Consider the following 110,301-nt stretch of genomic DNA (forward strand, 5'->3'; position numbering starts at 1 on the left):
GTCAAAAGAGGATTTTCAACCTAATTTGGAAAAATTTGAAGGTAATTCTGGGGTTAGAGTTATACCGTCTTGATATTTGACAACGATCTGTTTGAACTATTTTGTCATCAATCAAACATATATTATAACCAAAATTAGGGAAAGCACAAAATTTCGAAAGCAATAAAGTTGTATCCTGTTACTCCAACACCGTGGTTGGCAAACTGCAGCTCGCGAGCCACATGCGGCTCTTTGGTCCCTTGAGTGTGGCTCTTCCACAAAATACCACGGCCTGGGCGAGTCTATTTTGAAGAAGTGGCGTTAGAAGAAGTTTAAAAAATTTGGCTCTCAAAAGAAATTTCAATCGTTGTACTGTTGATATTTGGCTCTGTTGACTAATGAGTTTGCTGACCACTGCTCCAACAGATATGAAAAAATTTTTAGGGCTTATAGTGCTAATGGGGCATAATCAAAAGGATACTTGGAAAGAATATTATTGTTCTACAAATCCAGTTCTAGCTGTTCCAATATTTCCTCAGACGACAAGTCAAAATCGTTTTGAACAAATCCGGACTTATTGGCATTTCAATGACAATAAATCTTCATCCAAGCTATTTAAAATTCAATCTGTACTCAGCCCACTTTATTAGTAAATTTCAAATAATATATAAACCTATGCAAGAATTATTAGATGAAGGCTTGATTCCCTGGAGGGGACGTCCTCTAATTTGAACTTACAACCCAGCTAAAATTATTAAATATGGCTTACTTGTAAGAATGGTGCGTGAGAGCAAGACGGTATATTTGCAATATGGACATTTACACAGGTGAAGGAAAAAAATTGAACGACTCTACTGTCACTACTTGGGCCGTCCGTATCTGGAATTGGGGCATCACATATACCAAGGTAACTATTCCAATAGCATTTCAATTGCAGAAACTTTATTACTACACTAAAACAAGAGTTTGTGGAACATTCGAATAGAGGCTTGCCAAAATGTTTGAAAGATGAAGCATCTATGCTTAAAAGAGGTGAAATAGACTTCCGAAGAAAAGGGGACATTTTATTATTGATTTGGAAGGATAAAAGAGAAGTTCGAATTATTTCAACTATCCATGATGCTTCCTCTTGTCCAGTATGACAAATTGGCATACTGGAGAGGAAATAAAGCCAGTTTCCATTGTGCAGTATAACTATATGCAAGGTGTTGATCTTGCCGACCAGTATCTTTCAACATGTAGTATCCTTAGAAAAACAATAAAATGGACGAAGAAAGTAGTGCTTTACCTGATTAATTGTGGACTATTCAATTAATTCAGGATTTATCAAGTGCTGAATCAAGAAAGCCAAGTTAGATACAAAGACTTTCTTGTAATAACTTCAAAATGCAATGGATATTTAATTTTAATGCATGCCTTTAAATTTTATGTAAAATGTTTCTTGTACTTGTTCAATAGAAACTTATCTGGCTACTGGGTAAAGCTAGCAATAAAACTGGTCCTCAATGTGTAAATATATAAATTACAAAATACTGATTGAAAAGAATTGTGAAGAAGTTAGTCTGTGGGTAAGGTGCTGCCTAGACTTGGGGTCAGGACTGTAGCTGTGGGTCATCTTCGTAAGGTTTTGTGTTTTGTTTTTTAATCTTTATTGTTGAAAGTATTACAGATGTGTTGTGTCCCCCGCCCCTTTTTTTTTTTAATTTATCCATTTTAGAGAGGGATAAGGGATAGAGAAACATTGATTTGTTGTTCCACTTCCTTATGCATTCATTGGTTGTTTCTCATTATGTGCCCAACCAGGAATCAAACCCAAAACCGTGGCGCCTTGGGACCATGCTCTCACCAACTGAGCCACACAGCCAGGGCTTCATAAGGTTATGACCATTAGGTAAAAGTTTAGGGACCAACTGGGCTACCTTCTGTCAGCTCTCATTCCTCTTTAGAGAACAATGTGTAATATTCCTAAACAGTTTGGAAACTATTTAAAACACCTGTATTCTGACACAATACTTGTTACACTCTTACTTCTGTATACCCTCTGGTAGGGAAATAAACACACAGACTACAAGAGCGATGATTTTCAGTTGGTGTGCCACAGGGACACTGACCTCTTTTCCCTTAGATTGTCAAATAAAATGACAACTGCCAATACAGTAGCTATCGGGTATGAATCAAAATTATAACCTATTTTGTCAGATCAACAAAAAAATATATTTGTGTGTGTATGTGCCACAGAATTTTAGTAATTCATTTATGTGCCATGATATGAGATTGAAAATTGGTCTACAGTAATGGGGGTAAGCATACTGTTATTTATCGCTGTGCCCCCTTCCCCGCTCCCCAACCCCAGTATAAACGAAGTCTGAAGCTGACCAAACTCTGCTATAGACGCCCATTATTACCATGTGGGCTATAGTGAACAGGTGAGAACATCAGTCCTCATGAAGGTTCCAAAAGCTTGCTGTGTATAAAGAATTACTGCTGCTTTATCCTTATGCTGCATTTGGGTCTGTGGTGTATTCAGTGAGCAGAACCTCCCTGGACTCAAGGCTCCACCACCCAGTTGTTTGCACCTGGGGATGGGTTGGGAGGTGTGAACAATGGGAAAGTGTTGACTAGAATGAGACCCCTGTTGAGACACCACTGGGGTGAGCAATCTTGGGGTGTCTCCTGAGCAGGCAGGCTCACGTGAGCTAGTGCACAAATGGGCTGCACTCACGCTGAGTGCCCAGGTTGGAGCATAGGAAAACTCGGTGCCTAAGTGACTCCATCAGCAACAGCCAACTGAGCATGTGGCACTGTTTCCTGGGGATAGTTAAGCGTGGCAGGGCAGAGCTAAGGGTGACCCATAGGAGAAGAGCATGTACATGTAAAGCCAGATCTTTTCGCTGCCAAAGCTAAGTGGCAAATTAACTATTTTAGGACTCTTGTTGCTATAGCTTGTGCATTGATGCAATAGAAACCAGTCTTGTGTTTGCATAATTAGTTAAGTTTTAGTTTCACGTTTCACGTTATAAATCAGTAATTTTATCTAACTCTAGAAAGGACCAACTACACAGACTGACTGGAGCCGTTTTTAGTTACCCACAGTATTGGTCAGTGTATCTTGGGGAGGGTGCTGGAATGCTATCACTGTGCCCTCAAGGTTTCCTTGAAAACTAGTTTGATTATAGCCTCTTCTTTCGTGGGTAGGTAAGGAATCTTGTTCACACTGCTGCATTTCTGAAGGATTGTCTAAAGGACCTTCGAGCAAAACAGGTTCTTGGAACTCACCTAAGCCAACACTGTCATTTTATATGCAGAGAACGAGGCTTAGAGGTAGCTCTCCAGACCACCCGGTTGACTTGGATATGTGCTCCTTTCCCAGGATGAAAGTAGTATTAATTCGTTTAGTTATTAATAGGCAATATTAAGAATAACTAGGCAAAGTATATACAATATTATATGTAGATAATAAAGTCATGTTTCTATTACATTTATACAGGGGTGGGGCAAAGGTGGGTTCATACAGTTTAAATAAATAATACAAGAATAAACTTTCCTGTACTCACAACTATAAACCTACTTTTGCCCACCCCTGTATTTAATGTTATAACTAAGTAAATTAATGCTACTAGACGAAACCAAAGGTGTTAAATGTGAGAGTCTGCTTTCCCTTGGATGCAGTCCTTTTCTAAAATCAGCTGAAGCTCCCTGATAGATGCCAACAGTGGGGAGAAGTTCAAGTATTATTTATTCAAAGTTGAAAAATGTACCATACTGCATTGCAAAAACTTACTGGTACAAAACACTTTGCAGCTGGTGAGAAGGCATAAAAAGTTGACGTCTAAACTCATTGCTATAAATTATTCTTACAGTACATTGCAAATTCAGAATTTCAAACTGCATTTTCTTTTTCTAAATTGCCCACAGTACTCGAGGTTCCTGAAGCTAAGGCAGTTGTTTTGGAGGAGGCGGGGAGGAGGTAGCAGACGTCAAGGGATCTCCATCTCACGTTCGATGCCCACGTACTTCAGGGCGTCAGCCTGGCTGTATCTGAAACGGCAGGAGACAGGCATGACCGCGGCCCTCCGAGGTGAGAATGAACACAACCACCCACTTACTTCAGTGGGTGCAGAGAAAGGCACACACATCCAGTGACACCCAGCTGCGCCTCATTCACCGCGTCCTCCCACTCCAGCACAGTGTGTCCTCGGGCGCTGTCCCACCTGCTTTGGGTCGTACCTTCAAAGTGACAACACACGGGCCCTAGTTTACGACAACTCAGGACTCAAAGACGGAACTTCTGACTGGGACGTACATTCAGCCACAGGATTGAACTAGACAGTCACCTGACTACATTCAGGAAAGTTTTCAATAGCTTGTCAGTTTATCCCACAGAGCCAACAGTGTAAATGGCCAACCTGATGCCAGACCTGTGAACACCATCTGAGGGTGAGCAGGTAGGTTATTGGCCAACAGTCCTCCAGCACTGAACCATTTAAGACAACCCGAGCATATCCTCAAGGACAGCAACGCTTTGCATAATGATCACACCCAGCTCCTACCAGCAAGGTAAAAAAATGGGGCTGTCTTTTCATTCTATCTTTAAAGTAACTAGTGCTTGTATAATGGGAACTATATCCTAACTTCCCACCAACACCCAAGGCAAAGAATGACCTAAGATTAGATGCTCCAACAAAATAAGACCCAGCAAGAGCAGAGAGCCAGCCTCTGTCCCCAGTTCCGAGTCCAGGAGAAAGCCCTCAGGTCACACCAGAAATGCACTGTTACTAACCTGTAATCAAAAAACAGCTCTTCACCAGTCTGGATAGCTCTCTTCGCAAAGATCCCTATCCTGTGATCACCGTTCACCATCATGACTAGAAAGAGACATGCTGGTGTCAGCGAGGGAAGGGACAGTCACACAGGAAATCTGTCTAGGCCGTGCATCACTCTCACTGGGGGTCCTGGCATCAGATCAGGAATTCTGACTCCAGAAACACCTACCTTTTGCATAGCAGTTTGGATTGACTGAATGATTTGCAAAACGAATTTTGTTACCCTTACGGGTTGCGTCCACCACAAAATCTAAAGAAAAAATAAGCACAATGCAGTGAACAATTCTAGTTTTAGATCAATAAACACAAAGTTCCTATGATTCTGGAAATACAATTGGTTACAGTTCTTCAGGGTTTGCCTTCAAAAGCAAGTAAATCATTCAGCCAACTTCATCCAAATGACATTTGCAAGAAAATGCCGTTCTAGGTAAAATAAATGGATAATTCAGGAGAGTTGTCTCTCAAATGCTATTACCTAACTGTAAATATGTATTACTGAGCAAAACATTGCAAAAAAAAAAAAAGGGATAAGCATTTTTGTATCTAAAATTAATTTTCATTCTGTTTGGGGGACCTGTTCATAGCAAAACCTATCTCTCTCTGTTTCAACCAAGGGTTATCAGAATGTCTTAGACACTATGCACCTGCTTTTCATCACAGCGCTCCCTCACCTCCCAAGAAAGCAGCACCGTTTAGCTGCTCAGTCCCTTGAGTGCACCCAGGAAGTGTTGGAGAGGCTTTGAAATTCAGTACCCTCCCAGGTCAGAGGCACTAACTGGAGGAAGTGTGCCCAGCTGACTCAAGACCCTGGGATGTCTTGTATAGCTCAGAGTTCCCGAGACATTTCCCTTGAACATGACCCGCTCCTACAAGTGATGGCAACAACCCATTTTTAAGTTTCTGCCAGGGCATGAGAAACACCAGCTCAGAATATGAATGATGGGGCTCCCAAGTGCCACCCAGAAACTGAGTGCTCTGACTCCTAAACATACCGTTATTCAAGTTGAAGAGAAAGCTGCACATGTATTTATCATACACTTTGCCTCTTCTGTCGGCTTCATCTTGAGAAATTATCTTAAGAAGAAAGACAGTGTTAGATTAGGGACCAAACCACACCACACAAGTTCATCAAGAGATTTGGAGCCCTGGCCAGTGTGGGTCAGTGGTTAGAGCATCGGACTGAAGGGTTGCGGGTTTGATTCCTGGTCAAGGGCATGTACCTCAGTTGTAAATTCCCTAGCGCTGGTAGGGGCGAGTGCGGAAGGCAACCAATGTATCTGTCTCCCTCCCACTCTCTAAAAATTGATGGAAAGAATATCCTTGGGTGAGGATTAAAAAAGAGAGAACCAGACGGACCTTCCTGAGGAAACGCAATAAAGGGTCACTAGGGCCAGTTTCTTCAGTCTGCATTGCTACAATAATGGACTTGACAAAGGACTTCAACTCAAATATTTCCACATCAAAGTAATTACTCTTGTTCTACAAAAGTCTTTCTACTGAATGAAAAACTCAAGGTGGGCTGATTCCAAACTCAAGCTAGCCCTATGGCTTTTCCCTAACTCTATAAAAAGGCACAAGATTAAGGACATTCATTTCCAAGTCCTTAATAATGAGGCTGTTGATTATGTAGGACAGACTCATCGCAAACCTCGTGTTCTTCCCACCTTGGCTCCAGATAAAGGCTAAATGTGACTAGGACTGAAACAGCCCAGTTGCCAAAAAAGGCATTTTGTGTTAATTCATTTCTAATCAGACCCTCTGGTCATGCCCAATGATAATCAATCCAAAACAAAGTTGCTACATAGCAAGCCCGGAGCTGGATAGCTCTGGCCTTACCTCTCCACAGTATTCCGAGATGAATTCATTTTTCTGTACAGGATCTTTGATGAAAATCCCCCAGCCAGCCACATCAGATGGTGCCAGCAATAAATGCTAGAGAATAAAGCAACAGTCATTTAATCAGGAGAGCAAAGTGGACTGTTGACAAGATCCCAGGGTGAATCCCTGGAAATCCTCTGGCCCCTTATAGCCACCAAGTACCCTGAATTAAGAGCCTGTGATGAGAGGTAACTTCCCCACTTTTGCCAAAGGGGCTGAAAAGCTGCAATGCTTTTGGTTATTTGTAAATAAAGTACAGAATGTAAGATCTGCCTCCCAGAAAATATCAACTAACCATCCTTCAACAAGGTACCTACAACAGCTGCCCTTGCACTTCCTGTCATTTTGGCAGCACTTAATGATTCACTTCAATGTGCATTTCATACAAGGACATCAAACGCCCCTCTCCCCACAGTGACCCCTCTTTAATTCCTACCAAAACCAAAGCTCAGCTGTTCCTCCCACAGTAGTTCCTCACAACAGCATGGAGAAATGCCAGGAGGTGGTGTCACTATCTCATCAGCCCAGCATTCTGTTCTTAGCAGATGCCCAATGACGAGCAGGGCCAATTCTAGTTAGAGTATGTCTGAGAACAAATCCCTCACTTTCCACCGTGGTTCATTATGCTTTCATCCCAAATTTCCTTTAAAAAGGCCCCTACCTAATCACCCAAGCTATTCCTGTTCTAATCCAGCCTAGATTCACCTGTCAGGGAAATTTACCAAAACCTCCCAGATCAGAAACTAAATTAGCTAAATAACATTAAGTAAATGAAACCCAGTTGGTAAGAAAGTATCTATACAGTTTTCTGCTTTCAGAGTTAAACGAAAGGAGTTTATACCAGTGGTCAACAGAGCAGCAAACCGCGGCTCGCGAGCCACAGTTTGCCGACCACTGGATACTATTACAGTTAGGGTTCATCATGGGTCTGCCATAGGAAACAGTAGAAAATCATTGTGACAGAATGACCTCAATGGATAGGAACTACCCAGAGAAAAGCCATCTAAACACTTGGAAACATAGGAGCCAAAAAATAAGGCACTGCCAGAACAGGAACTCCTGGTAGAAGGGGGCGGGGCTATAAGCAGTGCAGTAGGGTGATCTAATTCATGTGACCCAAGGTGGAGGTCAACAGTGGGGCTTGGGGTTCCTGCTCCTTTCAAGTCCTCAAACTTGGGGATTCCCAACCTAGAAATGGGTTCATAAGGGTACTCCCTCATGGAGTTATGAGGACTAATGAGTAATGCACAGGGCACTTAGCCAAGTGCCTACTATATCTTAAATAATAAATGCCAGCTATTATAATAACAATGATTAATTGAATAAACGCACCACCTACTCCAAAAAAAAAATAAGACACTGACCTTCCCAGTATACATTGTTAGTTTCCTTTGCTTGGTCATGAAGGTCATGGTTGTTACAATTAAAAATCACCTGCATGCACTTCCCAGTTATGTAATTCCTGGCTGTGATGTTTTCAAGGTTATTAAAAGAACACAGTCTGCAAAAACTACTGTGGGAAATTTTATCTCTTGTTCTGCAAAAAAAGAACATTGGCTACTATTTGAAAGAATGGGTCTCTATATTCTGATAGGAACGCCATTTATTTGCAGTAAGGAGAACAGATAAATGACTAATTCTATTCGCTAAACTTAAAAAATTCAAATCACTACTAAACGACTAGAAAAACACCTCTTATTCCAAACCTGAAACCATTCACAGCTGGTTCCTCCTATGCTACAGAGGTGGGTGGGAGTGGCTACCCAAGGAGAAACCCAGGCTCTCCCCGTCAGCTGCGTCATTCATTCAGTGATCACTTTTTGGCCCCGGCTAACGGAGTGAGACCGCTGGCCTTGCCCTGCCATGTTCCTCATCTCTTGCCGCACCTTCTTAGAGCCCCGCTGGATGCTGCAGTTCTTGCAGGACACGTTCTTGCTGTCCCAGTGGTCAGCAGCTCCACACGTCAGACACAGGTCGGGGTCGCACTCCCGGACGGCCAGGTAGCAGGGGCACTGCTTGGTGTTGCACTGTGCTTTGCAGCGGCAGCCAGGAAAGCGGTTCTGACCTGCAGAGACAGTCACCGTCGTGGACTCATGGAACCCTCACAGCAGCCTCCCTATCCTGCTGCACAGATGAGGAGAAACTTCCTGTGTTTCCGAGCTTCGTGTGCCGCTTCCGTCAATAATGAGTATCACCACCCTTATGACAAGTTCGTTTATTCTGAAAACTGAACCACCCCAAATTCTGACAATTTCTGGTTCCCAGAAAGTATCTGGGTAGCTATTTCTATTCCCCTTACATTCTGTGCCAACGTCACTATGATTAAATTTAAACCACCAGAGACAAACAGCTCCTTTCATCCCATTTAGCCTGAACACTGGCTGGACACTGGCTCTGCAAGAGCCGCCATGTTGTGTCAACTTCAGTTACTATTTTTTTGCAGGTTGTGGGCTGCACATAGCTGACCAAAGGCCCACTTAATTCTCATGCAATTGCATCAAAGCAACAAATACTTACACTCTGAACTACACTGACAAAACTTTTCACAAAAATTCTGTGCTATCACACAAGGGCACGAACTGTCACAAGGCTGCCGTGGATGGTCACAGGGTTGGTAGTTGTAAACGTGGTTAGAGGAGCCGTCTGCATCAAGACAACGGCATGCAAGTCAATCAGAGGTGGGAGATGATCATACACAAGGAACAAGAACACATTCTTCCCGTTACCTTGGAGCTTAGCAGGTTTTCCCTACCTGATACATATTCCTTTCTACAAAATGATAGCCGAAAGCACCCCCCGCCCCCATCGCAGGTCCCCAGGGTGCGGCTCCTTTACCCACCTGTGACTCGCCTTCACTGCACAAGACTGGCAATATAATCAACAGACATCCTCCATGTAATTTAGCTTAATGTACAGAAGTCAATTATATAGAAGTATTTATAAGCTCTAACCCAGTTACTATTCTGAAACAAATGATAAGCAGACATTTTTAAGTTGAATGAATAGATGCCTACCTTTTTTCAGCTGTATCTTTCTGCAGTGCGCAGCCCACAACCTGAAAAACACGAAGAAAACAGTCTTCTCCAGGAAGCTAGGAAGAATGGTCAGCACAAATCCCACAGAACCTCCTTGAACAGGGCTATCTGCCATGTACAGAGCAGTGCCTTAAATCCAAGTGACTGAAAGATGCAGCTTGCATTGCATTTGTGGTGACTGGGGAAACTGACCAAGAGCCCTGATGTGTGCATTTTGCAAGGTCACCTAGTCAGGATTGAGGGTGGCCACGCCTTCATGTGCAGGTTCCATTTCCCTACTGGTTCATTCTGATGTGGATAATACTGGTACGTCTTTAATCACTCAGTTGAGCTCCATGGTCAGAAATAATTCAACCAAAAAATTCAGAATTACCTACTAAAGCCTGAATTCTGTTGGAAAATATCTTAAGTTCTTTCAGTTCTAAATTAAAGAAATGGAACAACACACGTTTCTAGAACCTCCCTTACCCAACACCCAACTGCAGAAAAACTGGGAGAAGAGATTAAAGCTGACAGTCCAGCCACCATCTTCTGGCTCTGCACTTACAAACCAAGTCACCATCACTCACTGCCATAGGCCTTGGGGAAAGGTAACGTGGCTCCTCAAATATAAACCAGTGCAGAACTCATATACATCACACTCGCGCTCAGGGAAACATCTTAGAACAAATTAAAGTAAATGTTCGCTTAGCCTTTACTGCAGAAGTTACTAGGTCTGTCTTAACCAAAAGCAGCAGAGCAAGCATAATTTTTATGACACTTAACACACCAAGTCTACTGACACTGCTGTATTCTTACAGAAGAACATCAGCAACTGTTTGTGGAAACAAGACTCCACAAGTCTACTTTTGAGGCAGCTTCAGTTCCTTTCTTAACGGGCCACGTAGAGGCTGGCCAACGCCCTTGGATACACCTGGCCTGCAGCATCCTGGTGACATCTCAGAATGGCTGCAAGTGGACTTACCGGTGTTTTCTCTTCTTCTTCCTTGGAGGAGTATCGACATCCTCAGCGGGAACTGGAGCTATGATGCTGGACTCTTTGACCCGAAACTCATACACCTGGACAAGAGGCACAGTCACAGCTGTGAGGATTGTAGTGGTAAGCAAACTTACACATTCTTATACTAATTAATATCAGAAACATGTCTCTTCTGTGACACTGCTTAAGTGCTGGGGACAACAGAGAGCAAAGCAAGATGTTGTCTCAACCCTCATGCAGGGACAGCAGCTGTGCTTACATTATGATCAATAGTCCCAAGGCTTAACTAAATTCCCACTGGCTTTTTAAGTCCATTGTCACCTAACCTGAAATATCTTAGTCAGAAGAATAATTTTCTCTCAGTTCCCTCTCAGTGGGAAAACAAAAACAAACCAAAAAAAAATGTACTTTTCAGGAGATGCACATCAGGTTAATAATTGAGACTATTCTTACGTTTGGACAAGGATTACATATTTCCCCCGCCCCCGCTCTCTGAAAGTCTTCATTAATCCATGTACTTACCTGTCTACATGTTTTGGTCCCAATTAACCTGGCAATGGCGCAGAAGTTGTCGTAGTAGGTACCGATGAGGACCCGGAACATGGAGGCCTCGGCCCCACTCCACTCCACATTCTCAGGGGGCTCACTGTTCGGCTTCATCTTTATTGGCGTTTGACACCGAGAATTTGCTTCTACAAACCAAAGTTAAGCATTGGTCAGGAAATGACAACTGCAGAACAGAGTATCAAGAAGTAAAACTCGGGGTGCGCTTAAGAAAAAAGCAGGAAGTGAATCAATCATGTTTGAGGACAAACTGAGGTAGAAAGTGTCACTAAACTTTTCCCCACAGAACTAGGAGCCTAGGCTCCTTTCACGACCAAGGCAAATGGGGCTCTTCTGTTATTTGTGGTTAAGTCACAGGGCAGGACACCTAAACCCCAGTCAGGAAAATAACCAAAATGACCCAAAGAACATGAAGGATATTAAGCCGAGTGACATGAGCCCCACCCTGGAGGAAATGGCACACTGGAAACAGATGAACCTCAAAACCTCAGTGACCAGACAGCAAACATTGTAGGCGGGCCAGGGGCAGAGGACAGCAATATGTACACGCTGTGCATCCTTCCTTGGGAGTGCCCTGGCCTTAGATTTCTCATTTTATTGAAAACTAACCAACTAGGAAAATTATTCACTATAGCACATGCCCTTACTCTCCACAATGTGGACCTTTCAAAGCAGTGGTAAAGCCAGTTGTCAGGTCCCCTACCAGAGGAACTCGAAGTCTCATCTTTTTTCTCCTCTTCTTCTTTATCATTGTTCTCTCCACCTGTTTCGGTCCCAGCTTCCCTGTCACTGTCTGTGTCCTTTGACTCTAGCACATTAATGGTGGGAGTGCTGGGCCTGCTGCTGTTGTTGGGAAGCCTCCCTCGTCTGCGACCTCCTGGGCGTTTGGGGGGCGTCTTGATCCGCTCAGCAGTGAGGGCGGCAGCAAACTCCTTTGCTCCCTCCTATGAAGTGAAACATGGAAGAGATATCAAGATCAAGTTCCATAACTCATTTTGTTGAAGGAGAAAACAAAAGATTGGATAAGCAAAGTAGTCAAGAAATTTAACACAATATCCATTTTCCACAAATAGTTGCATCTCTAAATATGCTTGTTTCCTACTTCTAATAGTGTGGAAATTTCAGAAAGACAGAAATGGGTTCTATATATTGCTAGAGTGGTATGAAATCAGGCAGGACAGTTCTATATTTGTGAAATGCATTAACTGGTTAGTAAATTAAAATATAAAATATATTTTACATATATAATTTAAAAGTGAAATTTTATGAAGAAAATCATATACTTCCTGTGCATCTGGAGTCAAACTCTCCTAATCTGGCTGGGGTTTCTAAGACAGTACATGCTTCTATGGTCATGGTTAAAATACACAAGAATACAAAACACATAAACATGCTGGACTTTGTCATTTCCTGCCTTACTATTAAAACATCCCATTTTTTCCTGTGAGGGATACACAGCCACAGGAAGACACTTGAGGATCAAGGCTGTGAGGGTTACATTCTGTATTACGAAGTGCAACATCCAGTCTCAGAAAGTATAAAACAATGGTGAGAGCATTGACTACAGAGAGACCAGAGAAACATTTCAGATGAGCCAAATAAATTCTGCCTTGTAAAGAATATATAAAATAGTGCTCAAGAATCCCATTTTTAGTGGCAATAGAAGGGAGAAGTTTGAGAGCAGCCAACAGTTTTATACTTCATTCTACAAAAACCAAATTGCTTAAAAATAGGATACCTTCTGCAGGTGCCATTCAATGAATCTTCTGTCCAAAATCCAACAGGCAATATATACCCACTTAGTTCCTAGGTAGGAGTGGCTTGGTTCAAAGAGGGGAAATGGTAAAAATAAGATAGTACCCGTAAAAAAACAACTTTTCTACCTCATTATTTCCCTAAACCTTTACCTTTTCTCCATCATTTTTTTTCTTTTAATATTCTGTGGGCCCTATAATACAGCTTAAACAACGGGTCTAAAACTCAAAGAAAGGCTATGGCTCTGAGAAAGGCTTAGGACCACTATGTGTGACTATCTAGTTCCTGGGGTTAGGTGGGCTACCTGGGCTGCACACCCTCATAAACTCTGGAAAGTGTAATGTTAGTGTCCTAAATCCTAAAGACCTTGAATTGTAGCTGAAGAGATTAACACATACACAAAGACTAATACAAGATCAATGAAGGACTAGTGTGTGCAGTACGTGAGAGCTATGAGAGACACATGGGTGAAACCTCTGCCTACCGTGTGGCCAGGAGAAGCACAGGGGAGCCACAGTGTTAATGCTGACTGCACACACCTCACCCAGGTCAGAATCAGCACTTCTCAAATGCCCTTGAGGAACAAGTGGCACTCAAGCTTACCAAATGCTGGTAACACTGCGGTCCACAAGGCTTGTTGTCCAGAGCTGTTTCCGTGTTCTTCCGCTTGTAAGTGTTAGGTGTTGCATGAAAAGCTGCAAAATAAAGATAAAATATCCAAATATAAAATATTTACTTCTTCATTTCCTGTTTCAATGGGAAAAGTCAATGAATACATTCCAGTCTTGCTAATACTTGATTCACATCCCAGAACTTTCCTTCCAGCTCTTACTAAATTCTCACCATGTGTTTCCTTCGACTCCTGCAGGGTGCAAACACTGCATTCTGGAATGATTAGTGGTTTCTTATATTTCTCCTCACAAGTATAACTGATGCATGTAAACTCTGAACTCTGGTCATAAACATTTGATAACTCCATAGAAACAACTGATACACCCTCTACAATAAAATGAGATTTCCTATTTTTACCAAAAGAATTCTGACATCTACAATTTTTTTTTTTTTAATAAAGAAAAGTCAGCAGTATGTCAAATGGGGGAGAAGAATGGAATACCACTTGTTAAAAACTAATTTTTAAGCCCTAGCCAGTTTGGCTCAGTGGATAGAGCGTTGGCCGGTGGACTGAAGGGTCCCGGGTTCGATTCCAGTCAAGGGCATATGCACAGGTTGGGGGCTCAATCTCCAGTGTGGGGCGTGCAAGAGGAGGCAGCCAATCAATGATTCTCTCTCATCATTGGTGTTTCTATCTCTCTCTCTCCCTTCCTCTCTGAAATCAATAAAAAATATATTTAAAAAACAACAAAACAAAATTAATTTTTAAGTATAAAGAGGACAGCCTCAAAATACTAAAATGCATTTTCTTTGAATCAAACACAACTCACGGACCTAGTGAGAGCCTGCAGCCAGCACTTTTCCACAGGAAAACACAACAAAATGTTTGAAACTTAAAATTCCAAATCATGTGATAACAGAAAGATTCACACTGCAGTACACTGGTACACTGACCAGGTATGAGTGCACAGTAGTGAGGACTTCAGAGAACTTGTGATCATTAGCTTCCAGTGCACAAGGCGAATACTGGCTATGATCTATTAAGAACTACACAAAATGAAAATTAATTTGGATAAAAACAAGTGACAGACTCATAAAATAAGTCATTTTAAAAATATTTGTAAAAGGTCATACTTAAAATGAAAATAAAGACAGACTGATGAGGGAAGGAAAACAAAAAGACAATAAAGTTATGTTTTTAAAAGTAGAAATTCAAAGCTCAAATTCTTTTCAAGTGCATAAGTTTCCCCCCCAGAACAAGAGCCTAACTAAAGCAGGGGTCCTCAAACTTTTTAAACAGGGGGCCAATTCACTGTCCCTCAGACCACTGGATGGCTGGACTATAGTTTAAAAAAAAACTATGAACAAATTCCTATGCGCACTGCGGGGCCGGGACGAGTCAGCTGCTAAGCAGGACAGGCAGCGGCACCCGGCGGGCCGGATAAATGTCCTCGGCAGGCCGCATGTGGCCCGTGGGCCGTAGTTTGAGGATGCCTGGCCTAAAGCATACAACTAACATTGCAGTGGATTAGATTTTGGACAGGCAAGGACCCCTAACACACAGACTGCACACACAGAAGGCTGCAGTTACATCAGCAGCCCAGAATTACATCAATCCAAAAAAAAAAGTAGTCAGCCAGAGTTAGTGCACACAATGAGTAACACATTTGGTAAAATATGTTTTTAGTTGGGATGCCTCCTCTAACACCTGATACATTTGTAGATTGATATTCTCACCCTAATTCAGTGAAAATAAAAGGCACGCGTGTATCTGTAGACAGAAACACATACACACACACACACACAGCTCAAGTGAGGACAGTAGCCTCTGGTGGTCCTTAGCTAGAACTAGGTAACAGTACTTATTAACCATAATCATAGTCTCAAAGACAGGAACAACAACAGACTATAATGACAAAATCAACGTATTTATAATCAAAAGTACTTTAATAAATTTTAAAGTACCATTATTATGACTAGATTCCCTCAGCAGAATTTCAAACAAGCCCATATATATAAAGAATTCCCTCTTCCAGAAATGTCCAGAATACTTTTCAAACAGACATCTTAAAATACTAATATTTGAAGTAAGCTACTAAAAAATATTTCAAGCTAGCCCGGCCAATGTGGCTGAGTGATTGAGCATCAACCTATGAACCAGGAAGTCATGGTTTAATTCCTGGTTACTGCACATGCCTGGGTTGCAGGCTCGATCCCCAGTGTGGAGTGTGCAGGAGGCAGCCAATCAATAATTCTCTCTCATCGTTGATGTTTCTGTCTCTCCCCCTCCCTTCCACTCTGAAATCAATAAAAATATATTTAAAAAATATGTATTTCAAGTTAAATATACAGAAAAATGGTTATATAAAAGTCCATTATCAAAAAAATTAAGGCACTATACTTTTAAATTTTACAAGGAGTGAACATGGATATTTCAAGGCTTTTTGTTTGTTTGTTTGTTTTTTTAATATATTTTATTGATATTTTACAGAGAGGAAGGGAGAGGGATAGAGAGTTAGAAACATCGATGAGAGAGAAACATCGATCAGCTGCCTCCTGCACACCTCCCACCGGGGATGTGCCCGCAACCAAGGTACGTGCCCTTGACCGGAATCGAACCTGGGACCCTTCAGTCCGCAGGCCGACGCTCTATCCACTGAGCCAAACCGGTTTCGGCTGTTTGTTTGTTTTAATGTTGAAAGCAACCTATAAAATCTTGATGAAAAATCATCTAAAGCCCAGCCATTATATAAGCTCAGTAGTTGAGTGTCAACCTTTGAACCAGGAGGTCATGGTTCGATTCCCGCCCAGTCAGGGCACATACCTGGGTTGAGGGCTCGATCCCCAGTAAGGGTCATGCAGGAGGCAGCCAATCAGTAATTCTCTCTCATCATTAATATTTCTATCTCTCTCTCCCTCTCCCTTCCTCTCTGAAATCAATAAACATTGTTTTTTAAAAACCTATCTAAAGGTTTTCAAGCAAAGGTAAAAGTTATATACAATTCCAGCTATTCTCTATACCTGTGTTTGAGATTAAATTGGCAACACTCAAAAATAACCAAAATATAGAGTGTCCCCCGCAAAAAAATGTATATAGAGTTTAACAGCTGATAACTCACTTAGTTTTAACTCCTTTTCAGGTATAACTGATTTGAAATAATGGGTGAAGCCAAACCAAGCTTTGAACAAAGAAAATTTATCCTGCCCTGCCGGTGTGGCTCAGTGGTTGAGCATCGACCCAGAAACCAAGAGGTCATCAGTTCAATTCCTGGTCAGTGCACATGACTGGGGTTCCAGGCTCAATCCCCTATAGGGGGCGTGTAGGAGGCAGCCCATCTCTCTCCCCCTCTCCCTTACTCTCTCTTTAAATATCAATAAAAACACATTTTCTTTAAAGGTATCTTAAAGTGACACTAGATTTTGAAAGATAAAAGTTTATGGTACAAGATCAGCAACAGTCAACGAATAGAGGGCACACAAATACTGAAGAAATTATTCTTGAGATTTAGAATTCCATTGCTTTGCATTATCAGCAGTGCCTGGACCATTCTGTCATCCGTTTGAAAACAGGCATTGACCAAAAAAAATTATTTCTATAGATTCTTTTAAATTTTAAAAAATTAATTGTATGTTAATAAAGACTAACTTTATAATCATTCCAATTGCGTATACTTTTTTGGGGACACATTGTATACTGAGTAGCCCTTATCCTATCTAATAAAAGAGTAATATGCAAATTAACCATCACTCTGCTACACCCACAAGCCACGCCCACCAGCCAATCAGGAGCAAATATGCAAATAAACCCAACCAAGATGGCTACAGCCACAGAGAGCAGGAGGGAGGCTTGGGTTTCCCCGGCGATGGAGGAAGCTAAGCTTTCCGCCTGCCCTTGCCGGCCTAGGCCTCCACTCAAGGCTACAAAGTTTCAATGATAGAAGATAAATATAGCCCAACAGAAATGGCGGCAGCCACAGAGCTGGAAAGAGCAGGAGGCTAGGGTTGCCCCTGGCGATGGAGGAAGCCAAGCTTTCCACACACCCTGGCCGGCCCAGGCCTCACTAAAGGCTACAAAGTTTCAATGATAGAAGATACATAAACCCAAACAGAAATTGCGGCAGCCACAGAGCTGGAAAAGCAGGAGGCTAGGGTTGCCCCTGGCGATGGAGGAAGCCAAGCTTTCCGCACACCCTGGCTGGCCCAGGCCTCCGCTTAAGGCTACAAAGTTCCAATTATAGAAGATACATAAATAAAATTAAAAAAAATGGCTGCCGTCACGGAGCAAACAGAAGGCTTGGCTCCGCTCCAGGCTACAAAGTTTCAATTGTAGAAGATAAATAAACCCCAGATACCAGGGCCTCTGCTTGGGTCGCCAAGGGGTGTGGCCGGCCTGCAAACCACCACAGACCCCTCGCCCAGGCCACCCCACACCCCAAGGGAACCCCCACCCTGATCCGTGGCACCCTTCTGGGCAAACCAGCTGGCCCCCACCCGTGCACCAGGCCTCTATCCTATCTAATAAAAGAGTAATATGCAGATTGACCATCACTCCAACACACAAGATGGCTGCCCCCATGTGGTCAAAGATCCTGCCCCCATGTGGACACAAGATGGCCACCACAAGATAGCCAGCAAGGGAGGGCAGTTGGGAGGGACCAGGCCTGCAAGGGAGGGCAATTGTGAGCGATCAGGCCAGCAAGGAAGGGCAGTTGGGAGGGACCAGGCCTGCAAGGGAGGGCAGTTGGGGGCGAAACAAGCCTGCAGGGGAAGGCAGTTAGGGGTGACCAAGCCAGCAGAGGAGGGAAGTTGAGGGCAACCAGGCCTGCAGGGAAAGGCAGTTGGGAGGGACCCAGGCCTGCCAGGGAGAGCAGTTTAGGGGGACCAGGCCTGCAGGGGAGGGCAGTTAGGGGTGACCAGGCCTGCAGGGGAGGGCAGTTGTGGGGGACCCAGGCCTGCAGGGGAGAGCAGTTGGGGGGGACCAGGCCTGCAGGGAAGGGCAGTTAGGGGCAAACAGGCTGGCAGGGGAGCAGTTAGGCATCCATCAGGCTGGCAGGGGAGTGGTTAGGGGGTGATCAGGCTGGCAGGCAGAAGCGGTTAGGGGCAATCAGGAAGGCAGGCAGGCGAGCAGTTGGGAGCCAGCAGTCCTGGATTGTGAGAGAGATGTCTGACTGCCCGTTTAGGCCCGATCCCACCGGGATCAGGCTTAAATGGGCAGTCAGACATCCCTCGAGGGGTCCCAGATTGGAGAAGGTGCAGGCTGGGCTGAGGGACACCCCCCCCCCCCGCGTGCACGAATTTCGTGCACCGGGCCTCTAGTAATCTTATAATGTTTTAACTAATAAGTGATGCCTCAAATACAGAACTGGTGAATCCAAGGATCAGCACTGGAACAAATGTTAGTGATCACCTATTTCCAGGAAACAGGAACAAAGGCAATAATTTGTGCAAGTAGTTGTTTGGCAGCAGGTGTGACCAGACACTCACTCATTCCTCAATGCATAGGCAAAGAGAACAGCTTCACATCAGACACCACTTCTCTGAAATACTCACTTCTTCAGCTTGCTCTCATGTGACAAATGATCAGATCAGTACAAATTATCAGTTTTATACATTAACTTCTGCTCAAAATACTGCTGTTGTCTGCTCTGATTAGCGCTTGGTACTAAGAATGAATTCTTACTGAATATTTACATATAGAATCACATAAATTCTTTTGTGTATATGACAGATATCAGACTTTTATTAAACAGTCCCTCACAGAACAACAATACCAACACTCAAGCATGGGAAAGCAGTGACAGCAGCAAACAGAATTCTGTGTTCAAAAGCACACACTAGGAAGCTTAGGGCATTATCTCATTTAATCCTCACAAAATACCCGGGTATTAGATCCACATCCCCATTTCACAGACGAGGAAAACAGACTTAGGGAGGTTTAGTTACTGAGAATTACACAGCAAATATGAACAAGTATGTCTGAAGTTTTTTAACTATTACACAGATAAAATACTAAAAAAAAAAGTCAGCCATCAATTATAAACTTGAAATACCTTCTTTGATATTCTAACCAATTAAAATGTTAAAATCTCAGCCCTGGCTGGAGTGGATTAGTTGGTTGAGTGCTGTCCCAGAAGCCAAGAGGTTTGAGGTTCAATTCCAAGTCAGGGCACATGTCCGAGTTTCAGGCTTGATCCCCAGTAGGAGGCATATGCATGTTCTGTTCTCTTCCCCCTCTCCCTCCCTCTCTCTCTAAAAATCCATTTTTAAAATCTTTAAAAATAAATAAATGTTAAAATCTCTAGTCTTCAATACACATTACAAAAAGAACATTCAAATGGACTTTAACATAATACCAAAAAGGATAAACTAATACAACTGGGTTTTATGCTTGAAACAAATTCCTCTGTAGGCTATTCAGGCAATAGACAGCACATCAAAATATCCCACCAAAAGTTCTATTTTGGTCCCCCATAAGCACGTGCAGACATGCAATTTACAATATTATTTTTTTTGGGGGGGGGGGGGAATTAATCCTCACCTGAGGATATTTCTCCATTGATTTTAGAGAGTGGAAAGGAGGGAAGAAGAGGGGGAGGGAGAGAAAGAAACATCTATGTGAGAGAGACATATCGATGGTTGCCTCCCCTATTCAAACTGGGGCTGGGGTTTAAACCTGCAATCCAGATACGTGCCCTCTTAACCAGGAATCAAACCCAAGACCCTTCAGTGTGCTGGTCAACACTCTAACCACAGAGCCACATCAGCCAGGGCAGCAATTTACAATATTCTTTTTTTTTTTTTAATATACTTTTATTTATTTCAGAGAAGAAGGGAGAGACAGGAACATCAATGATGAGAGAGGATCATTGATTGGCTACCTCCTGCATGCCCCCTACTGGGGATTGAGCCTACAACCCAGGCATGTGCCCTTGACTGGAATCGAACCCAGAACCCTTCAGTCCAGAGGCTGATGTTCTATCCACTTGAGCGAAACTAGGGCTACAATCTTCTTAATAAGAATTGGACATATTTTACAAAATGATCATGTGTAAAGGGGAATGCTTTTTAAAACAACTTTTCAAGGGCTATGTGAAACCCAAATAAGATACGTATTTGATAACTATCCAACAGCTATGGATTATTAAAAATACCAAATCAAGAAAACAAAATGGCGGCAGAATGGAAAGACATGTCCTGAGCCTTGTCCTGGAGCAGATAGAAAGAACAGCTGAGGGTCGCACAAGGATTGTCTGTTGGAGAGTTAAGGGACAGCTATAATCCAGGAGAAGGTGGGGGACAGCTGGATGGGGTTCCCTTGACCGGGAAGCCCCACTGCTGCTGGGTTCCCTCCCAGAGCCACCGGCTCGGACGCGGAGACTGCGCCATCTTGAAGGGGAAAGTGGATGTTACCTGAAGCCTGAAAATATACAACTGCGGCACCCACCGAACAGCTGCGAACCCCAGAGCACTGGTCCCCAATTGGCGCAAACACGCGGATTCGGAGGAGCTCTACACTCCAACACGGACAGGTCAGATTTCGCCTGGGATAAGGTGAGGTCTCTGGTCCCGGCAGGACAGAAAAACGCGCGCACTGCGGGAGCTGGAGGACTGGGGGAAGTCTGAGCCTAAAAAAATCCGTGGCTGTTGGGACTGGCATAATCTGTGAATGCGGAAGGGGGTCCTCAGAGCTGCTAACAGAGGGGATCTCTAAAAAGCAACCCATTTTGATCTGACGCAGAAGGACAGCCTAAAAAAGCTGGGAGTGTGCCAGCTGTTTGGCCACAAGGGGGAAAAGGGGATTGCGCAGGCTTAGGAGCAAACCCGGAATTCGCACACTCGCACTTTATCTTTCAATCCTTCTTTCTGATTACTGAGCCCAATACATAGGATCACCCAGTTGAGGACACCCTAGGAGACTGCAGGGGAAATCTGTGTTTCTGGAACATGGGGATCAGAGTGAGGAGTGACCATCAGAGAACCAGCTCTGAGGCAGCCCACTCCCACAAACTGGTATTGAGTGCCATAGGGAAAACAGGATCTAAAGCAGAAGCTAGAAAGGACCCATAGAACTGGAAGTCAACCCAGAAACACTGCCACCCAGGGGCTGAATCACAAATTAACACCTGTGTAATCACAAATTAAGGAATACAAGAAAGAAAGACACACTGCCTGCTTAAAAATCAGGACTGGCTTACAAGACTGAGGGAGCAGTGGAACGCAGGGAACTGCAATACTGTCCTGACTGGGAAACAGGCATGCCAAACAGAACAATAGAGGAAGTGAATGACCTTCACTACAGCACATTTTATTTTTATTTTATTTTTTTTTTCATCTTTCACTTAAGAAACTAATTTTTTTTCTTTTTTCCTCACTTGATTTTACCTTTTTAATTATTACATTTTTATTTACAATCAGTATTATTACTACTATTTTACCTTTTTTTTTAAAAAAAGTGTCATTTTATTTTCTCTTTATTTGACTTTGAGATTAGTGTTCTACATTCTATTTTCATCATTCCTTTAGCATCATTCTACTCTATCTCGACTCTATCTTTATGCCATCACTCTTCCTAACTTTTGCCCTTTTGTTATCCTGTTTCTCTTACTGTTTTCCTGCCTTAGATTTTCCCTATTCTTTCTTTTTACCCCATTAAAATTTCACCCTACTGCCCCGGCTGGTTTGGCTCATTGGATAGAGCATCGGCCTGTGGACTGAAAGGTCCCAGGTTCGATTCCAGTCAACAGCATGTACGTTGGTTGCGGACACATCCCCAGTAGGAGATGTGCAGGAGGCAGCTGATCGATGTTTCTCTTTCATCGGTGTTTCTAACTCTCTATCCCTCTCCTTTCCTCTCTGTAAAAAATCAATAAAATATATTTTTTAAAAAAAAATTTCACCCTACTTATAAATCTAATTTCCAATCCCCTGATCCGAGTTCATACACACCCCTCTCTTCTCTGTCTTCACTATCCAAAAATTGTTTTTCTCTCTGTCCTTTTGTTGTTTGCTCGAATGTTGATTATATCGTTTTTTTATGCTTACTTGTGAGATTCTATTGCTTATTCTTTTTTGTTTTGTTTTCTTGTTTGCTTTGTTTTTGTTTTTTGCATCTGTTTTTCCTCGCCTCGCTTGATATTAATTGTTGTTTGTAGTTTGTATTCATCTCCTAGTACTTGTTGCTGGCATTTGCTGGGATTAGTGGCTGTTCTATTGGAGTTTTCCCCCCATATATACAGTTTGTTCCCCTTGTCTTTCTTATTCTCTTTCTTTTCTCTCTTACTTTTTTTTCCCTTGCCCAATTTCATTTTGGCACTCCTTTCTTTTGTCTTTTTTTTTCTCTCTTCTTTCTTTCTCTCCTATCCCTTAATTTGCCTTTCTCTAGTGGTCACCTTTATTTGGGGTTAATATCGTGAATACATTTCTGTTCAGTACCTTGTGTGTTGTACCTGGTTATGTTGTATTTTGTGCCTTTAAATCAACACAGGAGAGAGAGAACTACATAATCAAACACCCGGAGAAGAGAGACCATGGGGAGACAAAAGAACAGCCCGCATATGAAAGAAAAGCAGGCATCACCAGAAAAGGAAGCAAACAAAATGGAGGCAAGCAACCTGGCAGAGAAAGAATTCAGAGAAATGGTCATAAGGTGGCTGAAAAGAATGGAAGACAAATTCGACAATATGAGTAAGAACCAAGAGGAAATGAAGAAGAACCAAGAAGAAATGAAAAATGACATCGCTGCTGTAAATAACTCAATAGAAAGCATCAAGAGTACACTAGAAAAAGCAGAGGACCGCATCAGTGACAAGAAGACAAGGTAGGGAAAAATACCCAAGTAGAGCAGCTTCTAGAAAAAAAAATTAAAAAGCAGGAGAGCCTAAGGGAACTTTGGGACAACACGAAACAAAACAACATCCGCATAATAGGGGCTCCAAAGGGGAAACGGAGCAAGGAATAGAAAACTTGTTTGAAGAAATAATGACAGAAAACTTCCCTGACATAGGGAAAAAAACCCCACACAAATCCAAGAAGCTCACAGAGTCCCAAGCAAAATGAACCCCAAAAGACCGACGCCAAGGCACATTATAATTAAATTGGCAAATACCAATGACAAAGTAAGAATCTTAAAAGCGGCCAAAGACAGACAGAAAGTTACCTACAAAGGATCCCCCATCAGACTAGCAACTGATTTCTCAACAGAAACTCATCAGTCCAGAAGGGAACGGAATGAAATATACAAAGTCATGCAAAGGAAGGGTCTGAATCCAAGAATACTGTACCCAGCAAGGCTATCAATCAAAATTGAAGGTGAAATCGGGAGCTTCACAGACAAAAAAGGAATAAGGGAATTTATTACCACCAAACCAGCGATGCAAGAAATCCTAAGGGTCTGCTGTAAAAAAAGAAAAGGAAGTGAAGAAGGAACACAGGAGTAAAGAATAAAAATGGCGACAAATAAGTACCTATCAACAATAACTTTAAATGTAAATGAATTAAATGCCCCAATCAAAAGACATAGGGTAACAGATTGAATAAGAAAACACGACCCATATATCTGCTGTCTACAAGAAACCCACCTCAGAAAAAAAGACGCACACAGACTGAGGGTGAAGGGATAGAAAAAGGTTTTTCAGGCGAATGGAAATGAAAAAAAAGCTGGGGTAGCAATACTTATATCTGACAAATTAGAACTCAAAGTGAAGGACATAACAAGAGATAAGGAAGGCCACTTCATAATACTAAAGGGAGCAATCCAACAAGAAGAAATAACTTTGGTAAATATGTATGCACCCAATACAGGAGCACCCAAATACATAAAGAAACTCCTGGAGGATATCAAAGGAGAGACTGACAGCAATACAATCATAGTAGGAGACTCTAATACTCCACTATCACCATTGCACAAATCCTCTAAACAAAAAATCAGCAAAGAAACATCAATCCTAAATGACTCACCAGACCAGATGGAATTGACATCTTAAGAACATTTCACCCCAAAGCCACAGAATATACATTTTTCTCAAGTGCACATGGGTTATTTTCAAAGATAGACCATATGTTGGGTCATAGGCAAAGTCTCTTCAAATTCAAGAAGATAGAAATCATATCAAGCATCTTCTGAGATCACCATGGCATAAAACTGGAAATCAACTACAATAAAAACAATCCAAAAAATCAAACATATGGAGACTAAACAGCATGCTATTAAAAAATGACTGGGTTACCAGAGAGATCAAGGAAGAAATAAAAAACGTCGTGGCAACAAATGACAATGAAAACACAACAATCCAAAATCTATAGGACACAGCGAAAGCAGTCTTGAGAGGGAAGTTCATGCCTCTACTACAAGTCTACTGCAAAAAACAACAATGGTAATAAATTACCTAACCCTACAACTCAAAGAGTTAGAAACAGAGCAACAAGAAAAACCCAGTGTAAGCAGAAGGAAGGAAATAATAAAGATCAGAGCAGAGATAAACAACATTGAGACCAAAAAATCAATACAAAAGATCAACAAAACCAAGAGCTGGTTCTTTGAAAGGATAAACAAGATTGATGAACCTCTAGCCAGGCTCACCAAGAAGCAAAGAGAGAGGACCCAAATAAAATCAGAAATGAAAGAGGTGAAATTACAACAGACCCCACCGAAATACAAAGGATTGTTAAAAAATACTATGAACAACTCTATTCCAACAAACTGGACAACCTGGAGGAAATGGACATATTCCTAGAAAAATATAACTTTCCAAAACTCAATCAGGAAGAATCTAAACATCTCAATAGGCCAATAACTATGGAAGAAATTGAAGCAGTCATCAAAAAGCTTCCAGCAAACAAAAGCCCAGGGCTAGATGGCATCACAGGAGAGTTTTACCAAACATTCAAGGAAGAACTAAAACCTATCCTCCTCAGACTATTCCAAAAAATTCAAGAGGAAGGAACACTTCCAAGCTCCTTCTATGAAGCCAGCATCACCCTAATACCAAAACCAGATAAAGACAACACAATTACGGGCCAATATCCCTCATGAACATAGATGCCAAAATCCTCAACAAAATTCTAGCAAATTGGATCCAGCACTACATCAGAAAGATCATACACCATGACCAAGTAGGATTTATCCCAGGAATGCAAGGATGGTACAATATCTGCAAATCGATAAACGTGATACATCACATAAACAAGCTGAGAGATAAAAATCAGTCATATCAATTGATGCAGAAAAAGCATTTGACAAAATCCAACACCCTTTCTTGATAAAAACTCTCAACAACATAATAGAAGGATCATACCTCAACATAATACAAGCTATATATGATAAACCCACAGCTAACATCATACTCAATGGGCAAAAACTAAGACCATTTCCCCTAAGAACAGGAACAAGACAGGGATGCCCACTCTCACCACTCCTTTTCAACATAGTACTTGGAAGTATTAGCCATTGCAATTAGACAAGAAGAAATAAAAGGCATCCAAATTGGAAAAGAAGAAGTAAAGCTGTCCTTGTTTGCAGATGACATGATATTGTACATAAAAAACCCAAAAGACTCCATCAAAAAACTAATAGACTTAATAAATGAATTCGGCAATGTAGCAGGATACAAAATTAACGCCAAGAAATCTACGGCATTTCTATACACCAATAGTGAACGTACAGAAAGAGAGACTAAAAAAGCAATCCCATTTACCATCGCACCAAAAAAATTAAGATACCTGGGAATAAACTCAACTAAGGAGGTAAAAGACCTATATGCAGAAAACTACAGGACACTGATAAAAGAGATAGAGGAAGACGTAAACAGATGGAAGAACATACCATGTTCATGGATTGGGAGAATCAACATCATTAAAATGTCCACACTACCCAAAGCAATCTATAGATTCAATGCAATTCCCATTAAATACCAACAGCATATTTCACAGACCTAGAACGAACCTTCAAAAAGTTCATCTGGAATAAAAAGAGACCCCAAATAGCTGCAACAATCCTGAGAAAGAAGAACAAAGTAGGGGGGATCTCAATACCAGATATCAAGCTGTATTACAAAGCCACAGTTCTTAAAGCAGCCTGGTACTGGCACAAGAACAGACATATAGATCAATGGAATAGAATAGAGAACCCAGAAATCAACCCAAACCACTATGCCCAATTAATATTTGACAAAGGAGGCATGAACATACAATGGAGTCAAGACAGTCTCTTCAACAAATGGTGTTGGGAAAATTGGACAGATACATGCAAAAAAATAAAACTAGATCACCAACTTTCACCACACACAAAAATAAACTCAAAATGGATAAAGGACTTAAACATAAGACGGGAAACCATAAAAATACTAGAGGAATCCACAGGCAGAAAAATCTCAGACATATGCCCAAGGAACTTCTTCACTGATACTGCCCCTAGGGCAATGGAAACTAAAGAGAAAATAAACAAATGGGACTACATAAAAATAAAAAGCTTTTTCACAGCAAAGGAAACAATCAATAAAACAACAAGAAAGCCCAGTGCATGGGAGAACATATTTGCAAATGATATCAACGATAAAAGTTTAATTTCCAACATTTATAGAGAACTCATACAACTTAACAAAAAGAAGATAACCCAACCAAAAAATAGGCAACTGATCTAAATAGTCACTTTTCGAAAGAAGACAGAAGGAAGGCCAAGAGACATATGAAAATCTGCTCAAAGTCACTAATCATCAGAGAGATGCAAATCAAAACAACAATGCGGTACCATCTTACACCTGTCAGAATGGCTATCATCAACAAATCAACAAAGGACATGTGTTGGCGAGGATGCGGAGAAAAAGGAACTCTTTTGCACTGCTGGTGGGAATGCAGACTGGTGCAGCCACTGTGGAGAACAGTATGGAGTTTCCTCAAAAAACTAAAAATAGAACTCCCATTTGACCCAGTGATCCCACTTCTAGGAATATATCCCAAGAAACTAGAAACACCAATCAGAAAGGATATATGCACCCCTATGTTCATAGCAGCACAATTCACCATAACTAAGATTTGGAAACAGCCTAAATGCCCATCAGCAGATGAGTGGATTAAAAAACTGTGGTATATCTACACAATGGAATACTACGCTGTGGTAAAAAAGGAGTTCCTACCATTTGCAACAACATGGATGGAGAGTATTATGTTAAGTTAAATAAGCCAGGCAGGGAAAGATAAATATCACATGATCTCACTCATTTGTGGAATATAATGAACGGCATAGACCAGGGGTGGGCAAACTTTTTGACTCGAGGGCCACAATGGGTTCTTAAACTGGACCAGAGGGCCAGAACAAAAGCATGGATGGAGTGTTTCTGTGAACTAATATAAATTCAAAGTAAAGGAGCGGAGGGGAGAGCAAGAGAACTGGATAGAACAGCCGGATCCGGCCCACGGGCCGTAGTTTGCCCAAGGCTGGCATAGACTGATGAACAAGAACAGAACCAGAGACTGAGAAATGTCAATCAGAACCTCAAACCTCAGGGAAGGAGAGAGTCGGTGGGAGTAAGGGGGAGAGATCAAACAAGGGACTTGTGTGCATGCATATGAGCCTAATCAATGGACACAGACAACAGGTGGGTGCAGCATGAGTGTGCGGTGGGGGGTAATGGGGGAATAAGGACACATATGTATAAAAATATTAAAATAAAAAAATAATTTAAAAAAATAGAAAAGAAAAAAAAATACCAAATCAATTTAAACTAGATAGGAGTGTGGATAACAGCAAGGAGATGGGAGACATAATAATAATTCTAAAAACCAATGTTAAGTTTTTCTAACTTAAGATAACTAAACCACTTCACACACAGAAATTACTGTTTCTAAGACTAAGACGCACATCACACCACAAATCACGAGCTATGCAGATAGACGTGCACAGATAGAGCAAAACTCAACAGGAGGCAAGAACTAGTGGCTTGGGCAGACTAACTCACATTGAAACGTGCAAGTGGAAAATGAGGGGAAAATTCTGTGAAAGGTAGGTTCAAAATGAAAAAGACAAAAGCACCTTGGGGCCATTTAGTGCAGGGGAGACTGGTGCAGAGCCCCTACTGTGTTACCATGTCACCAACATCACACTAAAATGTGATATGGGAAAAACTAACCTCTATATCAAGTAAACTCTGCATAGGAAACTGGGAGGTATGAAATATATTTTTGAAATATGTTCCTCAAAAGCAGTTGGTAGTTTTTAAACCATGGTTAAAGAAATAAGTTCCAGTTACCTGGACAATTTACCAAGAAACCTCATTCCCCAGCAACGTAAGAAAATATTTGTGTGTGCCGTACTTAAATTTCATTCAGACTATTTTATGTTTTACCTATATTCAAATGCAGGTATTTGTAAAAGGACCAAAAAAAAGAAAAAAAGATTTAACACTAGATAGCTAGATAGATGATAACATCTATAAGCATCTTGAAGAAAGTGGCTAATATCATTATCGCAGTGTTGCCCTGGGCTATCAGCTAGTTCAAAGTAATAGTTTATTATGAAACTGTTCCATTAGAATTTATGGAAAAATCACTTACCTATATCCCAGGTTAGTGGGAGATAGCAATACAAATCAAACTTGTGAAAAGACTTTGGAGCGACCCTCAAGCAACAAATTGAAAAATCATAGGATCAGTATCTTACTATTTTTAATCTTAATTGCAAGATTAAATGATAAACTCTAGTTGTAATCAATGAAAACAATTTCCAAGTTGCTCTAAAACCTAATTCCACAGTAAAGATCGAAAATGAAAACAATAACTGCACTTACGGTGTAGGAAGCAGTCGTACTTGAAACATCGCCTACAGAAGAGTGTGTGAAATGAATGCAGGCTCTGCTCCCTCTGAACAGATTTAGCATTTGGTCCATCTATGTTCGGGGTACATTCTGGAGGCAGTGCCCCTGGGAGCTGCTGCTCAGTGAGTTCTTTATACCTAAAATGAACCAAGAGAAATGTAAGTTAATGGAAAACAAAAGTTACAATTTTAAAAATAAAGTCTTTTTGTGTTTTTCTTCTAAAAATAAAGTTTCTAAGCAGATTCCATGTATTTTTATTTATCTTGCCTAAAGCACAAAAGACCCATCAATAACATCTGTGATGAGCCAATTACACATTATGCAAGATATATCAAAAATCAAATTCGTGAAAAATGTACTTATATTAAAGTTAAACATCAACTACACTAAAATTTCTACAAGTGTCCAGAAAAATTTTCCTCTACATGTACTATTGCATATTATGTGTGTGTTTGTTCTAAAAGGTTTTATAGGACAGAGCTCCGCAGGTATATGCTTCACTTCAAATGTCTTGGCAGATGTGACAAATAAAGCAAGTGACTCATCAGCTACATTACATTAGTTCCATTTCCAATAAACCAAATGGTGAGAGATATCCCATACAAGACTGCCTCACAAGAACAAATCTTACTTTTCCTTTAGTTCTTCTGCTGTGCCCTTATCTGGAAACATTGAGGAAATGGCTTCAAAAATTTTGTCAGAAGGAAATTTCCGAGGTGGGCGGCTTTCTTTATCTGAACAGGGAAATATGAAAGGGCAAAAAGAATGAAAGTAAACAAGTTTTCAAACTTTCATTTTTCCCACACAACTATATGTAAAAAGGTCATCTTCTAAGAAATTATCAACTTTGTGTTTCACTTACTTCCAATATATTTTACATGTATCTATGGCATGACAGTTGAGTCAGACAAAAAACAACTTCAAAATCCAATATGGAGAGTTTTAAGCGGACTGGGAGGCAGAAAAAAAGTGGGTGGAAAAATGGTAACCAGCTCTGTTACTACTAACTGGTTTTGTGACCTTGGTTGATCACAGACCCACTTGGGTCTGTTTACTCATCTGCAAATGAAGGCACTGAACTAGATGATCACTAAGGTATCCATTATAAAAACTTTATGCTTCTTTGAAACTATAGTTTTCACCAAAATCCTTCTACGTTGTCTTAAATAATGAGCTTTGCCAAGTTTCCAACAACTCCTGGCTCTGACTGGGCCTCTGTTTCTCAGGTAAAGAGGTTAAGAGCGTGAGCTCTGGAGTGCTCAGAGCTGGTTACCGTTTACGTTGTCTGAATTGTTTTTCCCTACAGTGTGAACTTAATAAGTTACTTCACTGCATTAAACCTCCTAACTCCTCCACTATGAGAGAGATCCACCTGTGGAGCATTATGAGGATCCAGAGAGCTGGTGTATATAAAGTGATCACTACAGAGATCAGCATGTTATCTGATGACGATTATGAATGCCCAGTGAAACCCAAAACCAAATAAATAAACTATTTTGTTAGCCAAAGAAAATAGACTCTCAAGTACAGAATAAATTGTTACAAATAACATTCTAATTTTGATTATATGGCTATCGATGTAATTTTTAACAACAGAAAAAGAATGACTATCTACTTGTCATTGTTTTTTAAAGAAGCTGTAATGGCTACACACAATCCTAACAGACATACCATCTCTGTTCTCCTCCAGATCTTTCTGTTTTTCTTCTCCTTCATCAGGATCATCTCCATCATCATCATCATCATCATCATTGTACTGGCCAAGAGCATTCACCAACTCCACAAAAATTTCATCATTTATAAACCCACATTCTGAAATTCACCAAGTCAAATATCAGAAACATACAGAGAAGAGGGGTAATGACAAAAGTTTACATATGCCTTTTCTGATTTGCAATAGTCAGAGCCCACCAATCAGCATTATAACATTATTAAAATGAGGGGGAGATCCTTTTCAGGACTCACCTAAGGCAAAGTTAGGAACAGAATTTACCTTCAACACTGTCATTTTCTCTTTAATCATCCATACCCCAAAAGTTTCCAGGGTCTCTACTGTAACTAATTCTCTAGGAATTAATTATGATCTTCGCCTCCTCCAAAGCAATGTACCGACAGACCTTGCTTTCCACTAATGATGAGAACAACTGACAATGTTCCACCTATCACATCACCCTCCTGCCAGACAAATTAGCAGGCTCTGCTGGACACAAAACACCAAAGCCATGATCTAAAGACAGAATTTCAGGTACTACAACAGCCTGGTGGGAAGGTATTTTAGAGTGTAGAGCCTTTTGGAGCCCATGTCACATAAGCAGAGCCCTAATTCTAATTAATTTTACTAGTAAAGAATCTTAAAATCTATATATATTCAAACAATTCCATTTAATTTACATGTTATTAACATAACTTGTTATAACCAACTATGCATAATTTTCATGTGGCAAACATGGTCAACTGAAAATTAAGGAAAACACTGAAAATTTTAGGCTTGTGAGCCAGGCCAATCCAGCATAAAACTTAATATTTTAAAAATCTTTTTCATATCTATGCTGGAAAAAAAAAAATCAAAGTATCTCTCCGTTCTTTAGCCCCCTTTTCCAAGAGAATAAACCCATGGCTCACCTCTATCCCCGTGTACTTTTCCATCATAATTTTTTATTAATTCTTCAATGAAAGTCCCATCCTGGTCTAAAACTTCATCCCCCATATAAGGAATGTTATGTAAAACAGTTTCATCTTCCACCTAAAAATTTTAAAAAATAATAAATTTAAAAGCAGCCTTATCCTAAGTACCAAAACTTTTAAAATAATGTAATAACTAAAATACAGTAATTTTTTTCATAAGCAGATGTCTTTACCCAGTTCTCCAGACCTAAAATAATAGACAGCAAACTCTAAAAACTATAAATAAAAGATCCCTCTTACAAATAAGCATAATAGAGAAACAAAATTAAGGAAAAATACCGTATTTACCTAATCTGACGTCATCAAACGTTAAAATTTCCCATTATTTTATGTATATGTTCCTATATCTGACGATAAAGTGGAATTGATGAAATATGGTTTATCAAAATGAACTATAAATAACCATACCTTAAAAAAAACTAAGCTCTAGCCAGTTTGACTCAGTGGATAGAGCGTCGGCCTGCGAACTGAAAGGTCCCAGGTTCGATTCCGGTCAAGGGTACATGTCCAGGTTGTGGGCTTGATCCCCAGTGGAGGATTTGCAGGAGGTAGCCAATCCATGATTCTCTCTCATCATGAATGTTTCTATCTCTCTCTCCCTCTTCCTTCCTCTTTGAAATCAATAAAAATATATTTTAAAAAAAACAGCCTGACTGGTTTGGCTCAGTAGATAGAGCGTCGGCCTGCGGACTGAAGGGTCCCAGGTTCAATTCCGGTCAGGGGCATGTACCTTGGTTGTGGGCACATCCCCAGTAGGAGGTGTGCAGGAGGCAGCTGATCGATGTTTCTCTCTCATCGATGTTTCTGACTCTCTATCTCTCTCCCTTCCTCTCTGTAAAAAATCAATAAAATATATTAAAAAAACAAAACTAAATTAATGGTTTCTAAATTTCATTTGGTCTAGTTATTGGGAGACATTCAATGTAATAAAATTCTAGGGATGTAAAATAGAGTATCGATATATCCATTAAGGTTTATGCCAAAAGGATTTACTCATTTACATAAAATAACATTCTACAATAATAAAAAATATTTCAATACTGATATGAATAGGATGCATATCAAAATTGATAATGCTAATGAAAATGACAAGATGGGTTTATACCAAGGTTTGAAAGACAATATAGAAGAAAGAGAATACTAGCTTAGCTAGGAAGAGCCAATCAAAGAAAAGTTAAGAGATAATGTAATACTTAAGAATACAAAGCACAGAAAGCTGACAATCAGGAGAATTTTCAATGAAGAATAAAAAAGACATTAATTACAGATAAAGACTGGAGGGTTCTGAAGTCCATATTTAAGGACACTAAATTAAAGATAGCTCTAAGTCTTAGGCCTTTGTACAGGATGCTGATTAAAAACAAAATTTTAGAGAGATAATTCTGATAAACTGAAAGGACAGGCTGATAGGAGGTCATGGCAGCTATATAAAGTGTAAGGTGCCTTAGGCTGGGATCATGATCAATAGGCCATGAGACACAGTAATGGTCAGGAAATACAAAGAAAGGAAAAATTTTCCAATAAACCCTTGATTACAAATTTAGGACAACTGCAGACTTCATAGCTTAAACAGAGAAAAGGGAAATTCGTAGAAACTATGCATATGGGAAGTAAAATGAAAATTTTAATTTTAATGTACTGATCTATTCAGATCAAGTTTGTGTACAACTAAAGAGTCCAGTTTTCATTGCATCTCACTTGCACTAATCCCATTTAAACTAGGTGAGTTCATTTTTTAGGATGCAAGCAAAAATTAAGTGACAATGGCTATTTTGTCTTCTCAATTATATCTACACAGTCTTGTCCCCTAAACATACCCTAGCATAATAAAGATAGCCTGCCTAATCTGCTTTGGTCAGTATCCAGCAAAACCCATGTATGATCCATAAACAGTAAATACTAGAGGTGTGATGCATGAAGATTCGTGCAAGAATAGGCCTTCCTTCCCCTGGCTGCCGGCACCAGTTTCCCTTCGGCTCCCAGGACCTGAGTCTTCACTCTGGCCGCTGCCTCCCACCTTCACTCCAGGGCTGGGAGCTGCCTCCCGCCTTCGCTCCGGGCCGGCCACCGCCATCTTTGTCACGTTAATTTGCATATTCCCTCCTTATTGGATGTGGGTGTCACCATTTTGTCATGGGGTGATGGTCAATTTGCATATTCTGTCTTTATTAGATAGGATTGGCAACTTTAAAAAGTATTCTTTCAGAATTTCAGTATATGAAAATATGAAACTTCCCTTAAGCTCCTGTGATACAATTCTCAAACTAAATGTTTTTGAATCAAGCCTTAATCACACAAATTTACAAGAGTATATGAAGTTTGCCTTTAACCCTCCACTATAAAATCTTTAAGTTATTAAAAACACTGGAAACATAAGCAATTCTTTAAACTAGGCTCACCAACGACTTCCACCAACATTTTATTGCCCTATTTTATCTATCAAATAATAAAACTATACTATTTTATATATCCAGTTAACAAAATTATATATTTTTATTGGACACAAGTCAAAAATGCACACTGAAAATTTCTCTTTTGTCCCATCTTCCTTCATCCTGCTTCTATCAAGAAATACAATGGAACCTGTTATTGAACTTAATTCATAATGGAAGGCTGTTCAAGAAGCGATTTGTTCAAGAACTAAATCTTTTCCCCCCCATTAGAAATCCTGTAAATTGAGGAGAAACCAAGATGGCGGCATAGGTAAGCACCTAAACTGCTGCCTCGCACAACAATTTCAAAACTACAACTAAAAGACAGAACGGACACCATCCAGAACCACAGGAAAGCTGGCTGAGTGAAAATTCTACAACTAGAAGGAAAGAGAAAAGCTCACAGAGAATTGGAGGTACGGCAAAGGGTCTTTGTGCACACAGAGAGGAAGAGCGGCCAAGAGCCTGACTGACTTTCTCTGGCGGAAGGGGGAAGGAGCCCCGACTGCACTGAGCCCCAGTTCTGACTGCACTGAACCCCAGTTCCAGGCGAGCCCCTGGGGACCCACGCTCTTGTGGGGGGAATCTGGACTCTCGGGCGGAGACTCGGGAGCCGGGGAAGGCAGAGGTCTGAAGGTACGCGCAAGGTCAAGGCTGACGGGAAGCCAAGACTGTCTGCTCCGCCCTAAGACTCCACCCCATCCAAGCTGAGCACAGAGGCTATTACAATTTGGCAAGTCTAATCCTATAAGGCTGTCTCCAGCACCAAACTTCTCCCAGCGTAGACACAGCTGATCCTTACAGCCAACTGGCCTGGAGGTCAATTCCTCCCAGTGATACCAAAAACAATCAAGACTTAATTACAACAAGGCTGTACACACAGTCCACAAAGGGGTGCACCAAGAGTGTCCACCTCAGGTTAACTGGGGAGGCAGACCCACTGGGCCATATAGGAAACCTAGCACACAAATCTACCCTACCAACTCAGGGAAGCAGTGAAAATGCGGCATCAAAGAAACAGATCACAAACTAAAGAAATAGAGGAAAACAAACGACTGGATATAGAATTCAAAACCACGGTTATAAGGCTTTTCAAGAATATCCTAGAAAAGGCCGATAAATATAACGAGACCCTCCAAGATATGAAAAAGGACCAACTAGACATTAAACATACACTGGCTGAAATAAAAAATATTATACAGAGACCCAAAAACAGACTAGAGGAACACAAGAATCAAGTCAAAGAATTGAAATACAAAGAAGCAAAAAACACTCAACCGAAAAAGCAACAAGAAAAAAAAAAATCCATAAAGTTGAAGATAATGTAAGAAGACTCTGGGACAACTTCAAGCGTACCAACATCAGAATTATGGGGGTGCCAGAAGAAGAGAGAGGCAAGATACTGGAAACCTATTTGAAGAAATAATGACTGAAAACTTCCCCCACCTGGTGAAAGAAATAGACTTACAAGTCCAGGAAGCCCACAGAACCCCAAACAAAAGGAATCCAAAGAGGACTACACCAAGACACATCATAATTAAAATGCCAAGAGCAAAAGACAAAGAGAGAATATTAAAAGCAGCAAGAGAAAAACAGTTAGTTACCTACAAGGGAGCACCCATACGACTGTCAGCTGATTTCTCAACAGAAACTATGCAGGCCAGACGGGAGTGGCAAGAAATTTTCAATGTCATGAATAGCAAGAACCTACAACCAAGATTACTCTACCCAGCAAAGCTATCATTCAGAATTGAAGGTCAGATAAAGAGCTTCACAGATAAGAAAAAGCTAAAGGAGTTCATCACCACCAAACCAGTATTATATGAAATGCTGAAAGGTATTCTTAAAGAAGAGGAAGAAGAAAAAAGTAAAGATAAAAATTATGAACAACAAATACATATCTATCAACAAGTGAACCTAAAAATCAAGTGAATTAAAAACCTGAGGAACAGAATAATCTGGTGAATATAATAGAATCAGGGGCATAGAAAGGGAGTGGACTGATAATTCTCAGGGGGGAAGGGGTATGAGGGGTTCATGAAGAGACTGGACAAAAATCATATACCTATGGATGAGGACAGTGGGGGGGAGGTAAGGGCAGAAGGTGGGGTGGGAACCGGGTGGAGGGGAGCTATGGGGGGGAAAAGGAGAAACAATTGTAATAATCTGAATAGAGATTTATTTTTATAAATAAATAAATAAATAAATAAATAAATAAATAAATAAATAAATAAAATTTAAAAAAAGAAATCCTGTAAATTGAATTAATTCGTTCCAGACCGCCAAATGATTCTGTTTTAACATTTCTTATATACAGAACATATTCTAATGTACTGTTTACTCTATAAGCAAACACTTCTTTTCTTAAATTTATCGAACTACTCCCTAAACAAATCACTTTCAGCACTCTTTCCAGGGGTATCTTTCAGGAAGTCAGCAAGCAGCACCTTCGTTTATTCACATATCACTGCCTCCGAAATGCTGTCACTGAAATGCTATCTACAGCTAACTGGTTTTTGTTTATTCAAATCAACTACAGCTTTTCTACGTTTCAATTGCCTGTGATCATTGTTTCTTTCATACCCTTAGCAACTTTAGCACTCTTGATGGCCTTTTCATGTGTTTTGTGTGTTTTTCAGTATGTTTTTTATTGATTTCAGAGAGGAAGGGAGAGAGAGAGATAGAAACATCAATGATTAGAATCATTGATTGGCTGCCTGGCTGCCTCCTACATACCTACTCTGGGGATCAAGCCTGCAAACCAGGCATATGCCCTGACCTGGAATTGAACTGCCACCTCCTGGTTCACAGGTCAATGTTCAACCTCTGAGCCACGCCAGCCAGGCTATGTCTTTTATTTATTTTTTTAATATCGTTTTATTGATTGGAACCAATATGGCAACATAGGTAAAACACCTCTACTTGCTACCTCCCACAACCACATCAAAATTATAACTAAAATACAGAACCATCATTCAGAATCACCTGAAATCTGGCTGAATGGAAGTCCTACAACTAGAGAAGTAAAGAAGAAAGCACATTAAAACTGGTAGAAGGGGCAGAAGCGCAGAACAAGTCCAACACCCACGTGTGCCATTTTTTTAATCGGGTGGGATATCTCAGCTGCAGAGGCCCCCTGTGAGGAGCAAGGGGTCCCAGCCCCACAGCAGACTCCCATCCCAGAGTTCCAGAGCTGGGAAGAGAAGTCCCCCATAACTTCAGGTGGTAAAAACCAGCTGGGGATTGTGGACTGTCTGGCATCAAGGCAGAAACTTGGGGGGTTGGGGAAACTTTCTCCCAAACAAGGGTGCCCACAGGGGTCATTGTTCCTGTGCTGAGATCTCCCTCCCCAATCACAGAGCTGACTTGCAGCCATATCTGAGTTTCTATCAGCATGGCCCACACTGTTCACTCTGCCCGGGAGATTCCCCGAGACCCCGCGCATCCAATTTGCAGCCCTACTATTTGCAGTGGCTTTTCCATATGAATGGCCTATCCTGGCTCAGGCTTCAGACTTTGCTAAAATCTCTTAAACAAGCAATAGCTGGAGCCAATGTGCCCCAAACCTATCAATATAAAAGGTCCAAGACCCGGCACTAGCACCAGCCTGCCTTGCTTCACACCTTGCCTTGCCTGGGCACTTCCAAGCCCAATAAAGTAGCAGCCATCTGCAGATCTCTCTGTAGCTCCTTCTGGGTGGCCCCAGGCAATGGCTGATTCTGCACCTCCCAGGAGGCCCCCAGAGTCAGTGCACCCAGTGGACAACTTGAGACCATATCAGATTACAACTCTACACATCCACAAACAACACACTCAAGGGCCAGGTTCAGTGAGCACCAAAGCCCCACTGAAACGAGTCCTGCTCCATAGGGGTGTTTCCTGCACAGCTGTTCTTCTACTACAGACACAGCTGATCCTCACAGCCAATTGGCCTGGAGGTCAATTCCTCCCAATGATGCCAACAGCAATCAAGGCTCAACTACAACAAAGACTGTGCACACAGCCCACACAGGGGTGTACACCTAGAGGTAACTGGAGAGACTAAGCCACTGGGCCCTACAGGACACCTACTACAAAAGGCCACTTTACCAATTCCAGGAGATTTAAAAGCTCTACCTAATACATAGAAACGAACACAGGGAAGCAGCCAAAATGAGGAGACAAAGAAACATGTCACTAATGAAAGAAATGGAAGCAGGCAAACTATTGGATATAGAGTTCAAAACAATGGCTATAAGGTTACTCAAGGATTTTAAGGAGAGCTTCAAGGGAATTAATGAGAGCATTAAAGGACTTAGTAAGACTTCCAAGGATCTTAGGGAGAATTTCAAAGACATGAAAAAGGACCGGTCAGAAATTAAGCATACACTAACTAAAATAAAGAATAATTTACAGCCCTAGCTGGTTTGGTCCAGTGGATAGAGCATTGGCCTGCAGACTTAAGGGTCCTGGGTTCAATTCCAGTCAAGGGCACATGCCCAGGTATCAGGTTCGATCCCCTGTAGGGAGAGTGCAGGAAACAGCCAATCAATGGTTCTCTCTCATCACTGATGTTTCTATCTCTCTCCCTCTCCCTTCCTCTCTGAAATCAATAAAAATATATATATATTTTTAAAAGAATTTACAGGGATTCAACATTAGGATTCTGAGAAACAAATCAATGATTTGGAATATGAGGAGGCAAAAAAGACCAATCAGAAAAGCAAAAAGAACCTAAAAATATGAAGATAGTGTAAGGAATCTCTGGGACAACTTCAAGCATACCAACATTTGCATTATGGGGGTGCCAGAAAGAGAAGAGAAAAAGCAAGATACTGAAAACCTATTTGAAGAAATAATGACAGAACACTTCCCCTACCTGGTGAAAGAAATAGACTTACAAGTTCAGGAAGCGCAGAGAGTACTAAACAAGAGGAACCCAAAAAGGACCACACCAAGATACATCATAATTAAAATGCCAAGGGTTCAAGACAAAGAATCTTTTTTTTAGTATATATATATTATTGATTTTTTACAGAGAGGAAGGTAGAGGGATAGAGAGTCAGAAACATCGATCAGCTGCCTCCTGCACACCTCCTACTGGGGATGTGCCCGCAACCAAGGTACATGCCCTTGACCGGAATCAAACCTGGGACCATTCAGTCCGCAGGCCGATGCTTTATCCACTGAGCCAAACCAGCTAGGGCAAAGAGAGAATCTTAAAAGCAGCAAGAGAAAAGCAGTTAGTTACCTACAAGGGAGCGCCCATATGACTGTCAGCTGATTTCTCAACCGAAACTTTGCAAGCCAGAAGGGAGTGGCAAGAAATACACAAAGTGCCAAAACCGGTTTGGCTCAATGGATAGAGCGTCGGCCTGCGGACTGAAGGGTCCCGGGTTCGATTCCAGTCAAGGGCATGTACCTTGGTTGCGGGCACATCCCCAGTAGGAGGTGTGCAAGAGGCAGCTGATCGATGTTTCTCTCTCATCAATGTTTCTAACTATCTACCCCTCTTCCTTCCTCTCTGTAAAAAATCAATAAAATATATTTAAAAAAAAAAATACACAAAGTGATGAATAGCAAGGATTTACAACCAAGATTATTCTACCCAGCAAAGCTATCATTTAGAATTGAAGGTCAGATAAAGAGCTTCACAGATAAGAAAAAGCTTAAAGGAGTTCATCAGCACCAAACCAGTAGTACATGAAATGTTGAAGGGTATTCAAGAAAAGGAAAAAGAAAAGGAAGAACAAAAATATGAACAATAAAATGGCAAAATAAAATCATGTCTATCAATAATTGAATATAAAAATCAAAATAAACAAAGAAATCTGATGAACAGAATAATTGATGAATAAAATAGAATGAGAGGCATGGAAACATGGAACAGGCTGACGAATCTAGCGGGGGGAGAGTGGGATGAGAGGGGGCAGGTGGGAAGAGATTAACCAAGGACCTCATATGCATTACCTGTGAACATAGACAATAGGGGTGGGGTGGGAACTGGGTGGAGGGGGGCATTAAATGGAGGGGAAGAGGGACATCTATAATAATCTATATTAATAAAAGGGTAATATGCTAATTAGACTGGGAGACCTTCTGGGAGACCTTCCGGACGTCCTTCTGGACCAAGCCATGGTGGCGGGGCTGAGGCCAGAGGAGGTTAGGGGTGATCAGGCCAGGAGGGGAGGGCAGTTGGAGGTGATCAGGCCAGCGGGAGGGGGGCCAGTTGGTGGCGAGCAGGCCGGCAAGGGGGGGCAGTTGGGGGTGAGAAGGCCAGCAGGGGGGTGGGGGGGGGGGGGGGGGGAGTTGGGGGCAAGCAGGCCGGCAGGCGAGTGGTTAGGAGCCAGCAGTCCCGGATTGCGAGAGGGATGTCAACTGCTGGTTTAGGCCCGATGTGGGATCGGGCCTAAACCAGTAGCTGGACATCCCCCGAGAGGTCCCAGATTGGAGAGGATGCAGGCCGGGCTGAGGGACAAACCACCCCCCCCTCCCCGCAGGAATTTCGTGCACTGGGCCACTAGTCTCAACAATAAAGGTTTATTTTTTTTAAAAATTCTAAACATATATACGTGTGTGTGTGTGTGTGTGTGTGTGTTTATTAATTTTGAGAGAAAAATGGAAGCATTGATTAGAGACAAACATCAACCATTTGCCTCCTGCATACCCCCTACCTGGGAGTAAGCCCACACCCATGCATGTGCCCTGATCAGGAATTGAATCAGTGACCTCCTGGTACATAGGTTGACACTCAACAGCGAAGCCCCACAGGCCAGACTCTTTATGTTTTAAAATTGTGCTAATAGTACATTTCACCAGCAACAAAAGAAATAACACAAACAAAAAATATTCACAGCACAATTTCCTGAGATGTTAACAATGCGAGGCTTTGTGGCCTGAGAGATGCTTTTTGTCATGCTGATGTATCAGCATGAAAGGCTTGTCAGGTAGAGAACCAACAAAACCAAGACATTTTTTGGTGAACAACTTGGTCGAGAACTGAATTGTTTAAGATGGCAGACATTCGGGAACTGAAGTTTGACTGTACTAGCATTTCATTACAAACACTATTGGGCCAATGTTATCTGTGGAAACATGACTGTGTTTTTTATAAGCTCTGAGAATATTCCATAGTGTACATTATCATTTAATAACATACTGCCTAAAATTGTTTTAAATAAGTTCTCAATTAACAAAACCTCACAGTCAGAATGACCTCTTCAAGCTAAGAACTACAGACTTCATCTTTGAACTGTTTTTAATCCCAGGTATTGTTTTTGCTTAACACTTTTTCTCTGAAGAATATTTTAACTAGAAAGGTGCAGAAAAAGAGCAACATTGGAAAGTATTGGTTAAAAAACATCATTCTGAGTGCTGCCATTTTCACAGCATTTTTACTCATATTATCTTGCCTCACCTTGATGAGAAAGTCATCTATGCTATTTATTTAAAATAGTGATTATAAAATTAGCAGAAGATATATTATTTACATACCATGAAATTCTGCTGTAGAGGAGACCAAGAGTACATTATGGGTACTGAGGCAACTGCATTCAGAGTCTTTAATGGGATGACTTGTGTTGGAAAATCCAAGTCACTGGTCACCGAACACTAGAACAGAAAAAATAAAATGACTCATAAGAATAAGACAACCTGAAGCTATAGCAATCGTATTATAAAGGGATGCTACCATTTTACATAATTTTAAAAGGAAATTTTAAATTTTTTAAGTTACTGTCTTTACCTAAGACAGTAAAGTTCATAAAAACCAAGAAGGATTCTCTCCTTCTCTTTTACTTGGGGTGGAGGGAAAAAAGCTTCACATTTTACAAATTTTTAAAGCCCTCCACCCCTTCTGATACTTACCGATCAAAAACTGTATTTATATTAGTTTTCTATTAACTGCTCAAAATTTCTTCCACACCTCAACCACATGGAATAATAATATAGATACCAAATATGCCACTTAAATCTTAATAAGAATATAGAAACTTGTTAACCTCTTATCTTTATCTTCCCTTTTAAAAAGCACAGGTGTCATTTGCTGAATTATCAGGTGATACACAAACATTAAAGGGTACTAGATCTGAGTTTCAATCACAACTAAATGGATTCATATCAACTCTGCAAAGTATAATCTCTAAACTATTAATAATAATAGCTATGTTATTAACTTCGTATGTGCTAGGCACTATATTACACACATTACATGTCTGATCATATTTAGTCCTCATTACAATATTGTAAGATGGGGACTGTCCTTAATCTTCATTTTACAGGTGAGAAAAGGAAGGTAAAGAAAGGATAAATAACTGGCTCAAAGTCACACAGATAGGGCTAGAATTGAAACCCAGAAAGTCTGACTCTGGAGCCCCTGCACATATTGCCATGATACCAAATATCTATAATAGTTAAGTGCCAATATTCCCTGAAATTGGTATTTCATCCAATCCACGATGACATCCATTTTAGTATCTTCTGTATCACTAAGAAAATGTTCCAGTTAAATTATAACATAATGCTTTCTTATCACAACATTTCTAAAGTGCATGATGATTTCAGATGTTAAAATGTTAAAAAGTTTGCATCTTTGATTCTATGAAATGTGATAATAATCTATGCCCAACCACAGCACTTTCCATCCTAAGAAATCCAACTTCTCTTAGAGTACCTTTACCCAATTATCAGGTCTCCAGAGCCTTCTCAAAAATACTCTGGACACACATTCATATTCTATAATCAATAAAAAATAGAGCATGCCTTAGTGGATAGAGCGTCAGCCTAGGACTGAAAGGTCCCAGGAAGAACTGTGACAGTGATTAATCCATGAATTTGCTTTCCAAAAGGGCAAAGATAAAGATAATAATACTAGAAAGCTCATAGCTCAAATAAATAAGGTATGAATAGTTTACTAGTACTACAAAACCCGCAATCCTTCCCATTCCACTCTTTAGTCTCTGATACAATTCTTCATCCATCCGTCCAATAATCCAATAATAACAGTAGTCAACATTTATTGAGCACGTACTATGTTGCAGGCACTGTGCTAAGTGCTTTATAGACATTATCTTAACCACTTTCATCTCGGCCTTTACCTTCACAACTTCACAAATGAGGACACTGAGGTTCAGAGACGTTAAATAACTGGCTTCGTCAGAAAGGCAGTAAATTAACAAGCTAAAATGAAAGATTCCAGCACCCAAGAGCTTCATCACTGTTACAGCATGCAGTGGGTGCTACACTGCCTTCTCCTCCCCCCGCACCCTCCTCTTATTCCTGTCACTACCAAGTCTCCCTTCCTTCCTAAGTAGGACTACTTAACCCAGTAACTTTGGGGCAAGTGTTATACACTGTCCAGTGAATTTAAGTACAGAATAATTTTCATTTCTTGCAAAATAATTAGTTTTTTATTTTTATTCTATACTTGGCAGGGGTAATTGTGATTTTAATTCTGAAGATTAGCACCCTGAAAGCCTGGCGGGTGGGGGTGGGGAGGAAGAATGGAGGGGTGTTACAGGGGAGGGTTGCCTCTCCAACTCTGACTTATTTGCCTGCTTTCACATCTAAATCCAAGGCCACACTTAAGGTTAGACAGACGAATATTCTATTCAACTACTAAGTGGGAGAGATGTTCGTTGGCTCTGCTTCATCTATTTACGCTGGCCATGTAGAAAATGCCCTGGGTCTACTGAATGAGGTCAGCTAAGTTTCCTCATGAACAGAAAGAACTGACAAAAGCACAGAAATAAGACAGCAAAGGCTAAGTATTCAGTACTACCTCCACACCTGTCATACTCCCATGAGCCATCATCTCAATACAATACAAGTCATAAGAGAGTCGCCGAGCTCTCTGAGGGCAGAGCGGGGAAGGCAGAGTGTGGCTTTACCTCTCTGTCTCACACTGATACTCAGCACAGTGTCTCCAAAAAGAGTAAGCACTCAAAAAATGTTTCTGGAATGCACTTGCTGATTCTCTCTAATGGATATTTCAACTTCGAATTTCTCTTTAAAGATAAGAGAGCATCTGTTTAGAAAACTAAAAGTCTATATCACCTCATTATCTACATACTATCTCCAGAAACCTATCCCATTCTTTAACTACCAACCTTAACTAATAACCATATTCCTTTCATTTATGAAATAATATTCAAATGCAAAAGCATTTGTTAGTTAAAAAACAAGTTTGGGAATTTGTATTTATTGACTTACAGGAAAATTACTCAAAAATCCCACTTACTTATCAGTAACTATTTTTCTTTGAAAATGTATCATCCTTGACAGCTATATACTTAAGCCTCCTATCAGAGTTCTCAAAAGGATTTTGACCTCATGAATCTCCACAGCATTTTACCTGATCAAGAGTCATGTGTCCTAGACTCAGGAGCTCACTAGGAGACCACCTATGTCAACAAATTGAATTCTCTAATTCTAGTTCCAACTTGAGGATCACACAAGGAAGTTATCAAAAATGATTCATCATCAATGATAAAGGAAGAGGAAATACATTAATTATCAAGGATGCTACATTTTCAGAGAAACACAGCTTACTGGTAAGTAACCAGGTTCCTCTGAGGATGGATAGACTTACATCAACCAGCTGGTACAATAGGCGACTGTGTGGCTGGACCACTGGGAGCTGGAGAGGGAAGTCAAGCCAAAAATAGGAGTTGTAGGAGTACACAACCAAACTGAGACTCTTGGCAGAAGGCTGGTTCCAAGTAAAAACTGTGTTATGGAAAATCGTAGAGGGAAGAGCAGGTGAATGGCCTGCAGGGAAGGGAAAGAAATTAACACACCCTACTATGTGCCAAGCACTGTGCTAGAGACTTTACCAAGTTAACTTCTTTAAAACTCACCACTACCCTATGAGGTAGATGACTCCCCATCTTACAGTGAGACATCCCAAAACACAATGGCCATAGCCATCCAGTCTCTGAACAATCTTTAACATCAGAAGGGTTAAATTCGACTTCCAGTTAATAGGGGAAGAAATATAGTCAGTTAGCCAAGTTAAAAAATATTCTTGGATACTGGTTGGTCCATTTGATTCACACCAGATATACAATGAACTGTTGATATTGTCTATTATCTTTTAGATTTTCCAAGTAAAACAATAAGGAATCACCTCACATCTAAGGTGCAGGAAAGAACAGGTCAGGAGGAAGCATCAGCTGCCATCCAACTCTAGAGAAAAACTGAGCATGGTTTCTGAAACTATCCATTTTCTTCACAATCAGAGTGAAGATAACACACACACATTTGAAATTCGCTAGCCCTTGTGGTGAAATGCTTGTGTATGGAACTTAATTTCAGACTGCTTTACATGAAAGAAGTGCTGAAGGAAAAACTATAATGAGGTAAATATCAAGTTTGGATAAAGTTAAGATAGGCTCGATAGTAAGTGATTCATAACCAGGTTAGGAGGGTGATTAGGAGAAGATGAATCATGGAGATGAGTGACTCCAGCAGGAGAGTGTCAGAAATAAAAATGCAAAGAAAAAATCCTGATCGACATGGATCCATTTAATACAAACAACTAATTAAAAGCTGTTGGAGCTAAGGAATTAAGGAGTGGTTCACTCCAGCCTGTAAATTATTTCTATTTTGTTATTAAATATTTGTGTTGCAGAGCCATCTGGCTGGGGAGACAACCTCTACCCTGCAGCATAAGACTCTTGCCCCCAAGTTCACATAAGCATGATAGATGTCCTATAAGTGTCAGTTCTTACACTTCTGGGGGGTGAGAGGGGAAGCCACATGTAGCATTTAACATAGAACACATAACATTTGGAATACAAACTCGGGAAGTTTAGACACTTAAAGCTCTTTTCTGCATCCTAACTTCAGACACCTGATCCTGAATGAAAGAGATCATAAATATATACACCTAGTGAATATATTAACTGTTAAAACCCAATGGAATCTGGGTCTGAAGGAGGCTATTGGAGTAAATCACCTCCTCATAATCTGCAGTTTTTTAAAATACTGGAGATCAGAAACAGAATAGTCACAGGACGTAAGTTGATAAAACTACAAAAACACTCAACAAAAAACATGAAGCAAGTAACAGAGCCATGTTTATCCATTACATGCAAACTCAAGTACCTAACCCAATAACAGTCCTGTGAGTAGAAAATAAGACCATTTCCCTCATGGAAAAACAAACAAACAAGAAACCCACAAAAACTAAGAAACAGTAAAAGAGTATTATACAAGTCCTTGGTTTCCATAAGCTGTGGCAACACAATCCCTGTGAAGTCTTGCTTCCATGAGTGAGCATGGGGTTGAACACTATAGAGCAGTAGAGGCCCCAGTTCAAGAGAAGCAAGATTGTCAGCCAGCCAGAGTCCCATGGGAAACAGCACCAAGTCCTTACTCAAGTGGTAAAACCTGCTCAGGTGACCACCAATCAGGATGCAATTTGTAAAACAGATTTATAACTGCTCTATAATCACTCACTGGTTATTCAGTAAATAGTGTTGAAACAACTATAAAGCTAAATAGAAAAAAATTTTTAAATCAAATCCCCACTCACTATGCCAAAGGAAATTCCTGATGGGTTAAATCAGGGGTCCTCAAACTTTTTAAACAGGGGGCTAGTTCACTGTCCCTCTAAAGGTTGGAGGGCCGGACTATAATTTAAAAAAAAAAAAAAAAACACAAAAAAAACTATGAACAAATTCCTATGCGCACTGCGGGCCCGGGACGAGTGAGCTGCTAAGCAGGACAGGCAGTGGCACCCGCAGGCCAGATAAATGTCCTCGGCAGGCCGCATGTGGCCCGTGGGCCGTAGTTTGAGGACCCCTGCGTTAAATGATAATAAAATGTAAAAATGAAAACAAAACTAAAAATAAAGATAGACAGATAATTTATAATTTTGAAGTGGAAAAAAGATGTTCTAAGCCTTTAAGAAAGAAAGAAATCAAAAGAAGAAATTCTAATTTAACTACATAAACATTTAAAACTTCTGCATAACCAAATTATACCAGAGATAAAATCAAAACACGGGGAGGGGAGGGCCTACAAAACAGATGATTAAACACTATTATTTGTAATATATAAGAAGTCCTTAAAATCTTAAGAAAAAAAAATCCAACCTAATTTCAAAAGATCCAAGACCATAATACTGTAGGCTAATTCATAAAAGAAACATAAACAACAGATACTCAACCACACTGAAGAATGAAATAAAGGCAAAGGAACTGTAATAACTTTTTAGCTATCACACTGACAAATATTTAAAAGATGCTAACATCTGATGTTGGGAACATAAACAGACACTTCCATAAATGGCTGGTAAGAATGTAAAGGTGAAACTTTGGGGGGGCAATTTGGTAATCTCTATTAAAATTTTAAATATGCATATTCTCTTGACCTACTTATTCTATTTCTAGGAACTTTTCCTACAAAATTAATCAAAAGATCTAAAGATACATATGAAGGATATTCACTGAAACACTAACTACAAAAGTAAAATATAAAAACTAAATGCCCATCAATTAAGAATAGGGCAATTAATTATGGTTTATCCATAGTATCCAACACTAGGCATCTTAAAGAGACTGAAGACTGGACAGGGGCTGTAAAGTGATGGCCCCAAATGACAGGCACGTTTTCTCTGGGAGTAACTTTTCAAAATAAAATACATATTATCATTATTACTAACATGTTATCAGATACAGAAGAACTCAAAGAACATAAGTCACAGGGATTGGACTACAGGGACTTTGCCTTACTTGACATATTTCTATGTTATCTGAATTTTTACAATTATCATTTTGCAATGACCTTTTAATTGGAAAGATGAAAAATAAGAATTTAATTGACTCAACAGATAGACCCATTAGCTGGTATAAAACTGCCACACCAGTTACTAAGGTAGTTCATGAAATCTGCCAAACCTCCCAAAATGTTACAAGTGATATTCTTTTATAAAATCTAGTAAGAGAAAACAATTCTAAGCAGTGAATTTACTACATTATCAAACTAAATTGTGACAGATTTCTAGGTCTAGTAAAAGTTTATTTCTTCAGAGCAATAAGCATTTTTTAACTTATTGACTAGACAAGCATTTCTTTTGGTTTTGGCTTGTTCTGTTTGCCTTTAAAATACCTGACAAGCCCTAACCAGTTTGTTTCTCGCTCTATCCTTTTCCCTTCCTCTCTGAAATCAATAAAAAGATATATTTTTTTAAAAAATACCTAACAAAATTTCGTTTTGCATTTTGGAAAAAGACGATCTTTGTAACAATTTACCAGTGATCTTTAAACACAAATTATATATACAGATTCTAGGAGAAAAACAACAAATTAAGTGCAACTTATGCTTGTGTATTAGTTGCACAAAATAAACCAGACATTTTTAAGAGTCCACTCTTTAAACTTAAGATATCTAATCTTAAATTTAAAATATAAACTCAAACATTATAAGTGACCTTCCTTTTTTGTTAAAAGACCCTTTGGAAAAGCATAAAATGCTTTTAATAGATTAGTTTCCTTTCAAAAGAAAAGGAACACCTCCTTAATGGTCATTTAAGAATGCTCCATCTATTTCAGCCATAAGAAAGCCAGAAAGTAAGCGAAGGCTGCATGATTCTAAAAGCTACATGGAAGTATCGGCAGAGTTAACAAGAAAATTCTCCAAATACCAACAAATGGTAAGAGAAGCAAACAGTAACAGAAAGCAACCTAGAAACCAGCTCCTTCAGAAACCAGGAAAGGATGGGTATGTTCGGACTGAAAGTCAAAGCAGACACTTGGGAGAGCCATCCGTTTATTTCTAAGTCATAAGAAAAGTGACCTCACTCCTTCCCATATCTGCTCAAAGGACTCAGGAGACTCTAGACCTATTGGTCCCGTAATCCTGCAATTTACAAAGGAAAGAAAGCATGTTAGTGTGTTGAAAGTTAAGACTATTTAAGTAAGACTGTATTTAAGTATTATACATTGCGTACACTAACATATTATTTTTTCTTTGTAAACAGCAACTAAATTTATTTACAATTAACCTAGGATAGTGCATTACCAAGTTAATAAATAATGCCATCAGCTCTGACCGGCACAAAAGAGTTTCAGGTTCGATACCCAGTCAAGGACACATACCTGGGTTACAGGTTCAATCCGTGGCCCTGGTGGGGGCTGTGTAGGAGACAACTGATCAGTGTCTCTCACACTGATGTCTCTGTCTCTCTCCCCACCATCCCTCCCTTCCACCCTCTCTTAAAAAAGGAAAATATCTTCAGGTGAGGATTAACAAAAACAAACCAAAAAAAAGTTTTTCTTCTCCTTCAACAAAATTAAGTCCAAATTGCAAACATGAAAGAACTTACACTTTCTGTGCTATTTTGATAGAAGTCTCTCAAAAAAAAAAATTTACAAAAATCAAATGATAGGTGATGAACTTAAAATCATTTCAGCCCAGTCTGTGTTGCTCAGTGGTTAAGCATCAACCTATGAACCAGGAGATCACAGTTCCTTTCCTGGTCAGGGCACATGCCTGGTTTTCAGACTAGATTCCCAGTGGGGAGCATGCAGGAGGCAGCCAATCAATGATTCTCTCTCATTATTGATGTTTCTATCTCTCTCTCCCCTCCCTTCTTCTCTGAAATCAATAAAAATATATTCTTTAAATCATTTCAGATATCACTAGGAAGAGCAAACCTGTATATATTGAAAAGTAAAGACATTTTATTCTTCACGAATATGAGGACTAGGAGGCCTTTCTGGTGCTGCTTGTATATTAAGCATTTTGAAGAAGCCCTATGTTTCAACATACATAAACAATTCTCACTCTTTTCATTAGTAAACAAGACACAGAATCCTCCTAGAATATATAAAAATGCATATTGGTAGGATTTTTAAAATTACAAAACCAATCATACCACTTGCCCAGAAGATAGACATCATCTGAGCAAGCATCTTTCAGTCATAATCTGTATAGGTAATAAAAGCTTGATATAAAGAATCAATGAAGGGGAAAGTGCCTTGTGGTTTTAAGAAATGGACAAAAAGAAATGCTCTAGTAAGAACTACAAGAGTAATTCTAAAGCCAGCTTCTTCATGAAAACTGGAAAAACAGACACACTGAAGAATATAACTACCATAATACAGACTTCAGGAGACAAAAGAGGAAAATCACCTGGAAACAACGTTCGATGAACAGCCACAGCTACACATTATGACACTAAAGCATACATCCCTTGGCTTGTAGGTAATGACATTTTTAAGGCCCTTAAAAGATCAACCAAAGAACAAAGGAAATAAGTATAAAATATTTATTATAGTCTGTCTTCAAGGAGTCAAAATATTTTTTAATAGAAATACAAAAATAGACACATATCCTGTATTAAAATTCTACAGGTAACACCACTGAAGGTTCTGTAACCTCAACACCAAAAAACAGGTACCAAAAAGTATCTTAAAAGCACATCAAGAAAACAATATACTACAGATGGGTCTCTAGGTTCAATTGCAGAGTTCCCTGATCTGAAGTCAGCATCTACAGCAGTCACTTCATTAGATCAGAAAGTAAACTTGCCAGACTTTACTACAATAGCCTCAATAAAATCAGTCACTTTACTAGTAAAACTGAGAGTATCTCCAGTACAAAGAGAAGAAAGTAGAAGACACATAAAAAAAACTGTAAATTGTCATTAGATCATCATCATGCTGCAAAGAATTTAAACTGAAGACAGGATTACAAAGGATCAGCTTTATAAAGATGAGCAGTTCATTAAAATAATGTTACAAAAGCACTTTCAAACGGTAAAAGCCACAGCCCTAGGTGTTTGGATCAACACTGCAGTCCATAATCCCACCAACCCTACTACTAAGAAAGTCTGCAAAACAGGCTAATTTCTTTTTTAACCTGTTTCTAACCTACTTCAGACTCCAATTTTTAGAGCATATAAAAGAAATCATTATGTAGCTGGAAAGGCTCAAACTTAAAAAAAAAACATAATGGTTATATTCTCATCTGAAAAGTAAGGTGATTAAATTCTTTACAGCCCTTAAGATTTTACTTATTGTGATAACACCAAAAAGCTTATCACAAACTATATAAACCTTCAGTTTCCAAAAGTTAGGGGTGATGGTTTGAAAGTGGGTGCGGATGGGAGTAGTAAAAGATACATCATTTAAAGCAGATCAATTATCAAGAGCAGCTAGAACACCAGCGCCTGGCCAGGCCAGAGTTCCATGCAACAAGAAATTGAATTCCTGAGGCTGGGATTACTTCCCTCCTTTTCCCTTCCTATTCTGTGGAAATTGTATTTCTCAATGGGCATGGGGTACTAAGTTTAGAAAACAATTTTTTTTTAATGTTAGTTTCTTCTCACAATTTCTCACATAAACTCACAATATCATTACATGCAATGTTGTTTATCTCCATTTGATAAATTTAAAATAAATTTTCAATTAGTAAATATTCACTTAAATATATTGTATTCGTAAGTTTAATACCAAAAACTATATTATGAGCAACTGAAGTTATACATAAATAATGGACTTCACTAATTTTTAAAAATGTTTTTATTGATTTTTAGAGAGAAGTGAGAAGAATAGAGAGATAGAAGCATCGATGAGAGAAACATCATCGATTGGCTGCCTCCTACACACCCCCTACTGGGGATCAAGCCTAGAATATGGGCATGTACACTGACTGGGAATCGAAGCCTGACCTCCTGGTTCACAGGTTGATGAACCACACCGGCCAGATTTTATCAATTTTTTAAAGTGTCTGAGAAAGTGTACTCTTCTGGGGCCACATCAGATCATTAGAGCAAGCAAACTGACTTAGCTCTTCTAAGGCTCAGTTTCCTCATCTGGGGAAGAAAGAAGGCATAATACAACCATCATGAAGATTAAATGAAATAACATGTGCACAGTACCTTGTATAGTACCAGAGATCATTATTGCTGATAACTTTTATTGTTAATGTTAATTGGGCTTTTGATAGCATTTTGAGATTTGTAGTGGGTGGCAAAATTAAGTATTGCACGTGTTTCTACTTTATTTCTCCAAATTTATAAGATTTATTCTTCCAGGGAGGAAAAAAAATTAGGATTAACTTCACCTCAAAATTTCCAAAAGGTCACCAGACAAAACTTTCACAAGAATTATACTTAGAAACCCCTCAAGAACGGTCTGACTGGCACAGAAAAAAATCCCTTTTACTCTTCGTACATTAATAAGCCATCACCTCCAACATGTACAGGCCCTGACCTGTCCCAGATGGTGAGAGGGTTAGTAGCATATCATACATATTCAGACAACTGCAGGTCTGAGCTTTAGAGAGTAGCCACCTGACAAAATGCATAAATGGCTAAGAACCATCCCAAGTCAGGTGTCACCACTGAGATTACCACACCATCAGAGGTCGTGTCTATAGCACACACTGGGCTGCTGTGACATTGCCGACAAGTTTTCGAAGCCAGTGTGTCATATTCACAGGTCTCATACAATAGCCAAGTAGTACTTGATTATCACAATATTATATTTAAAATGGCTACTCATTGCCCTGGCTGGTATGGTTCAGTTGGTTGAGCTCATCCCATGCACCAAACGGTCACAGGTTCAATTACCAGTCAGGGAACATGCCCAGATCACGGTCTTGATCCCCAGTAGGGGGCATGCAGGAGGCAGCTGATCGATAGTTCTCTTTATCCCTTCCTCTCTCTAAAATCAATTTTTAAAAAATGTTAAAAATGGCTACTCATTGAAACATACTTTAGAACAAATTCCATTGTTTAGATCAGCGTTTTCAACCTTTTTCATCTCACAGCACACATAAATTACTAAAATTCCATGCCACACCAAGAAATACATTTTTGCAAATCTGAAAAAAAAAAGTATACTTTTGATTGATTCACACCAGACGGCTATTGTTGTGTTAACTGTTGTCATTTTTTTATATGACAATTTAAGGGAAAAGAGGACAGTGCCTCTGACTGTTCAGGTATTGCATGTCTTAAAAATTTCTGCAGATAGATGCTCAGGTAAACAATCATCTACTACGTGGGGTAATCTAAGTTCCAAATCACTTTCTTCCCTCTTTCTGCTTGAGGTCCATTCAGATAGCATTCCATATCGTACGAGTCTTCCTATATAAAACAGGTTCTTAAACAGAAATGCTTTAACAAAAACCCAACTGATTGGTTCTATACTGTTTAAGCTTCTGCATTTTCTTTCACCTTATTACTGCTTGCTTTCCTGTTACTGAATCATAAAATCTACCACAGATTTATTACCTTCCTTTAAAAATAGAATTTCTTACAGTAATTAACATTCCTTCATTGAGAAATGCTATCTTAGAAAATGAAATTCCAAGTTCTCAACACTGAATTTAAAATTCTTATTAGAAAGAGCCTTAGAATTTAAACAAAATGTAAAAAAACTTTCTTAGTCTATGAATATGAATATGAACGAAAAGGAGACATTTCTTACAGCATGGCTAATTCATATTGATGAGGGGAAAAAAGACAACTGAGTCAGAAAGCCTTGCTCTAAATAGTGATCTGACGAGGACATTAAAGAGTATTTAATTTAAAAGATTTTTTAATCGATAGTTTTATAAAAATCTATAAATCTCTGTAATAACAATGAAAGCATATCAAGCACTAGAGCTCTGTTACAGATATTAGTGTTACCTAAGGCAGCCATTAACAGTTACATATGAAAAAGAAATGGCAATAAAAAGACATCCTGAAGTCAGTGACTTCCTCTCAATAACCAACCAACATTTCAACAGCAAAACCAGAATGCACTGAAATTACTGCAGCGCGTGAGTTAACCAACCTCCCTGGTCCCGCGCAATGAGCTCACAGAAGTCAGGATGTGAACAGGCTGTATCCTTCGCTGTTTCCATTCTTGGTTTAGGATTTCCGTTCTTTCCAAAATTTTCTGACGATTGGAACTAAACATACTCTTTAAAAAAATGAAAGGAGAAAAAAAAATTATTCATTGTTAGAACATCTGTAATATCTCTATTATGGGTTAAAATCTAGTGATTTCTCAAAAATATCAGAAACATTCCCTCTAAAGCGCATAAATTTTACAATAAACTGTGGTTTCCCGAATTTAAATAATACAAAAACACCACACCTATTATTTTATTATGAATGGGAGGGGAACAGGAAATTATTTCCATCCTTTGTTAACTTTGTTTTAAATAAAAAAAATCACAATGACTTTAATCACGAAACCCTGTATATTTGGGTTCCAAGACTACAGGTGCAATGGAAAGGTATAAAAAAAAGATAGTGAATTCCAAGTAGGCTGAAAACCTTTCCATTACCACTATGTGTGGTACAACTTTTATGTTAAGACAGATCAAGGACCTGTACTTCCAAGTCTTCATTTATCTAATGTAAATATAGCCTTGGCTGAAAATGAACCCTTTCAAATTAAAACTTATCTTTAGGGAGAAAAAAGCTATCTTCATTTATACATGCATTTTCACAAAAGGCAAAGGGATACCTTCACTTCATCAGCTCGCCTGAACCTCTTGAGCTGTCGCAGTCTCATGTACTCTGATTTCACGCGCTTCCGCCAACAAATTGGTCCCTTCTCAGACTTCTTCCCAGTCTGGCCCATGATTATTCTAAAAGCAATGGTTTCATATTAAAATCACTAACCAGCCTGAATACAATCACTTGTGTTTAAATCCCCAGCAAACTAACAGTAAGCAAAAGAAATAATACATAATTACACTGTTGACATTTGCAAAAGGGTGCTCATTTGATCTGTATGGTTAAATCCTTAAAACATTTCATTCAAAGTACTATAAAGTTTTACTTAATAAAACTTTTAAAAGGTATTTTTATTTACAAACTCCTAGAGAGCTGCTGTCTCATAGAAATGTGATCCCTTACCAAGAACTAAGTATACTATATACCAAGCTAGTTTTTTGTTTGTTTTTAAATATTTTTATTTATTTTAGAGAGTCAAGAGGGAGAGAGAGATAGAAACATCAATGAGAAAGAAAGATTCATCGGTAGGCTGCCTCCTGCACAACCCCCACTGGGATTCAAGCCAGCAACCTAGGCATGTGCCCTGACTGGGAATCAAACCATGATCTCCTGGTTCATAGATTGATGCTCAACTACTGAACCACACGGGCGAGGCCAAACAAGTTTTTAATCTACAAGATACACGCAGTAGAGCAAAAAAAGAAGAATGTACCCTGAGTTTTCATCAGTACATTACTAGCAAAATTGAATATAATTGAAAATGACAAATCTGAAAAAGTAAAATTTACATACATTAAAAGTAAAAACAGTACAATACACAATAAATGTACAAATTAAAGTATTATTCTACACACTTTTACACCAGGCCCACCTTAAACACTGTGCTAAAAGTCTGGATTGTTGCCTCTTGTGCCACCTTTGTTCACATGAGGGGTTTCTCTGCCAGTAAAAGAAAAAAGGAATGTGGCAAATGCAAAGTAAATCCTTCTGCCTTATCTTCAGTTGCAGACTCTCGGAGTCAATCATGTTCAATTGTGGGGACAACCTATGGTTCACCAAATGTCTTATTCATACTACAGAGTCCCCACCTTGAGTCTAAATAAGTGTCCTCTTCTGGAACATTTTCTTCTCAAACTATTAAAACCATACCTGTATCTTCAAAAGATTAGAACAATTCTCTGTCAGATGGTGCAAAGGTGCCATGTTAAGGAGTTTTGCTTTAATTTCTCTAAGAGTGGTGGAAAGCCACTTAGTGTTTTAAGTAAAAAAGGAGGGGAGGTTTCCAACTTGAAAAGGCCAGCTGACTGCAGAGCAGAAGCAGGAGGGGAGGTGGGGAGAACAGAGCAGCAAGGTGAGGCCAAGTTCCAAACAAGAGCAGCTCTAATACCACACTGGTGATGGGAGAGAAAAGGAATTCAAGTTACTCACAAGAAAACCTGGTGATGATTTAAATGTGGGGGAAGACAACTTTCTGGCTTGAATAATTGAGTAGGGTTTCATTTACCTACTTGTTTACATAAAACCCTCTGGCACAAATAAAACTGTCTAAGAAGACAAGATTTAAAGAAAGAGCCCAGAGGTAAGAAGAGGTAACTCTTGGTAAGAATATTCAACCACCGTAAGATATGTACACATATAATACCTTAATTAAAAAAAAAAAAAAAAAAAAACACACACACACACAAAAGAATATTCAACCACCAAATAAAGAATGCAAATTATTTAGAGCCGAGAGGGGGGCAAAGAAAGCATGTAATAAATGACGATTGATCCAGGCAATGAATGTGAATATACAAAAATGAATGAAATACAGAACTTGCCCTTTTGGAGCTGATATCCTACCTAGGGAGGCCAAAAAAAGAAAATGTATCACAATATAAGATATGGACATGGGAGGGTGGGGGTAAAGGGATGGAAGTGAGGGTGGGGATGGGGTGGATGGACTGGACTGCAGAGAGATGGCAGAAAAGGTGACAACCCAGCCCTAAAAATTGAGATGGATTTCACAGTCCAAAAAAGAATGAAAGGAACTCCAAGGTATGAGCAGACACACTGGAGATGGGGCTGTACAGGCAGAGCCCCGGCTGGCAAACCCTGCTAACAAAGGTGGACACCAAATTTGGTAAAAACTCCAAATTACAAGGGCTGAAAAAAATGAAAAGAATGAAAGATTTCAAAATTTGAGATAAAAACAGTTGAATGAGGTCACAGAGTTAGGAGTATTCCTTGTGAAAAGGTTAACAATGAAGCCTTCCTGGTGGGTTGCTAAAGTGGAACAATGATAACAGTCCCTAGAACAGAGAAGACTGAACTCAACTAGATGAGTTCAGAAGTCAGGAGGAAAGAAGAAAGCTAGGAAGACGGTGAAGTAGGGCAAAAAGACACCAAAGTTAAGAATAATTAGAGCCTCATTTGACACAGACAACAGGGGAGTGAGGGCACGAGTGGGGGGGGGGGGGGACAATGGGGCGATAAGGACACATATGTAATACCTTAATAAAGAAAAGAAAGAAAGAAAGAAAGAAAGAAAGAAAGAAAGAAAAAAATAACTTTGTGGGGCAAATGCTTTCAAATCTGCTAGTTAACAGGAGCTCAAGTAATTCTATGCAAATTACTTCAGACATTTAGCACTTCAAAGGCCTAGCACTAGAAAGAATAGGAATCTGATAAAAAGGGATGATATGTTGCTCATAAACTATTTCACAACTATTCCCATCTGCTGCCTTGACAAATTCTTGGTCCTAGGAGGGAGCACCCTGTACCTGATAAACCTATTAACAGAAACATAGCATTTAGTTTTCACAGATGTGCAATGTGGGGATTATTGCAATTTTTTCTAAGCTCTGTCTTGGTAAATAGGTATCATTAATTAGTTGGCATTATGTACTGTTTCTGTACTAGAACCCTCCTTGTCTAACTAACATTCTGGAGAATACCTTTGTTTCTACTATTAGTTACCACAAAGTATGTCACAACAAAACAGTCTCTCAGACCAAGTTTAATTGAGCTAAATAAGTTGCGAGATCAACAACAGAACATTTCAAAACTGAATCTGGAACCAACCTCTCCAGAAGAGGGCATATATGGATAAATGTCTACGTTTATAAATGTCACAAAGCTCTTCCAAACAAAGTACATGAGTGGAGGTTTTAGTCTATAGGATGAACTTGTAAATTGAGAGGAAATTAAGAAAATCAGAGTAATTCATTTAGGGGAAATTATCAAAATATAAGGAACAAGACCTCTGAATTATGATCAAAGACAGTGGTCGCCAACTGGTGGTCCGTGAGGTCCGAAAGGTTGGCGACCGCTGATCTAAAAAATAAATCTAAATGTCCAGATGGTTCTTTGGAAATATAGGGATAAACAGGCAGATCCGTGAAGAATAAAACCTAATGCACCATTTTGAAGGCTGTTTTAAATAAAACAAACTCCCTCCCACTATCACAGCATTTATAACATTAAAATCACATTTTCATGTTTTTCACCCCCACACTTAAGTTCTTCAGTAGCAAGAACCATTATTGGCGCAGCTGGTGTGGCTTGGTTGAGCATTTGTCCCATGAACCAAGAGGTCGCCATACACCAAAAGGTCACCAGTTTGATGCCTGTCAGAGCACATGCCCAGGTTGCAGACTCGATCCCTGGGCAGCAGGGGGGGGGGGGGGGGGGGCCTGGGGGGGGATGCAGGAGACAGCCCATCAATGATTCTATCTCATCATTGATGTTTCTATCTCTCTCCCTTCTCCCTTACTCTCTGAAAGCAATTAAACACACACATACATATACACACACACACACACACACTCAGAGATAACTAGTTGTCACTGTTTAGGTTAACTACTAGATCTGATTATCCTGAACAAATAGACTAAAAATTCACACTATTTTATAAAACATACTAGAGGCCTGGTGCACGAAATTTGTGCACTGGGAGGGTGTCCCTTAGCCCATCCTGAACCCTCTCCAATCTGGGACCCCTTGAGGGATGTCCAACTGCCCGTTTAGGCCCGATCCCTAAACCGGCAGTCGGACATCCCTCTCACAATCTGCGACTGCTGGCTCCTAACCACTCATCTGCCTGCCTGATTACCCCTAACTATTTCTGCCTGCCAGCCTGATCGCCCCCTATCCACTCCCCTGCCAGCCTGATTGATGCCTAACTGCTCCCCTGCTAGCCTGATCACCCCCAACTGCCCTCCCCTGCCGGCCTGATCGCCCCCAACTGCCCTCCCCTACTGGCCCGATCGCCCCCGCCTGATCACCCCCAACTGCCCTCCCCTGGCAGCCCAATTGCCCCCCAACTGCCCTCCCCTGTTGGCCATCTTGTGGCGGCCATCTTGTAATGATGTGAGGGCATGGAGTGAGGGCCACCTAGGCTTTTATTAGTATAGATTTATGCTGATTTAGCCATTCTCTGTATTATTATTAAGACAAATTAAAGAAATACTTATTATAAAACTGATCCTAAGGCTATCATTCTATTATAAGCTCTAACGTTTATTCAGTTTTAACAAAATAGCATCATTAAATATGTGCTGCCAACTTGATTGTGTTTAATTTGTAAAGCTTTGGTTTTACCATAAGAAGTTTATATCTGTACATTTTAGGGAAGATATTTAAAAAATTAAAGTCAAGTCAACCCTGGAGTTCCATTCAACACTCAATTTCGAAGAAAAAAAATTAGAAAAAACCTGGAGTACTGAAGTAATTCAGGAATAAAGTGATAAGGGCTTGGACTGGGTTGATGGCAGTGTGAATGGAGAAAAATGATGGCAAGGACAACCTAAAATTAAAAAGCCAGATATACTCATATGAGAAGGGATAAAAAATAGATCGAAAAAGGAAAATATAAAGCCTAAATGAGCCACTGTGGTGACAAAAAATTTGGAACTTATTATAAAGACCAAGACATTAATTACTCACATGCAGGTATCACCACAGACAAATGGAATTGGTAGAAAGTTCAAACACCATACTCCATTCTTGAGCATTTTGGTTTCAGGACTCCTTTAGTTCATATGAGCTATATCTATCAATATATGGCATATAAGAAATTAAAAACTGATAAATTTTTAAAACATCAACTTCATTTTTAAATAATGCAATTTGATGACCTGGCCGGCCACTGTGGCTCAGTTGGTTGAGGCATCATCCCATATACCGAAAGGTTGAGGGTTGATTCCCAGCCAGGGCACAAGTCAAGGTTGCAGGACCATCCCCAGTTGGGGCATGCCTATGGAACAGCCCATCAATGTTTTCTTTCATATCGATGTTTCTCTATTTCTTTCTTTCTTTCTCTCTCTCTCTCTCTAATCAATAAGCATATTGAGTGAGGATTTTTTTAAAAAGTATAAGCTTAAAAAATAATGTAAGCCAATAAAATCCTATCCTATATAATAAAAATCTAATATGCAAATTATCCCCTCAGGCAGTCGTTCAACCAAGAGACCAGGAGTGCGACTGCTCGCTATGACGTGTGCTGACCACCAGGGGGCAGCGCGGAACATGGTGGGTGTCGGCAAAATGGTGCTGGCAGCAGGCAGCAGTGGAGGCCCTGTGGGCCCCAACGAGAGTGGGACCGTGGCGGAATGGTGGAACAGGTGAGCAGGTGGCGCCAGGCCAAGGTGGGTACAAGCGGGGGCCTGATCACCCCACAGATGGCAACAGGCGGCAGGGGGTGGGACTTCCGCCCAGCTCCCAGGCACTGAGGGAGCCGGGCAGGGGGCCCAGCCCTGATCAATCGCCCCCCAGGCAGGCGGAATGGTGGGGCAGGTGAGGGGGTGGCACCAGGCCAAGGCGGGGTGCCAGGCAGGGCGGCAGGGCTGCAGGGCTGCAAGGCTGGGGGCATGAGCTGGGGCCCAATCTCCACAGGGCACCCTGAGGGACCCCACCCATGCACGAATTCATGCACTGGGCCTCTAGTGTTTATAAGTAACAGATTTTAAAAAACTATTTTCCTTTAAAGAAAAAAAATCAGTGTGTGGAATTGTTCTACATTTTATACAATTTCTTCAATATCTATCTTAATAGAAGACATCTGGATTCTCCTATCTGCTTCAGCATTCATCTGTTCCAATATGTTGTTTTGGTTAAAGAATATGAGGAAAATCTATTCTCAAACAGATATTTAGCTGGAAATGGGAAGAGTATGTGAATAGCCTTTCGAGGTAATTATGGATCTATCTCACACTTTGATGACACCAAAACTGTCCTGTGAAAAAGTGGCTAGTTGACCTTGCAACTGAACCTCATAGGTGTTGTTCCAAGACAACCACTACTTTTCTATAAGCAATGGTAGTTTCTTAAAAGATCAGCTGAGATGTAGAATCTGAAACTGTAGCAATAAACTTGTCCTACTCTGCTACACTCAAGTTCATTGGCCTATTTACTTTAAATGCATGATTTTTTTTAACATCATCATTCCTCATTTAAAAAATACTGGTCCACTGAATTATGCTGATTTCCCAGAAGTAAACATATTTCAAAAGTGTATTTGTTAAACCCACTGATTTCATCAGACGTCTTTAAGTATTTATTGGGAAACTGTCAAGCTCACAGTGACAGATACTACCCTTCACCACTGACTATAAAAAGATCAACAATCATGGCCACTATTCTGACTCTCCTGCTGCCTAAAACCACCCCATCCTACCAACCAGCTTCCCATAGACCAGTGGTCAGCAAACTGCGGCTCGCCACATGCGGCTCTTTGGCCCCTTGAATTTTTAGTAAAGGCCAGCTTAGGAGTAACCTAATTAAGTTAATAACAATGTACCTATCTATATAGTTTAAGTTTAAAAAATTTGGCTCTCAAAAGAAATTTCAATCGTCGTACTGTTGATATTTGGCTCTGTTGACTAATGAGTTTGCCGACCACTGCCATAGACTATCCTCATGAAAGAAAGATAACTAAGATCTTATTCCAGGAACCTTTCACTTCCTAGTATGCCCGTTTTATTTAAAAAGGAGGAAAATGGCAAAAATACACAAGCTCACTACTGCTACCAGGGGTGGGCAAACTTTTTGACTCGAGGGCCACAATGGGTTCTTAAACTGGACCGGAGGGCCGGAACAAAAGTATGGATAGAGTGTTTGTGTGAACTAATATAAATTCAAAGTAAAGGAGCGGAGGGGAGAGCAAGAGAACCGGATAGAACAGCCGGATCCGGCCCGCGGGCCGTAGTTTGCCCACGGCTGTGCTAGACCCAAACATTCCACCCAAATGACTTGCCAAACGCTGGCAGAAGAAAATTCTGAAACTTCAGTATGAAGGGCTTGGAAAGCTAGAAATAGAGATATTATCAACCAGTCAATAAGAATTTATGGAGCATTCAGAAAATGCTAAATCCTCTCAGAAACGCAACTGTGTAAGATACAACAGGTGACTTAAGTGCCTAAACTTTAGTGGGTCACTTGTACATATGACAACAGACAAGAAAGTATTATGAACAGCATTTGTTTTCAGGAAGTCTTTAGGAAACAGATGTACCAGTAACTAGTAACAAGGGAAAAATAAGGAGAAAAAACAGAGATCATATTTGTAGCCCTGATTTAAATAGTGCTAAAAAGGCACAGGAAAATTACAGAAATGTGGTAATCTTAGCTGAATGACAGAAAACATTAACTTATTACAGCAACAGTGAGTAGACTGCAGTCACGTATTTTCCACAAAAAATAAGATCCCTTTCCTCCTCCTAGCAGAAGAGTAAACTAAACTCACAAGTTCACCAGACTACCAATCAGCATTCCCATGTTTATTTGGAATTTCTATCAGTTTTACAAAGACAAGTCTGAAAAAAGACATGGCCACATAAATTTACACCAACTAAAGAACTGATAGGTCATAAATGTCTTTAAAGAATGTGCTTGAACAATATATAAAACAGATTAACTAAACTTGCATCTAGAGGTTAAAGTTTTCTTTGAAAACTATGCTAATCTATTTTATAAACTAAATCCTCCCATTTTGTTGGGTATGTACTCAATTTACTGAGACATTGTTAGGAGAGAAATGGAACAAAAAATTATGAACCAAAAGAAACGAAAACTATGATATACAACTCATTATAATTCAAGGATGAGCCATGAGACACAAATGATTACTTCAGCACTCGACACAACAGAATGAAAAGGTAAGTATAAGTCTTATGCCAGATATTCTTCCTCCTAGAAAGTCTATTTTAAATCTTCTACCTCAAATAAGCCAACATCTAACACAAATTTAACCTACATTAAACAAAATTTTAAGAGAAACTCAATTTAGGTATATACAAAGAATCTGCCCACCATTCCAGCCAATTAGTATGTGTATGCCTAAGTGAGCATGAGCTAGGTAACAGGAATCTGCTGTTTCCACAATCTGCTCTGCATGTCTTTCACTGTACTTAGCAACTCGAAGCTATTCTAGTGCTAAAAGATAAGTATTTTTCATATAGCAATGGCCTCTGAGTTCAAACCAACAACTGTGCTCAACAGAACAGTGATCTGTTCTCATACTGATAGAGTAGGCAGACATGAGCAGAAGCAGGAGCGATAGGCCAGATACAGAATGTTATCAGGGCCGAAAGTCCCCAGGTGCCTAGCAATGGGCAAAACTAGAAAAAAAAACAATTATAGGCTAGGACCTCACCCCCAGGGTGCCCTTTCCTCCCCTAGCACATAGGTCAAGCAGTTGGTTTAGAGCAAGCATGCCAAAGCATGCGGCCCACAACGAGTATTTTTGCGCACCAGCCAATATAACAGTAGTAAGAAATGTTTTAATAAAAATTTCGTAACTTAATTTTTACAATATACTGTTATACATAATTGTTAGTAACAAACTACAATGTTCACTAATGACTGATTACTATAATCGTGTTGCATTCATTTCCCTTACGCGACTTATGTGCAGGCGCACCATTTCTCTCCACTAATACTAGCAGCGAATATTTTAGCAGCCGACTGCCATGTCGTTAGTCTTGGACTGACTTGTTTGGTATGCACAAAAGGAAATATTTCGCTTTCGGAGAACAAGAAAAATAGGTTTATTTGCATTATGCTTATTAATTTGTGCAGTTATTCAGTGTCTGGTAAGTTAACGTTCAAGAAAAAATATTAATTTTTATTAAAGTGTTCTATTATTTTATGTTGATGATAACTAATTTATTTCAGCCCTTTGTATTCAGCATGTCTCTATCGAAATAAACCTACGTGTCTACAAAAATTAAAGCTTTTGTTTTTTGCAGCCCACGTAAACTTACACCTTATTTGGCCTGTGTTAGCCTTTGAATTTGACATGCTTGGTTTAGTGTCTATTACAGGAGAAACAAGGGACCAGAGAATAGCCTCAAAGACTCCCTTACAACAGGAGTTGGTGGAGACAGGCTCTAATACAGCCGTGGGCAAACTACGGCCCGCAGGCCGGATCCAGCCCATTCGGCTGTTCTATCCGGCCTGCGGAGCCGAAAGAGCGCAGGGTTCTCTTGCTCTCCCCTCCGCTCCTTTACTTTGAATTTATATTAGTTCACACAAACACTCCATCCATGCTTTTGTTCCGGCCCTCCGGTCCAGTTTAAGAACCCATTGTGGCCCTCGAGTCAAAAAGTTTGCCCACCCCTGCTCTAATAGGTCAGCTTAAAAAAGGAAGTAATTAGCCCCTTTTTAGCATGTACTTCCACTTTGCTTGCTGGATAAACTTCCTCTTGCACTAAAGTTCTAGGCTCTGAATTCTTTCTCAGCAGACCTCAAGAACAGAGGTCCAATATTACCACTAATAATACTAGAGGAAAGCTGGGCTGGTTTGGGACCTCAAAAGAAAGTTTTTTATGATATGGCATCTTCCTAGGAATTTTTCATGGGTAATTCTGCTAACATACTATTGTTGCCTTATACAGTGACCTTAAATTCAAACCCCCAAATCAAATGCAATGCTTTCTCTATTCTGATAACAGAATCAAAAATAGACTCAAGAGGTATGGAAAAATGGCGGCGGAAGAGACAGACGTGTCCCCAGCCTTGTCCCGGAGCAGATAGAAAGAATAGCTGAGGGTCGCACGGGGAGTGTGTGTTGGAGAGTTAAGGGACAGCTATAATCCAGGAGAAGGTGGGGGACTGCTGGACGGGGGTCCCCTGACCGGGCAGCCCTCACTGCTGCTGGGTTCCCTCCCGGAGCCACCGGCTCGGATGCAGAGACCACGCCATGTTGAAGGGGAAAGTGGCTGTTACCTGAAGCCTGAAAATATACAACTGCGGCACCCACCGAACAGCTGCGAACCCCAGAGCACCGGTCCCCAATTGGCGCAAACACGTGGATTCGGAGGAGCTCTACACTCCACCACGGAAAGGTCAGATTTCACCTGGGATAAGGTGAGGTCTCTGGTCCCGGCAGGACAGAGAAACGCGCGCACTGCGGGAACTGGAGGACTGGGGGAAGTCTGCATCTAGAAAAATCCGTGGCTGTAGGGGCTGGCATGATCCGTGAATGTGGAAGGGGGTCCTCAGAGCTGCTAACAAAGGGGATCTTTAAAAAGCAACCCATTTTGATCTGACACAGGACAGCCTAAAAATATTGGGAGTGTGCCAGCTGCTTGGCCACAAGGGGGAAAAGGGGATTGCGCAGGCTTAGGAGCAAACCCGGAATTCGCACACTAGCACTTTCTCATCTTTGAATCCTTGCTTCTGATTACTGAGCCCAATACATAGGATCACCCAGTTGAGGACACCCTAGGAGACTGCAGGGGAAAGTTGTTTTTCTGGAACCTGGGGATCAGAACGGGGACTGACCATTGGAGAACCAGCTCTGGGGCAGCCCACTCCCACAAACCGGTACTGAGTGCCACAGGGAAAGCAGGATCTAAGCACAGGCTAGAGAGGACCTATAGACCCAGAGGTCAACCCAGAAACACTGCCACCCAGGGGCTGAATCACAAATTGACTCTTGTGTAATGACAAATAAAGGAATACAAGAAAGTAAGACACACCGCCTGCTTAAAAATCAGGACTGGCTTACAACACTGAGGAGCAGAGGAACACAGGGAACTGCAATACTGTCCTGAGTGGGAAACAGGTGTGCCAAACAGAATAGAGGAAGTGAATGACCTTCAATACTGCACATTTTTTTTTCTCTTTCATCTTTTACTTAAGAAACTAATTTTTTTCTTTTTTTTTCACTTGATTTTACCTTTTTATTACATCTTTATTTTCAATCAGTATTATTACTACTACTATTTTACCTTTTTTTAAAAAAAAGTGTGATTTTATTTTCTATTTGACTTTGAGATTAGTGTTCTACATTCTATTTTCATCTTTCCTTTAGCATCATTCTACTCTATCTCAACTCTATCTTTATGCCATCACTCTCTTCCTAACTTTTGCCCTTTTGTTGTCCTGTTTCTCTTACCCTTTTCCTGCTTTAGATTTTTCCCTATTCTTTCTTTTTAACCTATTAAAATTTCACCCTACTTGTATATCTAATTTCCAATCCCCTGATCCGAGTTCATACACACCTCTCTCTTCTCTGTCTTCACTATTCAAAAATTGTTTTTTTCTCTGTCCTTTTGTTGTTGTTTGCTTGAATGTTGATTATATCGATTTTTTATGCTTGTTTGTGAGATTGTTTTGCTTATTATTTTTTTGTTTTGTTTTTTTATTTGCTTTGTTTTTGTTTGTTTTTTGCATCTGTTTTTCCTCGCCTCAATTGATTTTGTTGTTTTTAGTTTGTATTCATCTCCAGGTACTTGTTGCTGGCATTTGCTAGGATTAGTGGCTGTTCTATTGGAGTTTTCCCCCCATATATACAGTTTGTTCCCCTTGTCTTTCTTATTCTCTTTCTTTTCTCTTCCCTTTCCCAATTTCATTTTGGCACTCCTTTCTTTTGTTTTTTGTCTTTTTTCTCTTCTTATTTCTCTCCTATCCCCTAATATGCCTTTCTCTGGTGGTCACTTTTATTTGGGGTTATTAATATCGTGAATACATTTCTGTTCAGTGCCTTGTGTGTTGTACCTGGTTATGTTGTATTTTGTGCCTTTAAATCAACACAGGAGAGAGAGAACTACATAATCAAACACCCGGAGAAGAGAGACCATGGGGAGACAAAGGAACAGCCCGCATATGAAAGAAAAGCAGGCATCACCAGAAAAGGAAGCAAACAAAATGGAGGCAAGCAACCTGGCAGAGAAAGAATTCAGAGAAATGGTCATAAGGTGGCTGAAAAGAATAGAAGACAAATTCGACAATATGAGTAAGAACCAAGAGGAAATGAAGAACCAAGAAGAAATGAAAAATGACATCGCTGCTGTAAATAACTCAATAGAAAGCATCAAGAGTAGACTAGAAGAAGCAGAGGACCGCATCAGTGACAAGAAGACAAGGTAGGGAAAAATACCCAAGTAGAGCAGCTTCTAGAAAAAAAAATTAAAAAGCAGGAGAGCCTAAGGGAACTTTCGGACAACACGAAACAAAACAACATCCGCATAATAGGGGCTCCAGAAGGGGAAACGGAGCAAGGAATAGAAAACTTGTTTGAAGAAATAATGACAGAAAACTTCCCTGACATAGGGAAAAAAAACCACACAAATCCAAGAAGCAAACAGAGTCCCAAGCAAAATGGAACCCAAAAGACCGACACCAAGGCACATTATAATTAAACTGGCAAACACCAACAACAAAGTAAAAATCTTAAAAGCGGCCAGAGACAGACAGAAAGTTACATACAAAGGATCCCCCATCAGACTAGCAACTGATTTCTCAACAGAAACTCATCAGTCCAGAAGGGAACGGAATGAAATATACAAAGTCATGCAAAGGAAGGGTCTGAATCCAAGAATACTGTATCCAGCAAGGCTATCAATCAAAATTGAAAGTGAAATCGGGAGCTTCACAGACAAAAAAGGACTAAGGGAATTTATTACCACCAAACCAGCGATGCAAGAAATGCTAAAGGGTCTGCTGTAAAAAAAGAAAAGTGAAGAAGGAACACAGGGGTAAAGAATAAAAATGGCGACAAATAAATACCTATCAATAATAACTTTAGCCCTAGCTGGTTTGGCTCAATGGATAGAGCTTCAGCCTGTGGACTGAAAGGTCCCAGGTTCGATTCCAGCCAAGGGCAAATGCCTGGGTTGCGGGCTCGATCCCCAGTAGGGGGTGTGCAAGAGGCAGCCAATCAATGATTCTCTCTCATCATTGATGTTTCTATCTCTCTCTCCCTCTCCCTTCCTCTCTAAAATCAATAAAATATATTTAAAAAAATAATAACTTTAAATGTAAATGAATTAAATGCCCCAATCAAAAGACATAGGGAGCCAAAACCGGTTTGGCTCAGTGGATAGAGCGTCAGCCTGCGGACTGAAGTGTCCCGGGTTTGATTCCGGTCAAGGGCATGTACCTTGGTTGCGGGCACATCCCCAGTGGGGGTTGTGCAGGAGGCAGCTGATCGATGTTTCTCTCTCATCGATGTTTCTGGCTCTCTATCCCTCTCCCTTCCTCTCTGTAAAAAAATCAATAAAATATATTTAAAAATAAAAAAAGACATAGGGTAACGGATTGGATAAGAAAACACGACCCATATATCTGCTGTCTACAAGAAACCCACCTCAGAAAAAAAGACGCACACAGACTGAGGGTGAAGGGATGGAAAAAGGTTTTTCAGACGAATGGAAATGAAAAGAAAGCTGGGGTAGCAATACTTATATCTGACAAATTAGAACTCAAAGTGAAGGACATAACAAGAGATAAGGAAGACCACTTCATAATACTAAAGGGAGCAATCCAACAAGAAGAAATAACTCTGGTAAACATATATGCACCCAATAAAGGAGCACCCAAATACATAAAAAAAACTCCTGGAAGATATCAAAGGAGAGATTGACAGCAATACAATCATAGTAGGAGACTTTAATACTCCACTATCACCATTGCACAAATCCTCTAAACAAAAAATCAGCAAAGAAACATCAATCCTAAATGACTCACCAGACCAGATGGAATTAATTGACATCTTCCGAACATTTCACCCCAAAGCCACAGAATATACATTCTTCTCAAGTGCACATGGGTCATTTTCAAAGATAGACCATATGTTGGGTCACAGGCAAAGTCTCTTCAAATTCAAGAAGATAGAAATCATATCAAGCATCTTCTGAGATCACCATGGCATAAAACTGGAAATCAACTACAATAAAAACAATCCAAAAAAATCAAACATATGGAGACTAAACAGCATGCTATTAAACAATGACTGGGTTACCAGAGAGATCAAGGAAGAAATAAAAAACATTGTGGCAACAAATGACAATGAAAACACAGCAATCCAAAATCTATGGGACACAGCGAAAGCAGTCTTGAGAGGGAAGTTCATACCTCTACAAGTCTACTGCAAAAAACAAGAAACAATGGTAATAAATTACCTAACCCTACAATTCGAAGAGTTAGAAACAGAGCAACAAGAAAAACCCAGTGTAAGCAGAAGGAAGGAAATAATAAAGATCAGAGCGGAGATAAACAACATTGAGGCCAAAAAAATCAACAAAACCAAGAGCTGGTTCTTTGAAAGGATAAACAAGATTGATGAACCTCTAGCCAGGCTCACCAAGAAGCAAAGAGAGAGGACCCAAATAAACAAAATCAGAAATGAAAGAGGTGAAATAACAACAGATCCCGCCGAAATACAAAGGATTGTTAAAAAATACTACGAACAACTCTATTCCAACAAACTGGACAACCTGGAGGAAATGGACATATTCCTAGAAAAATATAACCTTCCAAAACTCAATCAAGAAGAATCTAAACAGCTCAATATGCCAGTAACTATGGAAGAAATTGAAGCAGTCATCAAAGAGCTTCCGGCAAACAAAAGCCCGGGGCCAGACGGCTTCACAGGAGAGTTTTACCAAACATTCAAGGAAGAACTAAAACCTATCCTCCTCAGACTATTCCAAAAAATTCAAGAGGAAGGAACACTTCCAAGCTCCTTCTATGAAGCCAGCATCACCCTAATACCAAAACCAGATAAAGACAACACAATGAAAGAGAATTACAGGCCAATATCCCTCATGAATGTAGATGCCAAAATCCTCAACAAAATTCTAGCAAATCGGATCCAGCAGTACATCAGAAAAATCATACACCATGACCAAGTAGGGTTTATCCCAGGAATGCAAGGATGGTACAATATCCGCAAATCAATAAATGTGATACATCACATAAACAAATTGAGAGATAAAAATCACATAGTCATATCAATTGATGCAGAAAAAGCATTTGACAAAATCCAACACCCTTTCTTGATAAAAACTCTCAACAACATAATAGAAGGATCATACCTCAACATAATACAAGCTATATATGATAAACCCACAGCTAACATCATACTCAATGGGCAAAAACTAAAACTATTTCCCCTAAGAACAGGAACAAGACAAGGATGCCCACTCTCACCACTCCTGTTTGACATAGTACTGGAAGTATTAGCCATTGCAATTAGACAAGAAGAAGAAATAAAAGGCATCCAAATTGGAAAAGAAGAAGTAAAGCTGTCCTTATTTGCAGATGACATGATATTGTACATAAAAAACCCGAAAGACTCCATCAAAAAACTAACAGACTTAATAAATGAATTCGGCAATGTAGCAGGATACAAAATTAATGCCAAGAAATCTATGCCATTTCTATACACCAACAGTGAACTTACAGAAAGAGAGACTAAAAAAGCAATCCCATTTTCCATAGCACCAAAAAAATTAAGATACTTAGGAATAAACCTAACCAAGGAGGTAAAAGACCTATATGCGGAAAACTACAGGACACTGAAAAAAGTGATAGAGGAAGATGTAAACAGATGGAAGAGCATACCATGTTCATGGATTGGTAGAATCAACATCATCAAAATGTCCATACTACCCAAAGCAATCTATAGATTCAATGCACTCCCCATTAAAATACCAACAGCATATTTCACAGACCTAGAAAGAACTCTCCAAAAATTCATCTGGAATAAAAAAAGACCCCGAATAGCCACAGGAATCCTGAGAAAGAAGAACAAAGTAGGTGGGATCTCAATACCAGATTTCAAGCTGTATTACAAAGCCACTGTTCTCAAAACTGCCTGGTACTGGCACAAGAACAGACATATAGGTCAATGGAATAGAATAGAGAACCCAGAAATCATCCCAAATCACTACGCTCAATTAATATTTGACAAATGAGGCATGAACATACAATGGAGTCAAGACAGTCTCTTCAATAAATGGTGTTGGGAAAATTGGACAGATACATGCAAAAAAATAAAACTAGACCACCAACTTACAACATACACAAAAATAAACTCAAAATGGATCAAGGACTTAAACATAAGACGGGAAACCATAAAAATACTAGAGGAATCCACAGGCAGAAAAATCTCTGAAATATGCCGAAGCAATTTCTTCACTGATACTGCTCCTAGGGCAATGGAAACTAAAGAGAAAATAAACAAATGGGACTACATAAAAATAAAAAGCTTTTGCACAGCAAAGGAGACCATCAATAAAACAACAAGAAAGCCCACTGCATGGGAGAACATATTTGCCAATGATATCAACGATAAGGGTTTAATCTCCAACATTCACAGGGAACTCATGCAGCTTAACAAAAAGAAGATAAACAACCCAATAAAGAAATGGGCAACTGATCTAAATAGACACTTTTCGAAAGAAGACAGAAAGAAGGCCAAGAGACATATGAAAACATGCTCAAAATCACTAATCATCAGAGAGATGCAAATCAAAACAACAATGCAGTACCATCTCACACCTGTCAGAATGGCTATTATCAACAAGTCAACAAATGACAATTGCAGGCAAGGATGTGGAGAAAAAGGAACCCTCGTGCACTGCTGGTGGGAATGCAGACTGTTGCAGCCACTGTGGAGAACAGTATGGAGTTTCCTCAAAAAACTAAAAATGGAACTCCCATTTGACCCAGTGATCCCACTTCTAGGAATATATCCCAAGAAACTAGAAACACCAATCAGAAAGGATATATGCACCCCTATGTTCATAGCAGCACAATTTACAATAGCTAAGATTTGGAAACAGCCTAAGTGCCCATCAGCAGATGAGTGGATTAAAAAACTGTGGTACATGTACACAATGGAATACTACGCTGTGGTAAAAAAGGAGTTCCTACCATTTGCAACAACATGGATGGAGATGGAGAGCATTATGCTAAGTGAAATAAGCCAGGCAGAGAAAGATAAATATCACATGATCTCACTCATTTGTGGAATATAATGAACAACATAAACTGATGAACAAAAATAGATCCAGAGACAGAGAAACATCAATCAGAACCTCAAACCTCAGGGAAGGTAGTGGACAGTGGGGGTAAGGGGGAGAGATCAACCAAAGGACTTATATGCATGCATGTAAGCCTAATCAATGGACACAGACAACAGGGGGGTGGGGGCATTAATGGGATGTGGGGGGTATTGGGGGAATAAGGACACATATGTAATACCTTAATCAATAAAGAAATTTAAAAAAAAAAAAAAAAAACACAAAAATAGACTCAAACTACTAATCCCAGAACCTCTCAGAATTTCCAGGTACCCTACAACCCATTATCTGGTAGTTTTAGTACTGGAGTTTTAGTGGATGTCACAGGGAGGTAAGCATGCTTGAAAGTACCATTTCTTTCATCTGTGGACATCTCATTGAGACCCCTCAGAAACTTCTCTGGCTCACCTCAGCCCTGAAGTTCATTTTCTTGCTAAGAACAGTGGTCATTTAGAACAAGATGGAAGTAAAAGAGGTAGGAGCAGTATGAACCACAGGCCTTTCATTATTTCTCTTTACTTAGCATTTATCACAAATGTACTGGCCGAGGTACTATAAAACTTCAAACTCTTCTATATTTACAACCAATGATATTTTGTAGTATTTGTTTTAGCAAATATATTGTCTATTGAATTGATTCTTATAAAAATGACTTGTTACAAATAAGCCCTGAGAAAATACATTTTTGAATCTCGAAAAACCTATGGAAATGGTGTCAAGGCCCAGCCGGTGTGGCTCAGTGGTTGAGCATCAACCTACAAACCAGGAGGTCACGGTTTGATTCCCAGCCAGGGCACAAACCCGGGTTATGACTCTATTCCCAGTGTGGGGAATGCAGGAGGCAGCCGATCAATGATTCTCTCTCATCATTGATGGTTCTCTCTCTCTCTCCCTCTCCCTTCCTCTCTCAAATCAATGAAAGTATATCTATATCTATATCTATATCTATATCTATATAGATATAATTTTTTTAAGGAAATGCTGTCAAGAATTCACCAACTACAAGGAAACTAGCTATATAACCCCTGAAGTTACCTCTCTGCAATTTCCAGACTGACATCAAGGTCTTTAAGCAGGCCCTGGCTGGTATTACTCAGTGGATAGAGCGTCGGCCTGCAGACTGAAAGGTCCTGGGTTCGATTCTGGTCAAGGGCACATACCTGGCTTGCAGGCTGATCCCCAGTTGGGGGCATGCCGCAGGTGGCCAATCAATGATGCTCTCTCATCATTGATGTTTCTATCTCACTCCCTTTCTCTTCCTCTCTGAAATCAATAAAAATATATTTTAAAAAATGAATGACTTAAAAAAAAAAAGGTCTTCAAGCAGGAAAAAAAGACTTCTGTCTCAGCTCTTCCATGTAGGAAAGAAAGAAAAAAAGAGGGCTAGCACTGAGTACCTACCACTTAGGATCTGAACTCAGGGCCTAGAAAAGACATGACATTTTGTTTGGTAGACTAGATTTAAAAGCTAGTACAAACTTCCTCTTTCTAAAGGATAAAGAAGAGAGTATCTCACCCTTTTTTTATAGCCCTAACTGGTGAAGACTGAGGCACCCAATAAATAGTTTGAAGGAATTTTCTTTTCTAGAAAATATGTATGGAATTTAGTTACATGCTGTTGTTAGTGGACAAGTGACACCAGACCTTTTTTTTAAATGGTTACAAAAGAAAACAAAAACTTAGTTCTTTATCTACAAGAGTAAATTCTATAGGAAGAAAGTATATACTTGTCAATCTGGGTTTATGTTAAGACAAAGAAAACTATACTGTTTTCATTTATATTGCATACAATACTGTCTGAAGAGTATTTCATTTCTGACACTTCTGGTCACCAAATGTACAGTAGTTTTTCCCACACCAAACAATTCTGGACACCAGATGAGTGTCCTACACTTCTACCTGAAGAGTGTGGGACCCCACAAGTTACAGGATTAGTCCCACAATTGGTACACCAAGCTACACAATTTTATCATCATATCCGATTCTATAATCAATGTTACCTTTATTTTACTTTAAATATTCTCGTTTATCCTATGAAAACAAAACTAAAACTTCAACTCACTAATAAATGAAAAGGTCTGAGTTACCTAAAATTGAAAATGTAAAAAAATTATCAAATATTATCACTTTCAAAACACCTCATGCTTTCTACAAATAACATCATTTTCATGGATCTGCAAACACATAACATTTTGTTATACTAAGAACTAAATCACTTGTGGCCCTAGCCAGTGTGGCTCAGGCAGAGCGTCAGCCTTCGGACCAAAAGGTCCCAGGTTCAACTCCAGTCAAGGGCAAGTACTGCAGTTGCAGCCTCCTCCAGGCCCTGGTCAGGGCACGTGCAGGAGGCAACCAATCAATGTGTTTCTCTCACATGGATTTTCTCTCTGTCTTTCCCTCTCTTTTCCACTCTCTGAAAATCAATGGAAAAATATCCTCAGGTGAGGATTAACAAAAAAAAAAGAATAAATTTGTGCCCTGGTCAGATGGCTCAGTTGGCTGGAGCATCGTCCCAAACACTGGAAGGTTTCAGGTTCAATTCCCTGTCAGGGCACATACCTAAATTGTGGGTTCAATCCCGGGTCAGGGCGAGTGCAAGTATGAGTACCAGTACAAGAGGCAACTAACTGATGTTTCTCCTCTCCCCCTTCCTCCCTTCCTCTATCTCTAAAATCAATTAAAATATCCATATCCTCAAATGAGGGTTGAAAAAAAAAGAATAAGTTTGCTTTCACATAATTTAACTGAATTTAAACAATTATGCTTCCAGCCGAAACCAGTTTGGCTCAGTGGATAGAGCGTTGACCTGCGGACTGAAGGGTCCCGGGTTCGATTCCAGTCAAGGGCATGTACCTTGGTTGCGGGCACATCCCCAGTGGGAGGTGTGCAGGAGGCAGCTGATGGATGTTTCTCTCTCATCGATGTTTCTAGCTCTCTGTCCCTCTCCCTTCCTCTCTGTAAAATATCAATAAAATATATTTAAAAAAAAAAAAAACAATTATGCTTCCAGTATTAACATTATTTAACTTGATCTGTACATTGTCAAAATACACAATACCAATGTAGAAAATTAAAGAGAACACACCTGCAATAAATCTGACACAATGTATATCCAGTACACAGACCTTACAATTCAACAAGATAAACCCATTTTTTAAATTGATTTTTAGGCCCTAGCCAGTTTGGCTCAGTGGATAGAGCGTCGGCCTGTGGACCGAAGGGTCCCAGGTTCGATTCCAGTCAAGGGCACATGCCTGGGTTGCAGGCTCGGTTCAACGTGCTGGAGGCAGCCAATCAATGATTCCCTCTCATCATTGATGTTTCTATCTCTCTCTTCCTCTCCCTTCCTCTCTGAAATTAATAAAAATATGTTTTTTAAAAAAATAAATTGATTTTTAGGAAGAGAGGAAGGGAGACAGAAACATCAGTTTTTAAAATGCTTGACAAAAAATTGTATGCAAATGGCCAATAAGCACCTTCAAAGATGTTCAACATTCCCTGGTCAGAAACTCAATGGTTAGATCGTCATCCAGCTACACCAAGGTTGCTGGTTCCATCTCCAATCAGGGCACATACAAGAGCAATCAATGAATGCATAAATAACTGGAATAACAAATCAATGTTTCTCTTTCTCTCTCTCTCTCTCTCCTCACCCCTCTACATTCCTCTCTTTCTCAAATCAATAAATAAAAATTTAAAAAGAAAAGATACTCAACATCACTGATCACAAATTAAAACCACAATGAGATACTTAACACTCATTAGATGGCCAAATTTTAAGACTGGCATCGAGACACTAATTCCTTGTCTGTTACTCCTAAACTGAAATTATAATTCATGAAAAATGGCACAACCACTTAGGAAAAGTTTGGGAGTTCCTTATAAAGTTAAATCAGTATCTACCACATGACCCAGCAGTCCAACTGCAAGGTGTTTACCCAATAGAAATAAAAGGATGATCCACAAAAGACACACAAATGATCATAGCAGCTTTAGTAATAATAGCCCCAAACTGAAAACAGCCCAGGTGTCCATCAACAGGTAAACGAATAAAAACAGTATAGTGATACAATGCAAGACTACTAAGAAATAATGCATAAATAAAAAGTACTATCACAAGCACATAAATCTCAAAAATATGCTGGATGAAAGAAACAAATCTCAAAGGAGAATATACTGTATAATTCCGTTTATGAAATTCCTGAACAGGAAAAATCTGATGGGTATTTGAGAATGAATGATTGTGAAGAAGCTATAAGAACTTTGAGATAACATTCTTTTTTTTTTTAAGATCTTTTTATTGATTTTTAGAGAGAATGGAAGGGAGACAGAAACATCAACTGGCTGCCTCCTGCATCTCCCCTACCAGGGATCAAGCCTGCAACTGGGCATGTGCCCTGACCAGGAATCAAACTGGCAATCTTTCCATGTATTGGTCAATGCCCAACAAACAGCCACACTGGCCAGGGTCTACCTTGATTGAGGTGATGGTTACACAGGTGTATATATCTTCAAACTGCACCATTCAAATGTATTTTATTGTATACTAGAGGCCCAGTGCACAAAATTCATGCATGGGGGGACGGGGTGTCCCTCAGCCCAGCCTGCACCCTCTCCAATGTGGAACCCCCTCGAGGGATGTCCGACTGCCCGTTTAGGCCCTATCCCAGTAGGATAGGGCCTAAACGGGCAGTCGGACATCCCTCTCACAATCCAGGACTGCTGGCTCCCAACTGCTCGCCTGCCTGCCTTCCTGATTGGCCCTAACCGCCTTCTGCCTGCCAGCCTGATCACCCCCTAACCCAGGGGTGGGCAAACTTTTTGACTCGAGGGCCACAATGGGTTCTTAAACTGGACCGGAGGGCCGGAACAAAAGCATGGATGGATTGTTTGTGTGAACTAATATAAATTCAAAGTAAAGGAGCGGAGGGGAGGGCAAGAAAACCAGATAGAACAGCCGGATCCGGCCCGTGGGCCGTAGTTTGCCCACAGCTGCCTAACCACTCCCCTGCCTGCCTGATTGATGCCTAACTGCTCCCCGCCAGCCTCTTTGCCCCTAACTGCCCTCCCCTGCAGGCCCGGTCGCCCCCAACTTTCCTCCTCTTCCAGCCTGGTCACCCCTAACTGCCCTCCCCTGCAGGCTTGATCACCCCCAACTGCCCTCCCCTGCAGGCTTGATCACCCCCAACTGCCCTTCCTTGCAGGCCTGGTCCCTCCCAGCTGCCCTCCCCTGCTGGCCATCTTGTGGTGGCCATTTTGTGTCCACATGGGGACAGCCATCTTTGACCACATGGGGGCAGCCATCTTATATGTTGGAGTGATGGTCAATTTGCATATTACTCTTTTATTAGATAGGATAAATTACATTTCTATGTAGCTGCTTTTTTAACTAAAAAAATGGATAACTTTAGAAAGCAATCTGACATCTAATAAAGCTTGAAATGTGCTTACTATAGAACAAGCAATTCTTCGAATAGAAAGTTGCCACACAAATGCTCAAATATATAAAGGTGTTCACTTCTTTTAAGGAGAGAACACAATGTCCATCACAGAGGGTTGCTTCATTCTGTGACATATTCATAAAAACTGAAATACTATGTATTCTGCTTACAATACAACCTGATATAGCTTAGAGCAGGAAGCAGCAAACATTTTCTGTAAAGGGCCACAGGACTAGTATTTTAGGCCTGGCAGCCCACATCCAGTCTCCGTCCATGTTTTTTGGGAAGTTTTGTTATTCTTTTACAACTTTTTAAGAAATGCTAAAATCTCTGGCAGTTCAAGGGACACACACACACACACACAGAGACGGCCTGAGAGATCAGGATTTTGAAACCAAAGTGCCCAAATTCAAATCCTTATTCTACCACTAACCTGTTGTTAACCAATCTATCTCTTGTTATTACAGTATCTATATAAAATAAACGAAAGCATTTAGAACAATGCCAAGTATATAGCAAGCCCTAACGAAATATCAGCTATGTTCTAATGAAATAGATCTCTCTGTAATGCCCTAAAAACGTTGTTTTAGAACTAAATAACTTGATCCCATTTCCGTAAAATATATGTATAAATACATATTCATATGAATACATTGGAAAGTTTAGGAAAAATATACACCAAATTGTTAAGGGTAGGGAATAGGATTATGTACAGGATCAAAAAAGCTTTCACTTTATAAATGCCTAAACTGTTAGTATTTTAAACTGAACACATAATACTTGTATTTAACCAAGAGATATTTCTAAATAAACAAACAGATAAAGCACATGTAACACCTCTTTCTTTACTTACAGACCCTAAGCACATATTTAAAAACTTGAGAAGTGTTTAGTTCAGTTAATGAAAAAGCACATCAACTCTCAAAAACAATACCGGCGTAATACCAGTAACTAAGAATCATTTATCAAACACTTTGTCCCAGGTGTAGTGCTAAAAGGTTTCACATGTAATAGTTCATTTAATCCTCTCAACAACCTTATGGCATAAATACTGTCATTATGATTAAATTACAGACAGGGAAACAGATATCAAGGACAACTTGCCAGCTCAGGAACTGGAACCAATGAAAAACAATTCCAAAAACCACACTCTTAAAATACTGTCCTCCCTACCCTCCCAGAGTGAACACCACTACAACTCTGGCTACGAAGGATATCTGCCAACACCTTCTAGTCTGGGTACGGCATCAGATTGCACCTCCTATAAAACTATAATTATGTATTTTTACACACAACTGATTGGTTCAAATACTCTCCTTAGAACCCATAACTTGAATCATCCAGGAGACCAGTAGATAATTTAGAGCAGATAATATGGAGTCAAACAATTTAAATTTAAATTCCTAAGTTTAGGAATCCAGCAATTTCTAGCATGGATAATCAATCCTGGGCAAGTTCTTAACCCCTCTAGATAGCAATTTCCTTACCTGTAAAAGTTTTCAGTGTCTTGATGTTAAAGTGTTTTTATTGTAAAATATACATGACATAACATTTACCACATTAATCATTTTTAAGTCTACAATTCAGAAGCATTAAGCACATTCAAAATGTTGTTCAACCATTGCCATCCTTGTCCAAAACTTCATCATCCCAAACCGAAACTCTGTACCCTGACTGTACACTGACTTCCCATTCCTCCGCCCTTCCCGCAGTCCCTGATAACCTCTATTCCGTTGCCTCTATGAATTTAGTACTTATTCCAAAATTTTCTCCTTTTGTGTCTGGCTTATTTCACTTGCAATGTTTTCAAGGTTCATCTATGTTTTAGCATGTATCAGAATTTCATTCTTTAATGTCTAAATTATATTCCATCATATGTGTATACCATGTTTTATTTATCCATTCAACCACTGATGAATGCAGGGTGATTTCTGCAAGAATTAAAAGTATCTGATGTGAGTGTTACCACAATAAAAAAATAAACAGCCTAACCGGTTTGGCTCAGTGGATAGAGCGTTGGCCTGCGGACTCAAGGGTCCCAGGTTCGATTCCAATCAAGGGCATGTACCGCGGTTGCGGGCACATCCCCAGTAGGAGGTGTACAGGAGGCAGCTGATCGATGTTTCTCTCTCACTGATGTTTCTAACTCTCTATCCCTCTCTCTTCCTCTCTGTAAAAAATCAATAAAATATTAAAAAAATAAACAACCCCAGCCAGTGAGGCTCAGTGATTGAACATCTACCTATGAAGGTTGCGTGCTTGGACCCCAGTAGAGGTGGTGCAAGAAGACGCTAATTAATGGTTCTCTCTCATCATTGATGTTCCTCTCTCTCTCTCTCTCCATTCCTCTCTAAAATCAATTAAAAAATATATTTAAAAATAAGTAAAAAACAAATAAATGAATAAGGCATCTGGGAAATAGTAGGCATTTTAGTGTATTTTTTTTGTCATATTTTTGCACCAAATAGTAGAGTAGTGGCAAGATATGGAATAGTGTAACCATCTCAAAAATGCATAAACTATGCCTTTTGAGAGATTATTGTATTTGCTAAATCTACCTTTATCGTATCACTAGAGGCCTAGAGCATGAAATTTGTGCACGGGTAGGGTCCCTAGGCCTGGCCAGGATCAGGGCCTTCCTCTCCACCCCCTCCCCCCCACGCTGCCGACAAGGGCCTTCCTTCATTCCACGCTGCCCCCTGGTGGTCAGCACACATCATAGCAAGCGGTTGAACTCCAGAGGAGACAATTTGCATATTAGCCTTTTATTATATAGGAGGATTTTCAAAGAATGATAATGAGCATCGCAATAAGTAATCTGTATTTACACTGGCTAGTCCCATTTCCTTCATCTTTAGCTTCAAAACCTACCTCGAATTACTCCAATAAAGAACTCATCCATTGTAACTAGACACCTTGCAATTAAAAGATTTACTATTCTCAACCGCTTTCCCCTCCTCATATTTTTGCACAAGGATCATCAATATCAACATTAAATTAAGCAGAAACTATACTCGAGGTATCCAGATGACTCAAGCTTTTCTCTGCCTGAAATACCAAACATGAATATCAATTGTTGTACCTAAAAGATATCCAACTTTCAATCACAAATCATTAGAACTATGAGAAACCTTGAAATTTGTTTACCATGATGCTTATTTATCTTTGTAATCACTGCCTCTCCAAGAGGGAGAAAACATACCTTCCAAAGTTCCTCATGACATAAATATTAATATAGGCTGATGCTTTGCCAGTTCATTTGTCAAATTATTTCCCCGTGTTTCATATTTTCTTCATTCATTCAACTATTAAACCCCTATTCTCTAGCAACTACCAGTTATACAGAAAAAAACAGGACAGAGCCTCTGCCTCAAGGCACTTAAGAGTGTAGTGAAGAAGGCTGCTGCATAAACAAGTGGTTACAATCCAATTTGATACATGCTATAATAAAAGTATGAACACAGCCCTGTGGAATACAAAAGTGCCTGAGAATTCAGGGTGGCCTCTAGAAGATAATAGTTATCATCTGACCCTGAACCTTTCTCTGAATTTAATGAGCTGTTCCTCTCCACTCATGCTCTCATCCAAACTGAAGAATTCACCTGTCCATATAGAGTTCTTCATAATTCTTCATCATTTGTACTGACAGACTTAAAAAGCAAATCCATAAATCATTTCTACTTGACCCCAGATTGCATTAGTTCCTTAGAGGATTTTTCCTTGTTGGTTTTTAAGAAGATCAACCTTCTTAAGCACTGTTTATTTAGGCCAATACAGAAATCAATGCACATTCCTGGAGAAATTTGCCTAAAATTTTTAAGTGGTCCACACAAAGATAATCATGTATGTATGCATGCAAGGCAAAGCTGGTATAATAGCATTAGAACTATTTTTTTGCCTAACTACATTAAATCAACAAGTGGGTGTGTGTTTTTTAATCACTGCTAGTTAAACTGACTAAATGCATTCTCAATTCAGTCAGAAAAGAAAAATTTTTAACAAATTTTTAAACGAATTTCCCAAAAAGACTTTAAAATATATCTTGTGGCAAGTACAAAGGTAGTAATTACCAAGTACAAAATACTCAGAAAAATTAAAATTTCTTAGCCTAAAATATACAAATTTCTGTCAAATCTACATAACTAGCTCATCTCTTAACAATGGGCAAGATTATCAGCAGGACTTTTTAATATATGATGATTATTAGCAAGTAATCTAAATGTAAACATTTGACAATCTCAGTACTGAGGGCAGCACCAGAAATGTCTGTTCAATTTTGCCCAACTCTGTAAAATATATGTAATATATATGTAATAAAGACTTTAACATTGCATTTCTTTGTCTCCATTTTTATGAAACCATAATATAGTGGGTATATTAAATCTTCATCAGACAGAACAATGCAAATCAGGAGAGTGACTAAGTGGTTCCAAATTCCTTTTCTCTGAATATATTAATTTTCAACAAAAACTAGAATTTAAGTTGCAATTTTCCTAAGTGTTTCCAGGACTTTAAACATTACGTTCCATAATATAAAAAAAGAGAGAGAACAGGATTCCTTAGACTCCTAACTATTCCTAATTTTAGAGACTATGAAAATAAAATAAAGTATTATCTTAAATACTTTTCATTTTCTTCCAAATAAAATGATCAATTAGTCACGATTACATATTTGTTCCACTTTTTATTCCTACACATGAAGTAATTGCTAATGCTCATGAAGAGCAATAGGAAAATAAACTCCAAAACCCTTAGATATATGTTACATTAAACTGTATCAGCATTAGTGTTTAAAATTCTGTTTTATGTAACATTAAAACGCTATGAAATTAAACTCGACCTTTGAAACCTAGAAAGTTACCTTGTAGTAAAATATTTTTAAACACCAAAGACACATTTTTATGTCCAAACGAATTTAGATTTTACAGAGTCTGTGTGATAAACAAAGGAAGTTTCGCTTAACAGTGGACAGCACACATTCAATTTATTAAGCAACAAACATTTCTGGAGCCAGTATTTTCTGACTCGCCAACGCTATTGTTCGCGGAAAACAAAATCAATTAATTAAAAACTGTTAACCATACCACCTAAACACACATTTGTCATAAGCATTTTATTTTGATCAACCATTTCTATCATCTCACCCTTATTCAACCTCTAAGGATTTGGGGAATACTCGTTGACTAAACCACAGTTGATTTCGTTAGCACCTGTCGCCATTCTCAGATGTATCGAGTTGGCCAAAACAGCTTGTAATTTTTTTAAGATAATGATTCTTTAGAAAGTGGAAACTCACTAGGCATGAGTTCACCAAGTTTTCCAAAATATCGTACTTCTCGATTCCTCCCGTTTTCAAAAAGTGACCCCGTGGCACAGACTTTGTCGATGGTTGGAGGGGGGGTACACAATAACGCGGGAACTCGACGGAAAGCCCTCCAAACAAAACCAAAGGGGAGAACAGCTCGACCCTCCCCTTAAATTTAACATAAAAGCCAGACGGGAAGAAGGCAGCCCGGCACAGCGACGGTGTTTTCAGGCTGCTCTGGGGGAAATGTCACAGGTGCGGCCACTCTGAGTGCGGTCCTCACGAGTCGTCCGGGTCGCCGGGGTCCCCTCGACCCGCGCGCCCAAGGGGCGGGGGCGTGGGGTCGAGCCCGCCCACCCGCGCCCGCACGCCCCTCTCCCGCCTGCTGTCAGGCTCCAGTGTCATTGCCCCATCCTCGCGCCGAGCTCCCCCGAGACACAGTCCGTCCTTTGTCTGAGTGCTCACTCGGCGGCGAGGTCCCACCAACTTGTGTTTGTCCCGTCCCACCCAGCGCTCCACACAAAGGAGACTTGGGATCGGGCGGCCAGCCCGCCCCGGACAACCGAGCGCCCCGGCCGGGCCCCGCTCCCCCGAGGGGGGGACGGGCATACGAGAGGACCCCTCCGCGCGGCGCACGCCCCTGCCTCTGCCTCGGGTCTCTGGGGTCCGGTACTGCCCGCCCGCGGGGTGGCGCGGACCAGCCCGGACTCACTGCCCCCTTCTGAGGGGTGTCCTCTCACCCCGCCTGCAAAAGCGGCGACCCGGCAGAACCCGCTGAGGGAGATACCCGGGCAGGCAAAGCGGAGGCAGGAGGGTCCCGGCGCCACCGCCGCCGCCCTGCGCCCGGCTCCAGAGCCCCGCCGGCCGGCTGGCCGCCCAACTGCGGCGCGTTACCTGCGCCCCAGCCCGCGCCGCTCCCGCGCGCTGCTCCCGCGCACTGCCACTGCCGCCGGGGCTTCGTCTTCTGTGTCCCAGTGGGTGTCGGACGCTCCCGGACCGAGCGCCAAACCCGGCAGCCCAATCGCCATCGCTTTTATTTGGCCCCCCCGTCCAACCAAGCGCCGCCCCGATTGGCGGGACGCGAGCGGACTCCCAACCAATCACAGGGCCCGCCGGGCGCCGAGGCGCCGAGCCAGCCCCTCACAGAGGCGCCCGCGGGACTCTGCTGGGCCGGGCCAGTGGCGCGCGGGACTTTGCTGGGCCGGGCCAGAGGCGCGCGCGCGCGCGCGCGTGTGTGGAAGCCGGGGTACGCGGCCCACCAGTGGAAGCGCCGCTCGGTTCTTTGTTCTTTTGCTGAAGGTTCGGTGCCTCTCGGGAAGGGAACTAGAAGCTGTGGAGCCCGAAGTGCGGGCCGCGGGCGGGAGGCGAACAGGATGTGGTGGCGGGAACCGGCCGGAGGGTGGGACGGCGCGCTAGCTGCACTTGGCGGGAACCGCCGCGTCGGAGTTCCCGGGCCCTAGGGGCGGGGCGGGGCCGGACGCCAAGTTTGAACCAGTTCAAAACTCGGGGGTAGTAACGGTTTCAACTGCCGCGCTCTTTTCCCCGCGCGCGGAGCCGAAGCTGGGCCGACTGGCGGACGCACAGGAGACGCAGGGACACGAGGGCCGGCGGGACGCTCTCTGGGACTCCCGCTCGTCTTGGTCGAGAAGCTGCGACCCTCCCGCGATCCGGCCGAGCCGACGCGCCTCTGCCCGAGCCGGGCGCCCTACCCGGTACTTTCGTGGCTGTGCCCCTTCGTCGGGTCCCGGACCCCACCCCCGCTCCCGCCCCGCTGGTCGAGCCGCCGTGCCCATCGCCTTAGAAACCTAGGCGAGGGCGACATTAGTTATTTCAAATTCCTCACTCAGAACGCCTTGTTCATATCCTTCCAGTGTTTGTAGACACAAGCACGTGTCCAGGTTGGGAATCATATATGCAGAATGAGTGTGGTTCACTGGCCTCATGCTTATGCCCCTGGAAAGTGTTAAGATTATTGCAACAGTTTTCAATTATTTAGAAGTGATATTGGGGTAAACCTGGCTCAACCCAGAAGAATTAATATTCTGCTTAGGATACAATCTCCCCTTTTGCTTAATCTGGCAATGAGGTTAAAGTTATTCCGAATTTATTTTTAACAGGTTGCAGCTACAGGGCAAAATAATCACCCATATAAACTGGGATCCCATATTGAGAGTTCAGGCTGGGGGGAGGAAATGATCAACGATGAACTGTTGCATTAAAAGCCCCCCAAAATAGGGATTTTTTTAATATTTTAATTACATTTGCAAATGACTGTTTTTAATAAACTATAATCCATTCGATTTCGCCCATAATTTTCCCACCTTTCCTAAATCACCATTCCATTCTACACATATTCCAAACAAATTCAATGTTGGAAGTATATGTGGAGGGAAGTCAAAAGATAGACTAAAAACAATCGTGCACAATTATGAGTGAGTGATAAGAAGAATGCAAAAATAGGTTATGCATCTGAGATTTGGCAATAAAATAATGAAATAATCCCATCTGCCATGCAAACTAACAGTCACTAATTCATTCATATTCCATAGTAAAAGGTTTCCACCTACACCAGTAATTGACACTTGATTTTTTAACCAGCAATTTAAACCTCAAAGGTTAACTGCTTATCCCTAAGTTGCTTCTCAAATGCTAATTTTATCTGTTCCTTATATTAAATATCAAAACAATGTGGGCATCTTTTAAAAGAAAAATCAAGGAAATTAGAAATTAATCAGAATACAATTCAAAGCAATATATAAAATCCAGCATAGGGTAAAACATCATGAACTGCTAAAGCATTTATAAGCAAGGAATGATGTTGATCAAGATGTTCCCAAAAATAATTGTCGGAAAAGGAAATTTTAGCTAGACTCAGAAGAAAGCATAAGATCAACATTAAGGGAGCAGAGAGGGCACTTGAGATGGGAATGAACATCTATGCAGAGCAATTGTACAAAACATCACTGAAGCTAAAAGTTCCAATTGGGAAAGGATGAAAGAGTAGATTAGAGAACTAAGTAGGGCTATATTAAATATTCATAACGTACATATTTAAGTTAATATAATATGAAGTCTGAGCTGCAGCAGGAAGTAGGAATACCACTTGATCACAGAATTGTCTTAAATTTGGTGGTAACATTTAAGCGAACTGGACATTATCCAGTTATAAAAGGACTTCATTATACATGGAGGGCATATGATATCTTATAGCTCTGTTTTGTACATTGAGAAGGGAGAAGTACAGTTGACCCTTGAACAATGTGGGGGTTAGGGGCACCAACACTCCCCTGCCCTCACCTCACCCCACCCCATCCCCATACACACACACACACACACCCCGCAGTTGAAATCCACATTGTAGATAAAAAAGGGGCCACATACTTAACCTAACAAACTGCATGCAGGCCTTACAAACTCAGCAGACCTAAAATTACCATGTAGGATGATCTGAAAGTAAAACTTCCTAACGAAAAGTGAGTCAGGATGGGTAGTCATGTCCTAGGGCCTAGGCAGTATCTTCTTTGCCCAAGGTCAATCTTTACCTTAACTGAGCTTGTTTATTTTTATATTTTTATAGATAATGTACCGTTGGAATGTCAGAGAAATCCCCTTTCTCTAGACCCCTAAGGGCAGAACTTCCCACCAGAACAAAAGACCACAGAAACCCTCATTATTATCTTGTTCTCCTACATACCATATCTATGTGCTGTAAATATTAATTGGTAACTATCTTATACCTGCCTATGTAAAAGAAGTATATATCCGTTTTACTTTTTATCCAATTTCAGATTTTCCCACTTTGCTTTCTCCCACTTCCCTAATCAATCACCAGTGGATTTCATGGAATCCCTATGTCTTCCTCTTTGATTTTCATATATAAAATAAGTGGTAAAACAGCCATTTTCTGGAGCATTTTGTCAGTCTGTTAAGATGTTGCTTCCCAGCAATTGACATCAGTTTGATTCAATAAACTCATAAAATTCTTAAAGGTTTAGCCCTGGCTGGGTGGCTCAGTTGGTTGGAGTGTTGTCCCATACAACAAAAGGTTTCAGGTTTGATTCCCAGTCAGGGCACATACCTAGATTGTTCCCCAGTTGGGGTGTTAAGGTACATAGGGAGACAACCGATCAATGTTTCTCTCTAAAAATTAAAAACATATCCTCAGGTGAGGATTTAAAAAAAAATCTACAGATTTGGACATTTCTTACATTAACAACATATACTAGTAACTTTTGACTCCCCTAAAAACTTAACCACTAATAGCCTACTGTTGACTAGAAGCCTTACTGATAACCTAAATAGTTAACTAAGATATTTTGTATATGTATTATATACTGTGTTCCTACAATAAAATAATCTAGAGAAAAAATGTTACTAAGGGAATCTATAAGGTTCATCTGTGAGTTTTTTTCTAATTGTTGCATGTCTCCAAAATAATTATCACTATATTCATAAAAAAAAAAAACACATAAGTGTACCCACACAATTCAAACCCTTGTTGTTCAAGAGTCAACTATTTCATTTTCCATACTAAGAGAATTCATTTGAAGATTTTCATGCAGGGACGGCAAGGTAAAATGTATGTGCATGTGTGCACATATGTGCTCAAATGCTACTTATTAAGGGGCCTAGATGAAGCAGAAAGCCAGGCTGAACACAAAGGTGGATGTGAACTGTGAGAGTCATTTCTGTGTAAAGATGCTAAAATTACAGTTATGACCATACTGATAGGTCATTCTGTCTTCTGTTATAGACAGAGATTCACTATTACAGTTCTGTGACAAAACCAAAAATGGAAAGTGATTGTAGCTCTACCTTTTCACTGTCCTACCCCGAGGGTCTGGCACTGCTCACACACCATACGTCCCCAGGGTTTTCCTAGGGCAGTGGTCAGCAAACTCATTAGTCAACAGAGCCAAATATCAACAGTACAACGATTGAAATTACTTTTGAGAGCCAAATTTTTTAAACAAACTTCTTCTAACGCCACTTCTTCAAAATAGACTCACCCAGGCCATGGTATTTTGTAGAAGAGCCACACTCAAAGGGCCAAAGAGCCACATGTGGCTCGCGAGCCACAGTTTGCCGACCACGGTCCTAGGGGAACAGGAGAAAGTCAAGTGCAAAGTTCAGGCTGTTGGCATCACAGATCTCTTTCAACCCAATGAAAGGAACTTCTCATATATTCATTTATTCTCACATTCAACAAATATTTACAGAACAGTTACAAAGTGGAAAACTGTTCTCAGAGCTAGGAATATAACAAGCAAAACAAAAATCCCTACCTTGGTGGAGCTGACTTTTAGCAAAGAGAAAGAGTATGCGATAGTGATAAAATAGTGGGTGGGGGGGACATAGCATGGAAGGAGAATTGCTGAGTGCAAATGTTATAATCAGGGACGGCCTCCCTAAGATAGTGACATTTGAAGGAAAACTTGTAGAGGTTTTGTAAGAGGTGACAAAATTGTTCTAGGCACAAAGAATGGCAAGTGCCTGGGGCCCGACATGGGAGGCTGCTGGTGTGTTCTAGAAACAGGAAGGAGATGAGGCCAAAGAGATGAGGGGGCCTGGTGGGCCATTGTTAGGACTTTTATATATATATATATATTTTATTGATTTCAGAGAGGAAGGGAGAGGGATAGAGAGAAACATCAATGATGAGAGAGAATCATTGATCGGCTGCCTCCTGCACGCCCCCTACTGAGGATCGAGCCCACAACCTGGGCATGTGCCCTTGGCCAGAATGGAACCTGGGACCCTTCAGTCTGCAGGCCAACGCTCTGTCCACTGAGCCAAACCAGCTAGGGCTGTTAGGACTTTTCTTAAGTGAGAGGATTTCATGATGAAAGATGATCTGATAATTTACTGGTAAACAAGATCATTTTAGCTGCTATGTTGAGAGGAGCCTGAAGTGGAGCAACGGCCAAATCAGATGACAGTTACAGTCAACTGTCATCATCCAGGCAAGAAATCACTGTGGTGGGGAACTAAACTGGTAACAGTAGAGGAGGGAAACTGGAAGCCAAGGAAAACACGTGCTTCAAAGAGGCAAGAGTAATCGTTGTGTGACGTGTGAACAGTCCAGCAAGATGTCTGACCCTTGGATTTAGCAATATGGTCACTGGTGACTTTATTAAAACAGTTTCAGTGGGCTGGTTAGAGAGGATTTCATAGTTAATTAGAAGATTGGAGATAGCAATTTTAAAGTGCTGCTCAAAGTGCGTGTGCCATCGATCAGAACAAGTGGAAATCTGAAGGAGCAAGGTCTCGCAGGGGTCCTCAAACTTTTTAAACAGGGGGCCAGTTCACTGTTCCTCAGACCGTTGGAGGGCCGGACTATAGTTTTAAAAAAAAAACTGAACAAATTCATATGCGCACTGCAGGCCGGGGACGAGTCGCTGCTAAGCAGGACAGGCAGCGGCACCCGGCGGGCCGCATGTGGCCCACGGGCCGTAGTTTGAGGACCCTGGGAGTGAATACTGCGGGTGGGTTAATACTTCACAATTCCATGCAAAAAAGACTTTCTTTCGTGCCCTTGAAGCAACATTTTACTGATGACTTTTCGGTTTTCCATTTGTCTTTCATTCAGTTGATGTGGCACCCATTTTCCTTCCTTTAAAATCTTTCCCATTGCTTGTAAACGGTCAGAAATTGTTTGCTTAGCAACGTTTAATCTTTCTGCAAGTTGTTTTTGAGTTTGACACGCATCTTCATCCAATAATGCTTGTAATTGTTGGTCTTCAAACTTTTTCGTTTGACCTGGACTGGACGTTCTTTGTCTTTCACATTGAAATCATCACTTTTAAAGCATTTAAACCAGAGTTCACAAGTATCTTGAGATGGAGCATGTTCACCATAAGCTTCCCGAAGTATATGATAACTTCCAGCAGCACTTTTCTTCAAAATAAAGTAATGAATTAAAACTTCCTGCAAATGCTCTTTTTTTGGCACGAAATTCGACATTTTTAAGAGTAAAAATTTCTATGATGTTAACACCTTCAGAAAATTTGGCATATGAAGTTTTGAAGCTTGTTGTTAATACAACAAAACAGCATACATATCAAATCACATATATATCAACATATGTGTAACTCCATCTATTGAAAAAAACTTGCATTATTAACCGGTACGCCTAGTACAGTGGTCGGCAAACTGCGGCTCGCGAGCCGCGGTTTGCCGCTCTGTTGACTAATGAGTTTGCCGACCACTGCTGTAAGGCATTACCCTTACCCAGAAGTTTTGACCTCAGGTTAAAGACATTAGTACATTATTAAAATGTTTTTTAAGTGTTTTTCCCTAAGGCAGTGGTCGGCAAACTCATGAGTCAACAGAGTGGCAAACCGCGGCTCACGAGCCGCAGTTTGCCGACCACTGACCTAGTATCTTGAACTAAAGGCTCAATAAAAACTTCTGCCCTTCGATTACCTAGAATAGTGGTCGGCAAACTCATTAGTCAACAGAGCCAAATATCAACAGTACGATTGAAATTTCTTTTGAGAACCAAATTTTTTAAACTTCTAACACCACTTTTTCAAAATAGACTCGCCCAGGCCGTGGTATTTTGTAGAAGAGCCACACTCAAGGGGCCAAAGAGCCACATGTGGCTCGCAAGCCGCGGTTTGCCAACCACAGACCTAGAAGAACTTGAATTGAGGGCCTTGCCCATAATAAGAGATTATCAGAGATAACCTCTTTTGACCTATCTATAGGGCAGAGCAAACTACTAATTACTAAAGACGTGCTCTCCCAGCAGGATCCTTAGACACTCCCAAGGCACCTTACCCCATCCCTAGCTCAGAAAGTCATAAATACCTATTTTCCCCTTCAGTCTTTGGATCTCTCATGTATGTGGGATTCACATACATATATATGTAATTAAATTTGGTTATTTTGTTAATCTTTCTCATGTCTATTTGATTATTAGACCAGCTGAAAGAACCTTGAGGGTGGAAGAAAGTATCTTCCCCTAGCAAAGAAGTAATATTCACAATAGCCAAAAAGTAAAAACAACCCAAATGTCCATCAACTGGTGAATGGGTAAACAAAATCTGATATATCCATACAATAGAATTATTCAACAATGAATAGGAATGAAGTACTAATAAATGCTACAACATGGATGAGCCTCAAAAACATGTTTAAGAAGCTAGACACAAAAGGCCACCCTATTGTATGGCGCCATTTATAAGAAATGTCTAGAATGTGAAAATCTATTCTATAGAAACAGAAAGTAGATTAGCGATTGCCTGAGGCTGGAAGAGGAGGAGAGAGTGGGAGGAAGGTGGAGTGACCAGTAAATTTTCAAGGTCCTTTTGGAGATAATGAAAATGTTCTAAAATTAGATTGTGGTGATGATTGTACAACTCTGTAAATATATTTTAAAAAACACTGAATTGTACAGTTTAAAAGGGTAAACTTTATGGTATATAAATTATATCTCAAAGTTAATTTAAAAATGAAGGGATGACCACTCGGAAACAAAGAAAACTGGTTTAGGCATTCCTCCCACCAAAAGATCCTATTTCCAGCCTGGCCAATATGGCTCAGTGATTCAGCATCCACCTATGAACAAGGAGGTCATGGTTTGATTCCTGTTCAGGTCATATGCCCAGGTTGCGGGCTTGATCCCCACTGTGGAGCATGCAGGAGGCAGCCGGATCAATGATTCTCTCTCATCACTATATATATATGTATGTATGTATATATGATCGTATTTCCAGCCCTAGCCGGTTTGGCTCAGTGGATAGAGCATCGGCCCACAGACTGAATGGTCTTGGGTTCAATTCAGGTCAAGGGCACATACCTTGGTCAATTCGGTTGCAGGCTCAAGTAGGGGCCTCAGACGGGGCCCTAGTCAGGACGAGTATGGGAGGCAACCAATTGATGTGAGAGAGCTCACATGGATGTTTCTCTGTCACTCCCTTCCACTCTCTCTGAAAATCAATGGAAAAATATCCTCAGGTAAGAATTAACTATATATTTTTTTCCAGGAAAGGAAATTAACTTATTTAGGGATAAAGTAAATCCTCTACACATGAAAAAAGACCCTGAACCATCAGTCAAAGCCTAAGGAAAGGCACCCAGGAAGTTAGTTGCTTGAAAACAAAATCTTCAGGCACAAAACAGCAACAAAACGTGTCCTAGTATACCTTAATCAATAAAGAAATTTTAAAAAAACATGTCCTAGTATCAAACAAAACAAAAAACTTTAAGGTCACCACAAAAGGAAAATACTACAAGCTTTTTTGATTACTGCACCTACAAGGATTAAGAAATGGGGACTGGGGAGGGAAAGAACAGAGATTCTGCTAAATAAAGACAACAAACAGTACTCTTTTTTTCTTTTTGCTTTGTTTTTTATTAATTTATTTTTATTTTTATTTATTGATTAAGGTATTACATATGTGTCCTTATCCCCCCGCTTTGTTCCCCCACACCATCCCCCTCTCATGTCCTCGCCCCCTGGTGTCTGTGTCCATTGATTATGCTTATGTGCAGGCATACAAGTCCTTTGGTTGATCTCTCTTCCTTACCCCCAGCCTCCCCTCAAACAGTACTCTTTAGGCTGAAAATGCAAAGGTTGAGAAGTGAATCAAGTGTTCAAGTACTCTGAAAACACATGTGATCGGAATCAAGTGAATCCAGGTTTTCCCATTAAATCCAAAGATGTTTCAATTAAAAAGTACTGCTTACATTCTCTACAATGTATATTGAAAACATTAAGAATTACTTCATTTGATAAGTAACAAGCTTAAAAACTCATTACCTAAAAATACAATATAATTAGACAAACATAAAAGAGTTTAAAATGCTTGCACAGATATTTAAAAGTCTGACTTATTAACTCAAATGACATTTAACACTTGCTTTGGTCCATGCCCTGCTTGTACCAGATCAGGATTATAGATGAGGGAGGGTGGGGAGGGACATAAAGATTCTCAAGAAAGCAAGGAAGCCCTAGCCAGTTTGGCTCAGTGGATAGAGCATTGGCCTGTGGACTAAAGGGTCCCGGGTTAAACTTTGGTCTAGGACACATACCCGGGTTGTGGGCTTGATCCCCAGTAGGGGGTGTACAGGAGATAGCCAATCATCATTGATGTTTCTGTCTCCCTCTCCCTTCCTCTCTGAAATCAATAAAAGTATATTTAAAAAAAAAAAAAAAAAAAAAAAAAGGAAGCAAGGAAAGGAAGGACAAAAGGGATGGCCGCTTCCCAGGGCCTCTTAGAGTCATCATTGTCTAGCATCTATCTCAAAATCAGTGTGTGTCACCAGGAACCTGAAGTCAGGAGGACCAGGCTCAGTGAAGTTTCTGACAGAGGAATTTTTTTTTTAATAGTTTACTGATTTTTAGAGAGAAAGGAAAGGAAAGGGAGAGAGAAACATCGCTGTGAGAGCGCAACATCAACTGGCTGCCTACTGCACGGACCTACTGGGGATGAAGCCGCAAACCAGGCATGCGCCCTTGGCCCGGAATCAAACCGGCAACCTTCTGGTACACTTGAGGAGAAGCCCAGCCAGCTGAGCCGCACGGGCCAAGGTTGAGTGAGGAATTGTGAAGTTATTGGATGGGGTGGGTGAGCTTTGAGATAAAACTATGAAGAACAGGTCTTGCCAAAAACAAGATCCTGAGCCTGATTTTTTTCCCTGCAGTTCCTCATGCAGGATGGTGTCCTTAGTGGGTTTGAGCTGCTTGATTCTCTACCTACCTGTGACCTCCTGCAATGTGGGTCAGGGGGCAGAGCACACACTCAGAGTCCGCATCTTGGCCTTTGCTGGCACAGGACACCAGGCTGGACGGACAAGTAAGGCAATTCCTCTGTCTTTTGCAACATCAACATATCACTTTGCAATTCTTAGTGTTCTAGTGACTGTTCATGAAAGACATTTCCTACCATGAAAAGAAGAGCATGTTCTGATTCAATATTTTTAATATAAGAAACATTTCCAACTGCAGGAATTCATTCCTAACTTGAGAAAATATTTTCCCACTGATGAAATTTATCAAACTGGTGTATAATCTTTTGGGAAGAAAAGCCGCAGCAGCGATAAAACTTCAGCTGGGGACCATATGTTTGAAAAGGCAGCCATTTTAAACTGAGGGCAATATATCAATGATTGAGCTGACTGATCCTGCAATGTTCTCACACATCTCACCTGGTAAACTTTTGCAAAAAAAGAAAAAAATCACTAAGCTTAGAACAGTGGTCAGCAAACTCATTAGTCAACAGAGCGGCAAACCGCGGCTCGTGAGCCGCATGTGGCTCAGGAGCCGCAGTTTTTGCCGACCACTTGCTTAGAACATTGTACTTGATACTGATCTTATAAATTACTTTTTTCCATGTGTGTATGTGTGTGTCTATATGTTACTTTTTGAATACAGTACTTTCATACAAAGATTATCCTGGCGTAATCTTAAAAGAATGATCAATTGCTCAACAGTTCATATCTTATAAATGCAAAAGAAAATAGTATACAACAGTCAGGGCATGCTGGCACAACCCTCTCAGTAAAAAGATATTCATTTTGCCCATAATTTTATTATTTTCATACTTTATATTATTTTTCAACCAAATGTCCCTTTAAAGTAGCCTGGGTTCTAGCAGAAAATCATGAGATTATTAAATTTTTTTCTAAGGTATTAAGTCACTTTAACCTTCACAATAATAATTATGTGTTTTAATAGAATTTTAATTTTTTTGTTGTTGATTTTAGAGAGAGAGGAAAGGAGAAGGATAGAAAGATAGAAACATCAATGAGAGAGAAATATCAATTGGCTGCCTCCTGCACACCCCTTACTGGGATTTGAGGCTACAACTCAAGCATGTGCCCTGACTGGGAATCGAACCAGTGACCTCTTGGTACATGAGTCGGTATTCCACCACTTAGCCACCCTGGCCTGGCTTTTAATAACATTTTAAAGAATACACTCTAATGTTTATTCCAGATAACTGTTTTTATGTACCAAATGCCCAAACCAGCATTGTTTTGCACTAAAAACAAACCAATTCTAATTCTATTGTAGCCAGTGGACTTACTAAATCTTTCTCTCTCCCTTCTTTTTTTTTCTATAACATTTGTCTTTGAATATTAACATTCTTGTTTTTGTTAATCCTCCCCCAATGATTTTTAGAGAGAGTGTACAGGAGAGGAAGAGACAGGGAAACAGTGATGTGAGAGAGACACATCAATTGGTTGCCTCCTGCATGTGCCCCAATCTGGGTCATGGAACCTGCAACCCAGGTATGTGCTCTTTTTTTTTTTTTTTTTTTTTTTTTTTTTAAATATATTTTATTGATTTTATACAGAGAGGAAGGGAGAGGGATAGAGAGTTAGAAACATCGAAGAGAGAGAAACACCGATCAGCTGCCTCCTGCACACCCCCTACCGGGGATGTGCCCGCAACCAAGGTACATGCCCTTGACCGGAATAGAACCTGGGACCCTTGAGTCCGCAGGCCGACGCTCTGTCCACTGAGCCAAACCGGTTAGGGCCCAGGTATGTGCTCTTGACCAGAATAGAACCCACCACCTTTAGTCCCAGGGCCTACATTCCAACCACTGGGCCAAACTGGCTAGGGCAACATTCTTATTTTTAATTAACTGTTGTTTTTGTTTTTTGGGGTTTTTTTAGATTATAAAGGAAATGAAAATTGCCCACAGCCCATCTTCCAAAGAAAACCATTTTGGTGCATTTGCTTTGTCTTGAAAAGCAACTTTTTAATTTAATTTTAAAACATTTTTCTCATTATAAAAGGAATACATGCTCATTCAAGAAATTTGTCTGCCCTGACTGATGTAGCTAAGTCGTTAGAGCATCATGCCAAGTACTGAAGGGTCTCAGGGTCGATTCTCGGTCAAGGGCACATACCTGGGTTGCAGTTCCATGGCCCAACAGGGGTGCATTTGGGAGGCAACCAATCGCTCTCTCTCTCCCTCCCTCCCTTTCATTCTCTCTAAAAGTTAATGGAAAAAAATATCCTCAGGTGAGGATTAACAAAAACAAAAAAAGAAATTTGTCAAATGCTCTTTTTTCTTTTTTATTGAATTTATTGGGGTGACACTGGTTAATAAAATTATATGTTTCAGGTGTACAATTCTATGATACATTGTCTGTATAATGTATTTTCACCACCTCAGTTCAAGTTTCCTTCCACCACCATTTATACCCCCTTTACCCTCTTCCTCCTGGTAATCACCATACTATTGTCTGTGTCTATGAAATTATTTTTTGGCTTAATCCTTTCACCTTTTTCACCTGGCCCCCAACACCCCTCTCCTCTGCTAGCTATCAATCTGTATGAGTCTGTTTCTATGTTTGTTTGTTAAATGTGTTCATTAGATTCAACATATGAGTGAGATCTCTGACTGGCTTATTTCATTTAGCATAATGATTTCCAAGTCCATCCATGCTGTCAAAAAGGGTAAGTGTTCCTTCATTTTTATGGCCGAGTAGTATTCCATTGTGTAAATATACCACAGCTTTTTTATCCAGTCATCCATTGATGGATACTTGGGCTGCTTCCAAATCTTGGCTATTAAATAACACAGCAGTGAACATAAGGATGCATATATTTTTTTCGAATTAGGGTTTCTGATTTTCTTGGATATATTCTCAGAAGTGGGATCACTGGGTCAAAAGACTGTTAGTTACATTTTAAATTTTTTGAGGTAACTCCATACTATTTTCCATAGTGGCTGCGCCAGTCTGCATTCCAACAACAGTGCACTAGGGTTCTCTTTGCTCCACATCCTCACCAGCATTTGTTGTTTGTTGATTTATTGTGTCACATGTTCTTAATAAACTTGCATTTTTCAAAATACAAGTAAAACGTAAGCATCTGAGGAAACAAGACTATGCGTCAGGATAATTGAGTAACAAAATGTTTTAGGCAGGCATTTGGGTAGTATTTGTCATTACTGAGTGTGTGTGGGCTCCATGACCTAGAGACTGCTTCTAGGAACCTTCCCTACAAAAATCCTTGTTCTTGCACATAAAATTAAGGACAGTCACTGAAACATTTACTAATAGAGAAAGAATTAGGAAATGACCTATCCATTATTAGGGATATAGTGAAGTGAATTATGGTATGGCTATTTTAAAAACATATACATTTATTTTTATATATTATAAGCACTATACAGCTATTAAAATGAGATTAAGTGGATAAAATTAAATTTTTAAATTTTTTTAATAAAAATACATATACTGATTTTTTTAAAATATGTTTTTATTTCAGAGAGGAAGGAAGAGGGAGAGATATATAGAAACATCAATGATGAGGGAGAATCACTGATCAGCTGCCTCCAGCACGCCTCCTGCTGGGGATCGAGCCTGCAACCCAGACATGTGCCCTGACCAGGAATCCAACCTTGACCTTCTGATTCATAGGGATGCTCAACCACTGAGCAACACTGGCTGGTACATATACTGATATTTTTAAATCTCCCAAGATGCAGTATAAGATGAAAAAAGTAAATCATTAACAGTATGGATAGTATTATTCAATTTATGTAAATACAAGAGAGCTATGTATACAAATGTACACACACACAAAAAATACACAAAGAAAGTGACTGGAGGGTACGCACAAAACTGTTACCTCTGGGGTAGGAGCATGCATGACATTTTAAAAAGTGAACATGTATAATGCACTTTTCATTAATTGTTAAAAACCATACTATTTTGTAATAACAATTCTTAGATTATAGGAGAAATATTATTGTAAAATGTTCAGATAACATAAAACAGAATAATTAAGAAAATAAAAGTCACCAGAGCTAGCCTCTTTTAGTTTCTTCTATTCATATATGTATGTATAGGTACACATATATCTATCAATTGATATCAAATTGTATATATTTATTTATAGCCTGATTGATTTTTGGTCTGCTTTATCATGAGCATGTCATGTGATTAGAATTTGAGAACATGATTTTTTAAATTATGAAATAATTGAAGCATACAAAAAGCATAGAAACTCATATAATGAACACTGATGGACCCATCACTCAGATGAAGAATAAACATTGCAGGTATAATAAACTCTATTTGCATACTCACTCCTTGACCCCTGTTTTCCCCACCCTCTTCAGAAGTAACAGCAATTTGAATTTGGCATTTGTGGTGCCATGCAGAGTTTTTGTTTGTTTGAGAGAAAGGGAGAGGGAGAGATAGAAACATCAATGATGACAGGGAATCATTGATTGGCTGCCTCCTGCACGCCCCACACTGAGGATCAAGCCTGCTACCTGGGCATGTGCCCTTGACAAGAATTGAACCCAGGACCCTTCAGTCCACAGGCTGGTGCTCTATCCACTGAGCCAAACTGCCTAGGATGCCATGCAGGTTTTAGACCTTTCACAAATAATTTATGTATGCATGGGGAAATATATAGTATTGCTTTCCTAAAAACATAGCTTTTAATGCCTGATTCATATTCTAAATTATAGATTTGCTGTAATTATTCAACTGGTCCTCTGTTGTTGGCTATTTTAGAACAAGAAGCATTTTTACATTTCCTTTTGTATGTGAAGTTAGTTTAAGTTGCTACAAAAAGGGGTAGTCTTTTTGGTGGAATTACTTGATTGCATTCTCAAACTCCTAAGGCAGTCCCATTGTCCCCAGGTCTTCTTTACATGGCTCTGTTTTCAGAGAAGTCTTATTAGCAGATCCCGCGAGACAAGAGCTTCGTGAGCATGGCGAGCCAGAGCAGCCTGAGTTGTAACTGAGCTCATCCCACGTGTTTGGGGCTCTTGTTGCTATCTGTGGACCCCATCCCCCATCGATCTTTCAGTATGCACACTGAGAGCTAAGAGCACAGGTTGTCCCCTCATCCCTGGTTGTCAAACTGGGATAGCTGATTTCTCTTTCCAAATCCAACTCTTTCTCCTTTATAATGTGATAATCTATACCCACTGCTCTAATCCTATCTAATAATCCTATCTAATAAAGAGGGAATATGCAAATTGACCATCACGCCGCAACAAGATGGCTGCGCCCACAGCGGAGGCTGAGTTCCGGTAACGAGCCTTAATGAGCAATCAGCAGGGACCTGAGACTGCGTCCTCTGCCTGGTGGGGGACCTCAGGCCGTGCCCCCCACCACGGGGCTTCATGGGGACCTCAAGGTGTGCCCCCTACCCTGGCCTGGGGGACCTCAGGCTGTGCACCCTGCCCTGGTGCGGGGCCAGGTGACCTGAGGCCACACCCCCCCACTCAGCGGGGCTTGAGGGGGTGGGGCCGGCCGGGTCTGGATCTAGCCCAATGGGGGTGGGGCGGGTCGGGTCTGGGTCTTGTGCAATTTTGAGGCGCATGTGGGTGCGTGGGGACTTGACTCTGGTTCCCATGATGCACCCCAGACTCTGACAGGAGGAAGATTTTCATATACATTTTACTAATTTTCTTTCATCTCTGACACTTCTATTATCGAGAAAGGGCAAATAGCAATATTAAGATATTTCCCCTAATTCCCTTTTAATATGTACAAATTTTGTGCACCAGGTCACTAGTCTAATAATAATCTATTACCTCCAGGCTTAAGGTTCTCCAAATAAGTCAGACATCTGTCACCTGACATTTCATCAAAATGATAGTCACTTCTTGGAAGCCACTGCTAAGTATATCAATTGCCAGGAAGTTTGACAGAAGAACAATACTTGTCTTTGAATAAATAAGCCAGAATTTCTGTTCTCAATCAGCAGTGCACTTAAGAAGGAATAACACTCTAGTCACTGCTCAAAATCTTTTCCTTTTCCTTTTTTAACTGAATTTATTGTGCTGACAATGGTTAATAAAATTATATAGGTTTCAAGTGTACAATTCTATGATAGATCTTCTTTATATTGTATGCTCACCACCCCAAGTCAAAATCTCCTTCCACCACTATTTACACCCCCTTTACCCTCTTTTACCTCCTCCCATCCCCTTTCCCTCTGATAATCACCATACTGTTGTTTGTGTCTATGAGATGTGTTTGTGTGTGTGTGTTGAAGAGGGGGTTGCCTTGTTTTGTTTTTGTTGTTAATTCTCACCCGAGGATATGTTTTCTATTGATATTTAGGGAGAGGAAAAGAAGAGAGAAACATCGATGTGAGAGAAACACATCGATTGGTTGCCTCCTACAGGAGCCCTAACCAGGGAGGAGCCTGCAACCAAGGTACGTGCACTTGACCGGAATCAAACCCAGGACACTTTGGTCCACAGGCTGATGCTCTGTCCACTGAGCCAAACGGGCTAGGGCTGTTTTCTATTGTTTTGTTTTGTTTTTGCTTAATCCCTTCACCTTTTCACCAGGTCCCCCAACTCCTCTCCCCACTGATAGCTGTCAATCTGCTTTCTATCTATGAGTCTGTTTCTATTTTGTTTATTTTGTTCATTAGATTTCACATATAAGTGGTATCATATGGTACTTGTCTTTCTCTGACCTGGCTTATTTCTCTAAGCATAATGCCCTCCAGGTCCATCCATATTGTCACAAAAGGTAAGATTTCCTTCTTCTTTATGGCTGAGTAGTATTCCATTATGTAAATGTACTACAGCTCTTTTATCCACTCATCTACTGATGGGCACTTGGGCTGCTTCCAAATTTTGGCTATAATAAATAAAGCTGCAATGAAGATAGGGGTGCATATATTCTTTCAAATTAGTGTTTGAAAACCTTCTTTTGAAATTGCCTTCAGAAAGTGAATGTCCTAAATGTTGACAAATCTCTTCCTTTGGACAATAGATTATGTTTACAAAAGCACCGAAAAGGAGTCTGGAGCCAGAGCTAGAATGATGGAGTCGCAGACCGGTGTTGAGGGGATGCCAATACCAGCATATGGCCTTTCAAGACCACTGTCCCTTCTGATTGGTCAGTGTGTGGGCCGTCTCAGTTATAAAAATGATTTGAGCCTGGCCAGCATGGCTCAGTGGTTTAGTATCCACCTATGAACAAGGAGGTCCAGGTTCAATTCCCAGTCAAGGCACATGCCCTGGTTGGGAGCTTGGTCTCCAGCATGGGACATGCTGGAGGCAGCTGATCAATGATTCTCTTTCATCATTGATGTTTCTATCTCTGTCTACCTCTCCCTTCCTCCCTGAAGTCAATAAAAATATTTTTTTTAAATTGAATCTCACTCCTTCTGGGGGCTTGATCACCTCCCATTTCCATTAGTCATCCTTAAAGCACGCCCTCCCAATTATGACACTCTTGTTAAAGAAGCAAAAAACACATATTAGTTGAGGAGTAATTGTTGACTTCTGCCTCACAGGAGAGCACTTGGGTTTAAGGGGCATGTTGTACTGTTTCCAGTTTATACCAAGAGCATTTTTCTTAAGAATACCCTTTTTAAAGGAATTATTTGTGTAACTTAAAACATGAAAAGGACAAGTGCTGAAATGACTGTTGAAAACATGTTAAAGCCCAGAAATTGATTGTATTCAGATAGATGTGTAAAGGGGGAGGTTGGAAGCGGAAGGGTTAAATTCAGATCCAGAAAGAGGCTCTTTTGAAGGTTTGGATTCAGGGAGGTTTCTTCAAATAGGGCTCCCTGTGCCCAGTTAGCACCGGGTTCCAGAAAAGGACACAGAGCATAAGAGAGGACCAAGGAGGAAAAAACAAAAAGGTTTTTTACGTGTCATAGGGTCATAAAGAGCTAGCTGCATACTCCTCAGCTGTGCACAGGGAATGAGGGACCCTGGGGCTGGGAACTGCCAAGTAGGAATGATCAAAGGTCACTGAGAGCAAGATTTCAGGCAGCAGTCCACTGTGGGAGTGGCTGGCCTGGGATACACTGGTCTGAGAGGCCAATGAAACTAGTGAGTATTTTGAAAATTCACATTTGTTTTGTAAACTACATTCTTCTGCTAACAACACAAATCCTCAGGATGTAGTGCTCAAAAGCAATTTAGGTGGGTGATTTTCTGTATTACAAAACACACAAAAGTGTCATATGAATGCATGATTTGTCTTATTTTATAGCACATATATGTCACTGTATCAATTTGGCTGCAGCAATGTCAATCTCTTCCATGGAGTAATCGGGGACCAGCACATGAGTGCTAAATGACACCAACTAGGTTCAAATCCTGGCCCTGTTAGCTGTGCCTCCCCAAGACTTAAGTTCCTCATCTGTGGAACAGGAACAATAAGCAATTCCTACTTCACCGGGTTTCTGTGAAGATTAAAATGAAAGAATGCACACAAAGAGCATGGCTATTATATTCATTGCTGTTGTTAAAAGATGCTGGTCATTAGCACATTGTGCATATTGTAAATACAGTCTCTGCACAATTCCAGCATACAGACAGACAATGACAAACTCATTGTCTTTATTCCACAGAAATACCAGGCTAGCTCTAGAAAGGTGCATAAACAAGATAGAGGTATGTGATGACCTTTTAAAAAGTGTTGTTGAGATGATTCTTCTAGCCTAAACATGTTCAGGATGAGGAATTTTATCTTTCACTGTAGGAGTACCAGGCATCTTTCCTTTAAATCTTAGTTCTGTCGGGTTCTCAGAACTTTGCCAGAACAATGTCAGAAGCTGTTCCTTTGTTACCAACTCTCTTCCCTTTCACAGCATCATTGTTTTCAATCCTTCTTCTCCCCCTTTCCTGTGAACTTTGCCATGTGTCTCCGCAGTCCCTCCCAGCCAGCAGTGAAGTCCATTTCTACACCATGGATATGGGCGTGGCCCTATGACTTAGTTTGGCCAGTGGCACACTAGTGGATATGATACAAGCAAAGGCTTGACGTGTGCACTTGGGCTTGCCCTCTTGCATCGCTCACTTGTGTCATCGCCATGAGAAAAACATGTCCCAGCCAGCCTGCTGCGACGCAGAGCTGGATCCAACATTCAGCTTGGAGCCAAACCCAGTCAAGTGCAGACTAGATCAACAACCCAAAGATACATGAGTGAGGACATCATTGCTGTTTTAAACCTTGGTGTTTTGGAAGGGTTTGTTACACAGCAAAAGCTAACTGATAAACTTCCAACCCTTTCTCCTTTGGTACATAGAGATAATCCACAAGTATATACAGAGATATATGTAACATAATATATCAATTTATATAAGTAGCATAGATATACATGTGGTTAAATTTACTGGAGACAGGCTAACAATTCAGTGGCTTTTTCCCTCCTCAAATTTTCCAATGACTTATACGTCAAAATGGGGCTTTATTAGAGTATAAAAAAATAAAACAGGCCATGGTCAGGTAGCTCAGTTGGTAAGAGAATCATTGTGGGTTCGATCCCCGGTCAGAGCACATACAAGAAGCAACCAATGAATGCATAAATAAGTGGAACAATAAACAGATGTTTCTCTCTCTCTCTCTCTCAATAAAATTTTTTAAAAAATAAAACAAAAAATGTAAATCTTAATTAGTGTGTTTGTCTTTTATGCTAGTATGTAGACCATATGATGAAATATCACAAAAATTTATCAAGATAGAAATGTCTGGAATAGAAAATCATAGAAACTTAAAATTAACGTCTACTTCAGTGGAAAGTAGAGATGTAGTCTCTTTACCTCTTTAATTACTTCTGTTCATTGATTTCAGTATTATTAGCCAAAAATAAAATAAAAATCTATCCTTTATATCAGGAAGAGAACTATTTAAGTTCAGAAGACCATGCTTTTCCTCATGATTTTTTTCATACATTTTCTGTATGCATATTTAGAAGGCTGGCATAATCATAGGGTTTGTGTCATCCAATGAAAACATCACCTAGCTATTAGTGGTGCATTTTGAACAGACAGAATCAACTTAACTTTATTTTAAGCTGAAAAAGATTATGTACTGTATAAAGTACATTTTGCTGCAAATAGAAGCCCTCTTCCAACTGTAGCTTAAGCAAGAAGAGTGTTTCTTGTTTACTTAATAAGAAACTCAAATACAGTCCATATCAGAATTGGTCTGCCATCTTACCAATGTTATTAAGGACTCAGACTCCTTCTGTCTCTCCATTTTGCATTGGCCTACCACCCCCATGTACATCACCTCAAGGCTGCAAGATGACGGCTGCAATGCCAACCATCACATGCAAGTTCAAAGCAGAAAGCAAGGAGTTGAGTCAGCTACTACTTTCTGATGTAGTAAGAAAGCAAAGGCTCTCCAGAAGCTTCCCCACAGACTTCCTCTTACATCTCATTGACAAGAAATAGAACACATGCCCATGGCCCTAAAAGAGAAGTTAATGAAAGGGAGGCTGGAAGTTTACAAGGTAATAAAAAAAAGGATGCCATTGTCATGATTGGTTTCGAAATATCATGAATCTCCCCATCAGTCCGGGCCTATTGTCACTCTGGGCAAAATCAGGGTTCTGTTAGCAGAAAGAAAGGAAGAAATGAGTCTGGGCCAACAGCGTTGGCACATTGTCTTAGTTCACTTACATACCTTGTTTTTGCAATCTGATGGAGGCAGGGAAGCAGGAGACATGGGATTGTGGTTTTACCTCTTTGAGGGGAGGAGGGGAAAGCTGAACTCCTTTGGGTATCTGAATAAGCAACAGGTATTGCCCTAATCTCAAATTTCCGAACAGAGCATGCCAGGGAGTGCCCAGAGCCCCTGAAACCCATCCATGAGTGACTAAGTTATGAAATCCCACGGGAGGGTGGCAAGAGATCAACCAATGAGCTCATATGCGTATATACGCATAACCCAAGGACACAGACAGTGGGTGGTAAAGGCTTGGAGCGGGGAGGGGAAGAGAGCAATGGGGAAAAATAGGAGACATATGTAATGCTCTCAACAATAAAGATTTATTAAAGAAAATCAGGCGTAAAGTTACCAGCTTCAAAAATAATAATTGCCATTAGTAATTTTTTTTCTGTTTTCTTTGAGTAAATGTTCCTTTGCTTCGTCATTTATAAAATTATTCTGTATAAAAATAAAAAGAAAAGAAATCCACCCAAAGTCAACTCAGTCTTTCAACATGGTCACACAGTACACAGCACCTGGAGTCCATTCCACTGTTTCAAGTGTAGTTGTGTTGTGGGTCTGATGGTTGCTGGTCTGAATATAGTAGCATCTCCTTTCTGTGACTAAGTTTGCAGTTGAGGAAGCTTGACAAAATCTAAAATGGTATAACAAAAAAAAACCACTAAATTTTCATGGTTTTTTATATTGAAAATAAAACAACCAGAAGTTAAAACTGAATTCCTACTGCAAAGCATTATCATGACCAAGCATCTAATTACAAAATATTGCACACAGTAACCTGCATAGGCTCAGTTCCTGGAGACAATCTGTGATAATCTCATTTGCGTCATGGGGAGGTAAAATGGATAATGTTATTAAGTTATTATATAATATATGATGACTTTTATTTATTTATTGAATGGATGATGTTATTAAATTATATAATACTAGGGGCCCAGTGCATGAATTCATGCACCTTGAAAGGAACTATGGGCCACAAGGCTGCAGTGGGCACAGGGGCGAGTCTCGGTCCATCCTCCATGCCCTCACCCGGCCCCTCCCGTTGCCGCCACTCCCACACACTGATGGTGGCGTGGAGCGATTGGGGCCGGCGCCAGCAGTGGGTGGGAGCCGTGACAGCTGCTCCAATCACCCCTCAGGAGCAGGGAAAGGTGGAGAAGCCCTCAGGGGTGATCAGGGCCACTTACACCCACTGACAGCGCCAAGCAATCAGGACTGGCACCGGGCGCTGGCAGTGGGTATGAGTGCCGAGCAGGACCGCGGCGCACAGGAGCAAAGAATTTTCAGTAACCATTAGAGGCTCACCCAATGACAGCGAGCAGCGCTCCATCTTGGTCTGGCGCCCCTGCTCACCTGTTCCACCATCCACCATGGCCAATGCCTGCCATGTTCCGTGCTCTGCCGCCTGCTGCCCATGCCCACCATGTTATGCGCACGCCCCCTGGTAGTCAGCGCACATCATAATGACCGGTTGTTCTGCCATTCGGTCTATTTGCATATTAGCCATTTATTATATAGGATATAATGACTTTTATTCACGTTTAATTGAATTTATTGGGGTGACATTGGTTAATAAAATTATATAGGTTTCAGGTGTACAATTCTATAATACATCTTCTGTATATTGTATTGTGTGTTCACCACCCCAAGTCAAGTCTCCTTCCATTATGATGACTTTTAGAAGTGTAAGCTATTTTGAAATCAAACCCTTGACTCCATGTTTCAAAAGGTAAAATCAGAGATTACCAATGATGTCCCAAACTACATCTGATATTCTATAAAAACAGAATATGGGCTTTTAAATTGAGATACTTTTATATAACATCATATTATTTTTAGGTATACAACACAATAATTTGAGATACATACATACTGCCTGTGCATGCTTTGACTATAAAATAAGACACTGATTTCCACGCATGTCTTGTGGAACCAGTATGGATACTTTGCAGTCACATCTGGTAATAACATGATACAAATTTCTGGTAATAGAATGATGATTCCAAATTCATTCTTATGCAGAGAAAAAAGGATATAAAGCAAATAATATAGAGCAGAAAACCATGGGGGAAATGTAAATAAAATATTTCTCTTTTTCCCTGGTGACATTAGAAGAATTTGCTTTTTAATTTTCTTTCCTTGCCAGTCCAATAAAGTGGAATCATGTACAATTTGATGCTTTCTTAAAAAATCTAAGTCTAATATGCAAATTGACCAAACGGCAGAATGACCGGCAAAATGACCAGTCGCTGTGACACACACTGACCACCAGGGTGCAGATGCTCAATGCAGGAGCTGCCCCCAGCCTGCAGGCCCCAGGCCACCCAAGGCGAGTGCCAGCAGGGGGCCCCCCTGATTGCCAATGTAACTTGCGGTGGCGGGGCCGGGGCCAGCAAGCGGGCAGCACGAGGCCAGCCAAGGTGAGTGCCAGCAGGAGGGCCCCTCGATTGCCCCACAGATGGTCCCTGATCGCTGGCCAGGCCTAGGAACCCTACCCGTGCACGAATTTCATGCACCGGGCCTCTAGTAAAATGAATAAACCTGAACTCTGCTTGATAGCATGACTGTGGTAAAAGCCACAAATTGAAATCACCATTGCCACCCCAATATATTCACATTTTAAAACTCAGTGGCTTTCCTAACCACATAAATGCTGACCTGCAGTGAGCAGCCTTGGTGTGGGGGTGGGGTGCACTGTAAGGACACGTTGAGGTGTCCACAGGCATCTGGGTTGAGACAGCAGCACAAGGTCTCCAGTTGGGTCCATGGAACTGTCCTTGGGACAGACCAGAGTGGGCGAGATTCAGAACAACTCGGGTTCTTGCATCAGAGAAGGCTGGGGGTTGGGAGGGAAGACCCAGCAACTGAGTGCCTGATACCTTCCAAGTGTTTACTACTCACCTTCTGTGCATCAATTCATTTCATCTTCACCGTTGGCATATGAAGGAGGGAGGTTTTCCTTTACAGATGGGGAAAGTGAGTTCTATGGAACTCCTTGGTCAGCAATCTTTGGCCCATCAGCCACCTGCTTGCTTAGCTTCTATTTATCTTATTCTGCAACTTCTCCATTCTTTGCATTGTGCCTCATCTATGGGAGGCACTTATTTAACACTTAAGTAAACAGCCCTTTCCTGTGTCATAGTGAGCTTTCATGAGACCTTAACTAATTAAGGGTGTTCTCTGTTTCTTTTGAGGCAGGGGATTAGCTATAAGCCTCCAGTTCCCTGATACCAATCAGGACCACCTGGTCCGGCCCCATCTGTGCCTCAGCCCAGGTACTCATATCTGTAAGAGGCTCCTGGGATCAGGTTCCTGGTTCTGAAGCCCAAACCCTATAGTTGGTATCTCAAGCTTTCTTTATCAGGTTTCTCCAAACAAGGCAAACATATGACCTCCAGTATCTTTCCTCCATCCACTCACACCCGCCCCTTCCAGGTATCTTAACAATAATATTGTGTCCTGTGTCCCCAGGAGCATCTGATAAGAGCAGTTCAGAACAAGTGCAGATGGCCCAAGGGATTGTAGTCCTATTAATTTTTATTTTATTTTTGAGAGAGAGAGAGAGAAACATCCATGTGAGAGAGACCAATTGATTGGTTGCCTCCCTGACTCATCCCAAACAGGCCTGGGATAAAACTTGCAACCCAAGTATGTGCCTTTGACAGGGAATCGAACCCAATATCCTTTAGTGCTCAGGCTGATGCTCTAACTGATCTTACATCTACATTAGTCAAATTAATTCCTTCTGGGCTGAGATTTACATGTATTCAGTCACTATAGGAGCAAGCAGAGAATTTCTTAGTAACACTATTGAATTTTCATTGCTTCCTACCGACATCCACCACACCACCACCACCATCATCAGCCTTTTCAGTCCTTAAAGTGCTATACAGTATATATTAGACTAACATTTTTTACTTTTTTAAAAATATTTTTTCATTGATTTTAGAGAAGAAGGGAGAGGGAGAAAGGGATAGAAATATCAATGATGAGAGACGATCATTGATCAGCTGCCTCCTGCACATCCCCCACTGGGGATCGAGCGCGCAACCCGGCATGTGCCCTTGACCGGAACCAAACCCAGGACCCTTCTGTCCACAGGCCGACGCTCTATTCACTGAGCCAAACTGGCTAGGGCCATTTTTTACTTTTTAAAATTTTTAGACAGAACAAGTTGAAAATATAGTACAAAGAATTCCCATATATCCTTTGCTAAGATTTCCCAAATGTCAATGTCTCACAACATTCTCTCTCTCTAGGTATACATACATATACATATACAGGATGCTCAATTAATGCATGTTGAAGTACTTGGCATTGTGAGGGCATTGAATTATATGATTTCAAATTTTTCTCTTCTAAAGAATCTATGATCCTATCATTTATACATAGAGTAAAATCTTTTATAACATTTGCAATATGTATTCATACAGTTTCAAAATACTAATAACTAATCAATTTAGCCAAATGCTAAGCTAATAGTTCAGATGCAAATATGTGACATTTCCACAGTAAAATATCACACTAGATGGCAAGTCATACAAGAATTGTCTTGTCAACAGGATATAAGTGAGAGTGAATTACCCCTGCCCGAGAAATTGAAAATAAGAGGAAACAGATGCCCCCTAAGAGGTAGATGGAGAAATCAGCGGGGGTGGGTCAAAACAACCCTCCCTTTTAGGACTCACTGAAGCTTAGATGTATGTGGACAGCTGCCTGCTCTATGTTCACACCCGTGAGTCCCACAGTGCCACAAACTGAGGTGGCCTAAGTCCTACTGAACTAAGTCGGCTTGTTTTCCTGTGTTCTCTGTCCTACTTGGTGACACCATCACAATTCTGGGACTTGGGATTCCTCCTTGATGAAAGTTTTTTTCATCCCCAGCTTCTAATCAGTCACCAAATTCTGCTCTTCTGGGAGGTGGTGGGGCCACTAAGGACAGCAAGGAAGTAGTCCAGGTGAGAGAGGTGATAAGGCCAGGTATTTAGAGGGTCTTATTTAGAAGATGCTGAAAAATAAATATTTAAGGAGGCACGGTCCAGAAAGTTGTGGGGTGAAGCCTGGGAATGTGGTTGTTTTTGTTACATTGCATCTTGGGAGGTTAGTGTCAGCAAGTTATAGAGAGCTTGGTACCAAAGATACTTGGAAGTGGGGCTCTAAATGGATCTCCACTGCCATGAAAGTTCCTCAGACTCCAAGACCACCAGGCCCCCCAGCAGTTTGTCAGAGGGATGGGGGAAGGACCCCAGAGAACAGCACCAGGAAACACATTGCAAAGCCTGCTGCTTACTCCTGGAGAGTCTGCCTGTGCTCCAGTCCAAAGTGTTAAGTGACAGCTCGGTGTTTTGTTGCATAAAGGTGAGCATTTGGCACAGGTGTGTGGCCTAATCACTGTTTTCAGGCTCACTGAAATCAGATCGAGCCTGAAACAGCAAGGAGTTATAGTAGGGATGGAAAGAAAAGAGATTCTAGAACTCTGGAGACAAAATCAGCAGAGCTTGGGCTGATTTTGGGAAATGAACATGAGTTGCAGAGGGAACCTGGCTGAGAACCTACTGTGTGCTGGATGCTATATGTACAAGATAGTATTTATGGGAGAAGCCTTCATGAACCCCATTTTATGAATGAGAAATCGAACTTCAGAGAGATGTGACTTGCCCAGGATCACAACAGCTAATAAGGAACAGGGTCAAGACACTGCCCATTAACGTAAAACCTTTTTTTAAAAAAATAAAACAGAGAACATCTAAAGTTCTAGCATTGAGGAGAAACCAAGATGGCGGCATAGGTAAACACCTAAACTGCTGCCTCACAAACAGTACCAAAACTACAACTAAAAGA

General features: G+C 40.5%; 1 protein-coding gene across 8 annotated transcripts; it reads right to left on the bottom strand.

Annotated features, from left to right (window-relative positions):
- Positions 1-3,696: 3,696 nt before the first annotated feature.
- Positions 3,697-84,075, bottom strand: EZH2 (enhancer of zeste 2 polycomb repressive complex 2 subunit). 8 transcript variants are annotated; one of them, XM_080666050.1, is made up of 21 exons: positions 83,929-84,075; positions 55,002-55,125; positions 54,348-54,449; positions 42,022-42,138; positions 32,054-32,174; positions 31,103-31,243; positions 30,063-30,165; positions 29,405-29,568; positions 13,617-13,708; positions 11,962-12,202; positions 11,217-11,386; positions 10,680-10,774; positions 9,695-9,735; positions 9,198-9,323; positions 8,567-8,745; positions 6,639-6,734; positions 5,795-5,876; positions 4,972-5,052; positions 4,760-4,844; positions 4,114-4,206; positions 3,698-4,017 (listed from the first exon to the last, which is right to left on the bottom strand). In XM_080666050.1, exons 1-20 carry the CDS (start codon positions 84,060-84,062, stop codon positions 4,137-4,139), a joined length of 2,364 nt encoding a protein of 787 aa, XP_080522176.1. In that variant the 5' UTR covers positions 84,063-84,075; the 3' UTR covers positions 3,698-4,017; positions 4,114-4,136. The 8 variants fall into 8 exon arrangements, with proteins under 8 accessions (XP_080522178.1, XP_080522177.1, XP_080522175.1 ...); XM_080666052.1 differs by lacking the exon at positions 4,114-4,206 and having other exon boundaries at positions 3,697-4,017; XM_080666051.1 differs by having other exon boundaries at positions 3,697-4,206.
- Between the last annotated feature and the right edge of the window lie 26,226 nt (positions 84,076-110,301).

Source organism: Plecotus auritus, assembly GCF_963455305.1.
Source record: "Plecotus auritus genome assembly, chromosome: 4".
Classification (NCBI taxonomy): domain Eukaryota; kingdom Metazoa; phylum Chordata; class Mammalia; order Chiroptera; family Vespertilionidae; genus Plecotus; species Plecotus auritus.

Bases quoted from the DNA above. Each gene is read 5' to 3' on its own strand.
- EZH2 (XM_080666049.1), bottom strand. From the start codon at position 84,062: ATGGCGATTGGGCTGCCGGGTTTGGCGCTCGGTCCGGGAGCGTCCGAC. The intron at 32,175-42,021 runs GTATGTAAATAA...TAAAATTTTTAG, and splicing joins CTCTACAGCAGAATTTCATG to GTGGAAGATGAAACTGTTTT. The intron at 6,735-8,566 runs GTGCGGCAAGAG...TTTATTCTCTAG, and splicing joins TCCAGCGGGGCTCTAAGAAG to CATTTATTGCTGGCACCATC.